Source organism: Neofelis nebulosa, chromosome 6 (genome assembly GCF_028018385.1).
Source record: "Neofelis nebulosa isolate mNeoNeb1 chromosome 6, mNeoNeb1.pri, whole genome shotgun sequence".
Lineage (NCBI taxonomy): Eukaryota > Metazoa > Chordata > Mammalia > Carnivora > Felidae > Neofelis > Neofelis nebulosa.
This window is the reverse complement of record NC_080787.1, coordinates 81,451,444-81,595,622: the sequence shown is the minus strand read 5'-3', so window position 1 is coordinate 81,595,622 and position 144,179 is coordinate 81,451,444. Positions and strand designations below refer to the sequence as shown.

At 38.9% G+C, this 144,179-nt stretch overlaps 1 protein-coding gene and 1 long non-coding RNA gene across 4 annotated transcripts; one reads left to right on the top strand and one right to left on the bottom strand.

Annotated features, from left to right (window-relative positions):
• Positions 1–27,758: 27,758 nt before the first annotated feature.
• On the bottom strand, positions 27,759–130,643 carry HTR1E (5-hydroxytryptamine receptor 1E). 3 transcript variants are annotated; one of them, XM_058734643.1, is made up of 2 exons: positions 130,095–130,643; positions 27,759–33,496 (listed from the first exon to the last, which is right to left on the bottom strand). In XM_058734643.1, exon 2 carries the CDS (start codon positions 33,307–33,309, stop codon positions 32,212–32,214), a length of 1,098 nt encoding a protein of 365 aa, XP_058590626.1. In that variant the 5' UTR covers positions 33,310–33,496; positions 130,095–130,643; the 3' UTR covers positions 27,759–32,211. The 3 variants fall into 3 exon arrangements, with proteins under 3 accessions (XP_058590626.1, XP_058590627.1, XP_058590628.1); XM_058734644.1 differs by lacking the exon at positions 130,095–130,643 and adding an exon at positions 34,342–34,577; XM_058734645.1 differs by lacking the exon at positions 130,095–130,643 and adding an exon at positions 34,447–34,577.
• On the top strand, positions 34,524–52,454 carry LOC131514518 (uncharacterized). Its single transcript, XR_009263108.1, has 3 exons — positions 34,524–34,631; positions 39,959–40,192; positions 52,254–52,454. It is a non-coding gene; the product is annotated as an uncharacterized LOC131514518 (long non-coding RNA).
• Positions 130,644–144,179: the final 13,536 nt, after the last annotated feature.

Sequence of the window (144,179 nt, the reverse complement as noted above, 5' to 3'; positions counted from 1 at the left end):
AATGAGTATGGGGAGGAAGAAAAGCAGATTTTTTGGAAGATAAGAAGTTTTATGTGGGATTCCAGTGGGGCAATTATTCATTCATTTCTTCATTTATTCCATTCAACAGGTAATAATTAGGTACGTACTTTATACCAGTCACTGTGTAAGGCACCAGGGTATAGAATTGAACAGCACAGACAAAAATCCCTGGCCTCAGGAGCTTGCATGGAGAGATAGACAATAAACAAAATAAATGAGTAAAACATGTGTTGCAGGAGGGGTAAGTGCTATGAAGAAGAATAAGGCGGGGAAAGGGAACAGGGAATCCTGGGGTAGCTTGTGTTGCAGCTTTATTTTATTTATTTATTTACAATTTTTAAAAACATTTTTATTCATTTTTTGAGGCAGAGAGAGAGGCAGAGCATGAGCAGGGAAGGGGCAGAGAGCGAGGGAGACACAGAATCCAAAACAGGCGCCAGGTTCTGAGCTGTCAGCACAGAGCCTGACGTGGGGCTCGAACCCACAATGAGATCATGGCTTGAGCCAAAGTCGGATGCATAACTACCTGAGCTGTCCAGGTGCCCTGTGTGTTGCAGCTTTACAGAGTATGGCTGGAATTATCTCATTGACATTAGATAAAGCTACGAAGGAGTCAGGGAGTAAGGCATGCATGTGTGGGGAAACAGTGTTCCAGACAGAGGAGACAGCAGATGCAAAGGCCCAGAGATGAGAATGTGGCTGGCATATTCAAAGGACAACAATGAGATCAAACTAGGTCATTCTAATGACTTTAAAAGTCAACAGGTAAATGCATTGATAAATAAAGATGTCAAACACACTGATGGAAAAAAGTGTGTGGAGTTGAAGAAGGAAATTTGAGCTGGTGATGCAGATTCAGGATAACTCCATAGACGTGATAGCTGAAGCCAAGAGAATAGGGAGAGAAGAAAAGAAAGGTGGGTGAAGGTCCTAACTATGATATGTATGGTGCAGTAGAGGAGTCAGTGAAGGCCACTGCAAGGGAGTAGATGTGCTGGACATTGGCTTTGTATGAAATTCTACAAGCAGGACAGATTTAAATTGCTTTACTTAATGAATTTATAAACTGTGATTATTCAAAATCATAGTATATGCAAGATTAACTTGGAAAATGTCTTACAGATAGGATCTTGTCTGATTGGAGTAAGCTTTGCCAGAATGCTAAGTCCAGCATTGGCAAAGATGCCACCTCCTTGCCATTTCTTTCAATTCCCTGTGTTTTCTTTTTGTGCCTCATATTGTTAGCTTTGAAAAGAGGAGAATTAAGTTATTCTGAGCGGTTCCTGGGGAAGTGCAGATGGTTTTGTATGGTTGCTGGGTGGCAAACTCTGTGGCACAAATTGATACTCATGAATCACGTTTGGTGAAAGCATAGAGAATATCCACCTCTTTACAGGAGCTCTATTGCACCAACCCATGTTTCTTCTTTCTTACCCACTCAACTATAGCAAACACCTGAGTGAACTTTTATGTATCACGATCGATAATCACTTACCTCTCCTGGAAACAACATATTATTTCTTCTGTTTGTTCCTGGGTGTTTTTCATGTGCTATAAACTCAGCTGACATATGGTTTCATTGATTAAGAGTGTTGAAGCTTCGTGACAGCAGGCACATAAGGAAAATATCACTAGGGGTCAGGTCTAATATACTTCATGGGTTTATTTGTAGCGCAAATCAACTGTTTTTGGTTTGTCTTTATGGGTCAAGAACAGCAGTTAAATGTGAATTACAGCCATACAACCAAGGGTCTTCCAGTTTCCTCATTGCTATTTCTTTTGTTAAGAAGAAGGCACCAGTTACAAATGTAGCTGTTGGCAATACCCTCCTTTGGTCCAAATCCTGAATTCAATATTTATAAAGCTGTATGATCACAGGCAAGTTATCTTAACTCCTTAACCTCCATTTTTTCATTTGTCTGCCAGGATTGTTTGTGAAGATTGAGATAAGACATGCAGGGCACGTAATACAGTGTTGGTAGCTATGGAAAGTTTGGAAGAGGTTATACTTACTATAATCAATTGACACCCACCAAAAAGAAAGTCCCACAGAGTTGCTTTGCTGTCAACCTAATTACTGGATTCTGAATGAAGGGGTTGTAATTATTCATTCTTTGTTACACGTCCTGAGGGATTGAGTTCACCTATATGTAATGTGACACCATAGAGCTCCCAAGTTGAACAAATCAGGCCTTCTCTTTCTCCTCTGACTCTGAAAGATGTTCTCTCATGAAAAAGGTTCTCTGGATTATTTGTTTTTATAATAGAGTGAACTCAAGCCTGTGATCACGTACAGCCCAGTTCACTATCTAAGTGACAGGAAGTTATAGTGTTTTTACTGTAGAAAAGCCAGTGTACAATTTTCAACAGCTTCCTTTTGTAAATGTCAGTATCAGTTTCTAATAATCATGAGATTAATCTCAGTCTGTTTCCTGCCAGCACATAATGAGCTATTAAATAATATCTAATCATTAGATGATGGAGAGAGAAATCCATTTGTCACTTTTGTTAAGTATATACCCTTATATATTCCCTCTTTCTTTCCTCAGTGACTTTTTCTCCTCTAGCACACAAGTAAAATCATCACTGTTTTAAATAAAGATTTGAGCCTGTTCAACCTGAGAATGTCAACTGTTTTTATTTTTATTGCTTGTTTATTTTTGAGAGATAGAAACGGAGCCCAAGCAGGAATGGGGCAGAGAAAGAGGGAGACACAGAAACCAATGCAGGCTGTAGGCTCTGAGCTGTCAGCACAGAGCCCAGTACGGGGCTCGAACCCACGAACCTGAGCTGGTGTTGGACACTTAACCGACTGAGTCACCCGGGTGCCCCTAAAATGTCAACTGTTTTTATTCCATCAAACTTCTTGTTTTAAAAAAAAAAAAAAAATCCAAATGGCTAGCCTGTAGTCAGAAACTGCCCATATGTATGACCTGCCTATCAGATACCTGCATTTTAAAGGCATTGTTTCTTTCTTTCTTTTTATTTTGTAAGTTTATTTATTTATTTTGAGAGAGAGAGAGAGAGAGAGAGCACACGCACAAGCAGGGGAGGGGCAAAGAGAGAGAATCCCAAGTAGGCTCTGAGCTGTCAGTGAGGAGTCGGTGGCCAGGCTTGACACCACAAACTGTGAGATCATGACCTGAGCTGAAACCAACTGACTGAGCCACCCAGGCACTCCTAAAGGGAGTGTTTCTTACTTTAGTTCATTATGGCATTACATGGGCAGAGTTGCTGAAACCCTGGTTGAAATACATTCTTCAGAGAAGGAGAGGTCCAGTATCTCAATCAAAATTCCACTGAGTCTATTAAAGCTCCCCCTAAATGCAACAAGAATAAAAATGGCAGAAAAAAAAACTTGAGAAATAATAATACTGTCTGAAGATTTAACTTTGCAAATGTTACGAGGATCCTCCTTAGTGTATTTGTTTGTGATGAGGCTTCACTTAAATTGTCAGTTTTTGCCTCCTCAGTGGCTGATGAGAAAATTAATTCAGAATCACTTTTGGTATGAGGTGGATTTTAGCCTGGAGAAATTAATGAGGAAACCTATCCAAATGTCCTAAAGTTAAGCAAGAATAATTGCCAAGCATGCAAAATTTAAAAATACCATATTATGTGATAGGAATCAGAAGAAAATAGATGCCATGGGTGGCTCAGTTGGTTAAATGTTGGACGCTTGATGTTGGCTCAGGTCATGACCCCAGGGTTGTGAGATCGAGCCCTGGTCAGGTTCCATGCTGAACATGGAGGCACCCAGGTGCCTCCATCCATGATGGGTGTGGAGTCTGCTTAAGATTTCTCTCTCCCTTTCCCTCTGCTCCTCTCTGACTCCGAACGCACTCTTTCACTCTCAAAAAAGCCCCCCCCCAAAGAAAACAGAAAAAAAGAAAAAAAATAGATGCCGTAATACTGTAATTGTAATAACATGAAAACAATGACTTTTATCAGTGTCAAACGAATGGTTTATTTTGGATGTGCTACAACTAAGTTTTACCATTAACCCTTGGTTCAATTTTGGAATCTCTAACCAGTACAAAAACTAGATATTTGGGCTTTGGTCTAAGATTAACCCAAATAACAGTCCAGTTTCTGTTCAGATGGATTGAGATCGGAATGATTTATTTATTATTTATTTTTTTCTGTGGCTACAGTATGCCATATGCCACCTGCTTGCTGGGTTAAAAAGAGACAAAGAAAAACTTTTGTTTTGCTTGAAAGCTTTCATTGTTTCACTAGGCTACAAATAACTTCTCAAGTAAAAGATCCTGGACTTTGGTGTGTATATTCCAGGCATTTGGAATACATTGCAGAGATAGGACAGCTGGAAATTAGTCAAACCCAGCTGGTGAAAACGAGTACACTCCCACACTCCTCTTTATGAGACAGTCTCTTTAATCTCTGAGTTGCAGACTGCAATCCCATAATACCAATGTGTAGGAAACATAAAAGATCTGCCAATGACCAATTTGAAGAGGGGATCATAGGAGTTGAAGTCAAAAGCTGAGGAGGAATGGTAGACAATTATTTGAAATCCCATGTGTGTCAGTTAGCTTTTACTGAATGGAAAACCACTTCAAAACTTAAACTTGTTTAAAACAAGAGCCATTTATTTAGCCCACACTTTCCTGCATCCACAGTTTGGAATGTGCTGGGTGATTCTTCTGGTTTAGGCTGGCTCCTATTTACCGGCAGTCAGCTGTTGGTTGCCTCTGCTACTGAGGATGGGGTAGCTGTTGGCTTGGCTGGTAGGGCTCACTGAACTACATACCTTTCATCATCCAGTAGGTTTGTTGGGGCTGCTTCCCATGGTGGTGGTGGTGGCGGCAAGAGAGGCGGCCTCAATACACAGTGTCTTTCAAGCCTTTGCTTGCATCATGCTTGCTAGCATCTCACTGGTCAAAACATGTCCCATGGCCAATCTGAGAGGCAAGTTTGAGGGCACTCAAACTTACATGATAAATGGGGTATGGATACAGGGATAGGAAGCATGTGTGGCCATTTTTCCAACATGCTGCATAGGGTTTATTAAGTAAGATCAACCACTGAATTAAGTAAGGAATCCTTTTTTTTTTACATTTATTTTTTTTAATTTAATGTTTATTTATTTTGAGAGAGAGAGAGAGAGAAACAGAGTGCAAGCAGGGGAGGGGCAGAGAGAGAGGAAGACACAGAATCTGAAGCAGGCTCCAGGCTCTGAGCTGTCGGCACAGAGCCCGACATGGGACTCGAACTTACGAGCCATGAGATCATGACCTGAGCCGAAGATGGTCGCTCAACTGACTGAACCACCCAGACACCCCCAAGTAGGGAATCCTAGTTGTGTAATTGTGGCACAATCCAAAAGCTGTCATTTATTTAATTTTTAAATTTTTGATTAATTAATTTTTTTGAGGGAGAGAAGGCAGAAGTGAGCAAGGGGCAGAGAGAGAGAATCCTAGGAGGGGCAGAGGGAGAGAGAAGGAGGAAGAGAGAGAGAGAGAGAAGCGGGGCTCACCTGAAGTGGATCTCGAGTTCACCTGACATGGGACTAGAACTCATGAACCATGAGATCATGACCTGAGCTGAAGTCAGATACTTAGCAATTGAGCCACCCAGGGACCCTCAAAAGCTGTCATTTAAAGAAATATTTTGGAGATGGGTCAAAGACAGGCTGGATGCTGGATCGTAGGTAGTTGTATTTTTTTTTTTAATTTTTAATGTTTATTTATTTTTGAGAGAGAAAGAGTGTGGGAGAGGGAGAGGCAGAGAGAGAGGGAGACACAGAATCTGAAACAGGCTCCAGGCTCTGAGCTGTCAGCACAGAGCGTGATGCAGGGCTTGAACTCATCAGCCAAAGTCTACAGTTAACTGACTTAGCCACCCAGGCGCCCCTAGGTAGTTCTATTTTTAACTTTTGGCGGAACCTCCATACAGTATGTTAATTATATTGGAATTAAAATTTAAGAAAAAGACAGGTTTAATGCAAATAATAGATATGTTTATCTAAAGTTAATGCTTTGTCCAAAACCTTTTGGGGACGCTGCTCGGATTATCAGACTTCATGGAATTCAGTCAGAAAGAGTTAGGAGCTCTCTCTGCTTGGAGTTACAGTATTGTAGTCTGCATTAGAAAGTGCTGAGAATCTTTGCTTAGGTTCCAGAATGGTTATTCTAAGTAATTCAGTGCAATCTATCCTATACTTTTGTGTTTAGAGTTTTAGTAAAAGTAAGTATTTTTAGCTTATAGGCTTTGTGTATATAATTATATAGCATGGTTGACTTTTAGGGGAGTGGTAGTTGTAAAGACAAGTTAGAGTAAGATGTTACAATTTGAAAGGGTTGAAAGTGATTCACAGAGCAGAAAGAGGCAATTTTTCATCACTGCCTCATGTTAGGGTGAGGCCAGAATGTGACCCCTGTAGCTCACTTTTTGGGAAAGAGATAGAAGTTGCTCTTAGGTGATAGATTCATCTGAAAAAAAAAAAAATACAATCACTATCCTACCCTCATCCTACCCAAAACTTTGTTCTAGTATTTCAGAAAATTCAAACTTCTAAATTTATTTAGTCTTAAGAAAAGAAATTATTTTTGTTCTTATCTAAATAATTACTACCAACACATGTAAACTAAGGTTAAATTTTTTTCTCATTTCAAGTGAGAACTTTCTATATTAAAACTTCCCTAGGTGCATTCTTTGACTACTGCTTAGTGATCCTTTCCACCTCTTTGGAGGAATTTATCAATTTCCAGACCGCTTTTATGTTTCTTTCTTGATATCACAGACTTTTTGCTCCAGAATTGGTTTGGGATGTCAAGCATGAATAAAATGCCAGATGCAGCACAGCCTCAGTAGTTAACATTACTTGAGAATATTGAAGTAGTGAAAGGTTGAACTCAAGCCACTTTGAAAAGAAAAATATTTACTACATTATATTTCCACACTGTGTTGAGCCCTTTGGATTTTTTTTTAAGATTTTTTTTTTAATGTTTATTTATTTTTGAGGGAGAGAGACACACAGAGTGTGAGGGGAGGAGAGACAGAGAGAGATGGAGACATAGAATCCGAAGCAGACTCCAGGCTCTGAGCTGTCAGCACAGAGCCCAACGCAGGGCTCGAACCCACAAACTGTGAAGATCATGGCCTGAACTGGAGTTGGACACCTAACCGACTGAGGCACCCAGGTGCCCCAAGCCCTTTGGATGTTTTAAAAAAACTGGGGCGCCTGGGTGGCTCAGTCGGTTAAGCGTCCGACTTCGGCTCAGGTCATGATCTCACAGTTCGTGGGTTCGAGCCCCGCTTCGGGCTCTGTGCTGACAGCTCAGAGCCTGGAGCCTGTTTCGGATTCTGTGTCTCCCCCTTTCTCTGACCCTCCCCTGTTCATGCTCTCTCACTCTCTGTCTCAAAAATAAATAAATGTTAAAAAAATTAAAAAAAAACATTAAAATTCAACAGTACCTGACTTGAAAGAATTTGCAATTATTTTGAGACCCACTCATGAAAAATAACTGGAAAGAAAGCTGTATGGCATAGCGAGAGTGAGTAGAATGGATCTGGAAATTTAGACAAGAGCAACTCTGTATAAATGACTAGGAAAATAAGTCTTTCTTCAAGGACGTGAGATGTGAGGTAAAATTTGTAAGCAGTGGGATTTCTCAATAGTGAAAGTGACTAAGGAATGGAGACCGTGGATCATAGCTGCTGGAGTCCTAAGCATAGAAGGCATCTCTAATTTCCAGATTCTGCTTTGTTAGAATCCACTCCCAATGGTGAGGTCCCGAGGCACCCAGGACAGAAGGGGCAAGTTGGGAATCAAACTGCAGGGATGCCCAGGGGCCAAAAGCAGGGTGGTCTCATGTCAGTAGGGGGTCATACTGGGGAGTAATGGGAGCCAGTGGTGGTCACGTAAATAGAGCTGGATTTAGGAGGGCCTTGACTATCCAAATGAGAATCTTGGCTATGATTTATAAATACATTAGGAACTTAGAAAATCTTTTTTTTTTTTTTACATTTTTTAAAAAATTTACTTTGAGAGAGAGAAAGAGAGCACATGCACACATGAGTGGGGGAGGGGCAGAGAGAGAATCCCAAGCAGACTCTGTGCTGTCAGTGCAGAGCCCAATGGGGGTTTGAATCCATGAACCATTATTCATGACCTGAGCCGAAATCAGGAGTCAGTCACTCGACTGACTGAGCCACCCAGGCACCTGGAGCTCAGAAATTCTTGAAAAGAAATATCTTTGAAGATTAGAGCAGTGAATATATAGTTACCTGACTAATGATGAGTAGTGATTACTGAAGGAAGAGCCGGCCAAGCAGCTTTTAAGGCCAGATAAGGGTAATTCAAATGTACCTTATGTACCCATGGGAGTAATCCCATGTACCCATGGGAGTGGTTGAAATTTATTCTCTATTGGATCCTCAATTCTTTTGCAATCTTGTTAATTGCAATTAACCTCTTGCAATTGCCTAGTAATTACTTTTGCTTATAGGGTACAAGGGAAAGCTTTGGATTCTCCAGTTTGAACAGCACCATTTCAAATTAGTGGTATCTGAATCAATAAAGTATTATTTATGTTGAATAGTTACCTTAGAATTCTGATGAAGTAGTTATGGACTGAATTGTGTCATCATTCCCCCATCCACATCTGTATATCATCAAAAGCTTAACCTGTAGTGTGACTGTTTTGGAGACAAGGCCTTTGAGGAGGTAGTTAAGGTTAAATGAGGTCACAAGGGTGAGGCCCTAATCCAATAAGATTGACGTCTTTATAAGAAGAGAAGACACCTGAGAACATAGAGGAAAGCGGTCATTGAGAACGCAGTGAGAAGGTGGCCATCTACAAGTCAGGAAGTGATATCTCACCAGAAACTGAATTTTCCTACACCTTGATCTTGGACTTCCAGCCTCCAGAACTGTAAGAAAATAAATTTCTGTTGTTTAAGCCACCCAACCTGTGGTACTTTGCTATGGCAGCCTTAGCAAACTAACACGGGTAGCAAGCACCAAAATGAACGACATTTGGGCCCTGTGGGCTGTGGCTTACAGCTGCTTAACTTGCTTGTCGTTCACACCAGGCACAGGGAGGATCTAGGCTTGCAGCTTCCTAATCGAATTACTGTACAGAGCGTGAGGCCCCAGATCCTGACTTTGTTATCATCATGTACATACAGCTTTCAAGTGTCAGGGGATACTTTTTCGACAATACTTTGGCAAGGACTATTGTAGATTTTGGTCATGGGTGGGAAGTTCATGAGAGAATTTCCCTGAGGAAATCCATACTTTTGTGTGGATGAGAATAGTTATGCTTCTTAAAACAGAGTATTGACTTACAGGCTCTAATTGAGGTTGCTGAGTGATTGATCTCTTGACAATAGCAGGGACCAACACATCTGTTTGCATAGCAAGTAGATTGTCTTTATTTGGTGCCATGCCAACAAGCTCTCGTGAACAAACCGGTGTTGCAATTTGTATTTGTATAATAGCTGGTTTCCAGGCAGAATCAATATGGTTTTGAAAGGTGATTCTCACCTGTGTTTTCTAGAACTCTTCTGAGTTTTCTATTCCCTTGAAAATCAATTTGTACGATTCTAAGGTTAAAATTGGTCTGCCTGGGACATCTGGGTGGCTCAGTTGGTTAAGTGTCTAACTCTTGATTTCAGTTTAGGTCATGATCTTATAGTTTGTGGGTTCCAGTCCACAGTGGAGTTCCTGCTTGGCATTCTCTCTCTCCCTCTCTCTCTGCCCCTCCCTCACTTGCATTCTCTCTCTCTCTCTCTCTCTCTCTCTCTCTCTCCCCCTCAAAACAAACAAACAAACAAACAAACAAACAAAAAAACAAAAACTGGTCTGCCAGAAACTATTTTGTGCCACAGGATGCACAATAATAATATCACCTCTTCCCTTACCCCCTCTCTCCTTTCAAAACTGCTACCTGTTCTTAATCTCTTTGCCATAAAAAATCTCTTAATTCAAGCAGAACCTGTTAAGATGTCTTGTTTTCCAGGTTTTACAAATATTTCCTTTAGTAGGATAATTAATATAGTTTGAAATCAGTTTGAATCATTTTATTTGGAACAGAAGCAATTTGGCCTTGCTTGGTATGACTAAATCTAGAACCGGTGCTCTCTGTGGCTTATGCCCAAATGCTAGCTCTTTCTGTTGTGGAACTTTTCATGGATTTTTCAGATGTCCCTCCCTGTCCCTGGCCAAGGGCCTTCAAAATTTCCTTGAAGCTGGTTTTGTGTTCACTGGCTACCCCCTTCCAATGTCTGCTCTGGTCTATGCCATGAGGCATCTTTCAGTGTGGTTCGGCTCATGTCTCTAGCAGTCCTCTGTGGCAGGGTCCCTCACAGCTCACTCAAGCCTGATGCTCTTCTGCTTAGCTCACTATGGGTGCAGGTGCTGTTTTCTCTCTTTGCCCCTCTAGTTAAAAGTCACTCCAGCCAGGCTCTCACCTTAAGCTTTCCCAGATAATAACAGACCTCAGAATGTGCACTCTCCAACTCCACAAGACACAAGTCAAACTATTTCCCATGGCTACACATGCTCCCTGCTCAGTAATGTTCTCCTGGGGCTCCTGTCCTCATTGTCCATCCTTTGTCCTCCCACCAAACACCTCTGTTCTTTTTGAGCAGTTTCTGAAAGCTCTGTCCCTAGGCTAGTGGCAGTGGGTGGTACTCTTCTAAAGGGGTTGGGGTAGACTTGCAGAGCACTCAGAATTTTGTTTAAATATTCACCAACAAGCTTAAATAAAGCTTAAATATACCATATGCTGTCTTAGGCACATATTTTATTATGAGAACTCTTTCTAGGGCATGCACATGAAGTGCCAAACTACAGGGAACATATTAGAGAGTACAACTTAGGAAAGCATTCAAATCAATAGTGCAACATTCAATTCTTGGGTTTATTAAGTGTCACGTCTAAGAATAATGTGATTGTTAATTGGGTTTACAATTAAATATATAGAAATGAATGATGAAATACACCAACATTTTATAAACAGTTGTGAAAATTTGATGTGATTGTAGTAGAATATTCTTTTAAAATGAATTTTTATTATTTATTTACTTATCTATCTATTTATTTATTTTTGAGAGAGAGAGAGAGGGGCAGGGGGAGAGGGAGAGGGAGGGAGAGAATATTAAGCAGGCTCCACGCCCAGTGTGAGAGTCAAGAGTCAGACACTTGGGGTACCTGGATGGCTTAGCTGATTAAGTGCACAACTCTTGGTTTTGGCTCAGATCATGATATTGCGGTTTTGAGAGCTCGAGCCCTGTGTTGGGCTATGCACTGACAGTACAGAGCCTGCTTGGGATACTCTCTCTCTCTCTCCCTCTCTCTCTGCCCTTCCCCTACTTGTGCTGTCTCTCTTTAAATAAAGAAATGGGCAGAAAACATGAATAGACACTTCTCTAAAGAAGACATCCGGATGGCCAACAGGCACATGAAAAGATGTTCAGTGTCGCTCCTTATCAGGGAAATACAAATCAAAACCACACTCAGATATCACCTCACGCCAGTCAGAGTGGCCAAAATGAAAAAATCAGGAGACTATAGATGCTGGAGAGGATGTGGAGAAACAGGAACCCTCTTGCACTGTTGGTGGGAATGCAAATTGGTGCAGCCGCTCTGGAAAGCAGTGTGGAGGTTCCTCAGAAAATTAAAAATAGACCTACCCTATGACCCAGCAATAGCACTGCTAGGAATTTATCCAAGGGATACAGGAGTACTGATGCATAGGGGCACTTGTACCCCAATGTTTATAGCAGCACTCTCAACAATAGCCAAATTATGGAAAGAGCCTAAATGTCCATCAACTGATGAATGGATAAAGAAATTGTGGTTTATATACACAATGGAATACTACGTGGCAATGAGAAAGAATGAAATATGGCCTTTTGTAGCAACGTGGATGGAACTGGAGAGTGTGATGCTAAGTGAAATAAGCCATACAGAGAAAGACAGATACCATATGGTTTCACTCTTATGTGGATCCTGAGAAACTTAACAGAAACCCATGGGGGAGGGGAAGAAAAAAAAAAAAAAAGAGGTTAGAGTGGGAGAGAGCCAAAGCATAAGAGACTGTTAAAAACTGAGAACAAACTGAGGGTTGATTGGGGGTGGGAGGGAGGGTAGGGTGGGTGATGGGTATTGAGGAGGGCACTTTTGGGATGAGCACTGGGTGTTGTATGGAAACCAATCTGACAATAAATTTCATATATTGAAAAATAAATAAATAAATAAATAAATAAATAAACTTTAAAAAAAGAGTCATACACTTAACTGACTGAGCCATCCATGCACCCCCAAAATAAATTTTTATTTTAGAACAGTTTTAGATTCACAAAAGAGTTGCAAAGATAGCTAGATAGTTCCTGTGTACTCTGTACCTAATTTCTTTTATAGTTAACATTTTGCATTCCACATGACACATTTGTCACAACTAATGCATATGTAATGTATATGACACTAACAATAGACTATTATCAAACTATATTTCAGTAGTTTTTAAGCCCAATATTCTTTTTTCTGTCCCAGGATCCTGTCCAGATATCACATTAAATTTTGTCAGCATGTCTCCTTAGGCACCTCTACTGTGACAGTTTCTCAGACTTTGTTTTCAATGACCTTGACAGGTTTGAGGATTATGATTCAGGTGTTTTTTAGAATGTTGCTCCTAGTTAGACAGGAGGTACAAGTTTTAAGGAGGATGACCACAGATGTAAAGTGCCATTCTCATCACATCATATTAAGGTACATGACTTATCATTGTTGATATTAACCTTGATCACCTGGGTGAAGTAGTATTTTTTCAGGTAAAGTTTGGTACAATTACTCTTTGTCCCCCTTTCTATACTGTACTCTTTGGGTTGGGGTCACTATGCACAATCCACACTTAAGTGATGGGGAGTTATGCTGTATCCCCTTGAGGGGGCACTATCCACATAGATTATTTGGAATTCTGTATGGTAGGTTTCCTATTCTCTGTCATTTTAAATTTATTCTATAATTTATTTATATCGTTATGGACTCATGGAAAGATACTTATTTTATATTTTGGGCTACAATCTAATACTACAGTATTTATTTTTTTCCTAAAATTATTCCAGCTTTGGCAATTGGGAGGTCTATCAGTAGGCTACTGTGTCTCTTTGATATACCTCTATCCTTGTGTTTTTTGGGGACACCCTGGCTTTCTGGAACTACAAGGTGCTTTAAGTCTATCTTGTGCATTTCCTGCCCCAGCCCTAGAATCAGCCATTTTTCTAATGAATGCCAGTTCTTTTCATTAGAGAATGACATTGAAGACCAAGATCTGGGCACTGAATATGCTCATTGTCTTGAGGGCTAGTTTTATTTTTTAAATTTAGAATTTCCATGAAATCAGAAAAGAAGTAAATAGTTGTACATGTGGATCTGAGTGGATCATAAATCAATGAAGAAATTTCCAGGAACTCTGCTACCTGGAGACCAAAATCTGAGAGAGGTTTTAGACTATAGGTTGAAGACCTTCCAGGTAATTAGGATAGACTTTCTAGGTTGGGGGTGAAGAGTTTTGTTTTGAGAAGTAGGAGATGTTCCAACATTTAAGAGTTCAATTTCCTGAGGCTAGGAGGGCACAGAGGTGGCTGTTTCCATGGGTATTGGATCCCTGTGTCTTACTTGTGTGTAGCACTTAACAGGTGGCAAGACCTTGCATGGGTGCCTGTGTGGGTACCCTACTAAGTGTGGGGGCCTTGGGTGCCTCAGAAGTCCCCACAACAGAGTTGACACCAAGAAAATATAGTGAGAGCAGAACATGACACCTTTAATGGTCCATATCATTTGGGAAAGGAGAATGGCCTGAGAATAAGGGCTTTCTCTCATATTTTTCTGGAGTGCACAAGCTGAGTTCATTTATGCTTCTTTGTGTGTTTATTCCAGACAGCAATATTTATTTCTTTTTAAAAAGTAGAAACCGGTTAGCTTAAATTATAGGAAGTGTGTCTATATACTTTGTTTCAGTTCCATGAGTTTCCTGTTTTCTACGAGTCTTTTTTGTGAAACATATCTAACAGGCATCTAAACCAGAGATGAACATGGTTGTTAGAGTTTTCCCATGTTAAGCCAACTGAGACAAGGTCAGGACCTTGGGGTAACAAGAGAAATTAAAACTGAGCGGACTCATGATCTGCTTACTATTGCAGCATAAGAAATTACCTCCAAACATACTGGCTCAAAGCAGCCATTTTGTTTGCTCACAATTTTTGGGCAAATACTTCAGGAAGGGCTTGGGTAGGCAGTTTTTGCTTGGAGTGTCTCACATATTTGCTTTTAGATGCCAATTAGGACTGTAGTCGTCTGAAGATTCAAGTCAATTGGAGAAACAATGGCTCACTCTCAAAGCAGTGGATGCTAGCTGTCAGCAGGGAGCTCATCTGGTGCTGTTAGTTGGAGCTTTGGCACCTGAACTCTCCAGCATGGTGATCTCAGAGTAGGTAGATTTATTATGTGTGGTGGCTAGCTTCTTCCAGAGTGAGCATTGCAAAAGGACCAGGTAGAAAATTGGTGGTCTTTTCTGACTTAGCAGAGGATGTCAGAGTGCAATTTATTCCTAGTCTATTGATCTAGGCAGTCACAAACACATTTAGATTCAAAGAAAGAGGACATATACCCCACCTTGAAGTTGGGGTAGTATCATATAATTTGGGGACTAAGTTTTAAAATTGACATAAGCAATAAGTGTTTTCAACTTTATTATTATTATTATTATTATCATTTTATGATTGAGTAGGTTTGTGGTGAGAATTTTTTTCTTTTCAAATTTTTATTTAAATTTTAGTTAGTTACCATACAGTGCAATATTGGTTTCAGGAGTAGAATTCAGTGATTCATCACTTACATACAACACCCAATGCTCAACGTAAGAAGTGCACTTCTTAATACCCATCATCCATCTTGCCCATCCCCCACCCAACTCCCTCCATCAACCTTCAGTTTGTTCTCTATCTTTAAAAGTCTCTATGGTTTGCTTCTCTCTCTTTTTCCCCCCTCCCATATGCTCATCTGTTTTGTTTCTTAAATTCCACACATGAGTAAAATCATATGATATTTGTCTTTCTCTGGCTGTCTTATTTCACTTAGCATAATACATTCTAGCTCTATCCATGTCATTGCAAATGGCAAGATTTTATTCTTTTTGGTGGCTGAGTAATATTCCATTATATGTATATGTGCGTGTGTGTATGTGTGTGTGTGTGTATATATATACCACATCATCTTTGAATTTTTTTTAATGTTTATTTTTGAGAGAGAGAGCACTAGTGGGGGAGGGACAGAGACAGAGAGGGGGACACAGAATCTGAAACAGGCTCCAGGCTCTGAGCTCGAACTCCAGAACCGGGAACGGTGAGATCATGACCTGATCTGAAGTTGGGTGTTTAACCGAGTGAGCCATGCAGGCGCCCCTATACCACATCTTCTTTATCCACTCATCAGTTGATGGACATTTGGGCTCTCTCCACAATTTGGCTATTGTTGACAATGCTGTTATAAACATTCGATTGCATGTACCACTTTGAATCTGTACTTTTTCTTTTCTTTTTTTTCCTTTTTACAAACCCTTGTGTTGGTGGAGGGCTGACTTCCAATAGATTGCAGCAAGAGAGCTGCTCTGCTACCTATGAAACCCTGACCTAGAAGTAGGTTGTCTATGAATGGTTTAGCACTAGGTTCCCTGAACATGTGAACATGCCTTGAGTGATGGGCAAGGGAGTGGCCTCCTTTCCAGCCTTCACCGGTTTTCCAGGTTGAGGGGCTCAGCACACTGAGTGGTGGGGTTTGCCACATATTCAGGGCAAGCGCAGTGGCCACCTGCAGGGTGGGTGTGGGACGGGCTATCCGAGGCTAACTGAGGCCCCAAAGCGCTGCTGTATCATTCTGCCTGGGTGGGATCCTGACTTAGAGGCATTCAGTCATAGTCCCACAGATGGTGGCTTCACTCCACTGGCTCCTCAGCCAAGCATATACAACTATTGAATCTGCATTTTTGTATCCTTTGGGTAAATGCCTAGTGGTGCAATTGCTGGATCATAGGGTAGTTCTATTTTTAACTTTTTGAGGAACCTCCATACTGTTCTCCAGAGTGGCTGTACCAGTTTGCATTCACAACAACACTGCATTCACGTTTTTTCCTTCAAATCCTCACCAGCACCTGTTGTTTCTTGTGTTGTTAATTTTAGCCATTTTGACAGGTGTGAGGTGATATCTCATCATGGTTTTGAGTTGAATACATTTCTTTTTTTTTTTTTTTTTTTTTTGAGTTGAATACATTTCTTACCCTAGTGCATGTCAGTGTCTATCTACCATTTGAATTTTGATTTGGAATGTCACAGAACAATTTTCACTTGTCTCATATCTTTGAATGTTCAGGGATGAGTCATAAGAGAAACAAGGCAGTAAATGGCTTAACAGTTATAGCTCAGGGGGTGCGCACAAAGCATGGCAGTTGGTGAGGCATGGTAAAGATCACAGGCTTTGGTGAACCCAGCTCTGCCACTTGCTGTCTATGTGGCAATGCAAAAGCTACTTAATGCCTATGAGTTGACATTTTTCTTATCTGCAAAATGAGGACAATTATAGTCGTCATTCATTAAGTTATTCATGCAATTATTGAGCATCTATTTTGCAGCAAATTTACAGCATTGTAGTGAGGTTTATGCATGAAAAACACTTGTAACGGTGCTTAGAACATGGCTACAACTCAATTAATGTTTTAATTATTATTATTATAAGTAGTAGTAATATTTTGGCAACATGATGTAGATGAGGAGGTAGATGAACCTGTGATTCAGCCTGACACCCACCCAATAGGCTGGAGGAACCAGCATAATGGTCACCATGAACTGTGGAGCTGTTCCTAAGTTTGATAAAATTGTTTCAGGGAAGGAGAAGGCTAGTCTTAAGGATATCTGGGTGTTTAGTGCATTCACTCATATTTTTCTGTTGCTTGCACTTCTAAACATGGCATCTCTCAACATTTGGTAATATAATTGTACTAATTCTGTTTTTTGGTGTTAAATTCAGTAATATATTGTTCAACAGACCATCCTTATAGAATCTGGTACTGTTGGAATATGTAAATTAAGAATAAAATTCACAGCCTAGTTATTATATTTTATAGAGCAAATATTAGGTGAAACTAGTTGATGTCATAATTTCTTAGCTTTCCAAATATTGACCCCAGTGATGGCTTGCTTTTGGTTTATTTCATTGCCTAAATGTTTTTGATACATTATTATATTCTGTATATTTCTTTATTTACTTATTTTATCCCCAAAGTCAACCTTTTTAGTGTTCAGGCATATTATAAAGTAGATTAGTAGTCTACGTAGAAATAATTCGTATTGTACATTGGATAATAACATTATGGCCAGTAGAGGGCATCAAGGAATTGTCCCAAGTACAGGTTTTGCTAAGACAAAAATATTGGTGTTTAAATTGCAGAACAATTTCAGCCAAAACATGCATACAAAAATAATTTCATGACGTAACTATATTCAAAGCATCATGGTTACACTACTGAGTGGTAATTTTGGGTCTCAGTCTATAACTATAGACATGCCTTAGTTATACATTTTGAGATAAGAATACCTCTTACTCATGTCAAAATGGAAACCGTTGAATTTTGACATTCTTAGGAAAAATATAAAGGGTTAAATTTCAAAATGAAAAGTATAACTTCTAACTTTTTAAATAAGTATATACAGCCCCTCAGTGTCTTCATTTCCTCATCTTTTAAATGTGGGAGATTGAAGAAGTACTCTCCAAGGTCTTTTCTACTTATATCACAATGTGACAATGAATCTTTATTCATCTTCTGGGAATACCAGCGCAAACAGGAGAATTCAGATGTATTCTTACCTCTCAGCCATTGGAGGGCTCCCAGCATCAGATCAGAACTTGGATTAAAAGTCCCTTGCAAAAAAAAAAAAAAAAAAAAAAAAAAAAGTCCCTTGCAATTTGTGGACATAATGTGTCTGATTTCTTAGCGTTTTTTAATCAAAATAAAGATAATTCATTATCTTAGGCAGTTTTAGAGATTTTCTGATTTCACTTCCCATCCTCTTCAATCTTTCTCTCTCCCTCCCACGCACCCTTCTTCTTTTCTCTCTCTCTCTCTCTCTCTCTCTCTCTCTCTTTCTCTCTCTCTCTCTGGCTTTGTGGCTCACCAAAGCACCTTTTTTTTTTAGAGAGAGAGTGTGTGTATGTGTGCGTGCGCATGAGCAGGAGGTGGTGGGTGGGAGGAAGAGGGACACAGAGAGAGAGAGAGAGAGAGAGAGAGAGAGAGAGAAAGAGAGAGAGAGAGGAGAGAGAATCTTAAGCAGGCTCCATTCCAAAACCCCAGGATCATGACCTGAGCCAAAATCCAGAGCCGGAAACTTAAACAACTGAGCCACCCAGGCACCCCAACACCTTTTTTGAGTATTATGTCATTTAACTCTTTCAGCAACCTGGAGAGTAAGTCTTTATACCTTTATTTTTATAGTTGAAGAAACTGAGGCTCTGAGAGGTTAAACAACTTCCTGATGTCACTCATTAATTTTGGGATAGAAATTTAAATCTAGGCTTTCTTACTTCATGTTCAATATTCTTTTCAGTCTACCAGAGAAAGTCTACACTTAACTCCAAATGCACTGTTTGATAGAAGGAATTTATTACAATACAACTACTCATGGATATATTTTCAAGAATCATAAGATTTAAGAGAGAAGGAATTAGGTGTTCTAATTCCTCATTAGCAAAAAATGCTTATGGCTCTCTCCAGATCTTCAACTTTCATTTCATCTTGTCTCTTGTGTTGGTCTCATTAGCTCAGTCTCCTCCAAAGAACAGAGCCTATGGCCACTGGGTTCCTATTTTTACAATTCTCAGGGACCAAACATAACCTTTAGGAAAAGATTTTGATTGGATCCCTGGAGCCACAGGAAATGGAGGCAAGGGAGAATTTTCCAAATTACTGAAGGAGCTGTTTCCAGAGGAACAGAGAAATGATTTTGAAGCATGGGTTATTGGCCCAGTGTGGGTGCCTCAGCGAAGATCTCTGGGTCTTCACTGGGGGTTGGCCGACAAATGCAACCAAAAGCAAGTGTAGGAAAGGTCCAAAGAATCTAATGGTGTTAAGGGTTGATCTTCAGAAGTATCTTATAAGGTACTTTTTGGTTACCAATATAACCAATATAACAATAGCCAAGGAAAACTGTGCAAAACTATGATTCCTGGCTTTTCTTGACAGGCATGATGTACCTCCCACCTGGGGCTCACTGCCCTCAGGATGCACAGGGCTAAGAAGTACAGCTTTCTAGAAGGTAAAAGCTCACTGAATATGGTCTGATGGAGCTCTGGAAGCCAGGTGAACCATTTTTTAGGATGCTGACTTAGGTACACATTTAAATATCTTCTGTTAATGATGCAGGTATAGATCTTTGAGCTTAAACACACATTTTAGATTTTGCACAGTATTAAAGTGCAAAATAAAAACTATTCCCTTAAGGAAGAATCTTTCACTGATGTCTCCAGATTTCCTGCTTTATGTTTCTGTGTCTTGCTGTTGCATTTGTTAGGATTCTGGGTTTGCAATGTCCAATACAGTCAGGTGTGAAACAGGCTAACTAAACAGGAGCAACTTCCTTCTTTTTCCCATTTCTTTCCCATTTCTCTTGGCCTTGTAACATAAGGATTAGTTAGGGAGATATGAACCCATGGGATAAAGTGCGTTTACTTATAGGATAGTCAATATAAGCATAAAAGCACACAGAAAATTATTAAAAAGTACTGATACAACTAATTTGGGGAAAAGCTATTAAATATGATTCCCACTACACTGTGCTGTGAGCAAAAAACCATAAGCCTGAAAGATGAGGTCAGTGCTCTGTCTTGGCTTTTATCCTGCAGACTTTCATGGCTCAGTTTCCATGTTTCTGTTTGAGGTACCAAGTGTAGGCACTGTCATCCCCACTCTCTTCTGTCCCTACTTGCTCAAAGATCAGCTCAGATTTTCTGCTTCAATCCCATCAGATCTGGAGATACACCACTTGTATTGTTCTTGTTATTTCTTTTTGGTTCTTAATTGCCATGGCTCAAATTATGAAATGTAGGAAATGCAGGAGAATTTATTTTCCTGCCAATGTCTCCTCAAATGGCTTTGGATGGAGATGTCTTAGACTGTGCCATACAGGGTGCGGTCCTTAGACCAGTAACATCAGCATCACCTGGGAATTTTTAAGAAATATACAATCTCTGGCCTTACTTCAGACCTTCCATGTCAGAAGTTGGAGAAATATTGCTCTTTACTGCACTTTAACACACTGTATTGAAAATGCTACTTAAATTAACTCTCTCTTCCATTAGACTAAACTTTCAGTTAGAGAAAGAATCTGTATTGTTTAGTTCACCACCGAATATCTAAGACCTAGCATAATTCCTGGCAGGTAGTAGGTGCTCAGTAAATATTTGTTAAATGACAAATGAATTGAATATCTGCCTTAGTAAGGGTTGTTTGCTTAACTGAGTTGTTAAGTAACCACTGTGTTTAGAAGGACTCAGGGAAAGAGTAGTGCTAACAGTGGAGACAAATGAGGTGTTTAATTAACCTATTGTTATTTCCTAGAAAGGATTTTCTATCCAGTTGACTGTGATTAAGCAAGGGTAGACAATCTGCAATGTGGAAAAAAGATTGGTCTGTTTGGTAAAGAAGGTGACTCTTGTTTTATTCTACTATGTCTTCAAATTGTGGAATTTATGATCTGCTGCTGAAGTTACTGTACATTCTCTTTGGCATTCTGAAACTTTGCTCTCTTTCAATTTAAAAAGGTCATTTTCTGGATAAATCTGATTTGTCTGTCCTCTAATTTTATTTCTGAAATTTCTCTAACATCTCCCCCCACCTCTCCTTCTGCTCAATTTCCTCCTCTTTAGTACAGACTCCACTTTTTGCTCCCTGGCTTATTCCAGCACCTGTGGTCTTCATTCTTCCATTCTTTTTCATTCAAGGATTCTTTCAAAATTTCAGGTCTGATCGTGTTCTCTGTTGGTTGAAAACATCAGGCAATTTTCTGCTGTCTTCAGGGTAAGATCTAATGTCCTTAGTGAGGCATTTGAGACCCTTCATGGACATGCCTGGACCATCAGCCTCCTTTCTTGACTTTCTCCTTCCTACCCCATATACTGACCACCTCAGGCCACTTCTCATTCCCTAAACACCGTTTAAATCTCTGTGTCTCCATGCTTTTATTCATGCTGTTTATCTGAATGAATTGTCAGCCTAGTGAACTCTTATATTATGTACCAGCCTAGTGAACTCTTGCATCATGTACCAGTGAAGGGTCCTCTCCTCTATCTCCCACAGAACTGATTATTTCTTCTTCTGCACAAACATAGCAGATTGTACATATCTCTACAATGCAATGTATCATACTCTGTTGTTTACTTGGATTTCTCTTCCAATAGACCATATTTTTCTTAAGGGCTACAGCTGGGTCTCATTCACAAGACAATCTGCTGCAAAGCTTGACACACAGATGTTAATAAATGTGTGTTGAATGAACTTTATCTTCAAATTATTATTTAGTAGACTAAATTTCACACACACACACACACACACACACACACACACCTTTACTGGATTTTGGTAATTTCTCCTGGTTATTTTTATTAAGAAAGGGGTCATATCACTGGAAATATGCCCATTTGCTGGAGTATATTCAGATCTATGACATTTTAATAAGAGTCAAAGAGGTGATTCTATACCCTAGGATGCTTGTGACTGAGCTAAGCCTGGGTGAGTATAGAGCGGTTTTTAATGTCATGATTTTGCTTCACTCTAGAGAGGCCAAGATCAGGCTGCCCCAATATGGGCCACAGTGGCACATTTTATTTTTAATAAAAATTACTTAAGAGACAGCCTGTGCAAGAAGGACACTTAGACTCTTCTCTGCTTCCTGAGAGCAGGAACTAAATCTCCCATATGCAAGTACCCTCCTTGTACCAGGATGTAAAGAGACATCCTTACCACTAGACATGGGAAATTGAGAGCCAAGAAGTCTGTGGAAACAACCCTGTTGTTGTTGTTGTTATTGTTGTTATTATTATTATATTACTAATTTACTACTCTAAGTCCTGTTTAGAATTTCTTACTAATTGGGGGCAACTGGTTGGCTCAGTTGGTAAAGAATGTGATGCTTGATCTTGGGGTTGTGGGTTCCAGCATGTTGGGTGTAGAGATTACTTAAAAAATTTTTAAAAATCTTTAGAATTTCTTACTAATTGAAGCTCCCAAAGTTAAGTTTTCTTTGTCCTGTCAATTACACAAAGATTTATTGTCTCATTGTCTAAAAAGTATAAAACCTGCCTGTCTTGGTCATTTCTTTACATCTCAATTTCATTATTTGGCTTCCATGTGCACACACTAAAACTTTTTTTTCTCCCATTAGTCTGTCTCATGTAAATGTAATTCTTAGTCCAGTTGGAAGACCATGAAGGTAGAGGAGGAATATTTCCTTCCCTCACCTAAATCCCTCAAAACACCTGTTGAGGACGCAAGTGTAACTAGTTCACAAACCCCTTATTTTTTAATTTTTCTTTTTAATTTTTTAATGTTTATTTGTATTAGAGAGAGAGAGAGAGCGTGAGTGGGAGAGAGGCAGAATCTGAAGCAGGCTCCAGGCTCTGAGTTGTCAGCACAGAGTCTGATGCAGGGCTCAAACATGATTTGAGCCGAAGTTGGATGCTTAACTGACTGAGCCACGCAGGCACCCTTTAAATGTGACAAACCCTTTAAAGATGAATGTTAGTACCTGTCATGAAATGGATATTGTGTCTTCCTCTAATTCATATATTAAAAACCTTCCTCAGCAGTCTGCAACCCGCAAGAGGGTCTTCACCAGAACATAACCATGCGGGAACCTTGAATCTCAGACTTCCAGCCTCCAGAAGTGTGAGAAATAAGTTTCTGTTGTTTCTAAGCCAACCAGTCTATGGTATTTTTGTTATAGCAGCCCAGACTAACACAGCCCTTTGATCTCTGCCCACTGCCCCTCCCACCCTGTCCATTCTATTCCTTCCCACTCCCAAGGCTAAGAGTTAAGGAAAGGAAGGTCATTTTATCCTAAGAAGTAAAGTAAAAACAAATAACAACAACTTAAAAATAAAAAGCAACCTATGATGAATAGAACTACATCCATGGAGTAAAAAACTAAATGGAAAATTTTAGTTTCATGAAGGCAGCTGAGACATATTAGAGTCATGGAGACTATGTACATTTCCACACTAGAAAGGTCAATGGAAATGAAAAGACTTGAATCTGGTCCAACTGCACTGACTGTCCAAATGGAGCCAGTGTGCTTATTCCAGAAGCTTATGGCTCAGAGACCCAGGAACTCTGTGCATTCAGGATCCTTCAGTTGGAAGAAAGAGAATGATGCAGATTTCCTTAAGTAGTAGTGGTCAATTGTAATGGTAACTGTTGCAATAAGCAAGAAAGGAGTCTCTGGAGTTTCTCACAGCTAAACCTCAAGGACCTGGAACATAGTTTGGGACCCGGAAGGTTGTCTGGGATTGTAAAAGGCAACTCTAAAGGACAGGCAACATTGTTAGTTTCTTAGCAGCAGGAATTAATTGAGTTTCATTCTTGTGGTTTGCCATGGATGCCAGTTGGCTGCTTGCTTGCTTTCTTTCTTTCTCTTTCTCTTTTTTTTTTTTTTTTGTCTCATTTTGCTTGTCTTTCTACTTCTGCTTCCACTGACAATGGAATGACTCTCTATGTGTGTTTTTTTTTTTTTTTTTGTTCAAATTCTTGAGAGGTAAGAATGTCATTATCACAACCAATCCCTTTATGTGTAAGGGGAGCTTTCACACCAGACCAGCTCATAGCACATGGCCAGTATATAGGCCTGCTGTTCTTGGGTCCGGTGCACAACTGCCCTAACTCATCAGCTGCAGATAGGGAAGCTGGGGACAGGCAGGGGATGTCACCTGGTGCCACATGGTGAGTTATGCTTAAAGAATCACTTAGAGCTGCTTTTCTCAGTAGGAGCTGTGTCTTGTAACACATTTAGAAGGAGTTTGTTGGCAAGGCAGTCATTCTAAGGCAAGATCTCTCTGATATAGACATATTTTGGAAACTCTGATGATTCTTCCTAAGTATTAGCAATGAGGTTGTTATCTTTATATCCTCCTATTCCAGTTTGTATAATGTCCAACAATTAAACATGAAATAACATGTACATACATAGTACACTTGGCATTCATTTTTAATTGGACTCTTGTAACAGTTATACCAATGACATTTGCCTGCACCAAACTTGCCTTTGGTTTCCTAATGGGATATTGTTTTTATTTCTAGATGCATGTGTGTGTGATTAGAAAGGGCAATTAGGCCTTAGTTTTTCATGAGAAATGGATCAATAAGAAGTAATCAGGTAAAGTTGTCAGGTAACACTGTTTACATTGTGGTTGTTCTTACTGTTCTTTATAAAACACCTCTTCTCTGCCCCTCCCCTCCAAAGTGCAGAAAGAGAGGATGGCTGATGGGTTAGTATTTTTATATAACTGCTTCTTACCTCTGAGTGTGGATTTTATTAGCATCCTTCTTACTGACTTACACAGATACTTTGGTTATACCACCAAGTTGCTCTCCTTTGCCATCTAAATGCTGACTCTGGCTTGGTGGCCTAAGTAATTAATTTATTCATTTGCCAATCCCTTACTGAGTGCTTAACCATGAACCAGAAACACTTGGGGTAACTGGTCTACTTATTATTAGACTGCTTATAAATCTGAATTTTCCTCAGAGTTCTGTTTCTATCCTCATTCCTGTGGATGTCTTCATAAATCAGCTTTTTAAAAAAAATTTTTTTTAACATTTATTTATTTTTGAGACAGAGAGAGACAGAGCATGAACGGGGGAGGGTCAGAGAGAGGGAGACACAGAATCCGAAGCAGTTTCCAGGCTCTGAGCTGTCAGCACAGAGCCCAACGTGGGGCTCGAACTCACGAACTGTGAGATCATGACCTGAGCCGAAGTTGGATGGCCAACTGACTGAGCCACCCAGGCGCCCCTAAATCAGCTTTTCTTAAATCATCTTCTGATGTACCACTATTTGATACCATGCAAACTAGAAACACATGCACCTGTGACCTTATTTCTTGTATCCATGTTGTTTATACATTTTCTTTGAAGAACCATCCATCCTCCAGAGTTTCTGGTATTACTTTTTTTCCCCCAAGATTTTGATGTGCAAAATGTGCTCTTCTGTCTTCTTTCTCTCCCATCCCCTTAAGCAAAGGCAATGTTTCTAATTCCCTCTAAAATGCTATTTTATCCAAATAGAAAATAAATAAAGTCACCTTCCTACAAATATGCTCTTAAGATTTGGGCCTTGTAGTTTTCTACCTGGATTGTCTGCCTCTTTCTGTCCCTCTGCTTTTTTCCTTATAGAGATCCCAGTGCCTAGTACAATGTCAAGCTCATGGCAAATGCTCACTTGGTGTTTGTGAACCCCAAACCACCACCACCATTATCTCCCCAATTTTGCTCTTTCCATTGCTGTAGTCTTGCTTTCTTCATATCACTGCTCTTATAACATTTTTTAATTTTTCAATGGAAAACTTTTACAATTTATTCAAACTCACAGCAGATGGTCAATTTTTTTATTGCCTAAAACTCTGTTGATATTATCTCCCAACTCCTCCCATTGCTGTTTCTTTTGTACCATCATTGTCCTGATGTCCCTTTCTTTAAAAAAAATTTAAATATGTGGCGACTCCACCTCCATATGAGAACCTTCTTACCCACTACATAGTTCTACCTCTAAATTTCTTGAAGTCTGTAATCAATGTGTTCATTTCAATTAAATTCAATAAACATGTAAATTATATAACTTGAGTGCCATCATGCACCACCCTCTGTGTTAGGTACTAGGAGCTTTTAGGGAGCCAACAGATTACTTTCTTTAAACAATTCTCTCTTCAGAGTGATTCCTTTCTATTATGAAGGAAATAATTTCAAACCATTTTTGTGGCAAGGCTGAAGCTTGCTGTATATTCTCCAGGGTGAGGTTTATGGGGAGAAAGGAGGGACCTTGGATAGTTTAAGGGTTCTGGAAACATCTAATGTCATACTTCCTAACTTTTGAAATATCTCCTCCTTCTACTGACAGGTTCCTGAGAGTCTCTTTTAATTCTAAGTCTGAAGTGACTTAGGTGAGACTATATTTGGTCTTTGAAAGCCTTTCCACCAAATAAGGATATGAGTCAATCCTTTGAAGTACCAATACCTCCTTCTCGCTGATAGGTACTTTATTGGTTCCCATTTCTTAATGATCTCTGCCAATGTCAATGGAAACTCTTTAACCAATGTGGTGTCTATATTTGTTGGCCTGACCCATACTTTGCTATTAGACAGATTCAAATTGGTCTTGAAACTCTGAAACCCTCCATGACTTGCAATAAAAGCTCATAGCAGCACTTTCACCATGATAAGTCTTCTAAAATCCCAAATAATCCCTAGCCAACACCTGAATTAACATTCAGTTTCTGAGCATCCCATGTCAATGCTGGTACTTATGTGTTTCTTAGCAGGTAATGATATTGGTATTTTGGGTGTGGTACTTCTTTATTGAGTGGGACTTTTCCCCCCTCCCCCTTTTTTTAATTGTAAGATTTAGCCTCCATTGTCTCCTACTGCAAAATACCATTAGGGTTCTCTATTGAGATAATTAGACATGCCCACACACACTCTGAAACAACTTTTAGAACTACTGTGTGGTGCTCAGACATTTTCCCATCTCATTAATCACTTTTCCTTCTTTCCTGCTGATTACAGTCAATAATTGAGGCACAGTACTTTTTCCCGTATTGCATATGATGGTCCTTGAAAGCTGAACAAGATTTGATCCCATTTTCCTATGCAATGATAGTCATTTTCTCAGCCCTTTTAATTGAAAAAATTGCCTTTACTTGTATTTCCTTTGTAGTCATAAGGTTCTTTTCACTAGTTTTTCTGATCCTCTTACTGTATTTGCAAATAGTGTACATAAGGACTTAAAAGTTGTTGCGTATAGAAGACCTTAAAAACTAAGCAAACACAGCAAACACACATTAGTCTGAGATCAGTACGATAATGGATGTTTTGTGCTAGTAGCCAGAACAGTTGCTGAACTTCACTTTGGAACTTCCCTTCTACGTGCCTGTCAGAGTTTGCAAGCTGAAATTCATAAGTATAGGAAACTATCCAGTTATCCAAAGCAGATAGAGGTAGCAATGCTCGTAAGGATTCTTATTGCTACCAGTTATAACCAGATAATTACCAGGTCTGCAAGGGAGTGACTTATATCCAAGAATTCTTTCACTGGGTACACAAACCCAGAAGTCCTAATTTATTAGTTATTGTTAATGGAAGTGTTCAAAATATCACCCCTGGGGTTTACTTTTAATTTGCTGTTTACACTGGAAAAACTGACAATATCAGAAGGTACCATTACTTCACTCAAGTTTTAATTGAAACTGGCAATGGTGGTCAATACCAGCTAGCACTATTAGTTAAATGAGTAAACCAAACAGCAGATTTTTTTTCCCCAACAGGTTTGATTATACTAGGAAATAAATACAGATTCTTCTTTGCTAAGGGCAAAGATAGGTGTGAGAGAATTGCATTTAACTAGGACTTATCTAGTAAATTGAAATGAGTTAGTAAAAATGAGTAAGTAAAAATTACTTATGCATCTTCTTTTTGTTTTTTATTTACTTAGACTCTTAACATTTTAAAATGCTTATAATTGCCAAGAATTTTCAATGATGATATGTGGTTGATGATAGGAAAGCAAGAGGGTTGCTCATATAATTTCTAGATAGTAGAGATATAGGCATGATAAATACTGGATTTTCAGCATATGCACAATTTCAGTCAAGTAACCCGTGATTTAAACCTCAACATCCTTGTACATAGATCACCACTAGCTGTGTAACCAATTGACTTGCCTGGAATATATGAGCCGTACGTACAGAAACCAATATCCCTTTGGGGTAGACTGTTCATTGTCCCTTTGTGGTCATTCTCTCTTTCTTCCTCTTATTATAATGTCCCCAATTTTAGCAAGGCACATGGCTGCCCAGCTAGAGATTTACTCTCCTATTCTCTTTTACAACTTGGTGTGGCCATGTGACCTAATAATTGCCAATGGAGTATAAGCAGAAGCTACATGATCCACATAACTTCCTTAAAAGGAAATTCCTCTCTACTTCTCTCTCTTCTTTCCTATGGACTGGAATGTTGATATGATGGTGAGTCAGCTCTGGCCATGCAGATGAGAATAAGACCTGGGTGGTGGTGGTGGGGGGGGGGGTGCAGAACCACAGGACAGAATAAAACTGAGTCCCTGGATAATGTTGTGGAGCAGAGTCCCCTACTCACTCTGGGCTGCGCTCCTACCTCCTGACTGTCACATGAAAGAGAAAAAAACTGTCTTGTTTGGACTACTATATTTGGAGGTTTCTTCTTTGAAAGCAGCTTAGACTGAATCTTAATGAATAAAGTCTATTCATTTATTCAATGGGAAATTCTTTTTCTTTCCATAGGGAAGCTTTTTCTAGCATTTTTTTGGGAACAAAGTTGAGAAGTTGTATGGTAAGTTTTGGGGAAAAATAAAGTCAGTATTGCACCATGGGAATTAAGAACTTTGGTTTTCTCACTGGGAGAAGATGGCACATTTACATTCTCTTCTAGGGATATAATCCCATTCACATTAACAGACATTTATTGAGTACCCACTGTGTGTAAAACACTGTAGGAGTCCCTAGGGATACAGAGATGAAACAGACACAGTTCCTGCCCTCAAGGAGCTCACAGTATATTAGGGCAGACAGCAGAAATACAGAAACAAATGCACTATAAGATAGGATGCATATAATAATAGTGACAGAAATGGGGTTCTAAGGAACATAGAGCTGGGGGAGAGGACTCTCATAGTGACAGAGAAGGAAGAAGGATCTCAGGAAGACTTTACAGAAGAGATTGCATTTGAGTTGCATGATAAAGAATTGATGAAATAATGGAAAGCCATGGGGTCAGGTTTCTGAAGCAGTGGGATCAACTGTTAAGGAAATTCAGAGAGCACATAAAATATCCAGACTTTGCTGGAGTATGGGATGGGTGAGAAGAAGTGGTGAGACCTAACTCTGGAAAGGTAAATTAAGGTCACATAGTGAAGGAGCCTTGAACATTATGCTAAGGAATCCTTATTTATTTTTTATTTTAAATGTTCATTTTTTAAAAAAGAATCTTTAAACTGATAGGGAAATATTAGAGGATTATAAATACTGTAATTAAAAACTAATGGCATGCTCTGGGATAGTGATTCTCAAACTTTAGTGTGCACCAGAATCTCCTGGAGGGCTTATAAGAGGAAGTTGATGCCCCCCCACCTCTGAATTTCTGATTCAGTATGTCTTCAATGGGGCCCTAGACTTTGCATTTTTAACAACTTCCTGGCTGATGCTAATGCTGCTGGTCGGGAACTGCCCCTCTGAAAACCACTGTTCTAGGAAGATGTCTCTGATAGACCACTGTCCTAGGAAGATGTCTCTGATAGACCACTGTCATAGGAAGATATATCTGATAGGTATGCAGATATGTGGCCACAGAGTGACAGGTGAAGGACTTGAGAGGTAAGATCAGATAAGAAGATTTGGAATGGGTGAAGAAACCAAATTATTGGAGAAGAAGGGATCATATTCAAACATTTCTGTAGAGGTAAACACATAGGACTATCTGGATGTGAGAGACAAGCCACAAAGAGAGAGGATCACATTTATCTAATATGAATGATAAAAAGCATGGTAATCCTGTTATCTGAGGTGGGGAAGGTGGAAGGAGGAGAAGGTTTGAGTGTGGGAAAATGATCCTGAGTTCAGTTTAGAAAAGCTGTGTTTGAGGAACCAACAGACAGTTCATAGGGAGATGTTCACTGGATGTAATTCATGGGTCTGGAATTTGAGAAACACAGAGATCAGAACTAAAGACACAAATTGAAGAGCCATAGGAATGGACCTCATTGTTAAAATGATGGGATAGGATTGAGTATGGAGACACAGGAGGTAAGAGCTGAGGACAATGCTCCAGGAGAAAGGAAAGGAGACAAAAAATGAGGTGGTTGGAGAAACAGGGGAGTAAATTATTCTGGAAAGCACAGGCTTAAACAAGAAAGGGAGGCTTAGCTGTTTTTTTTTTTTAATGTTTATTTATTTGTTTTGAGAGAGAGAGAGAGAGTGAGCACGCACATGCGAGCAGGGGAGGGGTAGAGAGGGAGAGAGAGGGAGAGGGAGTGAGAGAATTCCAATCAGGTTCTGTGCTGTCAGGGCAGAGCCCGATGTGGGGCTCGACCTCACGAAACTTGAGATCACGACCTGAGCCGAAACCAAGAGTCTAATGCTTAACCGACTGAGCCACCCAGGCTCCCCTTAACTGTTTTACCTGATGACAGATTGTGAAGAAGATGAGGACAGAGGGAAGGCCACTATATTTGCCTACTGGGAGATGTGTTTCAGGAGAGCTAGGAAGGGCACACCCAGATGGCAAAGGATGTGAAAGTCAGTGGAAGGTGAGAGGTGGAGCAGAATGAAGGATTGATGAGTGGAGAAGCTCAGGTGGGAGAGACAGGAGAGAGACGAAGCAGGAGCTTGAGTGGGAAGCAGGGTCAGAGGAAGTGTACACCAGTGTCCAAGAGACTTGAGCAAATGAAAAGGTGAGATTCAAGAAGAGTGGGGAGAGGAAGGGATGGGAGGTAGGGAGGGGGGAAGTGAGGGAGGAGAGGTATGGGGGAAAGAAGTTGGGGGCAAAGGAGAGAGGTGCAAGATTACAGAAAAGGTTAGAGAGCTTAGATTTAAGGCTAAAACATGGAGGTGGAGAGGGAGCAAATGCAGGTCTTCTCTGTAAACCAAGAAGAGATATGACCCTTGGAGGGTGAAGAGATGAGGAGAAGCTGTGGATGACATGAGGAGCAGAGGTGTAGAACAGTCACTGACTTGAGAGTGCACAAGCATTTACAAACTTTCATTCCCTTCTGTCATCACTCGTGACTTAGTGGTAAGCTCCTCCTCATGACTAGAGCAGTCACCCCAGCTGAGGAGAGGCACATGTGGCCTCAGGTCCCATCTGTAGCCTCCTGGCCCCAGGGTGCAGTCTGGCATGGAAGCCACAGAGGTTCCAGGGGTCACAATTTCACACTCATCTCCTTGATGGGTGTAAGCACAGATGTTCAACTTTTGTTTTTCCAAGTGCACACTGGTAATTTAATGAGTAGCATTCTCCAACACAGTTCTTCAGATAATATAAATTCCTTCATTTGATCACTCCACCCTGTGAAACTGCTTGTACTCCCACCTGAATCCTGTCAGCATGAGGGAGTGTGTGCGAGGCTTAAGGTGACACTTCTCCGAATAGGAGGAAGTCCAGTGTGCCTGCCAGGTAATATGGCAACACACGGACCAAAGTATATTTAGGTTATTTTGTATTTGTTTATGTTTCATGTTCATAGTTAAAGACCCAGGAAAGCAGAGGATTCATTCCAGGTTCTCTTTAGAGAATGAGGAAGTGTATTTAATCATGAACTAAAAAGGATACATCAGCTGTACTATTTGCACCTAAAAGGATGTAGTCACAGTAAATGACTTTGGTTCAGGTCTGCAAGCAGATGGCAGCACATCACTTTTTAAGAAATGCTTTATGGAGTCATGCAGTTCCCACTAAAATTTGCACAAATATGGAGGCATGACCCCAGGTTTAATGCCACACGAAGGCAAGTTATCAGGTATTTGATTTATAAGTAATAAGAAATTCTGCAAATGAAGATTTATTTTGGCATTCTTTAATTGCAGGATTAACTGAAATGGCTAAAAAAAGTAGTTACTATTTCACCTTATTATTATTTCTATGAAATTTCTGTCTTTATATGATAATGTTTATTTGAAATCATGTACCACAATAAAACCAGAGGTAGAAAACGGCACACCGAATAACAAACCTCAGACAAAACAGAACAAAACAAACAAAAAGACCACACTACCTTACAAAATTTCCTGAACCAATTATGTTCACAAATTGATAAGTTGCACCCCTTACCCTTGTCCACTCACAAGGCTGGTAAAAGTGATGCTTTTTGGCTTTTTGCAATCTAAGTATGTTCTCGGCACTTAATGAGCTTTTTAAAAGCCAGCTTAAAGTCTTCATTAAAACTTGTGTAGAGCAGAGGGTTGATCAGAGAATTAACATAACCGAGCCACGTCAAAAAATCAGCCACTTCAGAGGACACTGTATAGATGCTCAGACCTACAATCAACTCTTTGATGAAAAATGGCAGCCATGACAAAATGAATGCACCCAAAATCAGTCCTAGGATTCGTGCTGCCTTGCGCTCCCTGGTGCTAGAGATTTGCTGCCGTTCTCCAGGGTGATCTAGATCATTGTCGAAGGAAGGGATCCTGATAGAGGTGTGGATCTTCTCAAACTCTGTGGTAGGGTCTGAGGTGGAGAGATCAGACACACAGAAAGTCTGTGTAAGTTTACAACTCGCAAAAGAATTTTGGCTATCTGTGCTTCTGTTGCTTAAGTGCCGGCTTGATCCTCTTTTCTGGTAGAGGCTCTTGGCTGCATGATAAATACGGTAATACAGAATAAGTATCAAAGTCAAGGGGATGTAAAATGCCCCAAGTGTGGAGTAAATGGTGTAGATGACATGGTCATGCTGGATTGTGCACTGACTAGGGGGTGGGCTCAGCTGGCGGTGGCTCCTCCAGAACAGAGGGGGCATGGAGATGAAGATGGAGATGGTCCAGACGGTGAGGATCATCAGCCCAGCCCTCTTGGCCGTCCTCTTCCTGGCATATTCAATAGCATTGGTGATGGCCCAGTACCTGTCCAGGGCAATCACACAGAGATGGAGGATGGAGCAGGTGCAGCAGGTCATGTCCACACTCAGCCACACCTCACAGATGAAGTACCCTAGTTTCCAGCTGTCCATGGCAATGTACATGATGCTCAGGGGCATGACGAGCACTGCCACCAGGAGGTCCGTCACGGCCAGAGAACAGATCAGGTAGTTGGCAGGCTGGTGGAGCTTCTTGGTGGTACAGATGGCCATGATCACGGCCAAATTCAGCAACATGGTCAGGGTGGTGATGGTCACCAGAGTCATGGAAATGAGCATCTTCTCAGTGATGGTCTTGGGTCTTATAGCCACACTGGCTTCTGTGGTACAGTTAGTGATATTCATGTTTTCCCTGTTTTGATCTACACTGTGGAGAAGCTGTTGGTTATTTTCCCTCAGCTGGAAACTGCTCAGACTTCAGTGCCTCTCATTTATAAGAAGATTGTAGTTTGTTCAGCTTTGTAGTTTCTTATGTTCCATTTTGTATGGGCTAAAAGGAAGCACCACAGCATTTCTTCTGAATGGAGGGTTCCTGGAAAATAGTATGCTACTGGTTAATGAGTGAAAAATCATATTTTTTTCCCTCTGGAAAACATTATAATATTTCAGTATTCGTAAATTCTTTACACATATTTTTGATATAATTTCCTTTTTTATCTCTGGGTGTGAAGTTTATTTTTATTCTTCAAAAGATACCTTTTAAAAATTATAATTGACACACAATGTTACATTAATTTCAGGTGTACAACATAGTGATTCACAAGTTTATTCCTTATGCTGTGCTAACCACAAGTGTAGCTACCAAAAAGATACTTCTTAAAAAGTTAAGTTCCCAAACTCTTTCTCATGAAAACATTACCAACTTTAAAGTCTATCTTGCCACCTGAATTACTTTCTTATTTATATTTATTAATATATATGTAACATTTATATGTAAAAGGTGTTTTTTTTGTTTACATTTGGAAACATACATTTACATTGTATCATATTTTAGAAATTCAGGGACATTAAAGAAAAAATTATATTGTTTATAATAAGCAGATTTCAAACCAGTTTTAAAGTTCCATAACAAATTTGAACTCCAAAGATATTTTAATGTCACAATGGAATTGTGCAATTTTGTCTAATTATTTCTGACATTTTACTATCCCACTGTGCATTTCTTTGGAGAAAAGAGAGAAAAAAAGCATATAACACTACTTTGATGTTTATGGCAAATTGTTCTCAGAGTAATATGGTAAATTGACTGTGAAACAGCATTATCATCAAGGTCAAAGAAATGTACATTAAAAAATGTGTTTAGTTTTGGTTAACATTTGTGTTCTTTTAATATCTATCTACCTATTAGTTGATCAATTGATCAACCTACCTACCTACCATCTATGATCTGTCTGTCTCCTGGATAGCTGTGATTAAGCTGGGCAATCACTGAGATACTGACATTTATTGAATGCATAATTGTAAGGAATTTTAAAAAAGTACAAGAGTCCGCCTTATCTGTAGTTTCGCTTCCGCACTTTCAGTTACCACGGTCTGCAAGCCAATGATCCTTTCTGACGAATCAGCAGAAGGTCAGTAGTAGCCTAACAATACGTCACAATGGCTGCGTCATCCACCTCACTTCATCTCATCACGTAGGCATTTTATGTCACATCATCACAAGAAAGGTGAGTACAGCACAGTGAGATATTTTGAGAGACCATATTCACATAACTAAAAAATTTTTTTAAAAATGTGTATTTATTTTTGAGAGACAGAGCACGAGTGGGGGAGGGGCAGAGAGAGAGAGCGTGACACAGAATCTGAAGCGGGCTCCAGGTTCGGAGGTGTCAGCACAGAGCCCGATTTGGGGCTGGAACTCGCAAGTTGTGAGATGATGACCTGAGCTGAAGTCAGACGCTTAACCGACTGAGCCGCCCAGGTGCCCCACATTAACTGTTATTATAGTATATTGTTATAATTGTTCTATTGTCTATTAGTTATTGTTGTTAATCTTTACTAAACCTAACTGATAAATTAAACTTTATCATAGGTACGTGAATATAGGAAAAAACATAGTACATACAGAATTTGGTACTACCTGCAATTTCAGGCATTTACTGGAAGTCTTGGAATATATCTCCTGGGATAAGGGGGAACTACTGTAACCTCAAATATAAATGTATACTCATGAAAACAAGACAATCAAAATCTACATAGGAATATTCACAGCCAATGGCTGCTGGTCAGAATGCCAATCAAATCTCTAATTTGTCTCTGTGGGATTCGGTCTAGGAAAACTTCAAAGAAAACTGAAATTTTTGTGGTTTTAAGAAGGGAAGGGACATGGATTGATATGGATTAGGCTTAACAGGCACAATGATATTAGCAAAGAATGAGGACAGGAACAGGTGAGGCATGTGTAAAATGGAGAGTGGAGTATGTAGGAGTCTTCGGGTGGAATGGGGACTGGAAGTTAGGGAGCAGGAATAAAAATCTCCAGCCATGGTGAGATCTCTCTGGCTCTGGATTTAATTGCTTCTGCCCATTGGGCAAAACCCAAGGAGATGGGGAGATAGTTACCATCTATCCTTTAGATATGGAAAGTAAAAGAAAATGGTTTCACTAAAGACCAAAAATGGGGCAGTTGTTTTTAAGACAGTCTTTATTTTTCTGCAGTGAAATGAGATTCATTCTGCCTCTCTGTTGTCATTATGCTTCTACAGCATTTCTGTGGATGTACCCTTTTTTGAAATTCGTATGTTTCTCTAGTTCTTCCATGGGACTTGTTCTGCCAACAATCCCCTCCTTTTTGTAAATTAAATGTTTTCGTCTCCACTGGTTATTTACCCTTCTTTTATAATCAGTTTAAACTTACATTTATATCTAAGACAGGCTGTAGCATTGAAAGTATATGGGCTTTGGAATCAGGGAGACCGGGTTGTTGCTGAGCCATCATCAGCTTGGGGCAACCTCACTACATTTCCCCCTGTGTCCCACGTGTTTATTTCTCTGTCCAACCCCTTTCTTTTTAAATGAGGGAAAGTTCTTTTTTTTTTTCTGCAAAAATTAATCCTACATTATGTTTTTCTTGAGTTCTTGAGGTTTGTTGGGAGAGCAGTTCTAAATAAAAAGGCTTTTCCATTCTGATCGGAAGATTGAGAGTTTGGAGAGTAGCATGGAGAAGAGACAGAAAACTTCAGAAGTTTTAGTTTGATAATAGAGATAATTAGGAAATGTTATTTTCAAAGTATCAAGTAAAACAAAAATCAAATAATTCAGCTTTATCAAGCTTTTAAAAGCTGCTCTAGGGGCACCTGGGTGACTCAGTCAGTTATCCCTTGATTTCAGTTCAGGTCATGGTCTCAGGATTCGTGAGTTTGAGCCCCGCATTGGGCTCTGCTGACAGCAGAGACTCTGACTGGGATTCCTCCCCTGACTCTCTCTCTCTGCCCCTCCCTGCTCTCTCTGTCTCTCTCAAAGTAAATAAATAAACGTTAAAAAAAATTAAAAGCTGGTCTATTTATCTGAGCTTCCATACATCCTGTCATTTCTCCAGTGACATCATTTTCTTCCTTATTTTGTCTCTATTTATTTTTCATTCCCCCCCCAGAAGACTATACATTCTGGAGGGTGGGGTGTATGCCTGATTCATCTTTTTAGCTGCCTCCAGTTAAATTAGCAAAAACATTACTGGTTGAGGCTATATTGTCAGCTCTTTAATGTGACTCCCTGGTTTATTTTGTGCCCAGGCCTTTCAGAATAGGAGTTGAGTGTTGTATCCTTGTGTTGTCAGTCACTCCAAATTCCTGCACACATCCAGCTTTCCATCTTTTATCTTTTTTTTCATTTAACATCTATCTTAAAGTTTGTTCCATAACACCATGTGGAACGCAGTCTTTCGAATCACTGGGTGGGATGACATGGGAGCAATTACAGATTGAACAAGTCTGAGAACTGCACCTTGGAGCTTTTCACTAATCAAAGGTCAGGAAGGAAAGGAGGAACCAGTGAAACAGAGAACAGCTGTTGAGGTGGAGGAGGATGATGGAGATAATCCCAAGACCAAGTGAAGAAAGTGCATGAAGAGCAATCAGCTGTGTAAGTGCTGCTGACAGGTGGTGGGTGACGAGGACTTGATCATTGGGCTGGGCAATGTGGATGACACTGATGACCTTGACAGGACCCATTTGGTGCAGTGGTGGAGATGAAAGTCTGAATGTGGTAGTTTTAAGAAAGAATGGGAAGGAAGGAAATAGAGGATTGGATAAGAACAAGTATTTCAAGAGTTTTGCCTTTGAAAAGGGGAACAGAGAAATAAGGTAGCTATGGGGGGAGATGTGGGGTCAAGGTTGTTTTCTTTTTAGGATGAGAGATTGTCTTTTTAAACTGGACTGTTTACAGTTTTCTTTGCTGCTACACCCAATATACTTTATATTGGGGCAGAGAGCATTTCTGGAGTGAGTGAAATGTAAAAGAGGAAGGAGGAAAGCAGTGATGGAATAGGCAGGGAGTCAGTGGGGTGGGGGCACCAGGTAGGTAGAATTCTCTGAGGAATTTCAGGGATTACATTGGGGATCATGAAAGGGAAAAAGATATAGCCATACTCAGGAAATGATCCAACTTCAATTGTCTTGGTTCCTTTACCGTGTTAAGGAAATAGCACATGGTTTTATTATCACTAGCAATTCCTTAGGAGGTAGTATGATTTCTTTTTTTTTTTCTTTTTTCTTTTTTTAAAATTTTTTCTAGAGGTAGTATGATTTCTAATTAGAACAATGCTTGTTAAATAGCCCCCCCCCCCAAATTTAAGTCTCTTTTGCCTTTAACATAGTAGGAGAGGAGGAACTATGTAACACTTAACTCAAAACACATGCTGCAGAACAATCCAAACACTAATATCAATACACCAAGCTTGCATTAGTCCACTGGGATGGAAAATTAACTGCAATAATCACAGCTAAAAATGGACATATCCTATCAGGAGTTAATGGGGGGAGGTTTATAAAATTTAGTTTCTGTTTTGATTATGACATGGAAAATACCAGTGCAGTCCAAAGCCATATTTAAATAGTTTTTCATTGAAATTGCAAATAGGGAGAATCACTGTAAACCAAATGGGTCGGGGTATACTGCTTTCATTTACTGAGATGCTTCAGAGCCTCTGATTTAGTATACTACCCCAGTGGCAGAACACCAGGGATAGGTCATGAGCACACTCATTTTTAGATTAAATTTAATTAATTAATTTTTATTTATTTATTTATTTATTTATTTGAGAGAGCAAGAGAGAGAGCTGTGAGGAGGGGAGGGGGCAGAGGAGAGAGAGAATCTTAAGAAAGCTCCATGCTCAGCTTGGAGCCCAATGCAGGACTTGATCCCATGACCCTGGGATCATGACCTGAGTTGAAATCAAGAGTTGGATGCGCAACTAAATGAGCCACCCATGTACCTCTAGCACACTTATTTTTTAATTTAATTTTTTAATGTTTATTTATTTTTGAGAGAGACAGAGACAGAGCATGAGAAGGGGAGGGGCAGAGAGAGATGGAAACACAGAATCTGAAGCAGGCTCCAGGCTGTGAGCTGTCAGCACAGAGCCTGATGTGGGGCTCGAACTCACAGACTGTGAGATCATGACCTGAGCCGAAGTCGGACGCTTAACCGACTGAACCACCCAGGCGCCCCTAGCACACTTACTTTTAATTTCACCATCTTACGTAGTCTTGGTTTTCAACAACTCTTTTTCAAAAAAAATTTTTTTTAATGTTCATTTGTTTTCGAGAGAGAGACAGAGACAGAGCGCTGGCGGGGGAGGGGCAGACAGAGAGAGGGAGACGAAGAATCCAAAGCAGGCTCCAGGCTCCGAGCTGTCAGCACAGAGCCCGACGTGGGGCTTGAACCCACCAACCATGAGATCATGACCTGAGCCAAAGTGGGAGGCTTAACCAACTGAGCCACCCAGGCACCCCAGTTTTCAACAACTCTTTATGATTTACCATAAATATTCTTTCATCTCTTCTTTGATTATTTTCATTTTGCCCTAATTTCTTCAAATAATTAAATTTTAAAAATCTCTAATGTAGGATCTAAGAAATAAAACACACAAAACAACACAAAACACACTCTACTACAGAGAACAAACTGGTGGTTGCCAGAGGGGAGGAGAATGGGAGGACGAAGTAGGTGCAGGGGATTAAGAGGTATAAACTTCCAATAATAAAATGAGTAAGTCATGGGATATGAAGTGCAGCATTAAGGAATATAGTCAATAATATTGTAGTAAATATGTATAGTGATAGATGGTAATGAGACTTACCATGGTGACCACTTAATAATATATATAAATGTTGAATCACTATGTTGTATACCTGAAACTAATATTGAATAGCACATCAACTATACTTCAATAAAAAAAGAAAAAAATCTTCAATGGGTGCTAATTTCTTTTTTTTTTTTTTTTTCAAATTTTGGGAGTAGCTGCTTGCCCTCATATTACTAATTTTATCTCTCTAATTGTTTTAAATTCACTTCCTCAGCCTTCATAAAGCTTCTCCTTGGCCTGTTATAGGAAAGAAAGGGGTACATAGTAGTTTCTCGGTTTGTTCTTCAGTGAGAGCAAAGGAAGGTGCCCAGGAGATACTGGATTGTGGAGTTCATTGTTTTTTTTCTTGTTTATGTAAATTGTGATTGAGACATGCCATGTGATTATTATGAGGTTATTATAGTCATAATAACAGGAAAATACTATCATTGTAAAAATCAAACAAAACAATACATAGAGTTTTAGGAGATGTTTATATATTCTGGACACAAGTCTTTTGTCAGAAGAATGTTTTGTGAATATTTTCTTCTACTCTAGCTTTGCTTTTATGTTTTTTAATGATCTCTTTTGATGAGAAGATTTTAATTTGGATGAAGTCTAAGTTCTCTATTTTTTCTTTATGATTAGAGCTTCCTGTGTCAAAGAAATGACATCAAGTTCACAAAAATGTTTTTCTGTATTTTCTTCTAGAAGATTAAAATCTTTAGCTTTCATGTGGGAAGAGGTCATCAGGGGACATGACCACTGATTGACCTGTAAGCTGGATCCAGACAACCAGAGGCATCTCACCACCTACCTTCCCCTATCCTTGGAATGTGTGCTGAGCCTACCCATTCCCATAGTGGGAACCGTTTTGAAGGATGCAGCCTTGAGAGAACAATTTGTAGATGAGACTGTCTGGATGGAATGCATTACTGAACCCAGGTAAGGCTTCTATATAAAGATTCTGGAGGATGGGTGTGGAGGTCTACTCTTCTCATGGGCAGACAAGCCTCCTGTGTAATTTTCCTTTCCTATTAAACCTGCCGCCTACCAATCTGGAGTGGTCTGTCTCTTAGACTCTCCTTGCCCTCCATTCAGGGGCCAATTTCAGATTTCAACTGAGAAATTCCTGAATTTGTAAATCAACAGTTCATGATCTATCTTGAATACATTTTAGCATTTGGATATGAGGTAAGTGTTAAGGTTTATCTTTTTTCCCAATATGGGTATCTGGTTATTTCAGCAACTTTTGTAGGAAAGACTTTATTTCCCCAATTGAAATGCTTTGGTGTCTTTGTCAAAAATCAGTCAACTGTATGTGTCACTCTATTCTTTTTTTTTTAAATGTTTGTTTATTTATTTATTCATTTTCGAGGGAGAGAGAGAGAGAGAGGCAGGGAGAGGCCTGTATTTTTTATTTAATTTTTAAATTTGAGTATAGTTGACACACGTTACATTAGCTTCAGGTGTACAGTGTAGTGATTTGACAAGTTTATATGTTATGCTATGCTCACCACAAGTGTAGCTATCATTTGTCACTACACACTGCTGTTACAACATCATTGACTGTATTCCTTATGTTGTGCCTTTTATTCCTATGACTTATTCGTTTTGTAACTGGAATCTTATATCTCTCACCCATTCACCCATTTTACCTATCCCACACACCCACCGTCCCTTTGGAAATCATCAGTTTGTTCTCTGTATTATAGGTCTGATTGTCCTTTTTGTTTGTTTAATCATTTGTTTTGTTTTTAAGATTCCACATATGAGTGAAATCATATGGTATTTGTCTTTCTCAGTCTGACTCATTTTACTTAGCATAATACCCTCTAGGTCTATCCATGTTGTCACAAATGGCAAACAAAACAAAACTCAACCTTTTTTATTGCTGCATAATATTCCATTGTGTATATCTATATCTGTATCTATATCTATCTTTATCTATCTATTTATCTGTATCTATGCAACATCTTTTTATGTATTTGTGTGTCAGTGGACACTTGGGTTGCTTCTATATGTTGGCTATTATAAATAATGCTGCAATAAACCTAAGGGTGTATAAATTGGTAGCATTTCTATTAACTAATAATCAAGTAGCAAAAAGAGAAATATCCCTATGCATTATAATATTTTTGATGTTTTTGTAAATGGTACTTGTATTTCAATTTCCATTTTTATTTTTTGCATAGGGAAATACAGTGGATTTCTGGATATTGATTTTCAATCTGTGATCTTGTTAAATACTCTTATCAATCCTAGTAGATATTTTGTAGATTCTTATGATCTTTCTGTGAAAACAATCATTTCATTTGCAAACAGACAGTTTTATTTCTTCTGTTTTATTCCTTTTATTTCTTTGTCTTGCCATGTTATACTGACTAGTACTACAGTGAAATGCTGAATAGGGGGTGCCTGTTTGGCTCAGTCAGTTGAGCATCTAACTCTTTTTAGATTTTGGCTCAGGTCATGATTCCAGGGTCTTGGGATTGAGCCCCATACTATTGGGCTGTATGTTGAGTGTGGAGCCTGCTTAAGATTCTCTTTCTGTCAGGCTGCCTGGGTGGCTTAGTCCGTTAAGCATCTGACTTTGGCTCGGTTCATGATCTCATGGTTTGTGGGTTCGAGCCCCACATTTGGGCTCTGTGCTGACAGCACAGAGCCTGGAACCTGTTTCAGATTCTGTGTCTCCCTCTCTCTCTCTCTGCCCTCCCTCCCTTACTCACACTCGGCCTCTCTCTCTCAAAAATAAATAAACAGTAAAAAAAAAAAAATTAAAAAAAAGATTCTTTTTCTCTCAAGACAAATATGTGACTTCACTCATATGAGGACTTTAAGATACAAAACAGATGAACATAAGGGAAGGGAAGTAAAAAGAATATAAAACAGGGAGGGGGACAAAACATAAAAGACTCTTAAATATAAAGAATAAACAGAGGGTTACTGGAAGGATTGTGGGAGGGGCGATGGTATAAATGGATAAGGGACATTAAGGAATGTACTCCTGAAATCATTGTTGCACCATATGCTAACTAACTTGGATGTAAATTAAACACTAAATAAATAAAAAAAAATTCTCTTTCTCTCTCTCACTCTGCCCCCTTCCCTGCTTGTGTGCTGTCTCTAAATAAATAAATAAATAGTCCTTTAAAAAATGCTGATTAGAAGTGGTAAGGGCAGACATTCTTATCTTCTTCCCAATATACATGGGGGAAATGTTCATCATTTATCATTAATATATTAACTACAAGTTTTTCTTAGATCCCTTTTATTAGTTTGAGGAAATTTTCTTCTATTCCTAAATTGCTGATAGTTTTTATAATAAGTGGGCATTTAATTTAATCAAATGTATCTTTTCAACTACTGAGATGGTTTTGTGATTTCTTTATTCTGTTAATGTGGTGAATCACAGTAATTGATTTTTGGATGTTAAAACAATCTTGTGGTCTTGGAAAAACTTCCAAGTCTTGGAAAAACATCATAATTAGTTTCGATGTATTGTTTTTTAAAAAACATCTATTGCTGACTTTGATTTGCTATTTTTTGTTAAGGAGTTTTACATTTATGTTAAGGAGTGATATTTGTCTGAAAATTTCTTTTCTTGTATTAATTTGTGAGTTTTGGTATCAAGGCTATGCTGTCTTTTAAAAAATGAGTTTAAAAATTTTTCTGAAGGGTTTTGAGAAATATCAGTGTCATTTCTTTTGTGAATATTTGATGGAATGTACTTGTGGATCTCTTTGGAACTTGAGTTTTCCTTGTGGGAGATTTTTAAGTGCAAATTCTTTACTCAAATAAAAAAAACCCATAAACAGCAACACCAAAACACCATATATTGGGCTTTGTGGGATTTCTGTTTATTCTTGTGTCACTTTTGGTAACTTATATCCTTTAAGGAATTTTTCCATTTAATCTTAGTTTAATTAAGAATTTAATCTTAGGGGCGCCTGGGTGGCGCAGTCGGTTAAGCGTCCGACTTCAGCCAGGTCACGATCTCGCGGTCCGTGAGTTCGAGCCCCGCGTCAGGCTCTGGGCTGATGGCTCGGAGCCTGGAGCCTGTTTCCGATTCTGTGTCTCCCTCTCTCTCTGCCCCTCCCCCGTTCATGCTCTGTCTCTCTCTCTGTCCCAAAAATAAATAAAAAACGTTGAAAAAAAAAAAATTTAAAAAAAAAAAAAAAAAAAAGAATTTAATCTTAGTTGTCAAATTCATAGTCATAAGGTTAGTCATAATATTCCTTTCATGTTCTTTTTTTTTTTTTTTTTTTTTAAATTTTTTTTTTCAACGTTTTTTATTTATTTTTGGGACAGAGAGAGACAGAGCATGAACGGGGGAGGGGCAGAGAGAGAGGGAGGCACAGAAGCGGAAACAGGCTCCAGGCTCTGAGCCATCAGCCCAGAGCCTGACGCGGGGCTCGAACTCACGGACCGCGAGATCGTGACCTGGCTGAAGTCGGACGCTTAACCGACTGCGCCACCCAGGCGCCCCACCTTTCATGTTCTTTTAATGCCTGTAATATCTTTGTGATATTCTTTCATTCTTGCTATTGGTTTGATCAATCTAGGTAAGGATTTTTCAATTGTATTAATCTTTACAAAGAATCAGCTTCTGAATGACTTGGTTTTCTCTATTATCTATTCTTTAATTACTTTTAGCCTTTATATTTATTATTTCCTTCCTTTCCTTACCTTGGTTTAACTCACTCTTCTTTTTCTAGTCTCTTAATGTAGAAGCTAAGAAAATTAGTTTAAAACTTTTTTTCACCAACAATGTAAGCATTTAGAATTATAAATTTTGCTCTAAGCACTATGTTAGCTGCACCCTATACATTTTAGTATTTGTATTTTCATTATTGTTTAGTCAGAAATATTTTCTAATATCTTCGTGGTTTCTTATTTGGCTTATGCAACATTTAGGAGTGCACTTCTTAACTTCGAAAATAAGGATTTTATATGTTCTTTTAAAATTGACTTTTAATTCCGTCATACTCAGGCTTATAAAACATTGTATGATTTCAGTCATTTGAAATTTATTCAGACTTATTTTATGGCTCAGCTTATAGTCTCTGTGGTGATGTTATGTGTATGTTAAAGAGAATGTATATTCTGTGATTCTTCCATGTTATTTGCTTGACAGAATTGTTCAAATTTTTTATACCTTTGCCAATGTTTTGTCAACTTTCTGTCAATTGTTGAGAGAAGGGTTAAAATCTGTAACTATAATTTTAGATATGCTAATCTCCTCTTTTGGCTAGGTCAATTTTTGAGTCATGTATTTTGAAAGTAAGTTATTAGATATATACTCATTTAGAATTGCTGTCTTCTTGATGAATTGACCGTTATATCATTATATACCTCTGTTTGTCCCCAGTGTTCTATGTTCCGATGTTTACTTTGTATGATTTTAATAAAGCCACTCCAGCTTTCTTTTAATTAATGTTTGCATGGTATATCTTTTTCTATACTTTTACTTTTAACCTATCTATGTCTTTATACTTAGTGGGTTTCTTATAGATAGCCTCTATCTATAAGATATAGATATCTTATAGATAGCCTCTTGCATTTTTGTCCAGTCTTTCTCTGCCTTTTAATTAGGATGTTTAGATTATTTACACATAGTAATTATTGATGTGCTTGTTTTTAATTCTACCATCTTTGTATTTACTTTCTATTTAATCAAGTATCCTTTTGTTTGATTTTTTTAGCACTTTATGATTTTCAGCATCCAAGTTCTGTGCATGTGATGGTAAATTTATACCTAAGCATCTTACTAGTTTTTTCTGGAGGGATTGTAAATGGCATTGTTTCTTTAATTTCAGGTTTGACACGTTTATTTTTAGGATGCAGAAATGTGATTTATTTTGTGTTTTGATCTTGCTTACTCACCTATTAGTTATAGGACTCTTTTGGTAGACTCTGGTGTTTTCTGCATAGATGATCATGTCATTTGCAAATAGGAACACTTTGTTCTTTCTTATCTGTATTGCTTTTCTTGCCTTTTTGAAGTAGCTAGACCTTCCAGTACTATGTTGATTATTAGTAGTGAGAGCATCCTTCTTTAGCTTCTCCCTACCTTAGGGAGAAAACATCCATTCTTTCCCTGTTAACAGAAGAGGGATCATTTTTGGGGAATGGAAGGTGAGCATAAGTGGTATGTGCCATTTCTAGGCCTGGTGTACAAAAACTTTTAATGTACTATCCTAGCTCTCAATCTCCATCCACTAGTGGATGGGATCGAAGTATCCTGGGGAGGGGGGTGTCTCTGAATGACGAGGTGGGGCAGAATGCAACCCCTTCTCCTTCTGACTTGCATTAGATGGTGATATAAATGAGAAATAGCATTTTACTGTGTTAAGTCACTGATACTTTGGGGCTTATCACTTAAAGGAACTAATTATTTACCTTAAGTAACACATCCTTGAGTGATTTAATCTCTGGATGTTTGGTTTTACAACCCGAAAAATGAGGATAATTATATCGACCTCACATATTTATAGAAAAAAAGGAAATGAGACAGCATTTGCCAAAGTGCTTGCACATTTCCTGTAACGTGAGGTACTCAATAAACATTTGTTCAGTCTCCTGTTTGCTGAGCATACTCATATGTAGATATACTAATGGGTTTGTTATCTTCATATTGAACTAAAAGGTATTTACTAGTGTTTGTGTCTTTGAATATTTAATCCATCCCTTTAAAATGTATTCTTCAGCAATAAAAGTGATGAAACAAAATGTAAACCTCATATATACTGATCAGAATATTATGCATTTGTCAGTCCCCCTAACATAGAATTCATAGTCGAATTTGACTTTAAGGACTGTTTTTAAGAAAATTCATACCACATGTATTACAGGTTATGCTCATGCCTTTCTTGTATCTTTTGGAAACACAATTATATGAAAAGATGAGGAGAAAAAGAGCAAGGAAGTTTTCCCCATCTCTATAAAATTTATGTGGAAAGCAGATATATGCCTTTTTTTAACCAAGTCACTTCCATTCATTTACAAAGTCATTTTGAAGGGATTATTGTTTAGAAGACAAATCCAAAAAGATGTCTAAAGGAAGAGATGGTTGAGATTTCTTTGACAAAGCTAAGGGATTTAGGTGATGAGTGAGGATGGGGGTGTGGTGGAGTTTAGGTTGGGGCTGAAACCTTCAAGGTTGAAAGCAGAGGATGGCCTGTGTGGGAAAAGGCTTTTTCTTGGGAAAAGGAAGTAATTTAGAGAACTGGGTGGCAGGAAGGGGCTATGACTTATGGGCAAAATGATTTTACTATTTTGGAGATGATAATATAAATTTCAGATATTGTTATAATATCCTAGATAACTTCTAGAGTAAAGAGAATTTAGAGAAGTTTCTCAAATTTGAAGGTTTGTCTAAAACTTATGTTTTTAATTTGAGTCTTTTATGCTATTAAACATAGACACTATTGTATAGCTAGCACACTTTTGTTTCTTTGAAATCTGGTTAGTTTACTGGTTTGGGCTTTTACCTTAGTACTTTTGCTGACCTATAAAGGAGAGCCTCAATTTTTGTTATGTTCAGAACACATTCTGTTTCTCAGATTACTACAAATAATTATTATAAATAATACTCAGGTTATTCAGTGAAGAACAAACATTGATTTTCCTTTTTTAAAAAAGTTTATTTATTTTGAGAGACAGAGAGAGAGAGAGTGGGACTGGGGCAGAGAGAGAGAGGGAGACAGCAAATCCCAAGCAGGCTCCACAGTGTCAGTGCAGAGCCCCATGCAGGGCTTGAACTCAAAAATCACGAGATCGTGACCTGCGCCAAAGTCAGATGCTTAACCGACTGAGCCACCCAGGACCCCGACATTGCTTTTCCTTTTATTGTGTAGTGTGCTGTTTCCACTCCACCCCTGGCTGTTAAACTCATTCAGCTTCCCCAAACCTTTTTTAAAATGTGCGTCTTGGATTGGGCAATGCATTAGCTATAGAATTCTGCCATGCTTCAGACAGCATATGATGAGATAAATTTGTACCATCTATTTTTTTTTTACATAAACTTTTTGTTTCGGTATAATTTTATATTTATAGAGAAGTTGTGAAGATAGTACAGAGTTCCTGTATATCCATCACCCAGCTTTACCCATTGTTAACATCTTACATTACAGAGTACATTTATCAAAACTAAGAAAGCAACATTATTCATCACTATTAACTAAACTCCAGACCTTAGTTGGATTTAACCAGCTTTTCCATTAATGCCTTCTTTCTGTTTCATTGCAGGACACATCATAGTTGTCACATTTTCCTAGTCTCCTCTGGTCTGTGATAATTTCTCACTCTGTTTGATTTGCATGACTTGGATGGTCTTGAGGAGTACTGGCCAAGTATTTTGTAGAATGTCTCCTGATCTTGGTTTGTCTGATGTCTTTATCATGGTTAGACTGGGGTTATGGGATTTGGGAAGAATACCTTCTCATTACCTCACATCAGAGTACATCATATCCACATGGCATTACTGGTGATGTTAACCTTCATCACTTGGTTAAGGCAGCTCTCTCCAGGACTCTCCACAGCAACGGGACTGTTTTTCCCTTTCCCTGCTCTAATTTTTGGGAGTGAGTCACTAAGTGTAGCTCACCCTCAAGGGTAGGGAATTAAGCGCCACCTCCTGGAGGGGAGAATATGTGTATATATGATTTAGAATTCTTCTGTGGGGAAGATTTGTCTCTCCTCTACCATTTATTCTACTTATTCAGTAATTTATATTTGTACTTATATGTCTGTACATTTATGACTCAGTCCAAAGAAAACCATAGCCTCTAGTTTTGGGACAATTATCTTTATAAAAGTGCTGTTGATGCCTAGTTACATTATTTGTTTATCAATATAGACTTATGAATATTTATTTTATACTTTTTAATTGAATACTGCATTATTTTGCTGCTTAAATTGTTCCAGCATTGGCCATCAAGAGCTCTTTCAGTTGGCTGTTGATACATTGTCTCTTTTATCACACTATTTTCCTTTGTCCAGAATGGACAGGCTACACCTCTTTGAAGGGTGTTGGGGAAAAACAATCTGCTCTGTGAAGTATAGATAAGGTTTTTAGTCAATAGAGAGTCTCTATTGCCAGCAAATAAAGCCTTTAAATATGAAGGACACCTGTAGAAGTGTTGTTTACTTTTCAGCTGAGAATAATAAAAATGAACTTTATGAAGTGCCTTTCATTTAAGTGAGCTGGTGCCGGAGGTTAAATTAGCATATTAAAAAAAATGAAATGATGTTTTTTTGACCCAGCTTTAATGATATTACTGAAGTACTCAATTCTTCAGGGAAGATCTGGGCTTGTTCCTGTGCTGTGCACACAATTTTCTTTTAAATCTTCTGCAGTGCAATGTGCCTTTGTGGCAGACTCAAGGGAATGAGCATTTAAGCCATCTGCAGGACTAAGGTTTCCTACTGGGCTTCCACCTGGGGAAGCATTGCTAACTCAGACCACTTGGCTCTGCTCCAACTAGTTCCAAGGGCATGTTCTACAAGAGGGAGGTTTGCAAGTATCTTTTTTGGGGGGTGTGGGGGGCTCAATCTACTTCGTGCTGAGAAGCAAGAGGTAGTGCGTTATAATGAAATGGAGGGGCCAAGAGTAGAGACTCCTGTGAATGCATCTCAGATCTATTGATGGTTGGCTGTGTGGCCCTGAAAAAGACACTCTATGCCTTTGGATCTCAGTTTCCCTGTGTTACCAGGACTTCATTATTTCTGACCATCTCTCAGATCTAATGTCTTATGATTTTTATGCTACAATTTTATGGTGGCTGGAAGAGGGGTATGTGCATATATTTACAATTCAATTCCAAGAGTGAAGTAGCCTCTAGTTTTGGAGAAATTATATTTGTAAATGGGCATCTATTGATGCCCCATAAAAATGCCAATGTTTCTTGACATTTATATGGCACTATTATTTTTCAAATTTACTTTCACCTTAATTTTGTAGTTTCAACATTAATTTTCTGTTTTTTACTTTGGACACATAATCTTTCTATCAAACATACACATTTATCTGTTCACTTTAACTCTCATGTTGATATTTAGCCATGTCTCTCTTTCCTTGGCTGGTTTTCTCCCAGTCTGTCACTTGTCATGGGTGGTGTGTGGTCTCTCACATTTATGCAAATCTTAAGATTGCCTTTGTTCCATACTATCAATTTCAAGGATATTTGCATAGAGAATAGTCTTGAAAGGTAGGGATTGGGGAAGGGAGGCATGCTTATTGTCTAGTATGATAAAGATAATGCCTGCTTTGGAGTAATGAGCAGGATGCTTAATGCCCATTACAAAATATTTGAGTTCCCTAAACTCAGTATGCAGCCTGTAATGCACTCACTGTATGTGAGAGTCAGCTGACCTTCTTGGCATCACTCGGTGTGAATTTGGGCTTGGGAAATTGGTACAAGAAAATGCTAATACTCTGGCTACTGCTATTGCTATAGTAAAGTCCTTACTCTCTGACTCAGGAATCTCCTGTTTTCTATGTGGTTTCCATAAAACTGTGGCACGCTTATTTGTTAGCTTATAAGTAGGATAAAATAGCATATTTTGACAGTTAGTTCTTTGTACTATACTTCCCTTGTGAACTTTCAGAGGGTTGTGTACAATCACTAGTTTTGCGGGGTTGTCCTCTCTTTATTCATACTTACCTTGAGCTTGATGTGGTACCATCAAAAGAATTGAGAACTTGGATTTCCAGAGAATTGGATTCAAATATACATTTGGTCATTTTCCAGCTTTGTAATGCTGGCGAGTCACTTAATATCTCTGTACTTCTTTCTCTTTTTAGTGGAGATGACCTGCTTCACAAGGTTATTATGAAGGTAAAACAAGATTTTATATACCTGTGCTACCCAATATGGCAGCCATACATGACTGTTTAAGTTAAAACTAAATTAAATTAAAAAATCATTTCCTTTAAGTTAAAACTAAATTAAATGAAAAAATCATTTCCTTGGTTATACTGGTGCCATTTTTCAAATATTTAACAGGGGCTTTGTTATGTTTCTTTTAAACTTGATGAACCCTTTTAGTTGCTAAGCTATTATCAGTCACAGTCCCTTCTAGAATATAGTTAATTAGATTTCACTATTTTCCTGCAAAATGTTGAAAGAGTCTATAAGGATTAGTAGCACTAATCAGAATTTGAAAGGGCACTGATACCTCTGTAAATATTATAGGATTATATTTATTTTTTTTTCCTTTTTAAACTGCCACAGGTGAGGTACTTCAAATGTAATAGGAAAGGCAAATAGTTTCACCTCATATAAACTCCAACCCATGGGTCCTAGATGCTGGAGTGCTGGGCGGAGGATTTAGAGGCGGTGTCCGGACTCAGTCCAGAGTTATGACTGATTATGATAAATCACTAGCAACTAGCCTAGATTGATATCTGAAAATCTTAAGTTTTTTTTTTCCTAGAAATAAAAAAATTAATAATTATCTTTCTAAATGGCAGCAAAGGTATTGAGGACTATCGTCTTGATTCAATCTAATTTCAATTCCAGTTCTGCCTAGAGAAAAACAAATTCTTCCAATCACCATGCTTATGAACTGAAGCTCTTATCAGAAAACTGATAGAATTGTGACCCTTAATGCTACTTTTTTTATTGTTTATAAGAATCACAGCAAGGAAGTGATGTACCTTTCTTCCCTTCCATAACAGCACAAATAGTAAATAACAGTGGTAGTGGTTACAAAATACATGTATGTAAAATATAAAATTGTCTTCCAGGGTGGAAGATGATATAATTCTACTCTCACTAGGAAGTTCAAGACTCTGAGCTGCTTTTCACAAAATGCAGTCAAATTTATTCATGGTCTACAGTTTGAGCTTGTTAATAAGCAGTACATAAACACTTTAAGACCCAGCACATATTAATTATGTGTGTGTGTATATATATATATATATATATATATATATATATATATATATGTTTACTGGAAAGCAAACTAACAACAGTTCCATATTGGGATACCTGTTGAATGAAGACTGATGACAAAATACAAAGAGAATAAAGTAACATCTGTTCCTGAGTCTGATATTTAGGAAAGCAAAATATTAGTGCTTTTGGCACAAATGGTAACTCTATGAACAGATGTTTTACCTTGTTATACAATATAATGAGTACTTGTAGAGTAATGGAAATACACCAGTCAGATTGAGTCAAATTTTAAATATGCCGTTGTGAGATGAACTATAATTACAATTTTTTTTCCTTTCCTTTTTTGTTGTTTACTCTATCTCTTAACTTGGCTTGGAAAGAAATGGTTTCAGTGACATGTTTTCAGCACATTTGACAAGAAATTATGGGAAAAGAGTATCTGGTTAGGGCATGAAAACATTTCCAGAAGAGCATTCAAGAGTTTGACTTCTAGAATGTTTGCCTCTCAGTGTTCATCAAACTTGTCAGAGTGCAAGGTTTCTAGTATAGTGAAGAGTAAATATGATGTGTACTCTGTGGTCAGAGTGCTAGGGGCTTAAGACCGGTCTTTGCTGCTTGCCAGTTCCTTGCCTTTGAGGAAGAAACTAGGCCTACATAGTCCTCAGTTTCCCTCATTTGGCTGTTGGAGATGCTGGGGGCAGGATGGACTGGAACACTCATTTTCTTCCCCGCAGTGTCCCATGGAGGCATAGTCGGGGGGCGGTTATCTGCTTTCCTTCCCAGGAGAGAACAGCAGCATGTTCAGTAACAGTTTTCCACCTACTGAAAAAACTTGAGAGTGTGAGATTGGGGAAAGCCTGGCATTTGTGCCCACCCCCTCCCCCAGATCACAGACCTGCCAGGGTGCAGGAGAGGCTGGAGCTCTCATGCTCAGGTTGTCAGTACACAGACCATCAGACCACATAAGCCTGTCCCAGCTACATGTCAGTTCTCTCTGTTCCAGCTTTATAGCATGACACTGGGTGGAAAGGTCAGCGTGGTCATTCCCTGGTTATTTTCAGTCCAGGAGAGAGGGACAAAAAGTGCATTATTTTTTTTACCAGGTGGAAAGTGAATTTGCCAACCAACTTGAATAAAGCAGATGCCTCGATTCCAATTTGGTGGCTTCTGATTGTTGGAGGAGTAATGGAGCTAACATGTAGAGGCAGGTAGGTCACACTTGGCACATGAATAAGTCCTGTTTAGGTACTAGTTATGATCAGTATGATCATGATTATTGTTATCATTATTTTCAATTGGTTAGATTGCAGAAGATTGGCACTAGTACTCCCAAACTTCCAGCATGATTCAGTATTGCTACCTGATTCACGTGGTTGTCATGATCATCAGTTTAGATAACATATCAATTTGCTTTGTAAAGTGTAAAGCACATTATATAATAGTGATGATAATAGAGTATTTAGTGTTTTTATGTGACACCATGGGGTGATATTCCTTGCCAGTTTCTCACTTCTCTCCTGGCTTTTCCAGGACAATTTCAAAGTCTTGGTCAAATAACACAGTTAGACATTACAGCGGAATTAGTAAGTATATTGTTAATTTCCCAACATGAATAATTCATGGTAAAGATATTTCATAAACAGGCCATCTCTTAACTCTCTGTTGAAACAAAGCTGTCATGGTTCTGGGCTTATGCCTGTTGTGCTATTTTAAAAGAATTTGGAACATTTATGTAAGAACCCAAGATTGTGAATAGAATTTGGACAAATGTAAATAGTGTTTTAGTGTTAACCCAAACCTGGATTGAACTCCTTTTGCTTTAAATATCTGCTAGTTCTCTTTCTAAGACAAAGTATATTCATTGAATGGCCAGGATAATTTCTTATTCTTAGTACTGTCTTATAGTCCTCACTGGCCTTGTCCTAATTTATTAACTCAACAGATAGTTATTGAGCACCTATTTTGTGTAGTTACTGTTTCACCTGTTGGGGATGTAGTATAAATAAAGAAAACAAATAAACTATACCTTCCACAAGTTTATATCCTGTTCCTAGCATAATTTATTTAAAATGAAATATTAATTGTGATTCCCTTAGAGACTTAAAATGTACTTAAAAGTACATTTTATATAATTCCCAGGATACTGTAACTTATGGGAAGTGTTTTAAATACATACATACATTCATACCTCTTTATTCTTTACATGGAAACACTCCTTAAACCTTTAGTGTTTATAGAATTATTAATTTGACCATATTAGTTTGATCAACATTATTTGCATATTTATCATATAATCTCCCATCAGGAGAAAAGTAAATAATTGTTTTCAGCCTAGATTATACCACCGATGTATTTGACTTGATACTTTTAAATAAGAGCTTTATGTTTTCCTCAATATCTTTCAGTCAGAGAAACCTCCTTATTCTAGGGGCACCTGGGTGTCTCAGTCAGTTAAGCATCTGACTCTTGATCTCAGCTCAGGTCATGATCTCATGGATCATGAGTTCAAGCCCTGTATCTGGCTCTGTGCTAATGGCATAGAGCCTGCTTGGGATTCTTTCTCTCCTTCTCTCTACCCCTCACCTGCTTGTGCTATCTCTCTCTCTCTCTCTCAAAATAAATAAACTTAAAAAAACCCTTAAAAATAAATCCTCCTTATTCTAGAACTTGAGATCTATCTATCTATCTATCTATCTTTGGAAGAATATCTTTAAAAATATATTTATACTTTTATATATTCTTTGAAAGAATATCTTTAAAATCCAACCAGGAGAACCTAGCAATAGGGATATGTGTATGTGCCTAAGTTAGCAGCTCTTATTTCAACATGTTGTAGAAATTAATTATGCCTTAGGAAGGAATTTTCTTTCTGGGTTTTGCTAAATTCAATTGAAACAACAAAGAGTTATATGTTAACTCTTTCCTGGCTCAAGTCCAGGAAAGATGAAAGGGAAAGATATTCTTACCAATAGTTTAAGATCATCAAACCTGGATTATTTATAGAAAACAAAAGATGAATTTGCACCAGTTCTTGTACATATTAAAGACGTTTCTGAATTTGCAGTGCAGTCTGCCATCCTTAACTAAGCTTCTCTTTCATATGGCTTCTCTCTTTCTCTCTCTTTCTGCTTTCTCTAATCAGATAACACAGACTTCACACAGGGAGGCTCAGGGTGTGAAAACTTCATGGTAAGTAGAATATAACTAAATTATTTGATCTGCTGTTATTTTTAGAACTTTCATATTTCATAACCTTTCTTTATTCCATTTATTTTCCCAGGAGAGAAAGCTCAGGCTCTTAAATTCTGCATAGTCAGATTTCAGACTGGTCTTTATAACCTTAAAAGCCCTTTCTCTGGAAGAGAAACATAATTAAACTGAAGACACAAATTAGATCCACCAGTCTGACAGGGTTATAGTGCACCCAGACCCCTCCCCAGGGCTGACCTATCACTGGGTCTTCCTTTCCTCAGTCCTTTCCTCACTTCTTTGCAGTGTATCTCCTGAGAGCACTCCCCAACCATCCTTATGCACACAATTCTTCATCTCAGAATGTTTTCAAGAGATCCAGTCTAAGACAGAAGTGGATTAGTCCAGGGCAGTGCCTCCAATCTTTCTTTATTTCTCAAAGACCAGTAAAGGTCAAAACTTTTCTAAAGCACATTTAGAAGGTAGATGTCTTCTAGAGAAAATTGGAGTAGGGACAATTGGGTAATTATGGTGGAAGGAGAGATGAGGTAGATATTTACGAAAAAATGTGGTCTACAATGGAATACTACGTGGCAATGAGAAAGAATGAAATATGGCCTTTTGTAGCAACGTGGATGGAACTGGAGAGTGTGATGCTAAGTGAAATAAGCCATACAGAGAAAGACAGATACCATATGGTTTCACTCTTATGTGGATCCTGAGAAACGTAACAGAAACCCATGGGGGAGGGGAAGGGAAAAAAAAAAAAAAAAAGAGGTTAGAGTGGGAGAGAGCCAAAGCATAAGAGACTGTTAAAAACTGAGAACAAACTGAGGGTTGATGGGGGGTGGGAGGGAGGGCAGGGTGGGTGATGGGTATTGAGGAGGGCACCTTTTGGGATGAGCACTGGGTGTTGTATGGAAACCAATTTGACAGTAAATTTCATATATTAAAAAAAAAAAAATAGAAAAAAATAAAAAATAAAAAAATAAAAAATAAAAAAAAAATTCTGTTCTTAAAAAAAAAAAAAATAAATAAATAAATATTCAATTGCCTAAAAAAAAAAAAAAAAAAAAAAAAAGAAAAAATGTGGTCTATAATCAAGAGAAAAGAGATAGGGCTTTTGATGTCAAAAGACATGCCATGTTGATGTGTCAGTTGCCCTGTTACAGAGCTTGAGAACACTGACATTTGAGGCCAAACCTACTTCGTTCTCGTTCCTGAGGTATCAGTGGATGTTGCTAGAGGGACATGTGGAGGGGTTCAGTGTGCAGAGGCATCACTCAAGGGAGAAAGCAAAGTTAAGTGAACAGCTTCCTTATCTGTGAAAAATGATGAAGTATTTGAGATGTAGTGGATATGTCTGGGCAGTGTTGCCAGAGATACTAGGGTAGTGAGATTGAAGGCACTGGCTTTAGAATTTTAGGTTCAAATCCTGGCTCTGTCCCTTACTAGCTGTTGTCTATGGTTAAGTTACTTGACTTCTTTGAGACCAGAAATAATGGAGATAATGTCAAAGAACAGTTGTGAGAATTAAACAATATACATAATACACAATACAGTGAATAGCAAGTATTAAGTACATAGGAATTTATACAATGCAGTAATGTTTTTTGAATACCCATGTGATAGCTTGCATGGAATACTTCAGCCTTTGCAGTGGATAAATAGCTCTTTCCTTTGTTCTAAGACATTGAAGAAGATATTAAGGATATTAAGGAGAGTTTCTTCAATGAAGCTGAATTAAAAATACATATCTACTCTAGAGTGTAAATTATCCTCTCCATTTCTCATAGTTTTGTTGAATCATTACTTAGGCATATAAATATTTACCTGCGAATTGATAAACATAATTTATGCAATTCAGGAAAATGTCAAAGTTCATGGGAAGCTGTAATTGTTAGACTCAAAAAGTCACTGGGGATTTGCTGTATTTTAATATCATCTGCTAATTTCTTTATCTAAATTTTAAAATAGTGTATTTAGCATTCTCAATGTCAGTTTGAAAAAGGCCCTTTCAAACTAAAGCAGCAAAACTTATGGCTTCTATTAGGCATGATAATTAGGGATGTGAGTGAGAACCACAGAATTTTAAAGCTAGAAGTGACATCAGAGACTCCGTGCCTCAACCCCTTTTATGGAAATAAAAGATAAGCTGGTGAAGGGACTTGCCAGAGTCCTACAGCTTGTTAATGAAAAGACTAATAATAGCCATTACCTCCAGACCTAAAGTCCAGAACACTTGCCATTGCACCAAACAACCCATTCAGTCAGTTCCTGAAAAGACACAGACATGATGAGCTGGTGGTGGCTTGAGATCGTCTGTGTACATGGATTCTCCATTGATCAGCTTAGTAAACTACACCCATGCACCTACCCACACTCCACACACAATTTATGTTCATAACAACTTAAAAGAGAAATATGAATCCAACGTGAAAGTATAGTTTGGAAATGGAATCAATGCAAATTGTCTTTGAAGTTTACATAAACATTTTGCTCTTTGACAGTAATAAAGTAGTGCCAGGTTTCTGGAACTAGAAGAATATTTTTGCCTGAAGAAAAAAGGATTGGATTTACTATGAGAAAGTTAATGATTATGAAACATGTATTTGTTTATATTCAAAAGTTGTCAACATGAAGTATAATGACTAAAAACTAACATTAACAAAATGGAAAGGATTCTAAAATATACATCTTAGCCCAAAATGTGTACCAAAGTTGTTGTAGAACCAAATGTCTCCATTTTTGTTTTCAAATGTCCTGCCAGGACTTTGACTGACAGATATACATCTAATTTGTACATGTACCACAATATATTGTCATTAAATATCTTAAGGGCTCCAGTGGCTTCCTGTGTGTTTGTAGTGTTTCCCACAACAAACTGTAACAGATTCAAATACCTATATAACCACTTGCCATATCCAGGAGGCACTTTCCATATATCTGTCCTCTATTATATTTACTGCAGCAAAACTTAAAAAATACATCTAACTTTATTCCTTCTATCTGTTTTACCTTTTCATGGTAATTTCTCTGACCACCTACAGTTATTATTCAGTCTCCAGCAATAGCTTTAACTTTTTGAGTCATGACTCCTTTGTGAATCAGATGAAAATAGAATTTTTCTCCCTAGAACAGTATATAAAACACATATATAACAAATTTGCATATGATTTACGTTACTAAACTGGAAATTGATTTTGATCATAGAATATTTTATTTATGGAAAAGATAATGTAAAATCTAATAGTGATATTCTGGAAATAATTGAAACAAGTCTAATTTGTACAACCCCCTCCCCCCAAAAAAAACCTCCCAAAGTAAATATTAACTCTCCCCAAATTAAGGTTTCTGATGTTAAACTTGAAAAAGAGGTTGTCATAACAATGTGAACATTTATCTTGGGCACTAAGCTGATTTTGACATTTTAATTTTGATGGCAGCTAGTGCTAAAAAACTATAACTCAAAGGTAGATTGTTGTCAAAGAATATCAGAATTTCCCAAGACTCTTTTTGGTTGAATTTATATAGCATCATTTCCTTTGTCCTCAAATCAATAAGTTTACCTTTGCAAAGCTTGCATTATTGATTTCCTCTATGCCAGAAAAGAAAAGACTGTGAGTCCACATTTAAGTTTTAAAGTTGTCTAAATAGAAGGAATCTGTGAGAGAAGTCTCCAGTATTTCCAATTATTTTCAGATTTCTTTCTGCAGGGACACTGAGAAGGCCATGTAACTCTTGACTATAACCTATAAAAGCACCTTCCCTAGCACTGCAAGGTTGGCATGGATGTCTGTGTGCAATTCTGGCTTTCCTACTGGAGCTTGGACATAGTTTGATCAACTAGTATGCTTTTGGCTGCAAATAAAAAAGCCCAATTCAAGAAAAAATTATACAGTAAAAAAGTTAATTATCTTACATAACAGAAAGTCCGGAAGTAGAATTAGTTTTGGTCAGGTTGGTGTTGCAATAATTCAATGGTGACCATCAAGGATCCATGTTCTATATTTCTGCTCTGTTATCCTCAGTGTGAGAGTGTTGAATTTAGACTTGCTACTCTTATGGTTATACAATACCAGCACTATCTGAATCAACATACATTCTTGCTCACCTCCTAAATGAGAGAAAACCCTTTCCCCCAACTATAATTGGACAAATGTAGACCAGTGTCTTCTTTACTTACAGCAGGAGCCAGAGCCATGTCATGTGCTGACTGCTTTCTGTGAAGCAGGAATAACTTGACAGTGAGGTCTGTTATCCCTCAGTCATTGGGTTGGGGGGAGGGTGGATGGGTGGGGACAGCACTATCCAAACAAAATCAGGATTCTATTAGGAAGGAAAAAAAAGAAACGGATGTTGGGAAGGTAACGTTCTCTCTTGATAGCTTCGGTAGTATTTATAATAGCACCTACAGGAAATATATAGAAAGATTCACCTCAGCTAAAAATATCTGCCAATTAACCTAACCCATGAAATAACTCTGTTGAGTTATTCTGGGAAAGGGTATCCCTTTTCTCTAAAAGTTTTGCCCTAAGTTTTATTGTGTTTCAAGAATACTCTTTTGTAAATCCAACAATCATATGAATAGTAGAGAAAAATCTTTATATTCTGTTACACTTTTTTGAGACAAAACTGTTTAAAGGGGAATGGCTTAATACCCTGGCTTTAACAAGAACCACAACACTGGACAAGACATCTTTCTGCATGGTTGGTAGGGGATTGAATCTGAAACATGGACATCATTATTTACAGAATATGTAGTTCTTTCTTTATCAAAGCAGCAAAATGAGATGTGGGCAAAGCATTGCAAGTGTTCCAGTTATACATATAATATCCATATTCTTCCTCATTGAAGTTTTGACCAACCAAGAACTTTCTCACCATTTGCAGATGCTGATTCTTGTGTAGCCTCTAAAAGTGACTCTCAAAATAGGAATCATTTAAAGGTGTCATTAAACAAATACATAAACAACATCCAGAAGTTGGCTGTACCAAACTCTGGATGTCAGCTTCATTCAGTTGTGTATTAAAGAAATGTATGAACTAACAGTTTCTCCATTACTTGTCAGCAATCTTGGAGTAGATATGTTTTTATTTTGACAATGACACTGCTTTGGGGCTGATGAGACAATGACACTGCTTTGGGGCTGACTTGACAATGACACTGCTTTGGGGCACAGGGTTAGAACCCTGTGCCATGGGATTTGGTGGCCAAGTCAGACTCTCCTGAATGTCATCTTGACACTTCCTTTTCACATTTAGCTTCCCTCTTCTGCCTTTTCTCTCCTTGGTCTCCTCTTTCTGTCTCTCTTCTTGCTACCTTCCTTGTTCCCACCTTTTCACTTTCTTATTTTCTCATCTCTCTCCTTCCTTCTGTCTTCCCTAATACCTTCCTTGTATCCCCTTTGTTGTTACCATCATTCTTGTTGTAGCAGAAGACTCTTAGCAACAGAATGCAATAGGCAGTACTTTTCATCAAAAATGCTAATAATTTTATTATTTTTGCCAATTTTTAAAAAGTTTATTTGAGAGAGAGAGCATGCATGTGCAAGTGGGGGAGGGGCAGAGAGAGAAGGAGAGAGAAATCCCAAGTGCTGTGAGTATAGAGCCTGCAGAGCCTGATGTGGGGCTCAAACCAATGAACTGTGAGATCATGACCTGAGCCAAAACCAAGAGTTGGACACTCAGTGGACTAAGCCATCCAGGTACCCATCTTTTGCCAATTTTTGATCCTCAGAGGAATGAATGACAGTGAAAGAATATGAGTGTGTGGCTGCATGTGCATGATATTTAATGTAAAACTGATATGTTTACTCTTTTAAACAATGATTACATTGATAACTGTAGCAAAAGAAGGAATCCATGTTCCTTGAGTGTGTTTCACATATTCTAATAAAGTCAGGGTTTGGCCAAGGACTTTAAGGTATTAGAATATCTTTAGACTAGAAGTTCTACCAGTGTCTCTTTTCCTTTAACTAAAAATTTTATTATTTTAAAATTTGTAATAATTTATTATTGTAAATAAGGAAAAACATGTATGGGGCACCCTGGTGGAGTTAGGAGGGTACACATGTAGGATGGCCTGGGTGGGTACTGGAGCGCAAGCAGGGTAAGGTTGGCATTCACATGGGGGCCAGTGGCCTGGCATGGGGGTGTCAGAGATAGAACAGGTTGAAGATGGTATACAACAAAGGGATTATGTAGAGTAACGGCATGGGGTTTTGTGACTGAACAGGGTGAGGAGAACATCCATATATGATCATGGCCTGAGTGGAGTAAGGAAGATGTCTATGTGAGGGAGGTGATAAACCACTGACTTGGTTTAGATTTATCATTTCTTGCCCAGACTATTATAACAGTCCCCTAACAGATCTTCCTGCTTCTAGACAAGAAGCATAGAACCTACTATGTTTTAAGCCAAGGATTTAAGATGAGAAAGTGGATCGTAGCATAGGAGATACATGAGAGAGAAAGGGAATATTTTTCTCCAGGAAGGTAAATCCTTCTGAATACCAAGGAAGTATCCAACCTTGTTAGATAATTTCTCCATCGTAGACCAAGCTGTAAAGTGCAATGATGATAACGAACTGGCTAATGAGAAATAGCAGCTGTAAAACAAGATTCAGTCTTACAGCCTCTTTGTAGAAAGCATTTTCTTTTTTTTTTTTCAATATATGAAATTTATTGTCAAATTGGTTTCCATACAACACCCAGTGCTCATCCCAAAAGGTGCCCTCCTCAATACCCATCACCCACCCCCACCTCCCTCCCACCCCCCATCAACCCTCAGTTTGTTCTCAGTTTTTAACAGTCTCTTATGCTTTGGCTCTCTCCCACTCTAACCTCTTCTTTTTTTTTTTTTCTTCCCCTCCCCCATGGGTTTCTGTTAAGTTTCTCAGGATCCACATAAGAGTGAAACCATATGGTATCTGTCTTTCTCTGTATGGCTTATTTCACTTAGCATCACACTCTCCAGTTCCATCCACATTGCTACAAAGGGCCATATTTCATTCTTTCTCATTGCCACGTAGTACTCCACTGTGTATATAAACCACAATTTCTTTATCCATTCATCAGTTGATGGACATTTAGGCTCTTTCCATAATTTGGCTATTGTTGAGAGTGCTGCTATAAACATTGGGGTACAAGTGCCCCTATGCATCAGTACTTCTGTATCCCTTGGGTAAATTCCTAGCAGTGCTACTGCTGGGTCATAGGGTAGGTCTATTTTTAATTTTTTGAGGAACCTCCACACTGTTTTCCAGAGTGGCTGCACCAGTTTGCATTCCCAGCAACAGTGCAAAAGGTCTCCCGTTTCTCCACATCCTCTCCAGCATCTAGAGTCTCCTGATTTGTTCATTTTGGCTACTCTGACTGGCGTGAGGTGATATCTGAGTGTGGTTTTGATTTGTATTTCCCTGATGAGCGATGTTGAGCATCTTTTCATGTGCCTGTTGGCCACCTGGATGTCTTCTTTAGAGAAGTGTCTATTCATGTTTTCTGCCCATTTCTTCACTGGGTTATTTGTTTTTTGGGTGTGGAGTTTGGTGAGCTCTTTATAGATTTTGGATACTAGCCCTTTTTCCAATATGTCATTTGCAAATATCTTTTCCCATTCCGTTGGTTGCCTTTTAGTTTTGTTGGTTGTTTCCTTTGCTGTGCAGAAGCTTTTTATCTTCATAAGGTCCCAGTAGTTCATTTTTGCTTTTAATTCCCTTGCCTTTGGGGATGTGTCAAGTAAGAGATTGCTACGGCTGAGGTCAGAGAAGTCTTTTCCTGCTTTCTCCTCTAGGGTTTTGATGGTTTCCTGTCTCACATTCAGGTCCTTTATCCATTTTGAGCTTATTTTTGTGAATGGTGTGAGAAAGTGGTCTAGTTTCAATTGTAGAAAGCATTTTCTAAAGAGGGCTGTTTACCTAATCTACCTGCTCTGGGAACCAGCATCTAGTTATTGAAATAAAACTCATTCTTATATAAGCTACAGAATTTTGTGTTACAGAAATTTGTGATGGTAAAAGTTGAAAATGAGAAGTAAAAATTATCATCTCACAACTCTAATAATCACTAGCAAATTTTCTTCCACATTCCTTCCTCCAGCTCCTGCCCCTGCCCCTACACATGCATATAGATATATGAGATAATGCTCTGCCTTTGTGTGTGTGTGTGTGTGTGTGTGTTTAATTTTACTTAATAATAATTACATTATAGTCATCTTGTCAGGCTATGAACTTATCTTTGAAAACATGATTTCTGAAGTTATAGATATGCTATTACTGCTAGAAATTTAGATTTCTCCCTATAATAAACAGTGTTGCAATGACATTTTTTTGTGTTAATTCTTTAAAAAAATTTTTTTTTAAATGTTTATTTATTTTTGAGAGAGACAGAGACAGAGTGAGAGTGGGTTAGGGGCAGAGAGAGAGAGGGAGACACAGAATCTGAAACAGGCTCCAGGCTCTGAGCTGTCAGCACAGAGCCCAACGTGGGGCTCGAACTCACGAGCTGTGAGATCGTGACCTGAGCCGAAGTCGTATGCTCAACCAACTGAGCCACCCAGGCACCCCTGTGTTAATTATTTTCTTAAGACAACTCCTCAAAGTGTAATTGAGTCAAATGCTAAATATTTCATGGATTTTTATACAAATAGGAAAACTGATCTCCAGAAATAATATATCAATGTGCACAACCACCAACCACAACAAGGGTTCCAGATTCTGGTAAAAATGGTTTGCTTCATCCAGTTTAGGTAAATTTTTTTTCTAAGAATGCCCAAAGTATTAAAATACTCTGCCTGACCTTTAAACCTTGCATAACTAAAAATATGAAGGGTGAAAAAATGCATTAAAAAATTTAATACATTTCGCTAACAGAATTTAAACAGCATTAACTTATGAATAGAATAAATAATGCTTTAGACATCATGAGCTAGATAGTAATTGAAACATGAGATTATTTGGCATAAAATTTTACAGTTAATGAATGTCTTAACTAAAGTATGCAAGATTTTTAAAAAATTATTGCAGAATAAAAATGATAATGCTATGTTAAAAATCATAATGGTGCACTAGAACAAAAAATTTCTTATACTCAATTGACCCTCACCCCTTTGCTTTGTGGATTATCTGCTTTGAGGATAATAGAAAATGAAATTTTTAAACATTTTTAAATGGCTTCTATTCCTGCCCAGCACAACAATTATCATCTTTGTCTCCCAGTTAATATATGCTCAGACAATCCAAGCTCATTTTGGTGCCACTGTAGGAAAATGCAATTAGGAAGGAAAATTTACTACTGCACCCATCATAGAACAAAGTCTCCAAACATGTATGACTTTTGATTATCCACTACTTTGCATTCTCTCATTAGCAGAGACAATTGGAGGCCGAATAAAAACATAATTTTATTTGCAGAACTCAGAGTAATCTCTCATAGCTATGATATCTTCCTTTCAGAGTTTAGAGAGTTCTATAATCCGTAAAGATTCTGAAGGGCGTTAAACCTGTATAAGAAAAAGAGTGAAATAATCAGATCTAAGAATAAGTTTTTGATATATGTAGTTATCATTATCATGGCATGTGTGTTCCAATAAACCTTTACATGTATATATATATATATATATATATATATATATATATATATATATGTATAAAAGGCAGGGGGGGAGGTTTGGCTCATGGCCTGTAATTTGCCAAACCCTTCCCTTGAAGATACTCAGGAGATGAGCTGGCTGCCCAAGGGGACTATGGCCCAGTCTGCTCCTTTGTGAGATGAAAACCACTCTAGGGCTTAGTGCTGCACTGACAACTGTGCGTGTGGGCCCAATGGTATTTGCGAGTTTCTGACCAAGTAGTGGATACAGAAACCTGAATGTGAAAGTTGTGTTGAAATAGACTGAGCCTACCTCATAAGAAGCTCCAACTATGAGCACAGCATCATGTACAGAGAAGTTGAATCACTATGCTGTATACCCAAAACTAATGTAACATTGTGAGTCAGATGTACTCTGGAAAAAAAAATTAAAAAAAGAAAGAAGCACCAGTTGCTTAATTACAGATCAGGTCCAATTTACCCCCTTCCCCCTCCTCTATCTACACACACACACACACACGGATACACACACACACACACACACACACACACACACACAAAGATGCATGGAGAGAAATTTAGTTACCAGAACAAAGAGCTACAAAATCTGGGGAGTGAAGGAAAATGTCCACAACAGGGGTGAAAGCATTAAGAGACTAGATTGTTAGAGTCTAAAGTACAGAATCATGCAGAGACACATAAGAGGAATATCAGTCTTGGCCAGGTCAGGGAAGAAGACTGGGGAAATAATGTGTAAGCTGAAATCTGAAAGAAAAGTTAAGGGGAACATGCCCTGGGCTAGAAGGGTAGGCAGAAGCCAGATAAGACAGGTGTGAGAGTTCACGTGGTGGAGTCTGGACTTTATCATGAAGGCAACTGGAATATGTCTCTTCCTATTACCCTCTGTATCATTCAGACATTTGTTTTGGAACATTCTTTACTTTTCCCCTTATATTTTAATCTCAACTTTTCATTGTTCCTATTTGCTATCTGAATTCCAGCTATGCATTCTGCCTGTTTCCTGCATATAACTTTTTCTGTGTTCCTTGCCACATACATCTACTTGGATTCAGTAGGTCATATTTAGCACCAATTGTGGTGAATTCACCCAGAGGACTTTCTAGATTCGTAAACTGAATAATAGTCTTACTAAAGCACTACTCTTTATAAAATAATTTAATATATGATGGTGGTGGCATTTCACATGGCGGCGGGGGAAGGTGAATTATATTATTCATTAGTGTATTTTGGACCACTTAGTGCCCATCAAGAAAAAAACCAGAATTAGATCCCTATCTCACATCAAATAAATACCAAATGGATTAATATTTTACCTATAAAATCATTGTACTGGATGAAAATGAAGGAATTTCTTTTTTAAATAATCTTGTATTAGTAAATAATTTTATAGGTAAGTAAACCCAAATTGATTAATTCATTAATTTATTAATTAATTTAAATTAATTTGTCAAACAATTAAACCTAAATTTGTAAGGCAAAAAATGTCATTAAAAAAGTCAAAAGATAAATGACATATTAGGAAAAAATATATGTAATTCAGATTATGTACTAAAGACTAATTTCATTATTATGAGAAGAATTCCCAAAAATCAACCAGTAAAAGAACAACCACTCCAAAAGACAAACTGAAATGGTATAAACAGAGTGCACAGAAAAGGAAATACTGGAGTTTTTTAAACCTTGAAAAAAAATTCAAACAGTGTCATAATTAGAAGGAAGGCAGATGAAACTATCATGGAATCTTATTTTTCACTTATCAGATGATCAAAGACCACAAATTTTGATAACATTGCATTAGTGACAGTGGGGAAATAGGTGCTCCTATACATTGCTGCTGGGAATTTCAATCAATACAGATTTTTCAGAGGAGAATTTGGCAACAATTACCAAAATTAGCAATTCAAATATACTTCGGCCCAGCAATTCCCTTATAGGAAATTATATATCTACTTGAATCATGATAACAGCAGAAGTTTGCAGGAACAAACAAAACATGAAACAAAACAAAACCCACTAAATATCCTTTAAGAATAGGCTATTTAAATAAATTATGGTATAGTTATACCTAATATCTGATGTAGCCATTAAAAATGGTAATGTAGCATGAAATAATCTCTGTAATATTTCATAAAGAGAAAGAAGCGGGGTACAGAACAGTGCATATAGTATGAAGCCACATGTGTAAACTGTATGCTAGTTGAGTGCATTTGATATCTCTGGAAGTATACACAAGAAATCGATTTTGGTGACTGCCTCCAGGGAGGGAAACTGGTAGCTGAGGTGGTAGAGAGAGTTGTTTTGTGCACCTATTGCCTATCTGAAAAATCTCTCTCCTCCCCCTAAGTACAACTGCCTTTTGATGCTCTGACAGGCCAGTTGACCCCTCCAAGTTTTTGGTCTTCTCTTAAAATGAAACTACCTCTGTTTAGTGCTCACATCTTCCAGAGACCATCTGTCAACTTATCTAATAAGATATACATAGGTTGGAGGGAAGATGGCGGCGTAGGAGTACGCTGGGCTCACCGCGCGTCCTGCTGATCACTTAGATTCCACCTACACCTGCCTAAAGAACCCAGAAAACCGCCAGAGGATTAGCAGAACGGAGTCTCCAGAGCCAAGCGCAGACGAGAGGCCCACGGAAGAGGGTAGGAAGGGCGGTGAGGCGGTGCGCGCTCCACGGACTGGCGGGAGGGAGCCGGGGCGGAGGGGCGGCTCGCCGGCCAAGCAGAGCCCCCAAGTCTGGCTGGAAAAGCGGAGGGGACAGACGGACTGTGTTCTGACAGCAAGCGCGACTTAGCGTCTGGGAGGTCATAAGTTAACAGCTCTGCTCAGAAAGCGGGAAGGCTGGAGGACAAAGGGAGGGAGAGCTGCTGAGCCCCCGGACGGCAGAGCTCAGCTTGGTGGGGAACAAAGGCGCTCGCCAGCGCCATCTCCCCCACCCATCCCCCAGCCAAAATCCCAAAGAGAACCAGTTCCTGCCAGGGAACTTGCTCGCTCCACGCAAACACCCAACTCTGTGCTTCTGCGGAGCCAAACCTCCGGCAGCGGATCTGACTCCCTCCTGCTGCCACAGGGCCCCTCCTGAAGTGGATCACCTAAGGAGATGCGAGCTAAGCCTGCCCCTCCCACCCCCGAGCACCTTGCCTACCCACCCCAGCTAATACACCAGATCCCCAGCACCACAAGCCTGGCAGTGTGCAAGTAGCCCAGACGGGCCACGCCACCCCACAGTGAATCCCGCTCCTAGGAGAGGGGAAGAGAAGGCACACACCAGTTTGACTGTGGCCCCAGCGGTGGGCTGGGGGCAGACATCAGGTCGGACTGTGGCCCCGCCCACCAAATCCAGTTATACACCACAGCACAGGGGAAGTGCCCTGCGGGTTCTCACCACTCCAGGGACTATCCAAAATGACCAAACGGAAGAATTCCCCTCAGAAGAATCTCCAGGAAATAACAACAGCTAATGAACTGATCAAAAAGGATTTAAATAATATAACAGAAAGTGAATTTAGAATAATAGTCATAAAATTAATCACTGGGCTTGAAAACAGTATACAGGACAGCAGAGAATCTCTTGCCATAGAGATCAAGGGACTAAGGAACAGTCACGAGGAGCTGAAAAGCGCTTTAAACGAAATGCAAAACAAAATGGAAACGATGACAGCTCGGATTGAAGAGGCAGAGGAGAGAATAGGTGAACTAGAAGATAAAGTTATGGAAAAAGAGGAAGCTGAGAGAAAGAGAGATAAAAAAATCCAGGAGTATGAGGGGAAAATTAGAGAACTAAGTGATACACTAAAAAGAAATAATATACGCATAATTGGTATCCCAGAGGAGGAAGAGAGAGGGAAAGGTGCTGAAAGTGTACTTGAAGAAAGTATAGCTGAGAACTTCCCTGAACTGGGGAAGGAAAAAGGCATTGAAATCCAAGAGGCACAGAGAACTCCCTTCAGACGTAACTTGAATCGATCTTCTGCACGACATATCATAGTGAAACTGGCAAAATACAAGGATAAAGAGAAAATTCTGAAAGCAGCAAGGGATAAACGTGCCCTCACATATAAAGGGAGACCTATAAGACTCGTGACTGATCTCTCCTTTGAAACTTGGCAGGCCAGAAAGGCTTGGCACGATATCTTCAGTGTGCTAAACAGAAAAAATATGCAGCCGAGAATCCTTTATCCAGCAAGTCTGTCATTTAGAACAGAAGGAGAGATAAAGGTCTTCCCAAACAAACAAAAACTGAAGGAATTCATCACCACTAAACCAGCCCTACAAGAGATCCTAAGGGGGATCCTGTGAGACAAAGTACCAGAGACATCGCTACAAGCATAAAACATACAGACATCACAATGACTCTAAACCCATATCTTTCTATAATAACACTGAATGTAAATGGATTAAATGCGCCAACCAAAAGACATAGGGTATCAGAATGGATAAAAAAACAAGACCCATCTATTTGCTGTCTACAAGAGACTCATTTTAGACCTGAGGACACCTTTAGATTGAGAGTGAGGGGATGGAGAACTATTTATCATGCTACTGGAAGCCAAAAGAAAGCTGGAGTAGCCATACTTATATCAGACAAACTAGACTTTAAATTAAAGGCTGTAACAAGAGATGAAGAAGGGCATTATATAATAATTACAGGGTCTCTCCATCAGGAAGAGCTAACAATTATAAATGTCTATGCGCCGAATACCGGAGCCCCCAGATACATAAAACAATTACTCACAAACATAAGCAACCTTATTGATAAGAATGTGGTAATTGCAGGGGACTTTAACACCCCACTTACAGAAATGGATAGATCATCTAGACACACAGTCAATAAAGAAACAAGGGCCCTGAATGATACATTGGATCAGATGGACTTGACAGATATATTTAGAACTCTGCATCCCAAAGCAACAGAATATGCTTTCTTCTCGAGTGCACATGGAACATTCTCCAAGATAGATCACATATTGGGTCACAAAACAGCCCTTCATAAGTTTACAAGAATTGAAATTATACCATGCATACTTTCAGACCACAATGCTATGAAGCTTGAAATCAACCACAGGAAAAAATCTGGAAAACCTCCAAAAGCATGGAGGTTAAACAACACCCTACTAACGAATGAGTGGGTCAACCAGGCAATTAGAGAAGAAATTAAAAAATATATGGAAACAAACGAAAATGAAAATACAACAATCCAAACGCTTTGGGACGCAGCGAAGGCAGTCCTGAGAGGGAAATACATTGCAATCCAGGCCTATCTCAAGAAACAAGAAAAATCCCAAATACAAAATCTAACAGCACACCTAAAGGAAATAGAAGCAGAACAGCAAAGGCAGCCTAAACCCAGCAGAAGAAGAGAAATCATAAAGATCAGAGCAGAAATAAACAATATAGAATCTAAAAAAACTGTAGAGCAGATCAACGAAACCAAGAGTTGGTTTTTTGAAAAAATAAACAAAATTGACAAACCTCTAGCCAGGCTTCTCAAAAAGAAAAGGGAGATGACCCACATAGATAAAATCATGAATGAAAATGGAATTATTACAACCAATCCCTCAGAGATACAAACAATTATCAGGGAATACTATGAAAAATTATATGCCAACAAATTGGACAACCTGGAAGAAATGGACAAATTCCTAAACACCCACACTCTTCCAAAACTCAATCAGGAGGAAATAGAAAGCTTGAACAGACCCATAACCAGCGAAGAAATTGAATCGGTTATCAAAAATCTCCCAACAAATAAGAGTCCAGGACCAGATGGCTTCCCAGGGGAGTTCTACCAGACGTTTAAAGCAGAGATAATACCTATCCTTCTCAAGCTATTCCAAGAAATAGAAAGGGAAGGAAAACTTCCAGACTCATTCTATGAAGCCAGTATTACTTTGATTCCTAAACCAGACAGAGACCCAGTAAAAAAAGAGAACTATGGGCTAATATCCCTGATGAATATGGATGCAAAAATTCTCAATAAGATACTAGCAAATCGAATTCAACAGCATATAAAAAGAATTATTCACCATGATCAAGTGGGATTCATTCCTGGGATGCAGGGCTGGTTCAACATTCGCAAATCGATCAATGTGATACATCACATTAACAAAAAAAGAAGAACCATATGATCCTGTCAATCAATGCAGAAAAGGCCTTTGACAAAATCCAGCACCCTTTCTTAATAAAAACCCTTGAGAAAGTCGGGATAGAAGGAACATACTTAAAGATCATAAAAGCTATTTATGAAAAGCCCACAGCTAACATCATCCTCAACGGGGAAAAACTGAGAGCTTTTTCCCTGAGATCAGGAACACGACAGGGATGCCCACTCACCGCTGTTGTTTAACATAGTGCTGGAAGTTCTAGCATCAGCAGTCAGACAACAAAAGGAAATCAAAGGCATCAAAATTGGCAAAGATGAAGTCAAGCTTTCGCTTTTTGCAGATGACATGATATTATACATGGAAAATCCGATAGACTCCACCAAAAGTCTGCTAGAACTGATACATGAATTCAGCAAAGTTGCAGGATACAAAATCAATGTACAGAAATCAGTTGCATTCTTATACACTAACAATGAAGCAACAGAAAGACAAATAAAGAAACTGATCCCATTGACAATTGCACCAAGAAGCATAAAATACCTAGGAATAAATCTAACCAAAGATGTAAAAGATCTGTATGCTGAAAACTATAGAAAGCTTATGCAGGTAATTGAAGAAGATATAAAGAAATGGAAAGACATTCCCTGCTCATGGATTGGAAGAATAAATATTGTCAAAATGGCAATACTACCCAAAGCTATCTACACATTCAATGCAATCCCAATCAAAATTGCACCAGCATTCTTCTCGAAACTAGAACAAACGATCCTAAAATTCATATGGAACCACAAAAGGCCCCGAATAGCCAAAGTAATTTTGAAGAAGAAGACCAAAGCAGGACATCACAATCCCAGACTTTAGCCTCTACTACAAAGCTGTCATCATCAAGACAGCATGGTATTGGCATAAAAACAGACACATAGACCAATGGAATAGAATAGAAACCCCAGAACTAGACCCACAAACGTATGGCCAACTCATCTTTGACAAAGCAGGAAAGAACATCCAGTGGAAAAAAGACAGTCTCTTTACCAAATGGTGCTGGGAGAACTGGACAGCAACATGCAGAAGGTTGAAACTAGACCACTTTCTCACACCATTCACAAAAATAAACTCAAAATGGATAAAGGATCTGAATGTGAGACAGGAAACCATCAAAACCGTAGAGGAGAAAGCAGGAAAAGACCTCTCTGACCTCAGCCGTAGCAATCTCTTACTCGGCACATCCCCAAAGGCAAGGGAATTAAAAGCAAAAGTGAATTACTGGGACCTTATGAAGATAAAAAGCTTCTGCACAGCAAAGGAAACAACCAACAAAACTAAAAGGCAACCAACGGAATGGGAAAAGATATTTGCAAATGACATATCAGACAAAGGGCTAGTATCAAAAATCTATAAAGAGCTCATCAAACTCCACACCCGAAAAACAAATAATCCAGTGAAGAAATGGGCAGAAAACATGAATAGACACTTCTCTAAAGAAGACATCTGGATGGCCAACAGGCACATGAAAAGATGTTCAACGTCGCTGCTTATCAGGGAAATACAAATCAAAACCACACTCAGATATCACCTCATGCCAGTCAGAGTGGTCAAAATGAACAAATCAGGAGACTATAGATGCTGGAGAGGATGTGGAGAAACGGGAACCCTCTTGCACTGTTGGTGGGAATGCAAATTGGTGCAGCCGCTCTGGAAAACAGTGTGGAGGTTCCTCAGAAAATTAAAAATAGACCTACCCTATGACCCAGCAATAGCACTGCTAGGAATTTATCCAAGGGATACAGGAGTACTGATGCATAGGGGCACTTGTACCCCAATGTTTATAGCAGCACTCTCAACAATAGCCAAATTATGGAAAGAGCCTAAATGTCCATCAACTGATGAATGGATAAAGAAATTGTGGTTTATATACACAATGGAGTACTACGTGGCAATGAGAAAAAATGAAATATGGCCTTTTGTAGCAACGTGGATGGAACTGGAGAGTGTGATGCTAAGTGAAATAAGCCATACAGAGAAAGACAGATACCATATGGTTTCACTCTTATGTGGATCCTGAGAAACGTAACAGAAACCCATGGGGGAGGGGAAGGGAAAAAAAAAAAAAAGAGGTTAGAGTGGGAGAGAGCCAAAGCATAAGAGACTGTTAAAAACTGAGAACAAACTGAGGGTTGATGGGGGGTGGGAGGGAGGGCAGGGTGGGTAATGGGTATTGAGGAGGGCACCTTTTGGGATGAGCACTGGGTGTTGTATGGAAACCAATTTGACAGTAAATTTCATATATTAAAAAAAAATAAAGTTCTAAATGTCTAAAAAAAAAAGTAAAAAAAAAAGATATACATATAAAAACCCATGTAAAATATAAAACACTGAACACAGGTAAGGAATAACTATCATTAGTCCTCCTCTAATATAGTGAATTATGTTAATTTGACAAGTGAAGCAAGGAAAAGTTGGAGTAGAAAAATAAATTTCAGATCCTAAGTAGATTTAAGCTCTCCTATCTTCTATGTATTTAATCTTTCCTTGTCAGAGAGAGAGCCATATCTTTCCAAAGTTTAGTACGGTGCTTAGCTCACTGTGGGTGTTTAACGAATATTAAATAATAATAATAGCTATTTATGGAACATTGCACTACTTGATAATACTTTCCTTCCATTGAATCACACTTTTAGCAAGCCATTTTTAAAATGTATTCCTAACTAAATTAAGGTGCAAAACCTCACAGTGAGAATTGATATTTATATAAAAAAGAGAACTGGCACAAAACCAATGATTTAAACTGCAATTTTCCAGTTCCTTCTTAGTGGCATTAATAATGGTGCCCTTTTGAAATGTCTTTTTTTCAAATACCATATTATAACTGTGATAGGCTGGCTAGAGAGTATAGTCTTCCTATTTGCTGTTTTTCTCCCTTCCCTTTGCTTTCACATTTTGTGATCTGCCTTGGGAGGAAGGCATCAAAGGGAATAATAACCTAATTTTAACCTTTAATTGCTTTTGCTCTTTAACTATGTATGTAGTTTCAGTTTTCCTGCTCGTTACGCTATATCACTTCTCAGCTATGGCACATGTGTACACAGGCGCTTAGATAATGATCTCTAAGAACCCCTCAAATTCAGATGCTGTATGTGTCTCTAGAGAAGATGTACATTATATGTGTCTTGTATTGTTTTTGGTTATGAAGAATTATGTCTGTTTAATAAGCCTCAATAAAATAGTAATCCTCTAAAAGGATAAAAATTCTCTAGATCTTTAAGAATACGTCGATGGAGCTGAGTTTCAGAAACCTTGGGACAATGAAAATGCATATTCATATTATTAAGGATTCACAAAAGTTGGCTATTTTTACCTGGAATGCCCTTTCTCTACCTGCCAAACTCCTACTCAGCATTTAAAACAGCCTAAATATCATCTCCTTTCTGAACCTTTGCCCAACAAAGAAGAGCCATCTCTGATCCCATGCTATCTTACAATGTGCAACATTCTCTTGAGCTCTATACTTATCTGCTTTTATGACTGCATCTTCCATCAGACTGTGAACTCCTTATTGGCAAGAGTGTTTCTTATTCATCTTTGAATCCCTAGTGGCTGGAACACAGGAAGTGCTCAACAAATGTTTCCTGAAGGCATGAATGAATAATTATTGGAAGTGAGGAGTCCTAGATTCTAGTTTCAGCTCTGCTGCTAATAATGTGTGGTTCTGAGCAACTTGATGAACTTTTCCAGATTTCAGTTTCCTCAAGTATAAAATGAAGGGATATCTTAGAAACTCTCTCAGGTCTAGTTGATGATTTTGTATTCTTAATTAAGATCACAAACTCCTTTTGGCAAGGATTCTATTTTCTGTGTTATTGTGCATAGCACACTGTAAATATTCATTACATCACCCAGAAAAACACATATCGAAAAAGTAACCTATGATTGAGTTGTGGGGCAAATGATAGATATCATCTCAAACCAAAGGGCTGGTCTTTATGCATCGTTAGTTTTAAAAGAGCATCTTCTCTACAGAAGTATTTGTTCATGTTCTTATACATCTTCAGATTTGAAGGGCAACTATAAAGTGGTGGCAGAGTCCAGGTCTCAAAGAGACAATGGTTGGAGGGGCCAAGATGGTGGAGCAGCATGCAAGTTATCTGCTTCTCTTAGCCCTGAAATGCAGTTAGATCAGCATCAAACCATTTTGCACACCTAGAAAATTGATCTGAGGATTAACATAACAATCTGCATAACTTGAGCCACAGAACTCGGGAGAGGTGAACTGAGGGAGAGAGAAGCTTCGAAGGATATGGAGCCGTATTTGTGGAGAAAGGACAGAGAAAGGGGGGAGAGTACAGGAAAAGTACTCCTCCCAAATGTAGCTGGAGAGAAAGAGAAATAATGGAAGCATCCACAGTTGTTTGAACAAGAAAGGGAGAAAAGAGAAAGGAGAGGGTTTCAATATCATTAGGACTCTATAAACAGGGCAAAGCAGCATTGGAAATTCCATAGCCCAATACCTGGCAGTGCTCTGGTGGGAAGGGAAAATCTCCAGGAACTGGCAGCCAGGGATGAGGGGCCCACAGGCCACACGGGGAGAAGTGGTTCCCCTGCCACCCTGCTAGGAGGGCATTTGGTAGAAGCTGTATGGCCTCCTCACAGGCAAAGGTCCCAGCGGACCCCAGAGAACACAATTGCTGGTATTAGAACAAAAATTCCAGGGTGCAGTGGCACCTGATGTGGGTTGTATGTGGTGATTTACCATAACCGCTGAAATGCAAATGATATGAGATTGCACAAACTTATTCTGGGGCAAGTCGGCATCCTGTCACAACCTCCGAGCCTCAGCAACATGATTGCAGGGACGTTCCCAGGATCAAGCTGGCATCTGGCCATTGCTCCTCGCAACCCTCCCCCAGAGGGTCAGAGTGGGTCCAAGCTACAGGGTCCTCAGATGTGAGGGGTTTGGAAACATAACTCTATCTGAGATAAAATTCGGGAGAGAGGTCCTGCCTGGCAGGCTAATGGTTTGGATGTGGACAGTGTAGAAGTGGGGAGTGGAAGGAAGCCAGAGACAAAAGAGGGGTGCTTGATTGCTGGTGGGGCAGAGCACAGAGTTCTGATGCTAGAGACTGGGAAGCTGCATGGTACCATTTTCACCTCTCCTGCAGCGCTGATCCACCACATTAAGCTAAGCAGTGCCACATAGTGGATAATGAAGCCATTACACCAAGCCCCAACCAACACACCAACCAAGCCCTGGGGAGAGGACCACAAGTCTTTCCACTGCTTAGTGTATGGACTATAAAGTGCTTCATAGTTTGACTTCTAGGGGAAACTGGATGTAATTTCATTTGGGTTTCATTCTGTTCACTGGTCCATCTATTTGGCTTTTTTTTGTTGTTTTGTGTTTTCTTTTTCCTTACTTTTCTTATTCTTGGATACAGAAAGAGAAAACAATTATTTTTATTTTGTGTTTTTGTATAAAACGTTTAAGAAATTTTTTTTACTATAGTTTTTGAGATTTGTTTTTTATTCTATTTTACCTTCTCCAATTCATTTTATTCGATTTCATTGTATACATTTTCTTAATTTTTAAATGTTTTCTTACTTTTTTTTTCTTTTCTTTCCTTTTTTTTCTCTATTCAATCAAGCTTCTTTCAAAAACCAGACCAAAACATACCAAGGATGTAGCTTCCTTTATTTGATTTTTTGTGTTGTTTTTATTATTTTTAATTTTCCTTTTTTATTGTATTAATTCTTTTTCTTCCTCCAAAATGACAAAATGAAGGAATTCACCCCAAAAGAAAGAACAGAAAGAAATGATAGCTGGGGAATTAATCTACACAGATGTAAGCAAGATGTCTGAACTAGAATTTAGAATCACGATTATAAGAATACTAGCTGGGGTTCAAAAATCATAGAATCCCTTTCTGCAGAGATGAAAGAAGTAAAATCTAGTCAGCACAAATTAAAAACACTATAACTAAGATGCAATCTCAAAAGCATGCCACAGAGGCAAAGATGGATGAAGCAGAGCAGTGAATCAGTGACATAGAAGACAATATTATGGAGAATAATGAAGCAGAAAAAGAGGGAAACTAAGGCAGAAGAGCATGATATAAGAATTAGAGAACTCAGTGACTCACTGTAAAGGAATAACATCCGAATCATAGGAATCCCAGAAGATAAAGAGAGAGAAAGAGGGGTAGAAGGTTTATGCGAGCAACTCGTAGCAGAAAGCTTTCTTAACCTGGGGAAAGACACAGATACCAAAATCCAAGAAGCACAGAGAACTTCCACTAGATTCAACAAAAACCGAGCATCAACAAGGCATATAATAGTCAAATTCACAAAATACACAGACAAGGAAAGAATTATGAAAGCATCAAGGGGAAAAAAGTCCTTAACCTATAAGAGTAGACCAATCAGGTTCACAGCATACCTGTACATAGAAACTTGGCAGGCCAGAAATGAATGGCAGGACATGCTGAATCCGAAAAATATGCAGCCAAGAATTCTTTATCCAGCAAAGCTGTCATTCAAAATATAAGGAGAAATAGTTTCCCAGACAAACAAAAGTAGTGGTTTGTGACCACTAAACCAGCCCTGCAATAAATTTTAAGGGGGACTGAGAGGAGAAAAGATTAAACAACAGCAAAAAGACCAAAAGCAACAAAACTAAAAAGGACCAGAGAACACCACCAGAAACTCCAACTCTACAGGCAACACAATGGCAATAAATTCATATCTTTCAGTACTCACTCTAAATGTCAATGGTCTAAACACTGCAATCAAAAGACATAGGGTAGCAGAATGCATAAGAAAACAAGATCCATCTATATGCTGTTTACAAGAGACCCATTTTAGACCTAAGGTTACCTTCAATTTTTTTTTAATGTTTGTTTACTTTTGAGAGAGAGAGAGTGAGAGAGAGACAGAGAGAGACAAAGAGACAGAGCATGAGTGGGGAGGAGCAAAGAGAGAGGGAGAAACAGAATCTGAAGCAGGCTCCAGGCCCTGAGCTGTCAGCACAGAGCCCAATGCGGGGCCTGAACTCACAAACCATGAAATCATGACCTGAGCTGAAGTCGGATGCCTAACTGACTGAGCCACCCAGGCGCTCCTAAAACACCTTCAGACTGAAAGTAAGGGGATGGAGAACCTATCATGTATCATGTATCATGGCTACAGGAGTAGCCATACTTAGATCAGACAATATAAATTTTAAAATAAAGACTGTAACAAGATATGAAGAAGGGACTTTATATCATAACTAAGGGGTCTATCCACCAAGAAGATCTAACAATTGTAAACATTTATGCCCCCAATATGAAACACCCAAATACATAAATCAGTTAATCACAAATATACAGAAACTCACTGATATTAATACCATAATAGTAGGGGACATCAACACCCTACTTATGGCAATGGACAGAAAATCAACAAGGAAACAATGGCTTTGAATGACACACTGGACTGGATGGACTTAATGGATATATTCATAACATTTCATCCTAAAGCAGCAGAATACACATTCTTCTCGAGTGCACATGGAACATTCTCCAGAATAGATTACATACTAGGTCACAAATCAGCCCTCAACAAGTTCGAAAAGATGGAGATCATACTGTGCATATTTTCAGACCACAATGCTATAAAACCTGAAATCAATCATAAGAAAAAATTTGGAAAGACAATGAATACTTGGAAGTTAAAGAACATCCTCCTAAACAATGAAGGGGTTAACCAAGAAATGAAAGAGGAGATTAATAAGTACCTGGAAGCCAATGAAAATGATAACAGCTCAAAACCTCTGGGATGTGGCAAAGGCAGTCATAAGAGGGAAGTATATAGCAATACAGGACTTTCTTAAGAAGGAAGAAAGGTCTCAGATACACAACTTAATCTTACACCTTAAAGAGCTGGAAAAAGAACAGGAAATAAAACCTCAAACCAACAGAACACAGGAAATAATAAAGATAAGAGTGGAAATTAATGCTACAGAAAAAACCAAACCAAACCCAAATCAAACCAAAACAAACCAAAACAAAACAAAAAACAGTAGAACGGATTAATGAAAGCAGGAGCTGGTTCTTTGAAAGAATTAACAAAATTGATAATCCCTGCCACATTTGATCAAAAGGAAATGACCCAAATAAATAAAATAAAAAAATGAATAAGGAGAGATACAACCAACAATACAGAAATACAAACGATAATAAGAGAATATTATGAGCAATTATATGCCAATAAATTGGGCAATCTGGAAGAAATGGACAAATTCTTAGAAACGTATAAACTACCAAAACTGAAACAGGAAGAAATAGAGAATTTGAACAGACCTATAACCAGTAAAGAAATTAAATAAGTATTCAGAAACCTCCCCAAAACAACAATTCAGGGCTGGATGGCTTTGCAGGGGAATTCTTTCAAACATTTAAAGAGTTAACACCTATTCTTTTAAAGCTGTTCAAAAAAATATAAATGGAAGGAAAACTTCCAAACTCATTCTATGAGGCCAGCATTACCTTGATCCCCAAACCAGACAAAAGACCCCACTAAAAATGAGAACTATACCAATTTCCCTGATGAACATGGATGCAAAAATTCTCAGCTAGATTCTAGCCAACCAGCCCTAACAATGCATTAAAAGAATTATTTACCATGATCAAGTGGGATTTTACCTGGGTTGCAGGGCTTGTTCAATATTTGCAAATCAATCAATATGATATATCACATTAATAAAAGAAAGGACAAGAACCACATGATCCTCTCAATAGATGCAGAGAAAGCATTTGACAAAATACAGCATCCTTTCTTGATAAAAACCCTCAAGAAAGTAGGGTAGAAGGATCATACCTCAAGATCATAAATGCCATATACAAAAGACCCACCACCAATATCATCCTCAAAGGGGAAAACCTGAGGGCTTTCCCTCTAAGGTCAGGAACATGACGGGGATGTCCACTCTCACCACTGTTATTCAACGTAGTATTGGAAGTCTTAGCCTCAGCAATCAGACAGCACAAAGGAATAAAAGGCATCCCAATTGGCCAGTAGGAAGTCAAACCTTCACTCTTCACAGATGACATGATACTTTATATGGAAAACCCAAAAGATTCCACCAAAAACCTGCTAGAATTGATTCATGAATCCAGCAAAGTCGCAGGATATAAAATCAATGCACAGAGATCGGTTGCGTTTCTATACACCAATAATGAAGCAGCAGAAAGGGAAATCGAGGAATCGATCCCATTTACAATTGCACCAAAAACCATAAAATAGCTAGGAATAAGCCTAACCAAAGAGTGAAAAATCTATATGCTGAAAACTGTAGAAAGCTTGTGAAAGAAATTGAAGAAGACACAAAAAAATGGAAAAATATTCCATGCTCCTGGATTGGAAGAACAAATATTGTTAAAATGTCGATATTACCCAAAGCAATCTACATATACAATGCAATCCCTATCAAAATAACCCCAGCATTCTTCATAGAGCTAGAACAAACAATCCTAAAACTTGTATGGAACCACAAAAGACCCCAGATATCCAAAGCAATCCTGAAAAAGAAAACCAAAGCTGAAGGCATCACAATTCTGTATTTCAACGTGTACTACAAAGCTGTAATAAGCAAGTACTAGCACAAAAACAGACACTTGGACCAATGGAACAGAACAGAGAACCCAGAAATAGACCCACAAACATATAGCCAACTAATCTTTGACAAAGCAGGAAAGAACATCCAATGGAATAAAGACAGTCTCTTCAGCAAATGGTGTTGGGAAAATTGGACAGCAATGTGAGGAAGAATGAACCCGGGCCACTTTATTACACCATATCCGAAAATAAACTCAAAATGGATGAAATATCTAAACGTAAGACAAGAAGCCATCAAAATCCTAGAGGAGAAAGCAGGCAAAAACCTCTTTGTCCTTGGCTGCAGCAACTCCTTACTCAACACGTCTCCATAGGCAAGGGAAACAAAAGCAAAAATGAACTATTGGGACCTCATCAAGATAAAAAGCTCCTGCACGGAGATGGAAACAATCAGCAAAACTAAAAGTCAACAGACAGAATGGGAGAAGATATTTGCAAGTGATATATCAGATAAAGGGCTAGTACCCAAAATCTATAAAGAACTTATCAAAGTCAACACCCAAAAAACAAATAAACCAGTGAAGAAATGGGCAAAAGACATGAATAGACACTTTTCTAAAGAAGACATCCAGATGGCTAACAGATACATGAAAAAATGCTCAACATCACTCATCATCAGGGAAATACAAATGAAAATCACACTGAGGTACCACCTCATTGGCTTTCAGAATGGCTAACGTTAACTACTTAGGCAACAATAGATGCTGGTGAGGATGCAGAGAAATAGGAACCCTTTTACACTGCTGGTGGGAATGCAAACTAGTGCAGCCACTCTGGAAAACAGTATGGAGGTTCCTCAAAAAATTAAAAATATAACTGCCCTATGATCCAGCAATGGCACTACTAGGTGTTTATCCAAAGGATGCAGGTGTGCTGTTTCAAAGGAGCACATGCAGCCCAATGTTTATAGCAGTGCTATTGACAATGGCCAAAGTATGGAAAGAGCCCAAAATGTCAATTGGCAGATGAATGGATAAAGATGTTGTATGTATATATATATATACACAATGGAGTATTACTCGGCAATCAAAAAGAATGAAATCTTGACATTTGCAACAATGTGGATGGAACTAGAGTATATTATTCTAAGCAAAATTAGTCAATCAGAGAAAGACAAATATCGTATGACTTCACTCATAAGTGGAATTTGAGATACAAGACAAATGAACAGAAGGGAAGGGAAGCAAAAATAATATAAAAACAGGAAGGGGGACAAAACATAAGAGACTCTTAGGTGTAGAGAACAAACTGAGGGTTGTTGGAGGAACTGTGGTGGAGAGATGGGCTAAATTGGGAAGGGACATTAAGGAAGACACTTGTTGGGATGAGCACTGGGTGTTATATGTAGGGCATGAATTACTGGATTCTGTTCCTGAAATCATTATTGCACTATATGCTAACTAACTTGGATGTAAATTAAAAACACAAAACAAAAACCAAAAAACCAAAAAAGCAAAGAGACAATGGTTAATGGAAATGAACGATAATCCTTATCGCAACTGATATTTTATTCAGCACTTATTTTGTGCCATGTAAATTACACATTTTATTTCTAATTTTCAACACAACCTTCTAAAACCTTATAAAACCATCGAACCAAACCTTAGAAAAGTTATATAACTTTCTTTCCAATTTATCTATCGCTATTTTATACCTTCATAATTATATAAAATGGTGACTATTTTATTATACTCCTGGATTCTGCAGGTCAGGAATAGGAATTTGTGTGTACTTTGTCTCTGGTCTTCTATGTCTAGGGCCTCAGTTAGGAAGACTTGGGGTCTTCCTGGAAAGCTAGGAGTTAGAATCACTTAAGGGTTTAGCCTAGAAGTTGATGGTTGTAGTTAGCTGAGACCTCAACTGGAGCTTTGGCCAAAACACCTGCATTTGGCCTCTACATGTATTCTCTCACTTCCTCATATCATGGTGCCTGTGATCCAATAGGAGTGTTTGAAGAGGACTAAGAAAGGCTGTACTGCTTCTCATGACATAGTTTCAGATGTCATGTAGTGCCACATCTACTGTAATCACATTCAAGGGATGGCGAAATAGACCTCTCCTCTCATTAGAAGATTTAACATCTCATTGTAAAAAGAGGATGTGTGATAAGAAATCTTGTGAGCATCTTAGAAAATCTGCCACAATAGCCCAAGGTTTCAGATCTAGAAAGACGTAGAGACGAGATTCACTCTGTCCATTTTAGTTCAAGACTTACACATTTTTCATTACACCACAGGATCTCAGTCATTTGATGATGCTAATACTTGGAGATTTCTCTTATTTGTGAATGTTAATTTAAGTAAGGTTAACCTTCCTTAAAATCTCAATTATTCCCTCTTTACTTTTCTCTATTCCCTTGTATCTCTTTTTTACTTTGGACCCAATTACTTCACCTGACTTTTTCTTTCTTTCTTTTTTTTCTTGGTATATCATTTTTCTCTCTTAAATTCTGCATGGCCATGGCATTTCTTTTATTCATTTTTTTTCAGAGTCTGGAAAATTATGAAACTGCCCCATCATTTCATCACTCATTGTCTTCTGAGACTCTATCAGTTATTAGTACTTATTTTAGAGAAAAACCAACCTATTTGTAATCATTCCTCAAGGTATTTACTTATAGCTAGTGGTGTGTGTGTGTGTGTGTGTGTGTGTGTGTGTGTGTTTGTGTGTGTGTTGGGAACCCCTGGATAGATCAACCTGGCTGTTGGTATTACCTGAGAAGGTGAGACTGAGATTATTTGTGAAGCTTACTAGGGCAGTGGTTCTCAACCCTGGCTGCATGCATATCAGAACTACTTGGGAAACTTCTACCAAATGCTGATCACTGTAACCCACCCCAGAACCATTAAATCAGAATCTGTGGAGGAAGGGCCAGACAGTGATATTTAAGAAAACAAAAACAAAACTTCCCAGATGAGTAAAACACAGCATCATGTTTGAGAAACACTGCACTAGAGAATTCTGATGTTTTCAGTTGAGAATCACTGAGAATCCCTGAACTGGGACTTATAGAAAGTTGAGGGAGTGACATACATTCCATGCCAGGGATAGAAGCCTCATTATCAGGTATGGAGCACTCCTGTACAGGGTGATGAACTGCCTAGAGGCAGTGGTTAGTGCTGGTCACACTTTGGGTCAAAGCACAGTGAGCACTCCCCAGGAATGATGGAGACCCCCCCACTTTAGACAGCTCCCCTAAAAGGCGCAAGAAGCCCAAGACGCCAAGTCCCTCAAGTCAGGACTGGTCTGGAGAGCTGCAAGTGGGGCATGGAATGGGTGCAGTGATGGAGAACTTGGCCAGTTGAGGCAACGGAAACAAGGCAAAAGGTGATATTAATTGAGCAGATTTGGTTCTCAACCAATAGCCTGAACAACACAATCTGGGGGCAGATGAAGCACAAGAAATTTGGAGAATATGTTTCTAATGATGTTCCTTCTCTTTTAAGGGTATCATATTGTTTCATTTATTAATTTTAAGTTATCAATTGTAGTTTTATGTGAAAGTTATCATTCCTACAAATGAAATAATTCTTCACAATTGCAGAGCTTTAGGAATATATAAGGATACTAAAATTAGCAAACATTTGTTACTTGTAAAGGTTTATTTTATTGCTTTTTCATTTAGTTCCTCAATACTGTGAATCTCTGTAAGAGAATTTAAGATACTTCGAAGACTTTTGTTCAAATCGCAATTTATTACTGTTGTCAAGACAAGTTGAAGTAACACAGTGTAATCACACCATGTGCTCATTTAACTTAGGCAAATCTAACTACTCATGCTTCAAAAAATATATAAAGACAGGGGCACCTGAGTGACTCAGTTGGTTAAGCATCTGACTCTTGATTTTGGCTCTGGTCATGATCTCACAGTTCATGGGATGGAGTCCCATGTCGGGCTCTGAACTGACAGTGTGGAGCCTGCTTAGGATTCTTCCTTCCTCTGTCTCCCCCGTTTCCTCCTTGCACAGTCTGTCTCTCCAAAAAAGAAATAAGCATTTACATATATATATTTATGTATATATATATGTATATATATATATATATATATATATATATATATATATATTAAGCATTTAAATACATATATATAAAATAAATAAGCACTTAAATAAATAAATAAATACACAAATAAATATATATATAAAGACAGGAAGGAAGAAATAATTTAAACACTGCAGACAACTCTGCTATATCACTAAATGAGTGTATGACCCTCTATCCCATTTTCCTTGCATCTGTCACATCGAGAGCATTGTGCTTCACTGAATATGATTTATTCTTTTTTTTTTAATGTTTATTTATTTTCAAGAGGCAGAGAGAGAGAGACAGAGAGCAAGCAGGGGAGGGGCAGAGAGAGAGGGAGACACAGAATCCGAAGCAGGCTCCAGGCCCTGAGCTGTCAGCACAGAGCCCGATGTGGGGCTCAAACTCACTAACTGTGAGATCATGACCTGAGCCGAAGTTGGATGCTTAACCAACTGAGCCACCCAGGTGCCCTGAATATGATTTATTCTTATTGCTTAGACCACATATTTATGCATATTTATTACTGAATATAATTATAACATAAAGTTGCATATATTCATGTACATAGTGTTTTATGGACAACATGCAAGAATTTTACAAATAATTGTAAGTATAGTGTGCTAATAGTGCAACCTTCCCCACACCCCAAGATATGATTCCAATGCATATTATTTTATTCCTACAGATGATTATATGAGCTTTACTCAAAATCAATGATGATTTAGTTTTTAGAACTGGGGGGCTGCATACTGTTAGGAAGCCTTCCCTAGCATGAATTGCCTCAAGTAAGATGACTCTCTGCTGTACTACATAGTACCCAGTGCATACTTTCCTTCTAGGGTTTTCTAGAATTATGTCTCTAATTGTATAGTAATTTTGGGCTGTCTCTTTGTCTTGCCCCTAAGATTATGAGGGCCTAGAAAAGAGAGTGTTCATCGTGTTTTCATTGCTACACATAGTGTTCGGCATATAGTAAGTGGTCAGCAAGTATTTACAGGAGAAATGATTATATAAATCTCCCTATATCAATGTCTGGCCAGTTTAATGAGGTATGACAGTCTGTATTCAATCCTTGTTATTTCTGACCCAAATGACTTCAGGCAAACGTTCTTTAAAAATTTTTTTCTTTATGTGTTGCTTCTCCAAGGGTTGGAGATCACACAACCACATTTTAAACCATTTGATTGTTCATAACTAAGAAAGTCTCCTTCATGTGCAAACAAAATCTCACCTGCTTTATGTTCCCTTCTTCTTTGCCCATTTTCTGTAAACAAGGAAAAAGATACATGGAAAAAATGCCCTTGGGAAGGCAGTTCTTAGAAGATTAGTCTTGGGAACTAAAGGCAAAACAAAAGCACAGGCATGGGTTGTTGATTTATTCTTTCTGCATGATTGATGTTAGCCTCAGTGCAGTGTTTGGTGGTGATAGTATACTTCCACATGGATGTATTCACGTTCATGCATCTGTTTTCCCACACATTTTGCAGTATTGGCAGACACTCAGTGTCTGAGGCTGAGCCATGTATCCAGGATACAACTTAGGGAAGGAGTAAATAAACCTACCGGGGGCTAGAGTGGACCAGGAACATTTTCACACCTTCCATGGACAGGTGCCATACGTACCATTTCAGGTTTAATATGTCTCCATTTTTAATTCCACGCACTCACATCATATTCTTACTTTTTAAAGAAGATCTGACATTTCCCTTAATGGCAGTCATGAGCATGTATGCCTGGATCTTGTGCCACAAGTTCATGCATTCGTTACTTATCTTCCCTGCTGTGGATGTCAGGCTGTGACTTTGCTTTGACAACAGAGGCACATAAGTAGCCAAGTGTTAAATGAATCAGGAGTAATTAGAGGGCTCATATTTAAAAGGAGTGAAGCTCTACAAAGGAGCTGAACTTAGAGTAGGTTAAAAAATGTGGAATATTCCCTCATCTTCACTTGCCACCCATCTAACACGATACCTACAATGAGCCATGTATTTGTGTGTGCACGTGTGTACATTATAAAACCCAAGGGCAAAGTGAAGGTGACAGTCCTTGCTCAGTGGCATGACCTCATGCCTCTTCTCCTGCTCAGCATACTCCTTCTGTTTCTTCATCCAGAGTCAGAGCTTCTTAACAGCAATGGAGACCCCTCTGGCTAACAATACTGCTATGACGCACTTGGCGACAAGGGCATGGAAGTGAATCATTAAATCCGCTGATAAGGAAGAGAAAATTAATTAGAATAACCCAGTGCTTAGGAAAAAAGTAATAAAATTTTTTCCTGAGCTTGGGAAAATTAAACTCATATAATTGATTTTAGACACACTAGTCCGATTCAAGTAGCATGTGAAAGAGCAGGAAAGAGTTAAAGTCTGGTAGAGTAATAAACTGAATCAGAAAAAGTATCCGTTATTTCATACAAGCTATTGCACTCAGATGCTTAGCATTATAATTAGGTCTGACTTTTAATTGTAAAGGCATGAAGAGAGGATTTTAAAACAGATGAAAAACCCCTTTGACTTCCATAGCAACAAGAGATTTTCTGAATCAAGTGAGCAGCAAGAATATTAAAAAGAAAACCCGATTCCCCAAATATCAGAAGCTTATTTGAGGCCAAAATATTAAAGAATGTAATGGTATTTGGAAATATGACCAGGCTCTCTTGATAGATCCTAGCTTCATTTTTTATCACTAGCATAGTATTATTACCATTTATAATTGGATAAATATATAGTATATGTGTAAAGCAATTCAGAGCCCGTATTCTGACTCACCTTGTGGGAAAAATCAATGTTTTTTAATATTGGATTTTTCAGTACTCAAGTGGTAGAAATAAAATCAACAGCAGCAGTAGTGTATTTGAAGGCACATAGGGTTAGCATCAGGCATTAGGAGAAGGGTCTGAGGCCATTATGGCCAACAGAGTGTCTGGGATTAGAAATCTCATGAAATTGTAAGGCTGGGAGAGAATCAGAGGGGAAGCTGAGGCTTGAGGAATAAGTGACTTGTCCCAAATTACCTAGACAGGTACTAAAAGTTATTAGAATTCTGTTGCTCTAACACCAGTCTGGCCTGTCTTTCATTAACTCCCACTTTCCTACAGTGGTTGTACCTGATCCATTCCTCTCCCCACTTGCACCTCAACAGAACTTGAAAAGACACCTATGAGGACAGAACATCCGCCTCAGTTGAGTCTTAAAGGGTATCTGACTAGCAAAGCTCACCAGCTGGAATAATGTGAACCCCAAATATAAGCTTTTCAAACTTATCTGCCAAATTTTATCCTGACTTATCTGGGCAGCTTTTTCAGTGTGCCCCTTAATTTTGCTTATTTAGACACTCTGCCTTTCAATGTACTTATCTGTAAACTGGGTAGAATGGCTTGGCTTCCTTACTGTTACCCAAGACTATAGCGACACTAGGGAAGAGTGTCACCACAGACAACCTGGGGATTCAGAGCTACCCAGCCTCTGCCAACAGCTTTATGTGGGCTCTTGGCTGAAATGGGACTGGAAAGCTAGGCCTTCCATTGCTGAACTTGTCTCAATCTCCCTTCTCTCTATATTGAAGTATAGTTGACACATGATTTACATTAGTTTCTCGTGGACAACATAGTGATTCAATGAACTTGGCTCTATCCTCTGATTCTCTTTCCAAAAATTGCATAAAAGAAGGTTAAGAAAGCTTCAAAATCTGTCAGGAAGTTAACATAAACTTACCCCTTCTTCCTCATATATGCCCTTGTTTCTGATCTTTTTACCACAGGATCCTCTACCCCACCTGCATCCACTGAACCTCCGTCATCCTGCCTGTGATGGTTAATTTTATGTGTCAACTTGGCTAGGCCATGACACCATGATGTTTGGTCAAATGGTCTAAATGTTTCTGTGAAGGTGTTTTTTAAAGATGAGGTTAACATTTAAATCAGAATTTGAGTAAAGCAGACCTTCTATAATGAGGGTAGGCCTCATCCAATCAGTCAAAGTCCTTAAAAGAAAAATACTTCCCCAAGGAAGAGGAAATTCTGCCAGCAGACTGCTTTGGGATTAAGTTGGAACATTAACTCTTCCCTGGGTCTCCAGCCTGCTGGCCTGCTGTGTAAATATTGGACATAGCAAATAATTTTGTAAGCCGGTACCTTAAGCACTCTCTCTCTCTCTCTCTCTCTTCAGTAGTAGATGCAGTGATGCTTCTAGAGCTAGTAGAGCTGTTGAATAGGACAAGAGAGAGGATGAATCCCCAATTCAAAATGTGCTCAAAGTACAAAGTAACATCTTAAATGTCACAGTGGCAATTCTGGAAGCTCATGTTATGCTCTCCCAATAGTAGGGCCTCCTTGTCATGTGCTGCTGTTCTTTCATCACATCTAATCTCCTGAAGATGGATACAAGCTTAAATTTATGCTCCTTTTTTTTTTTTTAAAGCCATGACTACTGAGAATTAGTTACTTAATTTTGTTTCCTTCATGTTATACTATATCTAACATTTTCTATTCTTCTTCTAGAATAATTCACTTCTTTACTACTTCCAGCTAGTAGACAGATACTTTGAGACCAATTCTGGATTCTTTTGAACAGTATCATTGCCTCACTAAAAGTCTGTGATGAGAGTCACAATCTGGTATGGGACCATAGCTCTATACATAAGATGGTGGCTGTAGTTTTTCTTTTGTGCTCTCCCTATTGGAAAAAAAAATCCATGTTTTGCATTTTTATAAAATAAACAGAACTATAATGTGTGTGGGGGGAGAGAGAGAGAGAGAGAGAGAGAGAGAGAGAGAGAGAGGAAGAGAGAGAGAGATTCTTTTTTTTCTGGAGAATCCTAACATGCTGCCTCATACTGTTTGGGGACTAGACCAACATGTGGTAGGTGGACACTTCCCTTCCCTTTCAAGTCTCTGACTGCCAGGATCCTCTGTTGGGTAAACATTTGAGGCTCTTGAAAAAAGTGTCTCTAACAAAGAAGAGAGGTTTTCTTCAGAAGCAGATGTAAAACTTGTAAAAATGGCTACTTTTTCTTGTAGCTCTTGCCACTTTGGGATTGTGCAGCTGAGAAGAATGGTACAAAGCAAATGGTATCTGTCTCATTCATCCAAACATTCAAGTATTTATTGACCATTTACTCAATGTAAGTTCTCTTCTAGACATTGGAGAATTGAAATTGAACAAGACTGATGAAAATTCTGCTATCACAAAACCTTAACTCTAGTTGGGACAGAGGCCAGTAAACATCTACACAAGTTAATTTTGGGTTGTGGCAAGTTTGAGGGAAAAAAGGAAAGCAGTGACAGAGTGAGGAAAAAGAAGGTACTTTATTTTTATTTCATTTTATTTTTTTTTGTGGACAGCATATAGTTGCATCATTTCCCCCCATATCTGATAATCATTATTTTTTAAAAGTTTTAATACCAGTATTGTTAACATACCATGTTAATTAGTTTCAGGTGTACAACATAATGATTCAGCAATTCTATACATTACTCAGTGCTCATCATGTAACTGTACTCTTAAACTCCTTCACCTATTTCACCGCCCCCCCCCCCACCTCCCCTCTGGCAGCCATCTGTTTGTTCTCTGTAGTTAAGAATCTGTTTCTTGGTCTCTCTCTCTCTCTCTCTCTCTCTCATTTTCCTTTGTTTTGTTTCTTAAATTCCTTAAATTTTCTTTGATTGTTTTGTTCCATATAAATTTTAGGATTTTTTATTCTAGTTCTATGAAAAATGTTGTTGATATATTGATAGGGATTGCATTAAATCTGTAGATTTCTTTGGGCAGTATGGACATTTTAACAATATTTGTTCTTCCAATCCAATAGCATGCACTATCTTTCCATTTCTTTGTGTCATCTTCAATTTGTTTCATCAAAGTTTTCAAAGTACAGGTGTTTCATGTCTTGGTTAGGTCTATTCCTAGGTATCTTATTGGTTTTAGTCCAATTGTAAATGGGATTGATTACTTAATTTCTCTTTCTGATGCTTCATTATTGGTATTTAGATATACAACAGGTTTCTGCACATTGATTTTGTATCCTGTGACTTTACTGACTTCATTTGTCACTTCTAATAGTTTTTCAGTGGAGTCTTTGGGATTTTCTATGTAGGGTATTATGTCTTCTGCAAATAGAGAACGTTTTACTTTTTCCTCACCAATCTGGATGCCTTTTATTCCTTTCTGAGGGGTGTGGCTAGGACTTCCAGTACTATGTTGAATAAAAGTGGTGAGAGTGGACATCCTAGTCTTGTTCTTGACCATAAGGAGAAAGGTCTCAGTTTCTCCCCATTGAGTATGATGTTTGCTCTAGGTTTTTCATATATGCCTTTATTATGTTGAGGTGTGAATGGTACAAATCTACTTTGTTGAGGGCTCTTATCATGAATTGATGTTGTACTTTGTCAAATGCTTTTCATACATCTATTGTCTAGTGAAATAATCATATGCTTTTTTCTTTCTCTTGTTGCTGTGGTTTATCATGTTGATTGATTTGCAAATATTGAACCAACCTTGCATACAGGGAATAAATCCCACTTGATTTTGGTGAATGATTAAAAATTTTTTTTTAATGTTTTTTTTATTTTTGAGAGAGAGAGAGAGACAGAGCATGAGCAGAGGAGGGGCAGAGAGAGAGAGAGAGAGAGAGAGAGAGAGAGAGAATCCAAAGCAGGCTCCAGGCTGTGAGCTGTCAGCACAGAGCCCAATGCGGGGCCCAATCTCACGGACTGCAAGACCATGACCTGAGCTGAAGTCAGACGCTTAACTGACTGAGCCACCCAGGTGCCCCATGAATGATTTTTTTTAATGTATTGGATTCTGTTTGCTGGTATTTTGTTGAGGATTTTTTTCCCATGTATGTTCACCAAAGATTTGGTAGCTCTTTTTTTTTTTCTGGTGTGTTTATCTGGTTTTGCTATCATGGTAGTGCAGGCCTCATAGAATGAATTTGGAAGCTTTTCTTCTTCTTCTTCTTCTTCTTCTTCTTCTTCTTCTTCTTCTTCTTCTATTTTTTTTTTTTTTTTGGAACAGTTTGAGAGGAATAGATATTAACTCTTCTTTAGATGTTTGGTAGAATATTCCCTGAAGCCATCTGATCTTGGACTTTTTGGTTTTTGGGGAGTTTTTAAAAAAATTACTGATTCAATTTCATTGCTGGTAATTGGTCTGTTTAAATTTTTGGAGGTTATAGGTTCAGTTTTGGGAGGTTATATGTTTCTAGGAATTTATCATTTTTTTCCTAGGTTGTCCGATTTTTGACATAATTTTTTTATAATAGTCTCATAATTGTATTTCTGTGGTGTTGGTTGTTATTTCTCTTCTTTCATTTCTGATTTTCTTTACTTGAGTCCTCTCTCTTTCTTTTGAAGCATTTTTCTAAAGGCTTATCAATTTTGCTAATCTTGTCAAAGAATTAGCTCCTGGTTTCATTGATCAGTTCTGCTGTTTTTTTTTTTTTTTTTTTTTTTTTTTTTTTTAGTTTCCATTTTGTTTATTTCAGCTCTGAACTTTGTTATTTCCTTCCTTATACTTGTTTTGGGTTTTGTTTTTCTTTTTCTGGTTCCTTTAGGTGTAGGGTTAGGTTATTTATTTGAAATTTTTCTTGATAAACCTCAAAGACTTCAGACCATTGAATTTTCATTTTCATTTGTCTGCATGTATTTTTTGATTTCTTCTTTGATTTCTTGGTTGACCCATTCATTGTTTAGTAGCATGTTATTTAACCTCCATGTATATGTGTTTTTTCCAGATTTTTTCTTGTGGTTGATTTCTGGTTTCATAGCGTTGTGGCCAGAAAAGATGCATCGTATGACTTCAGTATTTTTGAATTTGTTAAGAATTGTTTTGTGGCCTAATAGGTGATCTGTTCTGGAGATTGTTCCATATGCATTTGAAAAGAATTTGTAATCTGCTGTTTTAAGATGGAATGTCCTGAATATATCTGTTAGATCCATCTGGTCCAATGTGTCATTCAAAGCCACTATTTCCTTGTTAATTTTCTGTTTGGATGATCTATCCATTCATGTAAGTGGGATGTTAAAGTCCTGTACTATTATTATATTACTATCAATTATTTCCTTTGTGTTTATTACTAGCTGCTTTATGTATTTGGGTGCTTTCATGTGGGGTGCATAAATACTTACAATGCTTTATCTTCTCATTGGACTGTTCTCTTTATGATTATGTAATGTTCTTCTTTGTCTCATGTTATAGTCTCTGTTTTAAATCCGATTTGTCCAATATAAGTATTGCCACCCTGGCTTTCTTTTCATTTTTATTTGCATGATAAATGCTTTCTCATCCCTTCACTTTCAATCTGCATGTGACTTAAGGTCTGAAATGAATCTCTTGTAAGCAACATTGCTCTTGCTTCTTTATGCATTCTGTCACTGTATATCCTTTGATTGCAGTGTTTGGTTCATTTACATTCAAAGTAATTATTATTAAAAAATTTTTTTAAATCTTTTTATTTATTTTTGAGAGAGAGAGAGAGAGAGAGAGAGAGAGCGAGCCAGAGCCAGCGGGGGAGGAACAGAGAGAGAGAGGGAGACACAGAATCTGAAGCAGGATCCAGGCTCAGAGCTGTCAGCACAGAGCCTGATGCGGGGTTCAAACTCATGAACCGTGAGTTCATGACCAGAGCCAAAGTTGGATGCTTAATTCACTGAGCCACCCAGGAGCCCCTCAAAGTAATTTTTGATAGGTATGTACTTACTGCCATTTGTTACTGTTTTATGGTTGTTTTCATAGTTCTTCTCTATTCTTTTCTTCTCTTGCTCTCTTCTCTCATGGTTTGCTGGATTTCTTTTGTGATACGCTTAGATTTTTCTCTTTAGTTTTTGCATATCTATTACTAGTTTTTGATTTGTGGTTGTCATTAGGTTTGTATATACCCTCTTCTGCATATAGCTGTCTATATTAAGTTGATGGTTGCTTAAATTTGAACCCATTCAATTTCTCCTTGCCCCCACCTCCATGTTTTAGGTATATGATGTCATACTTTACATCCTTTTATTTTATGAATCTCTTGACTGATTTTTATAAATATACTTATTTTTTTCTGCTCCCCCCACTTTTCTTACTTCTGCATATGGTTTTTCTTTTCTACACAAAGAGTCCCTTTTAACATTTCTTGTGGGGCTGGTTTAGTGGTCACAAACTCCTTTAGTTTTTGTTTGTGTGGGAAACTATCTCTCCTTATATTCTGAATGATAGCTGTTTTGGATAGAGTAGTCTTGGGGGCAGGGTTTTTTTCTTTGAATGTATCAAAGTTTCTGCTGAAACTGCAGTTCCTGCTGAAAAATTAGCTGATAGCCACATAGGGTTTCCCTTGTACGTAACTGTTTTCTTTTCTCTTGCTTCTTTTGACACTCTCTCCTTATCACTACTTTTTGCCTTTTAAATTACTATGTGTCTTGGTGTGGACATTCTAGAGGCCACCAGCAGTTCTCTGCCATGTGGCCTGCTCCATAGTTTGCAGCATAGCTGTTTGCTTCTTCAAGGCCACCAAGAGAGTGAGAGTATGTCTGCTGGAAAGAATTAGCCTTCTCTAACATAAGGGAATGACATCCCATCAGCTTTGCTGTATTTCATTGGTTAGAAGAAAATCACAGGTCTCACTTACATTCAAAGAGAGCAGAGTATATAAAAAGATGAATACCAGACAGCAGAATCATTGGGAATCACCTTAGGGTCTGTCAAAACTACAAACACTTTCCAAGTTTTAAAATCATGAGATATTGGGCCTGATGGGACTCTTTAACTTCAGCCCTTACAGGAACCAACTACAGAAAGAGTGGCTGTTGTATGAAATCCAAGTGAAAAGGTACCAAATTTATATTAGTGCATAAATAGATAGACTGGTGAAACAGAATAGAAACATCCAAGTAGACCCAAATATATATGGAAATTTAGATTAAGATAAAAGTGGCATCTACAACCACTGGGAAATGATGGACATGTAAATAAATGGTGTTGTGATAACTGGATAGCAATTTGAAAAAAGATATAATTAGATCTGTATCAGAATTCCAAATTAAACTGTTTTAAATATAAAAATGGAACCATCCAAGAACAGAAGAAAATATAGGTGAGTTCCTTTATAACCCAGGGGAAAGCCTTGATAATGTTGATTAAAAATACAAATGCAATGAAAAAAATATTAATAAACTTGACTACATTTAAAAAGTTACATTGCAAAACACAGACATACACAAACACACAGGGAAAATTTTTTTGTAGCATGTATTGAAAATAAAGGTCTAATCTCCCTAACATAAAAAAAAACCTCTTAAAATTGAGTGAAAAATACCCAAACCTAATATAAAAAATGGGCAAAAGACATGAATTGACAGTTTACAGAAAGGATAGGCAGATGACCTTTAAACATATGAAAACATGTTCAAATTCACTCACAATAAAAGAAATGAAAAGAAGTTATACTGAAATATCATTTGTCACCTGGTAGATTGGCAAAAATTTAAAAATTTGGCAATATACTTTATTAGGCAAGGTTGAGAGAAAACATCACTCTCCCACACTGCTGATTTATATTTATAACATTTCTAAGGATGTTTAAGCCTTGTTTTAGTAATTTACTTCTATGAATTTACCTCTGAAAGTTAAAAAAGCACAATGTTAATTATAGCAATATTATTTTAAAGGTAAAATATTAGGGGTGCCTGAGTGGCTCAGTCGGTTAAGCATCCTACTCTTGATTTCAGCTCAGGTCGTGACAAACTGTGACAGCTCACAGTTTGTGGGTTGGAGCCCAGTGTTGACTCTGTAGGGTGGAGACCAGCATTGGGCTGTGTGCTGACAGCCTGCTTGGGATTCTCTCTCTCTCTAGAGTCTCCCTGCTCCCCCACTCACACACACACACACACACACACTCTCTCTCTCTCTCTCTCTCTCTCTCTCTCTCTCCCCCTCCCTCTCTCTCTCTCTCTTTCTCTCTCAAAATATATAAACTTAGAGAAAGGTAAAATTTTAGAAACAACTTTAAAGCCATTGCATATGCTACAGGGTGAATAACCTATGGTTCATCCACAAAATGACTATGTAGTAATGGAAAAAAGAATCAAGAGGAAGATCTGTATAAACTTATATGGGGGAGTTCCGGAAGATGGCGGCTTAGGAGGACGCTGGGCTCACCCCGCGTCCTGCTAATCACTTAGATTCCACCTACACCTGCCTAAAACCCAGAAAACCGCCAGAGGATTAGCAGAACAGAGTCTCCGGAGCCAAGCGCAGACGAGAGGCCCACGGAAGAGGGTAGGAAGGGCGGCGAGGCGGTGCGCGCTCCACGGACTGGCGGGAGGGAGCCGGGGCGGAGGGGCGGCTCGCCGGCCAAGCAGAGCCCCCAAGTCTGGCTGGAAAAGCGGAGGGGACAGACGGACTGTGTTCTGACAGCAAGCGCGACTTAGTGTCTGGGAGGTCATAAGTTAACAGCTCTGCTCAGAAAGCGGGAAGGCTGGAGGACAAAGGGAGGGAGAGCTGCTGAGCCCCCGGACGGACGGCAGAGCTCAGCTTGGTGGGGAACAAAGGCGCTCGCCAGCGCCATCTCCCCCGCCCATCCCCCAGCCAAAATCCCAAAGAGAACCAGTTCCTGCCAGGGAACTTGCTCGCTCCGCGCAAACACCCATCTCTGTGCTTCTGCGGAGCCAAACCTCCGGCAGCGGATCTGACTCCCTCCCGCTGCCACAGGGCCCCTCCTGAAGTGGATCACCTAAGGAGATGCGAGCTAAGCCTGCCCCTCCCGCCCCCGAGCACCTTGCCTACCCACCCCAGCTAATACGCCAGATCCCCAGCACCACAAGCCTGGCAGTGTGCAAGTAGCCCAGACGGGCCACGCCACCCCACAGTGAATCCCGCCCCTAGGAGAGGGGAAGAGAAGGCACTCACCAGTTTGACTGTGGCCCCAGCGGTGGGCTGGGGGCAGACATCAGGTCGGACTGCGGCCCTGCCCACCAACTCCAGTTATACACCACAGCACGGGGGAAGTGCCCTGCAGGTCCTCACCGCTCCAGGGACTATCCAAAATGACCAAACGGAAGAATTCCCCTCAGAAGAATCTCCAGGAAATAACAACAGCTAATGAACTGATCAAAAAGGACTTAAATAATATAACAGAAAGTGAATTTAGAATAATAGTCATAAAATTAATCGCTGGGCTTGAAAACAGTATACAGGACAGCAGAGAATCTCTTGCTACAGAGATCAAGGGACTAAGGAACAGTCACGAGGAGCTGAAAAACGCTTTAAACGAAATGCAAAACAAAATGGAAACCACCACGGCTCGGATTGAAGAGGCAGAGGAGAGAATAGGTGAACTAGAAGATAAAGTTATGGAAAAAGAGGAAGCTGAAAGAAAGAGAGATAAAAAAAATCCAGGAGTATGAGGGGAAAATTAGAGAACTAAGTGATACACTAAAAAGAAATAATATACGCATTATTGGTATCCCAGAGGAGGAAGAGAGAGGGGAAGGTGCTGAAGGGGTACTTGAAGAAATTATAGCTGAGAACTTCCCTGAACTGGGGAAGGAAAAAGGCATTGAAATCCAAGAGGCACAGAGAACTCCCTTCACACGTAACTTGAATCGATCTTCTGCACGACATATCATAGTGAAACTGGCAAAATACAAGGATAAAGAGAAAATTCTGAAAGCAGCAAGGGATAAACGTGCCCTCACATATAAAGGGAGACCTATAAGACTCGTGACTGATCTCTCCTTTGAAACTTGGCAGGCCAGAAAGGCTTGGCACGATATCTTCAGTGTGCTAAACAGAAAAAATATGCAGCCGAGAATCCTTTATCCAGCAAGTCTGTCATTTAGAATAGAAGGAGAGATAAAGGTCTTCCCAAACAAACAAAAACTGAAGGAATTTGTCACCATGAAACCAGCCCTACAAGAGATCCTAAGGGGGATCCTGTGAGACAAAGTACCAGAGACATCACTACAAGCATAAAACATACAGACATCACAATGACTCTAAACCCGTATCTTTCTATAATAACACTGAATGTAAATGGATTAAATGCGCCAACCAAAAGACATAGGGTATCAGAATGGATAAAAAAGCAAGACCCATCTATTTGCTGTCTACAAGAGACTCATTTGAGATCTGAGGACACCTTTAGATTGAGAGTGAGGGGATGGAGAACTATTTATCATGCTACTGGAAGCCAAAAGAAAGCTGGAGTAGCCATACTTATATCAGACAAACTAGACTTTAAATTAAAGGCTGTAACAAGAGATGAAGAAGGGCATTATATAATAATTACAGGGTCTCTCCATCAGGAAGAGCTAACAATTATAAATGTCTATGCGCCAAATACCGGAGCCCCCAGATATATAAAACAGTTACTCATAAACATAAGCAACCTTATTGATAAGAATGTGGTAATTGCAGGGGACTTTAACACCCCACTTACAGAAATGGATAGATCATCTAGACACACGGTCAATAAAGAAACAAGGGCCCTGAATGATACATTGGATCAGATGGACTTGACAGATATATTTAGAACTCTGCATCCCAAAGCAACATAATATACTTTCTTCTCGAGTGCACATGGAACATTCTCCAAGATAGATCATATACTGGGTCACAAAACAGCCCTTCATAAGTTTACAAGAATTGAAATTATACCATGCATACTTTCAGACCACAATGCTATGAAGCTTGAAATCAACCACAGGAAAAAGTCTGGAAAACCTCCAAAAGCATGGAGGTTAAAGAACACCCTACTAACGAATGAGTGGGTCAACCAGGCAATTAGAGAAGAAATTAAAAAATATATGGAAACAAACGAAAATGAAAATACAACAACCCAAACTCTTTGGGACGCAGCGAAGGCAGTCCTGAGAGGAAAATACATCGCAATCCAGGCCTATCTCAAGAAACAAGAAAAATCCCAAATACAAAATCTAACAGCACACCTAAAGGAAATAGAAGCAGAACAGTAAAGGCAGCCTAAACCCAGCAGAAGAAGAGAAATCATAAAGATCAGAGCAGAAATAAACAATATAGAATCTAAAAAAACTGTAGAGCAGACCAACGAAACCAAGAGTTGGTTTTTTGAAAAAATAAACAAAATTGACAAACCTCTAGCCAGGCTTCTCAAAAAGAAAAGGGAGATGACCCAAATAGATAAAATCATGAATGAAAATGGAATTATTACAACCAATCCCTCAGAGATACAAACAATTATCAGGGAATACTATGAAAAATTATATGCCAACAAATTGGACAACCTTGAAGAAATGGACAAATTCCTAAACACCCACACTCTTCCAAAACTCAATCAGGAGGAAATAGAAAGCTTGAACAGACCCATAACCAGTGAAGAAATTGAATCGGTTATCAAAAATCTCCCAACAAATAAGAGTCCAGGACCAGATGGCTTCCCAGGGGAGTTCTACCAGACGTTTAAAGCAGAGATAATACCTATCCTTCTCAAGCTATTCCAAGAAATAGAAAGGGAAGGAAAACTTCCAGACTCATTCTATGAAGCCAGTATTACTTTGATTCCTAAACCAGACAGAGACCCAGTAAAAAAAGAGAACTACAGGCCAATATCCCTGATGAATATGGATGCAAAAATTCTCAATAAGATACTAGCAAATCGAATTCAACAGCATATAAAAAGAATTATTCACCATGATCAAGTGGGATTCATTCCTGGGATGCAGGGCTGGTTCAACATTCGCAAATCGATCAACGTGATACATCACATTAACAAAAAAAAAGAGAAGAACCATATGATCCTGTCAATCGATGCAGAAAAGGCCTTTGACAAAATCCAGCACCCTTTCTTAATAAAAACCCTTGAGAAAGTCGGGATAGAAGGAACATACTTAAAGATCATAAAAGCCATTTATGAAAAGCCCACAGCTAACATCATCCTCAATGGGGAAAAACTGAGAGCTTTTTCCCTGAGATCAGGAACACGACAGGGATGCCCACTCTCACCGCTGTTGTTTAATATAGTGCTGGAAGTTCTAGCATCAGCAATCAGACAACAAAAGGAAATCAAAGGCATCAAAATTGGCAAAGATGAAGTCAAGCTTTCGCTTTTTGCAGATGACATGATATTATACATGGAAAATCCGATAGACTCCACCAAAAGTCTGCTAGAACTGATACATGAATTCAGCAAAGTTGCAGGATACAAAATCAATGTACAGAAATCAGTTGCATTCTTATACACTAACAATGAAGCAACAGAAAGACAAATAAAGAAACTGATCCCATTCACAATTGCACCAAGAAGCATAAAATACCTAGGAATAAATCTAACCAAAGATGTAAAAGATCTGTATGCTGAAAACTATAGAAAGCTTATGCAGGTAATTGAAGAAGATATAAAGAAATGGAAAGACATTCCCTGCTCATGGATTGGAAGAATAAATATTGTCAAAATGGCAATACTACCCAAAGCTATCTACACATTCAATGCAATCCCAATCAAAATTGCACCAGCATTCTTCTTGAAACTAGAACAAGCAATCCTAAAATTCATATGGAACCACAAAAGGCCCCGAATAGCCAAAGTAATTTTGAAGAAGAAGACCAAAGCAGGAGGCATCACAATCCCAGACTTTAGCCTCTACTACAAAGCTGTCATCATCAAGACAGCATGGTATTGGCATAAAAACAGACACATAGACCAATGGAATCGAATAGAAACCCCAGAACTAGACCCACAAACGTATGGCCAACTCATTTTTGACAAAGCAGGAAAGAACATCCAATGGAAAAAAGACAGTCTCTTTACCAAATGGTGCTGGGAGAACTGGACAGCAACATGCAGAAGGTTGAAACTAGACCACTTTCTCACACCATTCACAAAAATAAACTCAAAATGGATAAAGGACCTGAATGTGAGACAGGAAACCATCAAAACCTTAGAGGAGAAAGCAGGAAAAGACTTCTCTGACCTCAGCCGTAGCAATCTCTTACTCGGCACATCCCCAAAGGCAAGGGAATTAAAAGCAAAAGTGAATTACTGGGACCTTATGAAGATAAAAAGCTTCTGCACAGCAAAGGAAACAACCAACAAAACTAAAAGGCAACCAACGGAATGGGAAAAGATATTTGCAAATGACACATCGGACAAAGGGCTAGTATCCAAAATCTATAAAGAGCTCATCAAACTCCACACCCGAAAAACAAATAACCCAGTGAGGAAATGGGCAGAAAACATGAATAGACACTTCTCTAAAGAAGACATCCGGATGGCCAACAGGCACATGAAAAGATGTTCAACGTCGCTCCTCATCAGGGAAATACAAATCAAAACCACACTCAGATACCACCTCACGCCAGTCAGAGTGGCCAAAATGAAGAAATCAGGAGACTATAGATGCTGGAGAGGATGTGGAGAGACGGGAACCCTCTTGCACTGTTGGTAGGAATGCAAATTGGTGCAGCCGCTCTGGAAAGCAGTGTGGAGGTTCCTCAGAAAATTAAAAATAGACCTACCCTATGACCCAGCAATAGCACTGCTAGGAATTTATCCAAGGGATACAGGAGTACTGATGCATAGGGGCACTTGTACCCCAATGTTTATAGCAGCACTCTCAACAATAGCCAAATTATGGAAAGAGCCTAAATGTCCATCAACTGATGAATGGATAAAGAAATTGTGGTTTATATACACAATGGAATACTACGTGGCAATGAGAAAGAATGAAATATGGCCTTTTGTAGCAACGTGGATGGAACTGGAGAGTGTGATGCTAAGTGAAATAAGCCATACAGAGAAAGACAGATACCATATGGTTTCACTCTTATGTGGATCCTGAGAAACGTAACAGAAACCCATGGGGGAGGGGAAGGGAAAAAAAAAAAAAAGAGGTTAGAGTGGGAGAGAGCCAAAGCATAAGAGACTGTTAAAAACTGAGAACAAACTGAGGGTTGATGGGGGGTGGGAGGGAGGGCAGGGTGGGTAATGGGTATTGAGGAGGGCACCTTTTGGGATGAGCACTGGGTGTTGTATTGAAACCAATTTGACAGTAAATTTCATATATTAAAAAATAAATAAATAAATAAATAAATAAATAAATAAATAAAAAAAATATCCAAGGAAGATAAGCATACATTAATACTTAATTAGCTTTGTGGACACAATTTAGGATTAAAGTAAAAATTTGTATGCTGTATTTTACTTTATTGGCTAGACAAATTAAATTAAGATTTTGTCAAAAAACAAATGGACTTATTTTGGCAAATCTAAACAGCCTTACTCTCCAAATATGTAAATATATAGTTAATTTTTGTTAATGTTCTCTATGACTTTCAAAATACTAGTACAGCTGACTGAACAAAAAGCAAATGGGAACAAATAATGCTCTTAGGATAAGTATCTATTTCTTCACACATCTTCAGAAAATACGAAGCAGTCATTCCAGAAGGATGGATTGGCATGTATGGGGAATTTTGAGTCACGGGAGAGGGTATTCAAGTCACCTACTTCGGAACCCTTATCTCCTAGGAATGATGGTGGGGGGACATGGTGTTCTCACACACAGCAGTGCTCTCCCTCACCTTCCATATTCTGGAACTCTATTGTCAGTGTCTCCCGGGGTCTCATGAACCCCAGGCTTCTCAGAGCCTGGCAGCACAGCTCCTCTCTGCCTTCCAACAACTTAAAGAAAAAAATAGTGGTTTCTCCTCATTCGCATCAAAATTCTGACAGTGCATCAGAAAATTAAAGAGCAAATTTATTAAAAAAAAATAAACTTATATGGAACTATTTCCAAGATTTACTGATAAGCAAAAAATATAAGGTATAAAAGAATTGATCTTAAATGCTACTTTTTGTGTAAGACAAATGGAAATGTATATCTGTAGTTTGTGAAAACAAACACAAGAAAGGTAAACCAGAAACAACTATAAATTGTTACCAATGGGGAGTGAGTGAGAAGGAAATAAGGAGTAGGCATACTTGCTTTCCTTCCTTCCTTCCTTTGTTCCTTCCTTCCTTCCTTCCTTCCTTCCTCCTTTCCTTATAAATATTATTTATTTATTTAGAGAGTGTGAGCAAGAGAGGGGCAGAGAGAGAGAGAGAGGGAAAGAGAGAGAATCCCAAGCAGGCTCCACACTGTGTGGAGCCCAGTGTGGGGCTCCAACCCATGAACTGTGAAATCATGACCTGAACCAAAACCAAGAGATGCTTAACCCATTGAGCCACTCTGGCACCCCAAGAGTAGGCATACTTACTTTTCTAAGTTCTTTGTAAAAATATGTTTGGACTTTTGAACTCAGTAAATATTTTGTCTTCAAAAAATAATTGAAAAACAATGGAAAAAACAAATTATAAAACTGAGTGTAAGTAGAAATGAATGTATGTAATCAAACTGATAATACAGTGACACATACTCTATATTACAAAATAACGTATATTCTAAGGGAAAAAAAGAAACTGCAAAGAAATATTGACCTTTACTTAGAAGGTTTCCTGTTTAAATTTTTTAAGTTTATTTATTTTGAGAGAGAGTGTGTGCATGAGTGGGGGAGGTGCAGAGAGAGAGAATCCTAAGCAGGCTCTGTGCTGTCAGCATGGAGCCTGATGTGGGGCTCCAACCCATGTACTGTGGGATCATGACCTGAACCAAAATCAATAGTCAGACAATTAACTGACTGAGCCATCCAGATGCCCCCAGAAGCTTTATTGTCAGCAATAGTTTGGGATGAGTAATTCTGAAATGATTTTGTGTGTACTGCCAGATAGATTACATGAGTAAATACCTGTATTTAGCTGCAAACTATATAAGAGTTCTCACCATGAAAGAAGGGAGATACATTTAATATGAATCAGGGGATGGTGAGAAAAACCTCTAGGGTGCTTGATTTGAATTGGAAACAATATTAACTCATAATTTAAAATTGTTCTTCTAGTTCTGCAATTATTAACATTTTCCCACATTTATTTGCTTTCTCTCTAAGAGAGGGAGGGTGAGAGAGAGAGAGAGAGACAGAGAGACAGAGAGACAGAAATAGATATACATACAAATTAAACATAAATACATTATGCATATCCTAGTTCTTTTCATTAAAAATGCCTAGAAGCAATGACACCCTAGTAACAAGTACACCTAAAGCTCAGACTGTGGTTTCTAAATACCATTCTCCATTAAGAAACCAGTACTTCTTCAAGAAATGGATGATTCCAAATTGGTGTAGGGAAAGTCTAAGATGAGCCCAGAACATCTTGTCACTTCAAATAGTTTAACCTATATATGTGTGTGTGTGTGTATACACACATATAGACATATGTGAATATGCCTAAGGTATTTATGTTTAATTTGTATATCTATATCTGTCTATCCATCATCTATCTACCATCTATATATATAGAGAAAGAGAAAGTCAGAAGACAAATAAATGTGGGAAAATGTTAATAATTAGAGAATCTAGAATAATTAGAGAATAATTAAAGAATCATGCTCATTGTACTAGTTTTTCAAATTTTATGTAAATTTGAAATTTATCAAAATAAAATATTGGAGTATGGGAAAATTTCAAATGTAAGAATGAAGAATAATATGAAAAGTTACTCCATCCAGAACATAATTTGAAGGTTGGTTGTTTTAGCATTTTATGAGTCCTCCTGACACTTTGGGAGTAACTTAAAGGATGGGAAAACATGATCTGTTAAAGAAAAATTCACAGGAAATCATAAAAGACAATAATGATAAATTTAGGAGAAAACTATGAAGGAATAGTAGAAGATGGGTATTCCAAAGTGGTTCTAAATTAGACCAGAGTGACAAATCATCTTTGAAACTACTGGCAAGCTTTCTGGAGGCTTTTTCCAGAAGAACCAAAATTTGTTAAATTCTCATGCCTTCAATCTTCTTCTCATGGATTTATTCAAGTGCTTCTACTTAAAGAGGAAGGCTAAGGGGCGCCTGGGAGGCTCAGTCGGTTAAGCGGCCGACTTCGGCTCAGGTCACGATCTTGCGGTCCGTGAGTTCGAGCCCCGCGTCGGGCTCTGTGCTGACGGCTCAGAGCCTGGAGCCTGTTTCAGATTCTGTGTCTCCCTCTCTCTGACCCTCCCCCGTTCATGCTCTGTCTCTCTCTGTCTCAAAAATAAAAAATAAACGTTAAAAAAAAATAAAGAGGAAGGCTAAGAAGAAAAGCCTCAAAGATATTGCAAGGGGCAGCAGCAGGCTTGGGTAGGTAGAGAAAAATTCCACATATGGTCACCTACATTTGTAAGGTTGGATTTTACTTCTGTTCTATGACACTGGGCATAAAATGACTTGTAACAATTGATCTCACTACCAAGTATCTATGAGAGAAGTCCCATTTCTTCTCAAGTGTAGAGTATTCTATTTTCAAGGTGCTACCACATGGAGATATGATCTTATTTGATCTCAATAACCAATATATGAAATACTAGCAACAGCAGATATTTTATTAATTTAATTTTTATTAAAAGTTTTTAAAGTGTATTTATTTATTTTGGGTGGGGGAGAGTGAGAGTGAGCATGAGCACGGGGGAGGGGCAGAGAGAGGGAGAGACAGAATCCTAAGCAGGGTCTGTCGACACTGTCAACGCAGAGCCTGACGTGGGGCTCAAACCCATGAACCATGAGATCATGACCTGAGCTGATACCAAGAGTCAGACGCTTAACCAGCTGAGCCACCAGATGCCCAAGAGTAGATATTTTAAATTTAAATTTTTCATATGACAAGTTGACAGAGGGGAGGCTCTGATTGGTAAGTGCATTGGTCACATGTTGGTAAGTGCAGATGTGAAGATAACCTGCATGGGGCCCATGTTCCCTTCATTCGCTCTGTAGAAAATAAGCAGTGGTGCCGGCATGAGATACTGTTTGCCACATCAAGACTGTCAGGGAAATGGATTCTTTTCTGGGCCTCTGGAAATTTTAGGAGAGTGTGGTGAAGTCGTAAGACATGGCTCAGGGAAGTTCCTGAAAATCAAGCTTGCTGTCAGGATGCAGATAGTCTATTTTCTCTGGTTTATGCTGTGCTCATTTCCCAGACACATCCTGTGATGGTGCTCTAGACTATTTCCTTCAATAGGGGAAGAAAAGGGGGAGAAAAGCAAACGAAAAAAATAAGCTGTAGACCAAATTTAACTCCCATTAAATATTGTTTATCAACCTTTTAAAAGAACAGAGAGTATTTACAGGAACTTCAGATTCAGAAGGAATAAAAGAAAATGACAAGCTTGTTTTCCATTGTTGTTGCACTTGCTTGTTAATGACTCGGTAATAGAGTACTTATATCATTTGAAGAATTGTTTTTTTCATGGCACACAGGCTTTGTCATTACACACTGTGATAGAATGTGCCTCCTGGGTCTCATCCTCTGAGAAGGATCCCACACCCCCTTTCACAGGGTGGGCTTCCAGCAATTTTGTGTCTATCCTGTGGCTCTTCACCCAGACATAGTAGGTGAATTGGGTGAACAGTTGCCCATTGGTATCAAAAGACACTATTCAGTTTCCTGTGTAGATCATTTGAACTGAAGACATGCACACTGGTGAATTGTGGGGCCATTCTCTCTTGTCTTGTATACATACACCAAAGAGAAGAAAGTCACAAAATAAAGTGAGTTATCTTATTGAGAGAAGGAGAGCAAGAGACCATGTGATGAGAGGCAGACAGATGTCCTGAATAAAAACTGAAATCTCCTAGGTTCTGTGAGGTCTACAGTTCCTATTTCCAGTGGTGTCTGGCTATACATATTATCTTTGACTTCCTTGAAACATCATTCCCTGGAGATTGCAAAAATGTCTTTTGTAGCTCTTCCCATCAAGAGGTGGATCTGTTTCCCCATTCCTTGAACTGGGCTGAACTTATGAATTACTTTGATCTGAAGAACATAGCAGAAATGGAATTGGGTGACTCTTCAGTCTGGGTCTTAAGAGTTTTGCAGTTTACTCTATTGCTTTTTAAGAACCCTGTGACCACCATGTGAAGAAATCCCATCTAGTTTCCTGGATGATGAGAACCACATAGTCCACCTGCTGCTTCTGTACTAGCTGATAGCTTGCCAACGCCCAGAAATGTGAGAACATACCAGATAGACTTGTAACTGACCTGCCAGCTGTATGTAGTTGCATGAGTAATCTCAGCAGAGACCAGCTGAGGCGACAAAAACTACCCAGCCAATTTTCAAAAGAAAGGGTGCTGTTTTATGTCATTAAGTTTTGGAATCATTTGTTATTCAATAAAAGCTAACTGATAACATCCCTGTACCCTTCCAAAAAAACTTCTAACTTAAATTTTACCTAAACTAACTTAAAGTGTGTAGTTTTGTATCTGTGTATATTTTTACTTGCAACTGAAAGAATGTTCACTAAAAGAGACATTATATCAATAGAGAAGGCTACAATTAATAGAGTTATAGAAAGAATGTGGAACTGATTGCCTAAGTCACTCAGGGTGGCATGCACAAAGAATTCCTTCATTTGCATTATAAGGTGGTGACACAGTTGATTATGGAAAGAACCCAACCCAACACCAGTGGATGCCCATAAAATATGTTTATTGTACCCTTTACCTTATAATTCTTGTACTGTGGAATGAAATATATTCTGTGGTCTGGTAAACAATAATGTGGTGTTCCAGTGAACATTTTTGCTTCTTGTGTCTTTTTCTATGTGGGAGTGTTTGTGGTTTGGATAGCTTTCTAATTTTGCCACTTAAGCATTGAGTTGCAGAATGGAAAAGAGCATTGTCCGAACAAAATGGAATATGACTTAGAAGGAAAATGGACGAATCTGGAAATCATTCACTATGAGGTGAGGGGCCAACTGATGAAATGTTGGTTTCAGTTGCTAGATGACTGATTGGATTATCTCCCTATAGGAAGAAGGTGGATAAGAACATAGTTCAATGTAAGATTCTTTAAAAAAATTTTGTTTAATGTTTATTTTTGAGAGAGAGAGAGAGAGAGACAGACAGACACACACACACAGCACGAGCAGGGGAGGGGCAGAGAGAGGGAAACACAGTATCCAAAGCAGGCTTTAGGTTCTGAGCTGTCAGCACAGAGCCTGATGCCAGGCTTGAACTCACAAACTGTGAGATCATGACCTGAGCCAAAGTCAGATGCTTAACTGTCCCAATGAGAGATTCTTAAATCATATATGGCAGGAGTACTCTTAATAAAAATGTATAAAAGTAGGTGTGTGTGTGTGTGTGTATATGTGTGTGCACGCGTGCGCACACGTGCCAGCCAAAGAAAGAATAGACAACTTTTGGGGGAGTGTATCTACAACCTATATCCTCATTTTTTTCTGCATAGTGTTCTCATTCTGCTAGGACTAGATTCACAGCACCATGTTTACATTCGGTAACCTCACTGCTTGGCTGTTGTTTATTGGGTCCAGGGATAGACACCTAATTATGTCTGGGTCAATCAGTCTCTTTTCTAAACATTTGGACCTTCAAGTGAGAAACACTGTTTTTTTCTTTGCATTACTTCAACCTGGACATCTAAACTAAGGAGCTGTAGACATCAGCATTTGACTACATGTATACAGATGCACTGAAAGACAAATCCAGCTTGGGGGAGGGAAAAGGGGAGAGAGGAGAAGAGGGACAGATACATACTAGGTCCCAGGATCCTGATAACTTCCTAGCAGCTAGTTCTGGCTCTTGGGTTTCACCAAATGTCCTAGCACCTTTTTATAATTCCTGTCATGATTAAGCTAATTTGTTTTCTTTTAATTAATTTTTAAAAAAATTACATCCAAGTTAGTTAGCATATAGTGCAACCGTGATTTCAGGAGTAGATTCCTTAATGCCCCTTACCCATTTAGCCCATCCCCTCTCCCACAACCCCTCCAGCAACCCTCTGTTTGTTCTCTATATTTAAGAGTCTCTTATGTTTTGTCCCCCTCCTTGTTTTTATATTATTTTTGCTTCCCTTCCCTTATGTTCATCTGTTTTGTATCTTAAAGTCCTCATATGAGTGAAGTCATATATTTGTCTTTCTCTAATTTCGCTTAGCATAATACCCTCCAGTTCCATCCACATAGTTACAAAGTGGCAAGATTTCATTCTTTTTGATTGCCGAGTAATACTCCATTGTGTGTGTGTGTGTGTGTGTGTGTGTGTGTATACCACATCTTCTGTATCCATTCATCTGTCCATGGACATTTGGGCTCTTTCCATACTTTGGCTATTGTTAATAGCACTGCTATAAACATTGGGGTGCATGTGCCCCTTTGAAACAGCACACCTGTGTCCCTTGGATAGTGGTGCAATTGCTGGGTCGTAGGGTTGTTCTATTTTTAATTTTTTGAGCAACCTCCATACTGTTTCCCAGAGTGGCTGCACCAGTTTGCATTCCCACCAGCAGTGCAAAAGAGATCCTGTCTCTCCGCATCCTCACCAACATCTGTTGTTGCCTGAGTTGTTAATGTTAGCCATTCTGACAGGCGTGAGGTGGTATCTCATTGTGGTTTTGATTTGTATTTCCCTGATGATGAGTGATGTTGAGCATTTTTTCATGTGTCGGTTGGCCATCTGGATGTCTTCTTTGGAAGTGTCTATTCATGTCTTTTGTCCATTTCTTTACTGGATTATTTGTTTTTGGGTGTTGAGTTTGATAAGTTCTTTATAGATTTTGGATACTAACCCTTTATCTGATATGTCATTTGCAAATATCTTCTTCCATTCTGTTGGTTGCCTTTTAGTTTTGCTGATTGTTTCCTTCGCTGTGCAGAAGCCTTTTTTTTTTTTTTTTTTTTTTTTTTTAAATTTTTTTTTTTTCAACGTTTTTTATTTATTTTTGGGACAGAGAGAGACAGAGCATGAACGGGGGAGGGGCAGAGAGAGAGGGAGACACAGAATCGGAAACGGGCTCCAGGCTCCGAGCCATCGGCCCAGAGCCTGACGTGGGGCTCGAACTCACGGACCGCGAGATCGTGACCTGGCTGAAGTCGGACGCTTAACCGGCTGCGCCACCCAGGCGCCCCGCAGAAGCCTTTTTGATGAGGTCCCACTAGTTCATTTTTGCTTTGGTTTCCCTTGCCTCCAGAGATGTGTTGAGTAAGAAGTTGCTGTGGCCGAGGTCAAAGAGGTTTTTGCCTGTTTCCTCCTCTAGGATTTTGATAGCTTCCTGTGTTATATTTAGGTCTTTCATCCATTTTGAGTTTATTTTTGTGTATGGTGTAAGAAAGTTGTCCAGATTCATTTTTCTACATGTTGCTGTCCAGTTTTCCCAGCACCATTTGCTGAAGAGACTGTCTTTATTCCATTAGATATTCTTTTCTGCTTTGTCAAAGATTAGTTGGCCGTATGTTTGTGGGTCCATTTCTGGGTTCTCTATTCTGTTCCATTGATCTGAGTGTCTGTTTTTGTGCTGGTACCAAACTGTCTTGATGAGTACAGCTTTGTAATACAACTTGAAATCTGGAATTATGATGCCTCTAGCTTTGGTTTTCTTTTTCAGGATTGCTTTGGCTATTTCGGGTCTTTTTGGTTCCATACAAATTTTAGGATTATTTGTTCTAGTTCTGTGAAGAATGCTGGTGTTATTTTGATAGGGATTGCTAATTAAGCTAATTTGAAGTGGGAATCTGTTACTTGTAATCAGGAGAGCCTCAACTAAGGAAAAGTCACACCAAAGAAGGGGCAGTTATTCTGAGTTTCTTAACAAATGTATGAAAGGATATTTGCCCATGCCTGGCTGTACCTAGTTTCTATTTTATTTTCTGGTACTTATGCCAGTAGTCAATCTGGGGGCTAAAAATATTGCGTACCACTTAAACTCAAGTGACATTATTTGCATTATTCCATTTATATTATTAGGAAGGCATTCTTCAGTTTTGCCGGATATATTTGATTCTTTTAAAAAATTTTTTTAATGTTTATTCTTTACTTTTGAGAGAGAGAAATAGAGAGAGAGAGAGGAGAGAAAATGTAAGCAGGGGAGGGGCAGAGAGAGAGGAGACACAGAATCCGAAGCAGGATCCAGGCTCTGAGCTGTCAGCACAGAGCCCACATCCGATGTGGGGCTGTGACCCATGAACTATGAGATCATGACCTGAGCTGAAGTTGCACACTTAACCAGTTGAGCCACCCAGGTGGCCCTGCAGTGTATATTTAAGTAGATATGTGTGAGGCACCTGGGTGGCTCACTTGGTTGGGCGTCCGACTTCGGCTCAGGTCATGATCTCGTGGTTCGTGAGTTCGAGCCCCGTCTCAGGCTCTGTGCTGACAGCCCAGAGCCTGGAGCCTGCTTCAGATTCTGTGTCTCCCTCTCTCTCTGCCCCTCCCCTGCTCATGCTCTGTCTCTCTCTGTCTCAAAAATAAATAATACATTAAAAAATTTTAAATAGATATGTCTACTGTTTTTCCTTTTAGCAAATTGAGTTTTGAATATATTTGCATCAATCTACAAGTCACTATTGGAAAATGAGTATAAATATCAATGAACACAAATCCATGTTGTAAGAGGAGTATTACCACCAGTTTAAAATATTTTATCTGCCTAACAACTAATACTCCTCTAGTCTGTCTTTTTCCCTAGTGGTAATTCTGCCTGGAGTTCATAAATCAATATAGCTCTATTCACATAGAGAGTGGCATTTGTTTTAAAAGTTACATATTTTAAGGAAAAAAATACCAATTTAGATTTAATGATGATATGTGGAGGCTTTCAGAAGTTTAGTGTGAAAGTAATGCTATTTAAATTAATTTCTGACTTTGGAGTCTAAGCAAAAAAACTTTAAGAGCCCCTCATGAAAAGTAAAACACAAATACTTCAAAAGTTCTGTTGGTGAAGTACGAAGTTAAGGTCTGAGAAGGAGATTTTCAGGTTAGCTTGATCAGTGTGGACAACTAAATAGGACACCCAACACCCACCCCACCAAAACAGTTGGGAGGGAATAAGCTATATTAGTGATCCTCACTAATGAAATTAATCCTTGAATTGGATTTGTCTGTGTTATCAACCTCATGATGCCCTTTGATTATGATAAGAATTCATTTATGGAATCTGAAAGAGTGGCTGTAGTACTTTTAAAATTGTCATAAATGACAACCACGCCTGGGTAACTTGGTTGGTTAAGTGACTGACCTTGGCTCAGGTCATGATCTCATGGTTTGTGGGTTCTAGCCCCATGTCGGGCTCTGTGCTGAATGCTTGCTCAGAGCCTGGAGCCTGCTTTGGATTCTATGTCTCCTTTTTTCTCTGTCCCCCTGCCCCCCACTTGTGCTCTGTCTCAGTCTGTCTCTCAAAAATAAATAAATGTATGGGGCGCCTGGGTGGCGCAGTCGGTTAAGCGTCCGACTTCAGCCAGGTCACGATCTCGCGGTCCGTGAGTTCGAGCCCCGCGTCAGGCTCTGGGCTGATGGCTCGGAGCCTGGAGCCTGTTTCCGATTCTGTGTCTCCCTCTCTCTCTGCCCCTCCCCCGTTCATGCTCTGTCTCTCTCTGTCTCAAAAATAAATAAAAAACGTTGAAAAAAAAAATTAAAAAAAAAAAATAAATAAATGTAAAAAAACATATAAAAAATTGTCATAAATGAGGAAAGTTCCACAATGAGCTGTTGAACTCTCTTCCCCACACAAGTGCTGAAAAGTCTGAGCGCCAGATGGATGAAAGTCATGAATAGATGGTCCTTGCTGAATTCTTTGAGGGGATGGTCACCCTTGGAGAAAGGATGAGGCTCAACTTCACTCTGCATGAATAGCTTTGAAAAAATTCTCCCCACTTTGACACTGTTAGAGATTTTTGGTTTACCTCAATACCTGCAGGCATTGTCATAGTATTTTAAACCTGAAAGGCATTTTATATAGACTGACCCAGTTTACTCAGAAAGATGACAAAACTGGGCCCAGAAAGGTTTGATAATTATCCCATGGTTATAAAGACAATTCAGCAAAACTTTACGACCAACAATAAAGCAGCTCACATTATTGCTAATGTTTATTATGCAACAGGAGCTATGCTGAGAGCATTGTATGCATTTCCTCATTTTGATTTTGACAATTTTTATGAGGTTTGTATTATCATCATTGCATGATATTACTATCATTTTATATATGAGGAAACTAAGGCAGAGGGTAGTTTCATAGCTTGCTTGGTGCCAGGTAGCCAAGAAGTGGCAGGCCTGTGAACTCTGGTCTGACTGCTCCAAAACCCCAGGCCATGGATCTTCCCCCAACTCTACCATTAGTCCATACTCTCCATCTCCTTCAGCAGTACTTTATAAAAGCCTTACGGAAAAGCTCTTCACCCAAAGAATAGTCTGTGTTTTAATAATAGGCAATGTAGCTGCTTGGAAATATTTTTTAAAAATGTTTATTTATTTTTGAGAGAGAGAGAGAGAGAGAGAGAGAGACAGAACACAAGCAGGGGAGTGGCAGAGAGAGAGGGAGCTGCAGAATCCTAAGCAGGCTCCAGGCTCTAAGCTGTCAGCAGAGAGCCTGACGTGGGGATCGAACTCACAAACCATGAGATCATGACCTGAGCTGAAGTCAGCTGCTTAACTGACTGAGCCACCCAGGTACCCCAGAAATGTTTTTTAATAATAGAAATAAAAAGGCAGCCTAGAGTTGCTGGAGGGAGGTGGCGGGGGATGGACTAGATGAGTGATGGGCATTAAGGAGGGTACTTGTTGGACTTGAATAGTATGACATTGGATACTAGATACCATGTACTTTTTCGAATAGGATAGTAGGATTTTGTTTTAATTCAGGGGAATGGCCTGATTTAATACTTAACAGTGATAAGGAATTTGAACATAATATTCTTATTTAGAAAATGTTTTATTCACTCTGAATTTAAGTATTAGACCAATTCTTGGTGGAAAAATTAACCAGGCAGCTGTATTCATTTGCCATATGCCACATTCTCTCCAAGCCAGAGATGATGAATCTGATTTACATTTAGGAGAGACCAGCTGCCTCCCCCAGCACACATTCACCCAGCACTCAGAAGGTAATGGGAACCTTCCAGCTGAGAGCCAAATGATTCAAGCATTCTGCAAGAGCAACTGGTTTAGTGAGAAGGTATATTTTATTTAAAAAATAAAAAAGCTGCAAAAGTTACCAAGTATTTCTTTTTCAGTCACTTGTTGTAGTGGAAATTACAATAAAATGTATTTTAACTTTAATACAAATTTGATCAATAAATTTAACAATAAATTTAATTAAATTTATTATAATAAAAGCTATTCAGTTACAAGTTATAATAACCTACAATCCTAACGATAGGGTCTGGTCACTGCTGTAACATATACCTATTTTATGGGCTTCAGACTTCCCTCAAATGCTTTTCATAGAAATATTTAAATATGTGGACAGAAACCCTCTCAAAGCTAATGCTTAAATCTGTCATAAAGATGATGATAAGGTTTAACTTTTGAGAAGGCACACCAAGCAGAGAATAGAGAAGACCTAAGTTTGAATTTTCACTTAGCCAATCAATCTCTGCATGAGTGAAATTTACTCTCCTGTGTTTCACTTTGCACCTTAAAAAAATCAGCAGCTACAGCAGGGACACACACAGCACTTATGAGGTGCCAGGCACTGTTCAAAGCACTTTTTACATATCAACTTATTTAACCCTTACAAAAACCCTACGGATTAAGTATTAACATTCTCCTCATTAGGGAATGAGATAGGGAAACTGAGGTGGGGAAAAGTCTTGTAACTTTCCCTCCGTTACATAGTAAGCGGTGGAACTAGGGTTCAGCTCCAGGATTTGCCTTAACCAACAACTCATCAAGTATGTACTTACACTATCTTAGCCAAAACTCATCTTCATCAATTGAGGGTATAAGATCTCTGGATTATTGAAGATCCTTTCAAAGGCATATAACAGAAATCCTCTTAAATTGGTTTATGCAAAAACAGGAATGTATTTGCTCATGAGATTTCAGTGTCCACAGGAGATCAGGCACAGGTGGATCCAAAAACCCAAACCCAAACAGTAAAAATCAAGAATCTTGATCCATTTCTTCTTTCCTCCATGTAAGGAGGTTTATCCTTAGGAGGTTGTCTCATTAAATCTGGTCCCAGCAGTTCCAGGCACTGATCCTCAAATTTCTGAAGCCAGTGTAGACAGAATGCCTTGATGGTATTTGTAAATCTCTCAACTGTGTTGCACTGAATCTGATTGGCCTATTCTGGATTATGGGCCATCTTTGAACCAATCACAGTGGCCAGGAGAACAAGATATTGCGATTAGTCTAGGTCACACATAACTTTTGGAGCAAAGGATGCATTCAATTTGACCTTAGCCATACGAATTGAGAATGAAGAGGTGAGGTTCCTCAAGGAAAACCAGGACACTATTACCAGAAGAGGGGCATGGATGCTGGGTGGGCAAAAATATGACAGATGGCTACCCCAATTAGATTGTTGCTTTGGCAATTTCCAGCAATAAAGCCTATACATTGCTACCAAAGAGGAATGGACAGGGAGGGGTAAAAGAAGGCCATGGGGTGTGTATAAATCCTTACCACACTTAAATTACCAAACCTTATTTCCTCCCAGTGACTTCAAGGACTCCTTTACTATAGGATTTTTACTAAAATAACCAGAATGATAAAGGACAAAAATGTATGTAAAAAATTTCTTTTTACACTATGATTTATAGTGTTTGAAAAGAAACCTTGGTCACAACCTGAAAGTATAATAATAATGATTGGTTAAACTTCTGGTATATCCATACAGTAGAATGTTATATATTGGTTAAACTTCTGGTATATCCATACAGTAAAATGTTATATATTTACTAGAAGTGATGTTTTAAAAGAATATTTAATTATATGTGAAAGTACTAAAGATATAATGTTAATTGGAAAAATGTAGAAATAAAAAAATACATAGTATGTTTCTAATTATATAAAAAAAATTCCATCCATATAGAGGAAAGCCCCAGAGGCAGAAGTTAACAGTGGCAATCTCTTGGTGGTGGGAATATGAGTAATTTAAATTCTCTTCCATATACTTTTCTGTATCTCCATATTTTCTACAATAAATATGTATAGCATTTTTAAGCAGAGGGTGGTGGGAATATGAGTAATTTAAATTCTCTTCCATATACTTTTCTGTATCTCCATATTTTCTACAATAAATATGTATAACATTTTAAGCAGAGGAAAAAAAAAGTCACCCTTAAGGTGACTTGAATGAAGGAGTTTGAACTTAACTTGTTTTGTATCTGCTAAATTTATGTCACTGTACAGTGAGAAAGGAAATGTAGATAACACAAGAATCAAACATAAAACACTGTTTTAGATAATCAAGAGTTGGTTATATTTGCCTACTTCAGAAGGCCGTTTTGTGAGTTCTTTCTTCAATCACTATAAAGCTTGGTTACTTATACACTAGAAGAATATTTACATATTGGTGTAAGCTGGTGTGCCCAATTCTACAGAATGTGATATAATGTCAGAAAATTCAAGCTAATTAAAGATGATTTCTATTACAAATATCACAATATCACGTGTACATTTTAAAATTCCACTAGATACATGGAAACCTCTGTGCGTTTGAATTATGGGTCAGTTTCCCAAAATTGTATTTTCATCTTCTTTTCAGGGTAGCATATCTAGTGTGGAAAGCAAGATAAGATTAAGCCATATAAAAGTATTGTAAACATTGGAAGAAGCTGGATTTGATACATACATTTGAAACAAAACTGATAAAAATCACATCTGCTTAGTTCAGTTGTCAACAGAGGACCAAGAAGCAGTAGCTGAAATATGTAATTGTCTTTATCATTGCTGTCATCATCATCATCACCTCATTTCTTTAGGTTTAAGCATAACTTCATATATATTATCTCATTTTGTCCTGGTAAAGCTGTTATGATCATTGTTCTTATAGGAGAACTAAATCATAAAACAAATAGATGGTTTTGCCAAGGTCATTCAGAGAGTAAGGTGTAGAATTCAGGTATCTTAATCCTTGATTTGCTATTCTTTTATCACCACCTGTAATTTGGAGCTAGATTCTCACTGTTAATAAAATTAATAAAATTCCAATAGTTTATTTTTTGCTATTGTTTCCCTTGCCTCAGGGGACATATCTAGAAAGATATTGCTAAGGTTGATGTCAAAGAACTTACTGCCTGTGCTCTCTTCTAGGATTTTAATGGCTTCAGGTCTCACATTTATGTCTTTAATCTATTTTGACTTTATTTTTGTGTATGGTATGAGAAAGTTGTCCAGTTTCATTTATTTTTTAAAATTTTTTATTATTTTTTTGATTTCTTTTTTTTTCAGTTTCATACTTTTGCATGTAGCTGTCCAGTTTTCCTTTTTTAAAAAAATGTTTTTATTTATTTTTGAGAGAGTGCAAGCAGGGGAGGGGCAGAGAGGGAGAGGGACAGAGGATTCGAAGCAGGCTTTGTGCTAACAGCAGTGAGTCCAATGTGGGGCTTGAACTCATGAACTGTGAAATCATGACCTGAGCCAAAGTTGGACACTCAACTGACTGAGTCACCCAGGTGCCCCTGTCCAGTTTTCCTAATACCATTTGTTGAAGATACTGTCTTTCTCCCATTGTATATTCTTGTCTCCTTTGTTGAAGATTAATTGACCATATAGTTCTGGGTTCATTTCTCAGTTTTATATCCTGTCCCGTTGATCTATGTGTCTATTTTAGTGCTAGTACCATACCGTTTTGGTGACTATAGCTTTGTAATATAGCTTTAAGTCTGGAATTTTGATATCTCCAGCTTTGCTTTGCTTTTTCAAGGTTGCTTTAGCTATTTGGGGTCTTTTGTGGGTCTATACAAATTTTAGCATTGTTTGTTCTAGCTCTGTGAAAAGTGCTGGTGGTATTTTGATAGGGACTGCATCAAATGTGTAGATTGCTTTGGGTAATATAGGCATTTTAACAATATTTGTTCTTCCAACCAATTAGCATGGAATATCTTTCCAGTTATTTGTGTCATCTTCAATTTCTTTCATAAGTGTTTTAGAGTTTTTAAAGTACAGGTTTGTCACTACTTCAGTTAGGTTTATTCCTAGGAACATTATTGTTTTTGGTGCAATTGTAAATGGGACTGATTCCTTAATTTCTCTTTCTGCTACATCAAAATAAAAGTTTTTGCACTGCAAAGAAGACAATCAACAAAACTAAAAGGCAACCTATGGAATGAGAGAAGATATTTGCAAATAACCTATCTAATAAACAGTATCCAAAATAGATAAAAAAAACTTACAAAACACAACACCCCTAAAATGGATAATCCAGTTAAAAAATGGACAGACAAGAATAGATATTTTTCAGAGAAGACATTTTTCAGAGATGACCAAGAGACACATGAAAAGATGCCCACAATCCTGATCATCAGGGAAATACAAATCAAAACTACAGTGAGATATCACCTCACATCTGTAAGAATGGCTAAAACCAAAAACACAAGAAACAACAGGTATTAGTGAAGATGTGGAGAAAAAGGACCCTCTTTCACTGTTGGTGGAAATGCAAACTGGTACAGCCACTGTGGAAAACAGTATGGAGGTTTCTCAAAAAGTTAAAAATAGAACTATCCTATGATCCAGAAATTGTGCTAGGAGGTATTTGCCCAAAGCATACAAAATACAGATTCGAAGAGGCACATTCATCCTGGTGTTTATAGGCACATTATCAACAATAGCCAAATTATGGAAAAAGCCCAAATGTCCATCAACTGATGAATGGGTAAAGAAGATGTGGTGGTACACACACACACACACACACACACACACACACACACACACACAAACACACACAGGAATATTACTCAGCTATCAAAAAGACTGAAATCTTACCATTTGCAATGACATGGATAGAGCTAGAGTGTATTATGCTAAGCTAAATAAGTCAGAGAAAAATACCATATTATTTCACTCATATGGAATTTAAGAAACAAAGCAAGTGAGCAAAGGAACAAAAAAGAAAGAGAGAGGCAAACCAAGAAACAGACTCTTATCTATAGAGAACAAACTGATGGTTACTAGGTGGGAGGAGGGAAAGGAGATGGGTTAAGTAGGTGATGGGGATTAAGGAGGGCACATGTTGTGATGAGCACAGGTGATGTATGGAAGTGTCAAATCACCATATTGTACACCTGAAACTATTATTACACTGTGTCTTAATTAACTGAAATTTAAACAAAAACAAAAACAAAATTAATAAAATCTTGATTTTGCATTGCTCATTACATTTTACAAATTTCTTTTACATAGATTATCTAATTTCAGTCTAAGAACAGTACTGAGGTAGTTGTGGCAGTTGATACTGAATTGAGTCCTTATCAAATGGCTTTCAGTATATTATATTGTGGTAGGCAGCTTTAAGGTAGCCCTCGATGATCTGTTCCTCCTGGTATTTCTGTCACTCCCCCCCCCCCCCCCGCCCCTTGAGTACATGTTGGCACTAGAGACTTGCCTCTAATGAATGGAATACAGCAAAAGTGATGGGATGTCACTTCTGACAAAGTGACAAAGAGGCTGTGCCTTCTGTTTTGGAATCTCTTGCTCTCAGCCCTTGCTCTGGGGCAAGCAAGCTGCAACATCTGGGAGAAGCAAGCTCTGTTAATAATAGCCCTGTATAGAGGTACACCTGACAATGGGTCACAGCCAGCCAGGATCTGGGCTTGTCAACAGCTACATTAGTGAGTTTGGAAGCATATTCTCCCCCATTTGAGTCTTGAGAGGTTTGCAGTCCTATTTGACACTTTGATTGCAGCTTTGAGAGAAACCTGAGCCACTGGACCCAGCTAAACCATGCCCAGATTCCCAACCCACATAAACTGTGAGAAAATTAGTCTGTTGTCTTAAGCCATTAGATTTGGGGGTAATTTGTTATGCAGCAACAGATGATTAATACATATCTTAAATTCCCACAGCCTGTCAAAGGAGGAAATTAAGGTTTAGAGAGGTAATTTTCCCCAAAGCAAGTGGTCACCAAGTGGCAGAGGTAGTATTTGAACCTGGCTCATTGGACACCAGAGCTTGAGCCCTGTGCTGATTTGCTCCTTAGGAGTGAGACAAGATGCAGTTGACTTAACACAATGATGATGTAAAGGATGAATTCCAACACCACACTTTGATTTGAGTCACTTCCCTAAAAGGAGGCTAGGGAGGCAGGGCAGGTATTACTGTCCTATTATAGTGATGACAGACCCTATAGCTCACACAGCCAGGAAGCTGGGACATTCACTTAGGCCTTCTGACCCTAAATCTCTACTCCATCCCTTCTTACCCCTACATTCATACTCATCTTTTATTTAAACAGACAAACCATATGCTACAAATACTATATATTTTAATATAATAGTAATGCATAACAATCATAATAACAATATTATAGAATCATCAGTTATTAATTAAATGCATACCAATATTATATATGCCTGCGAAAGAGGCACTTAGTACACTCAAGGCAAAATGAGAGATTCTGCAAAAGTCAATGGGACCCAGTTGGCCACCTTTTTGGTACGAAGGCATAAACTGCCATGGATGTGCTGGAGAAAATTGCTCCATCTGAATCACAGGGCCATTGTCACTCTACCAGGCTGAAAAACTAATCAAATCTTCTGAGCTTTGAGAATTTTGTTTCCTCTAAAGTCATTTTTCATCCCTTTTTGTAAGGTGCTACATTTATATGTAAGTGACCAAAACGTAGGGTGAGTACATTTTGGTCCTCCAATGCCTTGGGCATAAATTAAGGCCACAGCTGCCCACAGAACCAGGCTTTATCATGTCACAGAAAGGGTCAGGAGATGACATTGCTTTGCCATTTTAGAATCTTTGAAATAAAATATGCTAGCCAATATGAGTGCATCTTAGTAATTTGCAAAATTTTTAATTACTAATTAAATGTCATATTTAATACTTGATTTTTTAAAAACATCTGTGTAAGGAATTTAATTAGGTTCAGAGGGACAGAATGATCAAATGAAAATGTAATGAAAAAGGAAACTGTTCTCCTTCCCTGAATGTTTACTTAAATTATGCTGGACAATAATGGCAGGAGAGATTTATGGATTACTAAATGCCAAATTCTCATGCAGGTGACAAAAATTTCCTTGAGTAGGACAGAGTTCAAATTAAAATTTGTACTATGTAATAAAGTTTTAAGGTGTAAGCTACTTAAGTAAGTATACTATTCTTGTACATTTACAGTAATACAGGAGAGAGTTAATTACAATGCCACATTGTGTTGTCAGAAATTGTGGAGGGATAAATATTACAGAGTTCATAGGGATTGGTTTTGGAATGTGGAGTCTTTTTCTCCAGGGTCCTCGTCCTCCATCTTCCTCAGATGAGGTGAGCGTTTAATTCTCATTCTTCCTGGACTCTGACAGAATCTTTTTACACTTCTCAGGCCTGTTTTCTCCCCAGTGATTTGCAAGCTTAGTAGAAATGTCTACAATTATATTGTTGCTAATCAGGCAAACTATTGGCTTTTGTATAGTTTGTAGCTAGACATCTTATTGTCTGCATGCTTTTTAATGGCATTTTCATTTATTCACTTGTGTTTTCCTAGTAGATAATCACATCATCTGTAAGTAATAATATAGTTACTGCATGACCAGTACTTATAAATTTATATCACTTTCTCTATTTTTTTCTTTTCCTTATTTCTATCACATTGATTAGAACATTCAGATGACTGTTAAATACTGCTGCTGTTAGGCATCCTTGTCTTTATAGGGTTTTACCAATAAGCATGATGTTGTCTATTGTTTGAGAAAGATATTCTTTTTTTTAAATTTATTTATTTTGAGAGAGAGTGTGGGTGAGGTAGGGGCAGAGAGAGGGAGAGACAGAGAACCCTAAGCAGGCTCCACACTGCCAGCACAGAGCCTGACGTGGTGCTCGATCCTAGGAACTGCGAGATCATGACCTGGGCTGGATGCTTAACTGACTGAGCCACCCAGGTGCCCCAAGAAAGATGTTCTTTTAAAAAAAAGTTTTTAAACGTTTTTATTCATTTTTGAGAGACAGAGAGAGACAGAACACTAGTGGTGGAGGGGCAGAGAGAGAGGGAGACACAGAATCTGAAGTGGGTTCCAGACTCTGAGCTGTCAGCACAGAGCCAGACATGGGGCTCAAACCTATGAGCCGTGAGATCATGACCTGAGCTAAAGTCAGCTGCTTAACCAACTGTGCCACCCAGGCACCCTGAGAAAGATGTTCTTAATGTGAAAAACTGTTCCTTTCTATTTCCAGTTTACTAAGAAATTTATTTCTTCTATTTCCAGTTTGCTAGTTTGCCAGTTTTTTTTAAATTTTATTTATTTATTTATTTATTTATTTATTTATTTATTTTTCAATATATGAAGTTTATTGTCAAATTGGTTTCCATACAAAACCCAGTGCTCATCCCAAAAGGTGCCCTCCTCAATACCCATCACCCACCCTCCCCTCCCTCCCACCCCCCATCAACCCTCAGTTTGTTCTCAGTTTTTAACAGTCTCTTATGCTTTGGCTCTCTCCCACTCTAACCTCTTTTTTTTTTTCCTTCCCCTCCCCCATAATGTTTATAGCAGCACTCTCAACAATAGCCAAATTATGGAAAGAGCCTAAATATCCATCAACTGATGAATGGATAAAGAAATTGTGGTTTATAGTTTGCCAGTTTTTAAAAAATCATAAGTATACAGTAAAACTTTGGTTTGCAAGAATAATTAGTTCCAGAAACATGCTTGTAATCCAAAGCACTCATATATCAAAGCAAATTTCAAGAATCATTGGCTCAGTTGTGATTATGTGACATTTGGCCTCATGTACTACTCAAATTGCAAGATATCGCTCATTTATCAAGTTAAAATTTATTAGAAATGTTTGAGGAACACTAGTGTTGAGGAAATGTCTTGAGGAACAGTAGTAGAACAAGTTACTCTCAATCCAAGGTTTTACTGTATATTGAATTTTGTAAATTTTTAGTACCCTTTGAGATGGCCATTGTCTCATTGATGTGATATTCTTGCTCATTTTTAAAGGCAGTTTCCCTTCCCCATAAAGAGTTCTCTGGTAATAAAATACTTCCAGCATGACAGCAACACATTTTATTGCTTAAAGATTACTTATCTCTCATCAGGGCTGTAGTTCTTTAAGAGTAAGTTCCCTGACATATTTTCCTGTTTCTTTAGCTTTAACAAAAACATTTAGTTTTGTATGTCATGCTGACTCCCATAGATCTGCGCTACCCAGAGTGTGGTTTGCCAGATAAGCAGCATTGGCATTACCTGGGATTTTGCGAGAAATTTAAATCCTTGGCTTCACCCCCCTCCCCTGCTGATTAGTAGCTTTGCAGGTGGGGACCAGGAGCATGAGGTTTAACATGCTTTCCCGGTACTTCTCCTGCACACTATGGTTTGAGAGGCATCACTATAGAGTGTACACTTTCCAGGTGCAGAGAAATTGCAAATGAAACTCCAGAGTCACGTACTGGGCTCAGTCTCGTGTCCTGTGTGTATAAAGAAAGGATGTGTGAGTGGATTCAGGGTGTAGAGATTCAGTGGTTGGAGAAAGTAGCAGGGAAAGGCATTCTCTGGTGTTTGAGGATATATCTGATCAGAGGCAATGGTGGTAATTAAAAGAGAAAAATTCTTGCCAACAGGGTTCAGGGCAGTGGAACTTGGCGTGGACCCATTTCTCTTTATTTTCTCCAAAGCCAGGACCACATTCTTCACCTCATTTTAGGTCACGATTATTTGTACAACACCCCCATAAGAATAATAATGACAATAATTGTAATAATAACATTTCTTCATAGCCTAAGTTGTACTAAGTTTTCTTTACTCCTTACAATCGGTCTATAAGGCAGGAGTTGTGATTCACATTTTAGAGATGGGACAATGAAGCACAGAGGAATCAAATAAATTACTTTAGGTGATAAGGACAAAGGGGAGAGAATCAGATTACAATCAACAGAAGCAAACTGGAGAATCAGAATAATAACACTACGGAAAATCAATACAATGAAGGCCAAAAAACTAGTGATGTTTTCTTAAAAGATTATGCTTTTGGGGCACCTGGGTGGCTCAGTCGGTTAAGCATCTGACTTTGGTTCAGGTCGTGATCTCACTGTTTGTGAGCTCGAGCCCTGCATTGGGCTCTGTGTTGACAGCTCAAAGCCTGGAGCCTGCTTTGGATTCTGTGTCTCCCTCTCTCTCTGCCCCTCTCCCACTCATGTACTGTCTTTCTCTCAAAAATAAATAAACATTAAAAAAAATTAAAAAGATTATGCTTTTGTAGACACAAAAATTATTTCTGAAAGAAAACCAAACTAGCACCAAGGAATGGAGCTGGGATGGATGTAGAAAACAGAGTGTAATTCTGTCCTTTCTGGGCCATAGAAATTGTGTGGAGTGGTTCTTGGTAGCAGTTCACTAAATACAGTTGTGGTATAGCTGGGAGCAGCAGCCCCAGAATTGAAGGCAAAGGTAGAATGCAGCATGAGGTCAGAGGCAGCATCTCCAGCTCAGGAACTGCTGTGTCGGATGTGACTGCAGGGGTTTCCCTGGTAGAATTTGTTCTGAGAGGTTCTCCAAGCTGCCAAGTTTCAGTCAGCCCTTGTCAAAAGTGTACAGCATAAAATCTCTTTGTGGGGTACTACGTTACTTAATTGAACAGGCAGAGATATCAAGGAGAGGTTTTTCGTGAGCAGTTTTTCTGTTATATTTCAGCTGTCATGCAGGTCCAATCATAAAAGGAGCAGTTATAGCAAAGTGTATTTCAAGTTCAAGCATTAAACACACACACACACACACACACACACACACACACAGTCCCCTTATGATGATTTAAAAATTCCTTCCCAAGACAGTTGGCAGTTCACCCTCTCTACCTTCTCACGAGAAGTTCTGCATCAAGGGACCACATATGTTTATAGGAATTCTTGCTTTCCATCCACGTTCAGCGATTCAAGTGATATATTTACATGCTGAAATGGGAGGGAGGAGGGACTAAAGGTGAAATGGAAAAATAGTTACAAGTTTGTAAACTGTTCAGTGGCTTACAAACCTGGGTATATGAAATAAGTAAATGCAAATCCCAATGCTGCCAGGAACCTGGAAAATCTAATGAAATAAGTATATGCAGATGTCAGAGCTGGAAGGCCTGCAAGGTTATCTAGCTTAATCCTCTGTAGTCGAAGTCCAAATAAAAAAATATCCTGAGAAGGACACAGAAGCATACTGCCCAGATCCCTCCTTCAAGAAAGAGCTTGTAGCCAGCTGCTGAGATTGGGTCTGGACAGCCTTCAGCCATCAGCCCCTTCGGGGATGTCCTTGGCCATTGAGAGCTGCCTCTCCCAAAATGGTGCTCTTTTCGGGGTAGCTCCCACTCAGTGCCTGATGGAGGAAGGGGTTGGAAAGCCGGACCCTTTTCACCTAGTTTGGGGCAACTATGATGGATCCTTTTAGCTCAGATTCCCCACAGGGTTGGCTGAGGCTGTTGTTCTGCAACTCAGTTTCTCCCTCAGTCCAATTCTGTTTCCTTCATTTCCTCCATTGTGGCTCTCAAGACAAGGGCATTCCCTAATCAACATACTGCACAATAAAACCCATCTTAGACTGTGTTTCTCTTAGACCACTGAGAACCCAACCTGTGAAAGTATGCTGCACAACCCAAACATGCTGCACTTCCCAGTGATGCAGAGTGCATACTTCACAGGTAGTCTTAACTGTGAGTCAGATAGTGTTGGACAACTCTTCCATGAAGTGCCGGAATCAGCCTCTCTGCACATTTTGTTAACTACATCTGCCCTCCTGAATGAACCAGAGCAAGACTAGGCCATCTGCAGTCTATTTCATTTATTTCTACTCTCTTGCGAAGAATTCTATCTTGCAGTAAAACAAAGTTTTAGCTGATTCATTATCATCTCCTTCTCTTTTGGTAATTGTGAGACAAAATTGAAGGGAAAAGCAAATGATTCATAGGTCAACAGTTCAGGAAACATGAAGTAGTTCATGTTTCTTTTTATGTGACTAACTATTACCATTTGGGGTGTGAGGGGTGATTTTGCAGGAGGAAGGGGCTTGGTGGGAGCCAGGGGAGAAACAAAGTGCTTTGTGGCAGAAGCACAGATTTGGAGTCATCTTGGGCAATTCTTTTAATCTTCTGAGATCCAACAAATATGTTTTTGTTCATTCTCCTGTGTTCTCAGTCTTGGTGAAAGGAAACATTATTCATCAAGTTTAGGAAGCTGAGAGTTGTCCTGCATTCCATACTTTCCTTCACTCTCTATGTCTATTTATTATTTGTACATTATCATTTCCTTCTTCCACTGTAGCCCTAATTAATTGTGTTCTTGTTTCCCTCTCTCCTTGTCTACTGCTACTACCTTGGCTTGGGCTCTCAGGGCAACTGCCTCCTCCACACTTATTCTCTTTCACTCTGTAGTGCAGCGAGAATGGCTTCTCTATAATACCAAACTAATTATTTTGGCCAACAGCTTAAAATACCATAATGAAGCATTATCATAGCAAAAACCTGGAAACAACCCAAACGCCCATCAATGGTAGACTGGATAATTAAATCGTGGCACATTCATACAACACAATGGTATATAACAACAGCAACAAGTGAACAAATTACTAGTATAACCATCCGCATGAATGAATCTCATGAATATAACACTGAACCAAATCATAAAAGATACCATTCTATACACTTTACACAGATAGAAAGCTCAGAATAATCTATGATGTTGGAATGCAGGGAGTTGCATTTAGGGAGGTTGTCGTGATGTGTGGGTGGGGTTGGGAAGGTTACTTGTGTGGTGATGTGCCATTTCTTATCTTGGTGGTGGTTAGTAACATGGGTATGTTCACTTTGAGAAAAGTTGCTGAGCTTAACAACTAGGATTTGTATACATCTCTGTATGAATATTATTATTAATAAATACTTTTAAAAATCCTATAATAATTCCCCCAGGCCTATAGGGTAAAGTCCAAATTCATAGGATTCCCTCAATTACCAGCATACTTCTCAGACCTTCTCTCTAGGTATTTTCCTTGTGTATGTTCACTTCGCTCTGTCTGGATTTTTTGAAGCTCCCTGAAAAGGACAGCAGGTCAGGTGGTTGGATGGCAAATACGGATTTTTAATGAAAGAATGTGAAGCTGATAATTGTGGGGCTGATAACACTTACCCTACAGTGCTTTTCTGAGGATTAAATAAAAGAATGTATGTGCAGTTCTTGGTACAGTTCCTGAAGCATAGCAGACGCAGACGTTCATCATATTGGTTCCTTCCTCCTCCCCACTCCCACCAGTGCAGATGAATGGACCTATGATACCTCTGAACATTATTAGGGTATTGTAGCTGAAGTCATTTTTTGAGAGGTATTTCCTATAACTCTCATTATCCATTTGGTGAAGTTTACTCCCCAAAGACACTCTGGCTTGTCTTCAAGTCCCAAGATTACAAATCTTGACACAAATGTGACTTCCTTGAGCAAGCTGTCCCAACAAAACTCATACTTTAACGTTTAAGTCAGATTCCTCCAAAATCCCTTGGAAATATCACCACATGCCCATTATCTGATAAAGGGATAAAGAACAGCTGCAGCTAAGGAAAGACATTTCCTGGAGTCTGGTTTTACTTTATTTGGTGCTTTAGGTAGACGGGGTCATTAGAAGGATCTAAGAATTTTAGAATTGCATGCTGCTGCTTCTATTGGTTGCTGTTTTTCAAAATATTATATTCTTGCTATAAAAATGCTTTCCTTCTCATGCCAGATTTCATAAAGACTTTCCATCTGGTCTGTACCGATAACTAGAATCTTGAGATGCTCATTCCTCTTACAACTTGTAGTTTTAAATGATCCAGATGTAGAAGAATTGGGTTTTACAGCTTTTTCTAAAGGATTTTGCCTTCCTAATCCTACAGCTGTATGTGTTGAGGACTGACCAACAGGAGAGAGTGCTAACAATGAACCTATTACAAGTTTTCCACTGGCTATGTTATTTTTCATTTGGCATGTCTTAGGAGAATAAAATCATGAAATGAAAGCATTGAAATCTATTAGGATAAGGACCATAGTGAATCAGCTAATCCATAGTGGGCAAGACAAAAAAGAGAAAGAAAAAGAAAGAGAGAGAGAACACTAAAAATGAAAAACAAGATTAGAATCAAACTGTATTAGAAATAGAATTCTCAAGGATTTTACCAATTTGTTGTGATTTAGGAACAACAAATTGGTTAATTGATCTTTATAAATTCTGGTTCTTAGTTTTTTAATCCAAAAAACTTGAAAAGGGACACCAAATTATGAAAAGTAGATAGAATATTGATGAAACTTTTATTCCCAGGAGGATGGACTTTGGTAAATTCACTCACCTGGGCCCTAAGCTTTAGGGGCCACAATACTGGTTCTACAAAACGACTCAGGGAGGAGGAAACAAGGGAGTAGTCAGCCACTCTAAAGAGTTGCTGCCCCATTGCCCCCTTTCTCTCCCTTGTTCACCCATTTCTTCTCCCTTTTCTCCTTCCTTGTCCATCCATCTGCCCCCTCCTTGCCCATAGAGCATATTCAGTGTTTTCATGAAGTTAATCTTCATATAATTTCATACATATAAAAATGTGGGAGGTGGAGGGGAAAGGAGCATATAGCATGAGATGCCCAGATTCACCTCTACCCTGAAATGGCCTTGATAACATATGGTATGAATAATAAATCCCTATTTTGTGGAAATTCACTTCTTGAGCAGCCTCAAGCTTATTTTCTCATGTAAATAAGCCTACAGAAATGGAGGAAAAGCCTCCCCATATTAAAATATTAGCTTCAGATCTTTTACTTTTAAAGGCTAGCATAGAAATAAAATTCCAAGAAGGACCACAGGCATGAAAAAATGACATGTGTATAAAGGTGAGGTGTAGGGAATCAGATGCTTGAGCAATGAGAAGATAACCCATCAGATCAGGGCCTAAGGTTTTCTGTAAAGGGATCTGCTTTCAATCTGAAGCCTTGGAATCTTGGTGGTGGTGATGGTGTAATATGTTGATAGAGAGGAGCTTCAGCCAGTTGGGGATGAGATGCTGTTGGTGATAACCTCACTTTGCTCTCCAATAATAACCTCATCAAACAGGAACGGGAACATACTGCAGCATCACCTGAGCTTGTGGTGTGTCCTAGATTTTGTTTCTTCCTAAATACTGTCTCTGAGAAATCCTGACTTGGTTATTTATCTCAAAAGAAAAGGAAGTTTGTTTACATAATTAATGCTGGCCAGGCATCAATAAGAAGAAATGGGGAGGAAATGTTTTGAATAGATACCAAAATGGCTAACAAAGGTGACATCAGGGTGAGTATCAAGGTACGCTGTGGTTTATGTGTCCTCACGTGCCCAAGGGAAAGGTGTGTCCAGGAAGATACCCAGGAACACCTGGCCTAGGAATATGCCCCAAGTCAAGTTACCATGGGCAGGAGAAGAGAAAATGAAAACTTGAGTTTACTGTTTGTGATGTTGATTCCTGTAGAATTTTAAATTTGCCAGCTTGTAGATATAAATAGTCAATTTTAATACTTTTTAATATAAAAGTAATCTGTGAAGTCTTCATCCCTGGAAATCTTTATAAGAGGAAGAATTACCACCTAAAGGAATATTTAGGCATGCATTTACCAAGACTCTGAGAACCACAGTTTTGGCTACATTATTTTTTGAGCTCCTTTCCAGTTCCATTATTACAAGTCTCAATTTATACAGAGATCTGTAGAAATCCCTGGGTTTCAAAAGCCCATATCAGATGATGATGACATAATAGTTAAGTTCTATCAACAATGATGAGTCAGGATTTGAATGAGTTTCTCTGTATAGATCTCTAGTGATGAAATATCTGGGCAGAAGTATTTCTCCCACTTCAAGGCAGCAAAATAGTTAGTTGTGGAGGTGCTGTGCAATTTCAGAAATAAGCAACACACTTTGCTTTAAACATGGTACAGAAATTGAACTGAGTCCCACTTGGGAGGCTAGCTTCATTTTCAGTTCTGTGGTCTAAGGGCTAAAGTTCTGAAGGGAGGAGAAAGGCAGGCAGGCATATTTTCTGCACTTGCTAAATGGGCCTCAAACGCCTCCACTCATTTATTTGTTGAAGACAGGGTCATCTCATTTAATTCAGTAGGAATACAAGTGCACCAGAAGTACAGAAAGTCTGGCTCATAATTTCCTCTCTGTATTTCAAATCTGTATTTTGAAAGTATTGCAAATATGCTCCCTATGAAAGAAGCGGCATGGAGAGCCAGATCCAGGCCCCTGCTTCCTACTCCATAAACAGGGTTAAGTCAGGGAAGCCCTAGATTCATAAGTCCACCCTGGGTGTCTAAGGTCATGCACATTATGTCCAAATGTGTAACCATGGAAAATGTATTAGTAATGTTAAGTTCAGAACAGGAGCATAAACTGCTGGAGCTTGGGGTAAAAGAAGAGTGGCAGGAGAACCCTGACATATTTTGGAAAAACACCCCTCCCCCAACTTACTTGACCATCTATCATTCCCTCCTGGACTCAGATTTGGTGCAGGAGGCAGGGAAGGACAGTGAGGAAGGTTAGAAAGCATCATCCTGGGATGCTGACACCCTCTGCCTCACCCTTGTAACTCAAGGACAAGCAGGGTGGAGTTGAATACAAGGTCCTATACAAAACTGGATACAGGTTAAAAAAAAAAGGCGCAAAAAAGCAAAAGTATATATGTATTAACAAGGCAAAATCATGTATCATCCTGTGATAGGAGCAGGAATCACTTCCATTTAGCCTGGATTCCCTTTCCTTTTCATTACCCAGGAGGCCAGTCTCTCACCTTGCAGTATTGGGTTTGGAAATAGCCAAAGACTAAACTTCACGTCTTAACTTGCACTTTCAAGGTTTATTTTGTAATTTAAGAACATGAGTCAAACCCATCATCTCCCCATTTGGGTATTTTCTTTATCAGGCTAAGCACATCATTATTTTCTGAGGGCTGGAGCAACCGTACGATCCTTTCCAATCAAAGGTTTTTCAATCAGCGTTGGCTTTGAAATCACCTCGTCCTCCAGCGGTCCTCGCCGCACACCCATCTCCGCGTGATTTCCACTCAAGTTTTTTCCTCCTAGCACCCCTCCCACATTCATTTCATCTTTAAGCCGCCTCAAATCTTTTGGCAAGGGCAGCAGGATAAAATTCTTCAACCACAATTATACACAATGTCGACACGCAGCTTCACACGTTTGGGGGATTGTCTAACCTAGAAATGCGTTCCTTACTAAGAGGTCCAGGGGGCAGGCACAGTGCCCACGCGACCCCTGTAGTCTCCCTCCCCTTGTCCCAATCCGGCTGCCTTCGCGCCTCAGAGGGGGCAAAAATCCCTCAACTAGAGCTTGAGCCCCTGGCCTGGGGAGGGGGTGAGCAGGGAGGCCGAGGGCGTCCCCGGAAGCGTGCGCCCCTCACCTTGTGGACGGTGCGTGCAGCCGCGTCGTACTGGGCGACCTGGGGCGTCCCGCTGGCTCCCCAAGTCTCACTCCGAACGCGCTCCGTTCTCTCCCGAGCTTTATGAAAGCACAGCTTCTCTCAACACCCAGCTCTGGAGCACGCTGAGTCCAGGGGCGTTGGGCCCTCGAGCGTCCTTTGCCAGCGCCCGTGCCCCCTGGCTGCGGCCAGAAGGAGCTGGGAGCGCGATGCGCTGGGCTGCCCCGTGGCGCTGCAGGCGGCAGGCGCTGCGCTTTGCGAAGTCTGGGTGCCCCGACTGGAAGAGGAGGCGTGAGCGAGAGCTGGCAGGAGGAGGTGGAGGAGGAGGAGGAGCAGGAGCAGGAACAGGAACAGGAGCAGGGAGCAGTTTACTAAATCACCAGGCAGGTTTGCAGGCGCGCAGGACACCACTGAACAGCGAAGGGGGTGGGTGGGATGAAAAGGTGAGCCGGGGTGTGATGAGGGCGGTGGCGGTGGAGGATAACTTGGAGGTCGGAGCTCTGAGGTGCTTCAGATCTTGCTTAGCCTGTAAAAGAGAAATTCTGAAGCTGATGGCGCCCTCAGGGCTCCCGGTTGCAAACACTAGAGGGCAGCGCTGTCCACGCTATAAACCTGGCCTGCAGGGTTGGCGGTGTGGACCACGGTCTCACCTCCTGAGCCCTTTGTTGGTGGAGGCCCAGGCAGAGAAGGGTCCAGGTGGTGCAAGGAAAGGCAGACCCTATACCCTTATTCTGTGGCCAGCTTGGGTTGGGGAGAGAGGGAATACAGTAGCTGACAGGTTTGGACTTTGCCTGTGTGTGGCTCCTCCAGGCAAATCCTCTGGAAGTGAATTACTCCTTTTTCCCCAGGGGGAAAATTACAGTCAACATCCACAGGGTGCTTTAAGGAGAGGGGTGGGAAGAGGAGGGTGAGGAAGAAGTAGGGGAGCATTGGGGGTGGGGAAAAGTGGAAAGGGGAAGAGAGGTGGGGAAAACAGAGGAGAAAAAGAGAAAAGGAGGTGTTGGAGTTGATATTTCAGGCTGCAAAGGTCTCTGTGCTCTTCCCAGTGTTCCAGGGATATTCACCTGCTGCCAGGCCAGAGGAGTTAACTTGGGAGGGACTTTATAGAATTCTGGCACTGCTGAAGGAAGCATACTGAGGGCTTTGGTTACTACTTCCCCAGAGGGAACTTAAGTGGTTCTGAAAACTTGAAGCTGTGTATACATTGATTCCCTGATATTTTGGGAGAAAAAAAAAAATCAGATTATTTGAACTACAACCCTGGCAGATGGGAGAGGAGAGATTGGGAGTTATAAAATGGAATAGCAAATCTTTTTTTTTAAAGATGTTTTTATTTCGTTTATTTATTCCAATTTTTAATTTAAATTCTAGTTAGTTAACATATAGTGTAATATTGGTTTGAGGAGTAGAATTTGGTGATTCATCACTTACATATCAAAACGAGTGTCCTCCTTAATACCCATCCTCCATCTAGCCCATCCCCCACCCACCTCCCTCCATCAACCCTGTTTGTTTTCTATTGTTAAGAGTCTCTTATGGTTTGCTTCCTTCTTTTTTTTCTTTTATCATATGTTCATATGATTTGTTTCCTAAATTCCACATATGAGTGAAAATAATATGGTATTTGTCTTTCTCTGTCTTATTTTGCTTAGTATATACACTCCAGCTCCATCCATGTCAATGCAAATAGCAAGATTTCATTCTTTTTGATGCCTGAGTAATATTCCATTATATATGTTATATATATATCCAGTTATATATATTATATATATTACATCTTCTAATTCATCAGTCAACAGACACTTAGGGTCTTTCTATAGTTTGGCTATTGTTGATAATGCTGTGGAATGGCAAGTTTTATGCAGACTATATGATCTATAGTCATCCTGATAGAAGTTGAAAGGACTTTGGAACCTCTGTAGACAACTATGTAGTTCCCCAAAATACCTGCCTCACACTTGCCTTTCTAGTGTGTGGCTTTATGGCTGAATTAAGGCTTTATTTGATTTGATTTAATTTTTGGTAGCTTGGCTTTTCTAAAACAAATGAAATCCTTCTTTTTCAATTCAGAAAGCAAGCATGCATTCCTTTCTTCCTGCCTTCTGTAGTGCCTCTCAGGATCAGCAGGGGCTGAGTGATGGTGTGAAGGGGAATTTCACTAAACAAGAGAAAGGCAGGTTGGTAAACTATAGTCTTGAACTGTGATTAGCTTCTGTTAATCCTATTACACTAAAAGAAAAGGCTTAAGTGGACTAAAGCCAAACAGGAACATGGGATGGGAGGATGTTTTCCTACCAAAGAAAGATAGTGCTTCCAAGTCATCAGTTTGAAATGTGTTAGGTGATAGAACTGTTATGTAAAAACAAGCAGAACAAAAATGTTTCTTTATTTTACTTTATTTTATTTTATTTTATTTTTTTACTTTCTAGAATTTATTTATTTTTTATAATTCACGTCCAAGTTAGCACACGGTGCAAAAATGATTTCAGGAGTAGATTCCTTAAGCCCCTTACCCATTTAGCCCATCCCCTCTCCCACAACCCTTCCAGCAACACTCTGTTTGTTCTTTATATTTAAGAGTCTCTTATATTTTGTCATCCTGCCTGTTTTTATATTATTTTTTGCTTCCCGTCCCTTATGTTCATCTGTTTTGTATCTAAAAGTCCTCATATGAGTGAAGTCATATGATATTTGTCTTTCTCTGACTGACTAATTTCATTTAGCATAATACCCTCTACTTAGTTGCAAATGGCAAGATTTCATTCTTTTTTTATTGCAGAGTAATAGTCCATTGTGTATACACATGCACACACATGTGTGTGTGTGCGTGTGTGTATGTGTATACACTTTGGCTATTGTGGTAGTGCTGCTATAAACATTGGGGTGCATGTGCCCCTTCAAATCAGCATACCTGTATCCCTTGGATAAAACCTAGTAGTGCAATTGCTGGGTTGTAGGATAGCTCTGTTATTAATTTTTTGAGGAATCTCAAAAATGTTTTGAGTGGCTATTTTCCAGAGTGGCTGCACCAGTTTGCATTCCCACCAACAATGCAAAAGAGATCCTCTTTCTCTGCATCCTCACCAACGTCTCTTGTTGCCAGAGTCATTAATGTTAGCCACTCTGACAGGTGTGAGGTGGTATCTCATTGTGGTTTTGATTTGTATTTCCCTGATGATGAGTGATGTTGAGCATTTTTTCATGTGTTGGTTGGCCATCTGGATGTCTTCCTTTGAAGTGTCTATTTATGTCTTTTGTCCATTTCTTTACTGGATTATTTGTTTTTTGGGTGTTGAGTTTGATAAGTTCTTTATAGATTTTGGATACTAACCCTTTATCTGATATGTCATTTGTAAATATCTTCTCCCATTCCATTGGTTGCCTTTTAGTTTTGCTGATTGTTTCCTGTGCTGTGCAGAAGCTTTTTATTTTGATGAGGTCCCAATAGTTCATTTTTGCTTTGGTTTCCCTTGCCTCCAGAGACGTGTTGAGTAAGAAGTTGCTGTGGCCGAGGTCAAAGAAGTTTTTGCTTGTTTTTTCCTCTAGAATTTTGATGCCTTCCTGTTTTATATTTAGGTCTTTCATCCATTTTTGGTTTATTTTTGTGTATGATGTAAGAAAGTGGTCTAGGTTCATTCTTCTGCATGTCACTGTCCAGTTTTCCCAGCACCACTTGCTGAAAAGACTGTCTTTATTCCATTAGATATTATTTCCTGCTTTGTCAAAGATCAGTTGGCCATATGTTTGTGCGTCCATTTCTGGGTTCTGTATTCTTTTCCATTGATCTGAGTGTCTGTTCTTGTGCCAGTATCATACTGTCTTGATGATTACAGCTTTGTAGTATAGCTTGAAGTCTGGGATTATGATGCCTCCTGCTTTGGTTTTCTTTTTCAAGATCGCTTTGACTATTCAGGGTCTTTTCTGGTTCCATACAAATTTTAGAATTGTTTGTTCTAGCTCTGTGAAGAATGCTGGGGATATTTTGATAGGGATTGCATTGTTTATGTAGATTGCTTTGGGTAGTATCGACATTTTAACAATATTTTTTCTTCCTATCCAGGAGCATGGAATCTTTTTCCATTTTTTTGTGTCTTCTTCAATTTCTTTCATAAGCTTTCTATAGGTTTCAGTGTATAGATGTTTCACCTCTTAGGTTAGATTTATTCCTAGCTATTTTATGGTTTTTGGTGCAATTGTAAATGGGGTCGATTCCTTGATTTCTCTTTCTGTTGCTTCATTATTGGTGTATAGGAGTGCAACCAATTTCTGTGCGTTGATTTTATATCCTGCGACTTTTCTGAATTCATGGATCAGTTCTAGCAGTTTTTTGGTGGAATCTTTTAGGTTTTCCATATACAGTATCGTGTCATCTGTGAAGACTGAAAGTTTGACCTCCTCTTGGCCGATTTGGATGCCTTTCATTTCTTTGTGTTGTGTCATTGCTGAGGCTAAGACTTCCAATATAGTGGTGAGAGTGGACATCCCTGTCTTGTTCCTGACCTTGGGGGAAAGCCCTCAGTTTTTCCCCATTGAGGATGATATTAGCGGTGGGTCTTATATATATGGCTTTTATGATCTTGAGGTATGATCCTTCTATCCCCACTTTCTTGAGGGTTTTTATCAAGAAAGGATGCTGTATTTTGTCAAATGCTTTCTCTGCATCTGTTGAGAGGATAATGTGGTTCTTGTCCTTTCTTTTATTGATGTGACGAGTCACATTGATTGTTCTTTGTATATGGAACCAGCTCTGCATCCAAGGTATAAACCCACGTGGTTGTGGTGAATAATTTTTTTAATGTATTGTTGGATCCGGTTAGCTACTATCTTGTTGAGAATTTGGCATCCATGTTCATCAGGGAAATTGGTCTATAGTTCTCCTTTTTAGTGGGATCTTTGTCTGGTTTTGGAATCAAGGTAATGCTGGCTTCATAGAAAGAGTTTAGAAGTTTTCCTTCCATTTCTATTTTTTGGAACAGCTTCAAGAGAATAGGTGTTAACTCTTCCTTAAATGTTTGGTAGAGTTCCCCTGGAAAGCCATCTGGCCCTGAACTCTTGTTTTTTGGCAGATTTCTGATTACTAATTCGATTTCTTTACTGGTTATGGGTCTGTTCAAATTTTCTATTTCTTCCTGTTTCAGTTTTGGTAGTTTATATATGTTTCTAGGAATTTGTCCATTTCTTCCAGATTGCCCATTTTATTGGCATATAATTGCTCACAGTATTCTCTTATTACTGTTTTTATTTCTGTTGTGTTGGTTGTGATCTCTCCTCTTTCATTATTGATTTTATTTATTTGGGTCCTTTCCTTTTTCTTTTTGATCAAACTGGCTAGTAGTTTATCAGTTTTGTTAATTCTTTCAAAGAACCAGCTTCTGGTTTCATTGATCTGTTCTACTGTTTTTTTGGTTTCGATAGCATTGATTTCTGCTCTGATCTTTATTATTTCCAGTCTTCTGCTGGTTTTGGGTTTTATATGCTGTTCTTTTTCCATCTCTTTAAGGTGTAAGGTTAGGTTGTGTATCTGAGACCTTTCTTCCTTCTTTAGGAAAGCCTGAATTGCTATATACTTCCCTCTTATGACCACCTTTGCTGTGGTCCAGAGGTTTGGGGCTGTGGTGTTATCATTTTCCTTGGCTTCACTGTACTTTTCAATTTCCTTTTTAACTTCTTTGTTAACCATTCATTCTTTAGTAGGATGTTCTTTAGTCTCCAAGTATTTGTTATCTTTCCACATTTTTTCTTATGGTTCATTTCAAATTTCATAGCGTTGTGGTCTGAAAATATGCACGGTATGATCTTGATCTTTTTGTACTTGCTGAGGGCTGATTTGTGTCCCAGTGTGTGGTCTATTCTGGAGTACATTCCATGTGCACTGGAGAAGAATGTGTATTCCTCTGCTTTAGGATGAAATGTTCTGAATATATCTGTTAAGTCCATGTGGTCCAGTGTGTCATTCAAACCCATTGTTTCCTTGTTGATTTTCTGTTTAGATGATTTATCCTTTGCTATAGGTGGGGTGTTTAAGTACCCTACTATTATGGTATTATCATCAATGAGTTTCATCATGTTTGTGATTAATTGATTTATATATTTGGATGCTTGCACATTTGGAGTATAAATGTTTACAATTGTTAGTCTTTGTGAATAGACCCCTTAATTATGATATAATGCCCTTCTTCATCTCTTGTTACAGTCTTTATTTTAAAGTATAGGTTGTCTGATATAAATATGGCTACTCTGGCTTTCTTTTAGTGATCATTAGCATGATAGATGGTTCTCCATCCCATTGCTTTTAATCTGAAGGTGTCTTTAGGTCTAAAGTGGGTCTTTTGTAAACAGCATATAGATGGATCTTGTTTTCTTGTCCATTCTGTTACCCTGTGTCTTTTGATTGAATCATTTAGTACTTTGACATTTAGAGTGAGTACTGAAAGATAGGAATTTATGCTATTATGTTGCCTATAGAGTTGGAGTTTCTGGTGGTGTTCTCTGGTCCTTTCTAGTCTTTGTTGCTTTTGGTCTTTTTTTTTTCCCCTTTCTTTTCTCCCCTCAGAAAGTCCCCCTTAAAATTTCTTGCAGGGCTGGTTTAGTGGTCAGTAACTCCTTTAATTTTTGTTTGTCTAGGAAACTTTTTATGTCTGCTTCTATTTTGAATGACAGCCTTGCTGGATAAAGAATTCTTGGCTACATATTTTTCTGATTCAGCACATGGAATATGTCCTGCCATTCCTTTTTGATTTGCCAAGTTTCTGTGGATGGGTCTGCTGAAAACCTGATCTGTATTCCCTTATAGGTTAAGGACGTTTTTTCCCTTGCTGCTTTCATGATTCTTTCCTTGCCTGAGTATTTTGTGAATTTGACTATGATATGCCTTGTTGATGGGTGGTTTTGTTGAATCTAATGGGAGTTCTCTGTGCTTCTTGGATTTTTGTGTCTGTGTCTTTCCCTGGTTTAGGACAGTTTTCCACTATAATCTGCTCACGTAAACCTTCTACTCCTTTTTCTCTTTCTTCCTCTTCTGGGTCCCCTATGATTCTGATGTTGTTACTTTTTTTTTTTTTTTCAATATATGAAGTTTATTGTCACATTGGTTTCCATATAACACCCAGTGCTCATCCCAAAAGGTGCCCTCCTCAATACCCATCACCCACCCTACCCTCCCTCCCACCCCCCATCAACCCTCAGTTTGTTCTCAGTTTTTAACAGTCTCTTATGCTTTGGTTCTCTCCCACTCTAACCTCTTTTTTTTTTTTCCTTCCCTTCCCCCATGGGTTTCTGTTAAGTTTCTCAGGATCCACATAAGAGTGAAACCATATGGTATCTGTCTTTCTCTGTATGGCTTATTTCACTTAGCATCACACTCTCCAATTCCATCCATGTTGCTACAAAGGGCCATATTTCATTCTTTCTCATTGCCACGTAGTACTCCACTGTGTATATAAACCACAATTTCTTTGTCCATTCATCAGTTGATGGACATTTAGGCTCTTTCCATAATTTGGCTATTGTTGAGAGTGCTGCTATAAATATTGGGGTACAAGTGCCCCTATGCATCAGTACTCCTGTATCCCTTGGGTAAATTCCTAGCAGTGCTATTGCTGGGTGATAGGGTAGGTCTATTTTTAATTTTTTGAGGAACCTTCACACTGTTTTCCAGAGTGGCTGCACCAATTTGCATTCCCACCAACAGTTGGGAATTCCCGTTTCTCCACATCCTCTCCAGCATCTATAGTCTCCTGATTTGTTCATTTTGGCCACTCTAACTGGTGTGAGGTGATATCTGAGTGTGGTTTTGATTTGTATTTCCCTGATAAGGAGCGACACTGAGCATCTTTTCATGTGCCTGTTGGCCATCCAGATGTCTTCTTTAGAGAAGTGTCTATTCATGTTTTCTGCCCATTTCTTCACTGGGTTATTTGTTTTTCGGGTGTGGAGTTTGGTGAGCTCTTTATAGATTTTGGATACTAGCCCTTTGTCCGATATGTCATTTGCAAATATCTTTTCCCATTCCGTTGGTTGCCTTTTAGTTTTGTTGGTTGTTTCCTTTGCTGTGCAGAAGCTTTTTATCTTCATAAGGTCCCAGTAGTTCATTTTTGCTTTTAATTCCCTTGCCTTTGGGGATGTGTCAAGTAAGAAATTGCTACGGCTGAGGTCAGAGAAGTCTTTTCCTGCTTTCTCCTCTAGGGTTTTGAGGGTTTCCTGTCTCACATTCAGGTCCTTCATCCATTTTGAGTTTATTTTTGTGAATGGTGTAAGAAAGTGGTCTAGTTTCAATCTTCTGCATGTTGCTGTCCAGTTCTCCCAGCACCATTTGGTAAAGAGACTTTTTTCCATTGGATAATCTTTCCTGCTTTGTCAAAGATTAGTTGGCCATACATTTGTGGGTCTAGTTCTGGGGTTTCTATTCTATTCCATTGGTCTATGTGTCTGTTTTTGTGCCAATACCATGCTGTCTTGATGATTACAGCTTTGTAGTAGAGGCTAAAGTCTGGGATTGTGATGCCTCCTGCTTTGGTCTTCTTCTTCAAAATTACTTTGGCTATTCGGGGCCTTTTGTGGTTCCATATGAATTTTAGGATTGCTTGTTCCAGTTTTGAGAAGAATGCTGGTGCAATTTTGATTGGGATTGCATTGAATGTGTAGATAGCTTTGGGTAGTATTGCCATTTTGACAATATTTATTCTTCCAATCCATGAGTATGGAATGTTTTTCCATTTCTTTATATCTTCTTCAATTTCCTTCATAAGCTTTCTATAGTTTCCAGCATACAGATCTTTTACATCTTTGGTTAGGTTTATTTCTAGGTATTTTATGCTTCTTGGTGCAATTTTGAATGGGATAAGTTTCTTTATTTGTCTTTCTGTTGCTTCATTATTAGTGTATAAGAATGCAACTGATTTCTGTACATTGATTTTGTATCCTGCAACTTTGCTAACTTCATGTATCAGTTCTAGCAGACTTCTGGTGGAGTCTATTCGATTTTCCATGTATGATACCATGTCATCTGCAAAAAGTGAAAGCTTAACTTCATCTTTGCCAATTTTGATGCCTTTGATTTCCTTTTGTTGTCTGATTGCTGATGCTAGAACTTCCAACACTATGTTAAACAACAGTGGTGAGAGTGGACATCCCTGTCGTTTTCCGGATCTTGGGAAAAGCTCTCAGTTTTTCCCCATTGAGGATGATGTTAGCTGTGGGCTTTTCCTAAATGGCTTTTATGATGTTTAAGTATGTTCCTTCTATCCCGACTTTCTCGAGGGTTTTTATTAAGAAAGGTTGCTGAATTTTGTCAAAGGCCTTCTCTGCATTGATTGACAGGATCATATGGTTCTTATCTTTTCTTTTAGTAATGTGATGTATCACATTGATTGATTTGTGAATGTTGAACCAGCCCTGCAGCACAGGAATGAATTCCACTTGATCATGGTAATAATTCTTTTTATATGCTATTGGATTTGATTTGCTAGTATCTTATTGAGAATTTTTGCATCCATATTCATCAGGGATATTGGCCTGTAGTTCTCTTTTTTTACTGGGTCTCTGTCTGGTTTAGGAATCAAAGTAATACTGGCTTCATAGAATGAGTCTGGAAGTTTTCCTTCCCTTTCTATTTCTTGGAATAGCTTGAGAAGGATAGGTATTATCTCTGCTTTAAACATCTGGTAGAACTCCCCTGGGAAGCCATCTGGTCCTGGAGTCTTATTTGTTGGGAGATTTTTGATGACTGATTCAATTTCTTTGCTGGTTATAGGTCTGTTCAAGCTTTCTATTTCCTCCTGATTGAGTTTTGGAAGTGTGTGGGTGTTTAGGAATTTGTCCATTTCTTCCAGGTTGCCCAATTTGTTGGCATATAATTTTTCATAATATTCCCTGATAATTGTTTGTATCTCTGAGGGATTGGTTGTAATAATTCCATTTTCCTTCATGATTTTATCTATTTGGGTCATCTGCCTTTTCTTTTTGAGAAGCCTGGCTAGAGGTTTGTCAATTTTGTTTATTTTTTCAAAAAACCAACTCTTGGTTTCGTTGATCTGCTCTACAGTTTTTTTAGATTCTATATTGCTTATTTCTGCTCTGATCTTTATTATTTCTCTTCTTCTGCTGGGTTTGTGGTGTCTTTGCTGTTCTGCTTCTATTTCCTTTAGGTGTGCTGTTAGATTTTGTATTTGGGATTTTTCTTGTTTCTTGAGATAGGCCTGGATTGCAACGTATTTTCCTTTTAGGACTGCCTTCGCTGCATCCCAAAGCATTTGGATTGTTGTGTTTTCATTTTCATTTGTTTCCATATATTTTTAAATTTCTTCTTTAATTGCCTGGTTGACCCATTCATTCTTTAGTAGGGTGTTCTTTAACCTCCATTCTTTTGGCAGTTTTCCAGACTTTTTCCTGTGGTTGATTTCAAGCTTCATAGCATTGTGGTCTGAAAGTATGCATGGTATGATTTCAATTCTTGTATACTTATGAAGGGCTGTTTTGTGACCCAGTATGTGATCTGTCTTGGAGAAAGTTCCATGTGCACTCGAGAAGAAAGCATATTCTGTTGCTTTGGGATGCAGAGTTCTAAATATATCTGTCAAGTCCATCTGATCCAATGTATCATTCAGGGCCCTTGTTTTTTTATTGACCGTGTGTCTAGATAATCTATCCATTTCTGTAAGTGGAGTGTTAAAGTCCCCTGCAATTACCACATTCTTATCAATAAGGTTGCTTATGTTTATGAGTAATTGTTTTATATATTTGGGGGCTCCTGTATTCGGTGCATAGACATTTATAATTGTTAGCTCTTCCTGATGGATAGACCCTGTGATTATTATATAATGCCCTTCTTCATCTCTTGTTACAGCCTTTAATTTAAAGCCTAGTTTGTCTGATATAAGTATGACTACTCCAGCTTTCTTTTGACTTCCAGTGGCATGATATATAGTTCTCCACCCCCTCACTCTCAATCTGAAGGTGTCCTCAGGTCTAAAATGAGTCTCTTGTAGACAGCAAATAGATGGGTCTTGTGTTTTTATCCATTCTGATACCCTATGTCTTTTGGTTGGCGCATTTAGTCCTTTTACATTCAGTGTTATTATAGAAAGATATGGGTTTAGAGTCATTGTGATGTCCATAGGTTTCATGCTTGTAGCGATGTCTCTGGTACTTTGTCTCACAGGATCCCCCTTAGGATCTCTTGTAGGGCTGGTTTAGTGGTGACGAATTCCTTCAGTTTTTGTTTGGGAAGACCTTTATCTCTCCTTCTATTCTAAATGACAGACTTGCTGGATAAAGGATTCTTGGCTGCATATTTTTTCTGTTCATCACATTGAAGATCTCCTGCCATTCCTTTCTGGCCTGCCAAGTTTCAGTAGAGAGATCGGTCAGGAGTCTTATAGTCTCCCTTTATATGTTAGAGCATGTTTATCTCTAGCTGCTTTCAGAATTTTTTCTTGATCCTTGTATTTTGCCAGTTTCACTATGATATGTCATGCAGAAGATCGATTCAAGTTATGTCTGAAGGGAGTTCTCTGTGCCTCTTGGATTTCAATGCCTTTTTCCTTCCCCAGATCTGGGAAGTTCTCAGCTATTATTTCTTCAAGTACACTTTCAGCACCTTTCCCTCTCTCTTCCTCCTCTGGAATACCAATTATGCATGTATTATTTCTCTTTAGTGCATCACTTAGTTCTCTAATTTTCCCCTCATACTCCTGGATTTTTTTTATCTCTCTTATTCTCAGCTTCTTTTTTTTGCATAATTTTATCTTCTAGTTCACCTATTCTCTCCCTGCCTCTTCAATCTGAGCTGTAGTTGTCTCCATTTTATTTTGCAGCTCGTTGATAGCATTTTTTAGCTCCTCCTTGCTGTTCCTTAGTCCCTTGATCTCTGTAGCAAAAGATTCTCTGCTGTCCTTTATACTGTTTTCAAGCCCAGCAATTAATTTTATGACTATTATTCTAAATTCGGTTTCTGTTATATTGTTTAAATCATTTTTCATCAGTTCGTTAACTGTTGTTATTTCCTGGACGTTTTTCTGAGGGGAATTCTTCCATTTTGTCCTTTTGGATAGTCCCTGGAGTGGTGCAGGACTGCGGGGCACTTCCCCTGTGCTGTCTTGAATAACTTGCGTTGGTGGGCAGGGCCGCAGTCAGATCTGATGTCTGCCCCCAGTCCACCGCTGGGGCCACAGTGAGACTGGTGTGTGCCTTCTCTTCCCCTCTCTTAGGGACGGGATTCACTGTGGTGTGGCGTGGCCCACCTGGGCTACTTGCACACTGCTGGGCTTGTGGTGCTGGGGATCTGGCGTATTAGCTGGGGTGGATCGGCTAGGTTCACAGGGGCGGGAGGGGCAAGCTCATCTCGCTTTTCCTTCAGTGATCTGCTTCGGGAGGGGCCCTGTGGCACCAGGAGGGAGTCAGACCCGCTGGAGGGATGGATCCGCAGAAGCACAGCTTTGGGTGTTTGCGCGGTGGAAGCAAGTTCCCTGGCAGGAACCGGTTCCCTTTGGGATTTTGGCTGGGGGATGGGCGAGGGAGATGGCGCTGGTGAGCGCCTTTGTTCCCCGCCAAGCTGAGCTCTGTCGTCAGGCTCAACAACTCTCCCTCCCATTGTCCTCCAGCCCTCCCGTTCTCCCAGCAGAGCTGTTAGCTTATAACCTTCCAGATGTCAAGTCCCACTTGCTGTCGGAACACACTCCTTCTGGCCCCTCCGCTTTTGCAAGCCAAAGTTGGGAGCTCTGCTTGGCTGGCGGGCCGCCCCTCTGCCCCGGCTCCCTCCCGCCAGTCCATGGAGCGCACACTGCCTCTCTGCCCTTCCTACCCTCTTCCGTGGGCCTCTCGTCTGCGCTTGGCTCCAGAGACTCTGTTCTGCTAGTCTTCTGGCGGTTTTCTGGGTTATTTAGGCAGGTGTAAGTGGAATCTAAGTGATCAGCAGGACGCTTGGTGAGCCCAGCCTCCTCCTACGCTGCCATCTTCCCAGGATCCTCATGTTGTTACTTTTTAATGAGTCACTGATTTCTCTAATCTTAAATCGTGCTTTTTTGCCTTAGTCTCCCTCTTTTTTTCTGCTTCATTGTTCTCTATAATTTGTCTTCTGTATTGGTGATTCACTCCTCTGCCTCATTCATCCTTGCCACTGTGGCATCCATTCGAGATTGCAGCTCAGTTATAGCATTTTTTATTTCATCCTAACTAGCTTTTATCTCCTCAGAAAGGTATTCTAATCTGTTTTCAACCCCAGTAGTATTGTTATGATCATGATTCTAAATTCTGGCTCAGGCATCTTGCTTGTATCTGAATTGGTTAAGTCCCTGGCTGTCATTTCTTCCTGTTCTTTCTTTTGGGGTGATTTCCTTTGTTTCATCATTTTGAAGGAGAAAAAGAAATTATAAGGTAAAACAATTAAAATTAAAAAATTAAAAAATTAAAAACAACACAATCAAATAAAGGGTGCTAGATCCTAGGTGTGGTCTGGTCTGGTTGTTGAAAGAAGCTTGATAGATTAGAGAAAAAAGGGAAAAAAAGGAAAATGTTTGAAAATTTGAAAAAAATGAATACAATGAAATAGAATAAAATGAAATTATGGAATTAAAAACTAGAACTTGACAAATTTGCAAAAAAGCAAAAAATATAGTAGAAAATATTAAAGAAAAATATTTTAATAGACATGGAAAATAAAAATAAATTTTTTCTCTTTTGTAGTCAAGAATAAGAAAAGAAAAAAATTGAATAGATACACTGCAAACAGACTGGAGTATGATTGAAATTACATCCGTTCCCCAGAAGTCGAACGATGAAGTACTTTATAGCCTATAAACTAAGCAGGCAGAGAGACTTGCGTTGTTTCTGAACAACAAGGTTGGCCCAGTTGGGCGGAGCTTAGTGTAATGGCTCCGTTCTCCACTAGATGGCGCTGCTTAGCTTACTGGGGTAGATTGCTGTGGCGCGTGTAGGCCTGTATGCGCCTGCAAGGGAGGGGTGAAAATGGTGTCACCCCATACCTAGTCTCTGGAATCAAAACTCTGTACTCTCCCCAACTGACAAGTCAAGCACCTGTCCTTTGTCTCTGGCTTCCATCCACTCCTTGCT

What these genes read in the sequence shown, in the direction of transcription:
- HTR1E (XM_058734643.1), bottom strand. Translation starts at nt 33,309, where the DNA reads ATGAATATCACTAACTGTACCACAGAAGCCAGTGTGGCTATAAGACCC.